The sequence below is a fragment of the Pantherophis guttatus genome, chromosome 5 (assembly GCF_059756535.1).
Source record: "Pantherophis guttatus breed Tessera chromosome 5, ASM5975653v1, whole genome shotgun sequence".
NCBI lineage: Eukaryota > Metazoa > Chordata > Lepidosauria > Squamata > Colubridae > Pantherophis > Pantherophis guttatus.
In genome coordinates, this window is record NC_142067.1 from 51,865,951 (window position 1) to 52,010,129 (window position 144,179).

General features: G+C 35.7%; 4 protein-coding genes and 2 long non-coding RNA genes across 37 annotated transcripts; 2 read left to right on the plus strand and 4 right to left on the minus strand.

Moving 5' to 3' along the window:
• Positions 1 to 966: 966 nt before the first annotated feature.
• Positions 967 to 11,586, minus strand: CFAP298 (cilia and flagella associated protein 298). Its single transcript, XM_034433012.3, has 8 exons — positions 11,401 to 11,586; positions 7,346 to 7,486; positions 6,516 to 6,683; positions 4,822 to 4,889; positions 3,158 to 3,316; positions 1,924 to 2,055; positions 1,299 to 1,394; positions 967 to 1,205 (listed from the first exon to the last, which is right to left on the minus strand). The coding sequence occupies exons 2-8, from the start codon at positions 7,482 to 7,484 to the stop codon at positions 1,095 to 1,097; spliced, it is 873 nt and encodes a 290-aa protein (XP_034288903.1). The 5' UTR covers positions 7,485 to 7,486; positions 11,401 to 11,586; the 3' UTR covers positions 967 to 1,094.
• Positions 11,587 to 14,514: 2,928 nt separating this feature from the next.
• Positions 14,515 to 73,614, minus strand: SYNJ1 (synaptojanin 1). Of its 32 annotated transcripts, none has more exons than XM_034433127.3 (32): positions 73,522 to 73,614; positions 71,131 to 71,184; positions 70,825 to 70,970; positions 61,020 to 61,106; positions 60,448 to 60,715; positions 59,468 to 59,693; positions 58,497 to 58,580; positions 57,723 to 57,784; positions 57,193 to 57,289; positions 56,415 to 56,584; positions 56,099 to 56,180; positions 53,716 to 53,868; positions 50,013 to 50,178; positions 49,157 to 49,180; positions 48,198 to 48,389; positions 48,009 to 48,093; positions 46,424 to 46,564; positions 45,363 to 45,555; positions 42,699 to 42,857; positions 40,777 to 40,933; positions 40,215 to 40,332; positions 39,895 to 40,110; positions 38,704 to 38,782; positions 37,534 to 37,696; positions 36,538 to 36,750; positions 32,454 to 32,582; positions 31,656 to 31,694; positions 27,338 to 27,382; positions 25,144 to 25,214; positions 21,801 to 21,918; positions 20,376 to 20,584; positions 14,515 to 17,283 (listed from the first exon to the last, which is right to left on the minus strand). In XM_034433127.3, the coding sequence occupies exons 3-32, from the start codon at positions 70,946 to 70,948 to the stop codon at positions 16,465 to 16,467; spliced, it is 4,689 nt and encodes a 1,562-aa protein (XP_034289018.2). In that variant the 5' UTR covers positions 70,949 to 70,970; positions 71,131 to 71,184; positions 73,522 to 73,614; the 3' UTR covers positions 14,515 to 16,464. The 32 variants fall into 32 exon arrangements, with proteins under 32 accessions (XP_034289018.2, XP_034289081.2, XP_087751224.1 ...); XM_034433190.3 differs by having other exon boundaries at positions 73,500 to 73,578; XM_087895109.1 differs by lacking the exon at positions 71,131 to 71,184 and adding an exon at positions 19,100 to 19,120 and having other exon boundaries at positions 16,985 to 17,283; positions 73,522 to 73,576.
• LOC148113364 (uncharacterized) lies at positions 65,245 to 67,488 on the plus strand. The gene is made up of 2 exons (XR_015734471.1): positions 65,245 to 65,398; positions 65,607 to 67,488. It is a non-coding gene; the product is annotated as an uncharacterized LOC148113364 (long non-coding RNA).
• A 2,937-nt stretch (positions 73,615 to 76,551) lies between the features above and the next one.
• PAXBP1 (PAX3 and PAX7 binding protein 1) lies at positions 76,552 to 106,240 on the minus strand. The gene is made up of 18 exons (XM_034434027.3): positions 105,339 to 106,240; positions 100,450 to 100,575; positions 98,367 to 98,543; positions 97,190 to 97,411; positions 95,594 to 95,697; positions 93,615 to 93,832; positions 92,015 to 92,204; positions 87,059 to 87,182; positions 85,882 to 85,981; positions 84,831 to 84,946; positions 83,711 to 83,910; positions 82,916 to 83,060; positions 82,698 to 82,819; positions 81,644 to 81,720; positions 81,466 to 81,532; positions 80,390 to 80,536; positions 78,288 to 78,442; positions 76,552 to 77,574 (listed from the first exon to the last, which is right to left on the minus strand). Exons 1-18 carry the CDS (start codon positions 105,826 to 105,828, stop codon positions 77,457 to 77,459), a joined length of 2,898 nt encoding a protein of 965 aa, XP_034289918.1. The 5' UTR covers positions 105,829 to 106,240; the 3' UTR covers positions 76,552 to 77,456.
• Positions 106,229 to 107,465, plus strand: LOC117675467 (uncharacterized). The gene is made up of 2 exons (XR_004594210.3): positions 106,229 to 106,469; positions 106,928 to 107,465. It is a non-coding gene; the product is annotated as an uncharacterized LOC117675467 (long non-coding RNA).
• A 5,069-nt stretch (positions 107,466 to 112,534) lies between these two features.
• Positions 112,535 to 113,375, minus strand: EPCIP (exosomal polycystin 1 interacting protein). The gene has a single exon (XM_087895088.1). The coding sequence runs from the start codon at positions 113,273 to 113,275 to the stop codon at positions 112,631 to 112,633; it is 645 nt and encodes a 214-aa protein (XP_087751214.1). The 5' UTR covers positions 113,276 to 113,375; the 3' UTR covers positions 112,535 to 112,630.
• Between the last annotated feature and the right edge of the window lie 30,804 nt (positions 113,376 to 144,179).

Here is a 144,179-nt window from a genome sequence, read left to right on the forward strand (position 1 = left end):
CTATGAAAGTTATGAAGTTATTGAAGGAAAGTTAATAGTCGAATTATTTTCCTTCTGTGACTCTTAATAAATTTTACAATTTCAAGAAATCAGTTGTGTGCTAGATGTTATATTTTCAGGGAGTATAAAAATCACTGTTTTTATAAACAGAGGATAAAATACAATGTATTTAAAAAGTTTTCAAACAGGATGGTGTAATCGATTGCTGAACTGAGCAGGAAATTGAACTGGTTGATCCAACCCATTTACAGTATTTAACCCAAGCATGCTTCCAACCCATACACAGTATTCCATTATTGGCTTCATTTGATTCAAAAATCTTGTATTTATAAATAGACAATAAAATTTTTTTCAAGAGGACTGCTATTAAAAGTGAATATTAGAAATGAAAAAAAATTCTCCTTCCAAATTCTACTATTGCCTCTAGAAGATAAATTCCCTTATGTGATTCTTTGGCTATTTCAGTGCCGTTTCTGCTCAGTTACCAAATCTGCAAATTAATTTATATCATCTTCTCTAAGCATGCCTTGTATACTTACAACAGATTGCAGGCTGAATATGAGCAGAAACTGTACCATTCAAACAAGGCAAAGTGCAGTCAGGTTCTTCTACTTGCACAATTGAAGAATTTTATCTTCCCAACTGGAATGTTTGATATTCTTTATAGTTTACAGTAACATGATGTTCTAAACCAGTATTGTTTAGGCATTATGTTTTCTGGAAACTTATCTAATATATAATATTTTTACTTCCACAAAGTTTGAGTTTCCCTCAGTTCCTTCTAAGCTAAGCCGTACTAATTGGAATAATTTTATTTAGAATGCAAAAATGTAATGAGAGGGATAACTTTGTTTTTAATAATTATTTTTAATAATAAGGTGATTAGCCATGTCAGCATTTTTTAAAAATGTGAACTTGATCAACAATCCTAACAATGTAGATTTATTGAATGCAAGGCAACCAATATTATAAATAAATACAAATCTAATATTTTATTTAGTTTTAATGAGTAAATATAATGAGTGCATTGACATTACCAATGTATCTTGCTGTGTTAGTTTATCTTAAAACTATTTTTTTCTTGAAAAATTGCTTTATCTTGGTCTCCACTTAATATCTTTGACACCATGAAAATGTCTTTTCAAGGCATGAGTATCGGCCCATTCAGAATCTAAACATGAATCATCATCATTTTCTTCCAATTTCTGAAAAACATGAAAAGAAAATGAATTATATATTGCAAGTAAAATGTAAATATCTTGTTTTCAATAGAGTAACACAGCAATAACACCTGATACCTTGAGTTCTTCTTGTCTTCTGTGATAAAAAAGAATCATCTGTTTATGTTCTTCACTATTTATGACAGGTTCGCGTGCTGGAGCTCCTTGCCCTTTCTGCAAACGTAACAGAAGTTAATATATTTCAACCTGCCTTAATCTGACAATGGAATGCCTATTGTTATAAATGAATAAGATGTCAGGAGAGACAGCCATTAGTCCTTCTAGAGTAGGAATAGGCAACATACAATTTCAGATATTGAATTGCAATGTCATTATGGTGAATGATGAAGGATTTTAGAGGCTGTAATTCAGCCACACGTGGAATGAATTGGGTTCTCTACTTCTACTCTACAAAGGCAAGTTTCTCTGTACTGTAAGACACTCAGTAGCTAAATTTGGCTTCCTTCAAACTGGAACAAAGGGACAGCTTGCCATAATGTTTTTAGTGCAGAGGTATGATTACCCTTTTTACAGCAGTAAATGAGGTCTACCTTGCTTTTGAACATCATGCTTCCCTATATGAAATTTAAAAAATATAAAATATAATAAAATCTGAAACATAATACATCTGGCAAAATATTGCTTTGGGTGAGTGTAAACCTATATAAAACTTTCACTTTACTCTTAAGCCACAAATACTTACTTTTTGTATTTTGATAATAATTTTTGTTTTCTCATTTTTGCCAACATAGTCAGAAAGTTGGTTTGTTCTTTTTAGTTCCTTTGCTGCCCACCACAGCTGGGCCTCTGGTTCTTCAATAACCTCAAGAGCAGCCTGTAACAAACTGAGCTTTACAATAGGCAGAATCCAAGGGCACATGAGCAGAAGTCTACTCACAATAGACCTCCTTCCTTCTCTTCCTTGTACTACTCTTTGTAGCCTTTAAATCTGCTGTGAATGGTTAAAAGATTCCTTAGAACATTGTTGAGATCTATATAAGAGATCTCAAAAAGAGAATTGCTTGTCTACCATTCAGTTACTAAAAATCACCAGTAACTAAAACTGAGTTTATTAACACACACACACACAGATCAGAACTTATAAAGTTTCTTTTTGCAGAGTGCTGGGAGCAACAGTGAAGTGATTTTGACTTATCAGTTAATTAACTCTTAGTGAAGGAAATATAAGGACTTAAAAATGCTTTGATTTAACAGTGATCAGGGGTGTCATACTTCATCATCAGTTTTTTTAATAAAATCTCCAGCATTATCTTTAATTTCCAAGTCTAATACATAACACTTTTTAGGATGCATTTTTTTTCAACAGTTACAGTTAACAAGCGGAAGTAACAGAATTAATTTTCTTGCAATGACGAAATATCAAAAATGACTTTTTTGGTGTAAATATATAGCACTATGTAAAAATTTTATATACTGTACAGCACAGTGGTGAAATGTAAAATTTGTTTCTACGGTTCTGTGGGCGTGGCTTGGTGGGGGTAATGTGACTGGGTGGGCATGGCCAACTTTTTTTTTTCTTTTAAAAGCATTTTTTCTATAACCTCTTCAGGCGAAGAGGTTGTAGAAAAAATGCTTTTAAAAGGTCTGATGACCCCAGCTGAGCTGCGCGCTCATCAGAGGCTTTTTTCTTTTACTTTTAAAAGCATTTGTAGAAAAAAATGCTTTTAAAAGTAAAAAAAAATGATCGCGCAGCTCAGCTGGGCGTGGGGGTGGGGGCAGGGATTTCTGCTACTGGTTTTCCGAACCACCCACTACCATCCCTATTGGATCTGAACCAGGAGCATTTCACCCCTGGTACAGCAGTATAGAACCAAATAAACATATGGATAATGAATAAATTACATTTTCCAAACATTTCTCTAGGAAGAGCAATACTTTTTAAAAATAAAAATCATAAAATCAAAACTAACACTTACTTGAGTTCCTGACAGATCTTCTTTATTTTCAAATTCCATTCTAATTGGGTCGTATGGAGGGAGCCCCATTGGATAAACAATCATTACAGCTCCTCGGAGCTGGTCAAGGGCATCTTTCACCATACTGATAGTAACACATACATTGGCTTCCACTTGTTTCTGCAATACAGAGAGAAGCAACTTAAACAAAAAAGAGGGAGCTTGGGGTCTTAGTGGACAATCACTTAAATATGAGCCAGCAGTGTGCTGCAGTGTGCCAAAAAAATACACACAGTTCTAGGCTGCATTAACAGTGGGATAGAATCAAGATCATGTATACCACTTTATAATGCCTTGGTAAGACCACACTTGGAATACTGCATCCAGTTTTGGTCGCTATGATTTAACAAAGATGTTGAGACTCTGGAAAAAGTGCAGAAAAGAGCAACAAAGATGATTAGGGGACTGGAGGCTAAACATATAAAGAACAGGAATTGGATAGGGATGACATGATAGCAGTGTTCCAATATCTCACAGGTTGTCACAAAGAAGAGGGAGTCAAGCTATTTCCCAAAGCACCTGAAGGCAGGACAAGAAGAAATGGATGGAAACTAATCAAGGAGAGAAGCAACCTAGAACTAGGGAGAAATTTCCTGACAGTTAGAGCAATTAATCAGTGGAACTACTTGTCTCTCGAAGTTGTGAATGCTCCAACACTGGAAGTTTTTAAGAAGAGATTGGACAACTATGTATCTGAAATGGTATAAGAGTTCCTGCCTGAGCAGGGGATTGGACCAGAAGACCTCCAAGGTCCCTTCCAACTCTTATTGCGTTATTCTGTTAAATGAATAAACTAATATACTACAGAAGAAAGAATTCTTCCTCTGAAGTTTACAATGAGACAGCACAGTATGAGATAAAGCCAAATAACAAAAAAAAATTCCCCATTTTTAGAAGAACATTTCTCTATTAGCATTATTTACTACCAATTTATCATCTATTCAGAATTAATTATATTAAACATTTTTGTTAAAGTGGGGATTAACTATTGTGTACCTGTGCATCTGGTTTTTCCTATCTAAGTGCTGAACTTTACATTTATCACTGCATAATATTCATTGGATAGCACCCAGTGTTCAAGTCTTTCAAGTTTCTTTTGAACTATGAATCTGTCTTTCAAATATGAAACAGCTTATTCCCAAATTGCTGGCACTCAGAAAAGCTGACAAAATAGGCCTATTGTGATAGGTATTCAGGTGTAAAGAGTAGAACTGAACTGCCTTTTTGTTTTAGGTGGCTTTTAATTCTGGTTAATTTTTAAGTTTGAAGTGACAAATTTTAATGGGGTTTGAAGCATGTTCAGCTTTTTTATTATTATGGGTTTAATTATACTAAACTACTTAGAATTTACATAATTAAATAGTATCTACATTATGCGATAGTCAAATAAATAAATAACAGATCTGGTTATTTAACAAATATTTTATAATGCATTAGGTGTGAATCCAGAGATGTGATAATTTAATCAAGAAAGTACATTTAAATAAATACAAGCTTATTTCAATTAGTGGTTTGTTTTAGAATCAGACTTCCTGCTATTCTTTGAACAAGACTAAGAACAATTGTCTCTGATAACACAGTTCATAAATTGTATCATATTTCACACCAATAATATTGTACCTTACCTTAGAAATCAATGCTTTAGCTTCTTCTACAGTTGCTTTTAAAACTTGTTTCATTTTCTCATTTGGAGCTTTAAAAAGAAATATGCAGATGATAGTATATACTATATAGTATTGTATAACTATGGAAGTAATATCAATAATAATGTTTTGTACTGAAAGGGCCTCTAAATTAAAAATCAGCTATTGTGATTAAAAATCAGCTATTATCTTAAACTATCTAATATTAAAAGATCACAAAATCCAATGATTTACAGACTCTGGGCTTTAGCTTATTCCCATTAGAAAACTTAAGTGTGTGGAATTGGCCCAAGTGAGCCAACAACAAAGCTTTTGATCAAGAATGTTAAATAGAAAAATTCATGTCTATTCAGGACTAAATCTCAGTAGGGATTAGATCTAATTTACAAAAAAAAAAAAAAAGCACAGCATGATATTGGAGCCAGAGGTAACAAAGAATAAGGGTTAAACAAAGGAGAGAGAGCTTACACAGCAATAAAAAAATGCAAACAGTAGCAGGCTGTGTTGAGTAATTTAGCCCCATATAACACGGCATTTGTCAATATAGCATGTTAAAGAAATACATGGGCAGTGGGATATATTGAATAGAAAAAACAATGGTAATGCCATCTTACCTAGCACAGCACAGATTTGGAAGCTTTGTAGGAGAATGGTATCAAAATAAGACATACATACACCTCAGATCACAAGAGGGATGGAAAAGGGAGCAGTCAACAGACCAGTAGTAAGCATGCCAAGTAGCTTAATATCGTTATTAACAAGAACGTGAGCGAAGTCCCACATTCCTCCCTTTTCCACAGAGAAGCACTGACACAAAAGCAATGAGCCAAAAAATGACTTTTTGCAAAGGAGAGCAAGGCTGTCCTTTTCAACAAAGGGAATTTTTGTTGGTTATTGGAATATTGGTTATTATCACCTTCTCTGAATTGCTAGGATGGGAGAAAAAGGAGAAAGATGGCAAATGACAGGTGAGGGATGAAAGGGATATATGCAACAACCAATTGTACCTTGGAATCTTATGGCTCGCCTACCTCATTAAAATATAGGCCCCAGGATTAATGGAAAAATATTGAAATATCTTTGTAGAATACTGATATGGCAATAAATAAAAGAATGAAATAATAAACATGGTGCAATAAATTAAGTCAATAAAATCATGAAAATGCTCTCTGGAATAATTGGGTTTTTAATTATTTAACAGCTTCTAAAAGGATAGTAGGGAGGGGCCAAGTCTGATCTCTAAGGGGAGGTCACTCCAAAGCAACCGCACTGCTAGAGAAGCAGTGCCGCCAAGCTCCAGCTACTTTCGCGCTTCAAACTATGGAATCCTTAGCAGCTGTTCCCTGTGAGATCTAAAAGATACTTGGGAGAAGATTGCCCTGAGGATACTCAGATGAAGGGATTTAATGTTTAATATCAGAACCTTAAATTGCATTCAGAAATATAGTGCCAGAAGTCTAAAGAGCATTTTCCTTTCTTTGATATATTGAATTTTAGATACATGTTTTAAGTTGTGGCTGGCTGAACATTCTTGCACACAGAGCACATAATGTTGTATCTATCATTGATAATTATTAATCCAAATTTGAAAGTGTACAACATGACATATTTTTTATAAAACTTGGCAAGCTATTTTTATATGCAAAAGTTATGTACCCATATATATATTTATTTACCATGACCATTTCTTCGTCCAATGTCATCTTTTTTAAATGTGCTTCCACCACTGGGAATACATTTTTTTGCCCATTCATCAGTCAGTTTCAGCTCTTCAATTTGTTCATCTGTCAGACCTTGCATGTTAGGAGGTAAGAAAATACCGTGTTCTGCCAGCGTTTCCATTTCTTTCAAAAGAACAAAGAGTGGGACATGGAGATGTTACATAAAATGTCCTTTAACCATTTATTTTTGAGAAATTGTTAAAATAAAGTACCACTGCAGCAGCATAACAAATTCTGCAATTTATTTAATGTATTTAGAATATATTACAAATTTCTCAGAAGACACAGTCATACTTAAAAAAGATTATAATTCTTTCATATTTGGATCTATTGTAAATATTGCTAAAAGGTATATTTAGAAAAAGAGACAACAGTTAATAACAAACTGAAAGAAAGCACAAAATGTACAACAGTAATCCATGTAGAGAAACTTTAGAAAAACATACAACCAGCAGAATTGGTTGAGTAGTTTCCAATATTCAGGCAATTCACCTGTGAAATGAACTTAGTATATTGGCTATAAAGAGTAATCAAAAAGAGGATTCTGAATGGCCCAGAGTTGCAAATAAATAAATACATTTAATAAATTATTATTAAATTATAATCAATATAATTATATTTATATTACAATTATTATTTATTACATTTATTATTTATTGTGTTTATATTATAATTATAATTATAATATATCATATAATAAATTATTATTAAATTATTTATTTGTTATATTTTTACCTAAGAAGTTTAGGTAAAAGGACAAAATAATAAATTGACATATTTAATACCTGTGCAAAGACGTTGAACTTTGAGTCTTCCATTATATATTCTGGTCACTTCCTGTGTTAAGTCTTCAATGGAAACCTTACCTGTTGTTTCCAGGAGAAACTGGCTCTCATCTCCATGCTTCACATGGAGCAGAACCATTTCTATTAAAGAAGAAACAGAACAAAAGTGCATGGTATATATTAATTATGAGTTTTTCTGCCTTGGTAGCCTGAAACTTAGATCCATTGCAGAGAATAATCATGTTTCCCCTTAGGGGTGATGTGAATAAACTTTGTTAAAAACTTATAGCTTTCAACTTTTTTTATAATTATTCAACGAGAATAAGTATTAAAAAAGTCAAGATTAAAAAAAAATCAATTTAGGAAAGCAAAAAGCAATATATAAACAACACAGAATCAAGGCTGGTGACAATAATATACATTAATATCACAAAATAGGCCCAATTTCCATTCTGGCCCAATATGTGGGGGAAGGGAGCTTAATCCAAAGGGCATATGCAACAACAAAGAGGGTACATCTCCTAAATCCCATTAGATGGCACTGCTTTAGAAATGGGACCTTAAGCGTACCCACCTTGGGTGATGGGAACAAACAACTGAGAAAAAGCAGTCCTGCAAATAACCCCCTCCTGTATCACAGCACTCAGAAGCCAAAACACTTTGCACAGGCACAATCTGATCCAACGTTGCCATCCTCCACCCATGTCAGGCAACACTTAAGACCTCAGTGGAACTTTGCATCAGAACTTTAGACATAAGTCCAAGTTCCCATCAGATCCATATGACACAACAGGTACTGATCCAACAATTTTTCTCCATGCAAGGGAATAGCAGGAATGAAAAGGGGGTAAAATATCATAGCCCAGCTCCAGATCATGTTATCATTGCACCTAGACAAAAATCGTATTTGGTGTATGTGGCCAGATATGTGTCTGGCCTTCAATAACCTAGGTCAGGTCTGTTTCTCCATGGTAGCCGGGAAGTCCCAAGCTGTTTCTGACTCTCTGCCTAGAAAAGGAACATTGAAGAGCATGGTACTTACCCAATGGTAAACCTTGGAAACTACACTACCAATCTGGAAACATAATCCAAGCAGTTTGGATAGAAAAGCAATTAAGTAGCAAGGTGGCAATTGCATCTAATCCTAGAACACAAATTCACCAATAGGATCTCACATCCAATTATCTGTGGAACAATACTCATGAATGTCAAAAGGTCTCCTAGATGACAAAATCTATCTCCTGCCTCTGCGCTGGGTTTGTAGCTGATGTCACATACAAACCCAGTTGGGCACTAAAGTAGAATTTGGCGCTAATTTTTAGAGAAACCCCAATTTTATTTATTAAAGAGCCTTTAGAGTAGGATTAATAACATAATAGATCCTTTCTATTTCTGGGAAAAGTGAAGTGGAGCCTGAAATTCCTAGCTGTGCTTAAAGTAACCAGGTGCTAACAAGGTAAGTGAAAGTGTTAACTGCAAGAATGTGGGATAGTTTTTGGATGTATACATATTTAAGATATATATAAAGCATAAACAATATACTTATTGTTTAACTAAAGGCTTCCGTTATGCAGGCAGGAAAAGATGATCTCATTGATCTTCTCACTCCAAATATTAAAATACACATTAACCAACCCAATCAACAGCGGTAATTTTGTCAAAGTATAATGATAATGATACTCAGGGTACCGTCAGTCAAATTATGTCGACTGGCGACTCCCAGGGGGAGGGCCTTTTCTGTGGGGGCTCCAACCCTTTGGATTGAACTGCCCCCGGAGATACAGAATATCCCTGATCTCCGTGCTTTCCGCCGTGCCCTCAAGACCCTGATGTTCCAACAGGCAGGGCTAAACATACAAACATGCGAATGATTTTTTAAATGTTATCTAATTCTGGGTTTTATTTAATTGACCAAACTAAGTAACAATTTTAATTAGCAATTTTATGATGTTTGTGTGTCTATATTTTTCTTGACTGTACACCGCCTTGAGTCCTACGGGAGAAAGGCGGTATAGAAATATAATAAATAAATAAATAAATAAATAATAACCAATAATGTGGGTAACATACTATAAGTAGAAAACAGCCAATCCAATAGAGACATTCTATGCTTTTAAGAGGTTCTGCACCCCCATTTGTGCTTTGTTCAATAAAATATTCTGCTTTAATATAATGGTATCCTGGCCTCACCTTTAAAGAGAGACTTTTTGGGGGGGGGGCGTTCTACTTGAACATTTCTGAGAGGGTTACCCCTCACCACAATTCTGTTCCAAACCAGACCTTGGTAAAGCATACTAGACAGGCCTTTTCATCCCAGATTAAATCATGGATGAGTAAGGTTTTATTACAGAGAATTTGGCACTGAAAAGCAACAGTTGAGTACCAGGGCCTCCTTGGCTATGATGACTAGGCAATGGGACAGAAACCAAGAAACTGTAAAATGACATTGGCACTAAACACTGATGCCATATTCCCTGAGAAAGGCAACCCCACGTTCTTACCATATCTCCCTTTCCCATCACCACAAAGATGTCATTGCCTATCCACAGCACAATCCCCGCCTCCCAGAACACAACTTTGATAGCCCTCAATCTTGCAGCAGCTTTTGATATCAACAATTGGTTCAATGTTTTGGATCAAAGTTAGAAGGTGTAGCACAAAAATCCTTCCTGGTATAGTCTTAGAAGGTTAGCTATTTTCCATTCCATGGTGAGTTCTATGTGTGGTACTATAAAGTTCTGCATTATTGCCCAGAGTTTCCAAGATCTATATAAAAGTACAGAATCAATTGTCTAGAACTTGTATCAAGGCATATCAATTTCCAGATTATAATCAATAAAGAATATTTGTAGCGAAGGGTTAAAATGTGGGGTCCTTGGTGCTCTCTGAGCTTGGTTGTTTTACCCAAACTAGGTAACATTATCAGTACAATCCAGTTCAGAGAGCACCAAGAACCCCTCAGATCAACTCTCCCTCTAATTACCATTCCCTGATCTCAAACAGGCCATTGAACACTTTGTTACTGAACATAATTTTGATTGAGTTCAGAATCAACACTCCAATTACAGTTAAAGTGATCCTCAGGGTAGATCAAGTGATAATAGTAAGAGTTCTTTCTAAATAAGTGCTGCTGTTGAAATACTTAGGTAAAAATTGAACTTGCTTTCAGTTTTCAGTAATGATACTGAGGATTGAGGACAGTATATGATGCTACTTTTAAAGACAGTTTAGAAATTCAAGAGGTGTAGAATGTGGGCATAAAGTACTTTTACCATTAGCCCATAGTTCATGGGATTTGGTGCATTTTAAGCCATTTCAAAGTATTGACTTTAACTTTTAAAGTTTTAAGCAGTTTAGGATTGACAAATCAACTTCATAATGCAATAAAGAGCTCATTTTTATCCCCAGAAAACTTCACTTGAAGAAAGCTCACAAAATGCAATTATCTTTGATGACCTCATACTGAGATTTTTATAAACCTGGCATTATTTGTGATTACAAATCATCATGAGATATCTACAGCCTAAACCTATATTAAACAAACAATACAAAAATTAATTATATACTAGAAACTGTACAAAGGATTTTTTTTAAAAAAAATAAAGCTAAAATAGATCTGTTGTCATTGAAGTCTAGCTCACAGATGTATGAATCCTTTCCTCCCCAGCACCTAGTGCTCTCCACACAATAGCAGTGAAAATTTAGCATATGAATATTACAGAATTCTTTGATAGTCCAAAGTTGTAACAGCTATTTCCGATTCTGCAATGTAGGACATTCAATGCCTTGTTCATCAACCTGGAATTTCAAGCTCCTCTAATAACCATGGCCTCAAACCCACTACCAGCTTCTGATTCATAAATAATCGACTGCATTTATCAAACTCATCTGCCACAACTGTTGAGGAAATAAATGAAAGCGAAAGAAAAAGAGCCTGAGAAAGGGCGAAGAGTGTACTGTAGGCGGTATCCATGGCAACCAACAGACGCAGTTGGTTTACTGAACATCTGAACCTTCTCGATCACCCTAACAGCCAAGATCGAAACATTTCTCACCTGGATCGGTCAACCTGTAATTAAGCCTGGAGACCGAACTTCCCCTCTAGTCCGGCAGAAGCTCGGCTATAACGGGACTCGCAGATCTTTGCCCGGTGCACCAAAGGCTACTCTTGACCCAGGAAGCCTTCGTTCTGAAAGCCAATCCTAGAGAGGAGCTCAGCGATGACCTCGTCAAAGAACCGCAACTTCCCCGTCACTCAAAGACACCTGCACCGCCTCTAAAAGAGATAGAGCGCTTTTCATTGGCCGTTTAGGGTTGCTATAGAAACACGCTTTGCTGAAGGGAGGGGAAACGCGCGAGCCCCCGGAAGCTCTGTGATTTGCGGCTTGGAGCCGCTGGCGGCGGCTTCTGAGTTTATGTTTCTATCTTCTGGGCAAGCTTTTGGCTGAGGCTGAAGGCAGTTTAACTGAATTGTATAGCCTCAAAACGGACCGCAGCTACTGTCTGCTTTCTTATTCCCTACTATCCTTGTAGGAGTCCTACATTATTATTATTATTATTACCCCGTGGTAAGATGGGCGGCCAATAAATTTAATAAATATTAAATTTATTGGCCGCGTATCTTGCCTCGGGCTAATCTAGGCAGCTCATAACTATTAAAAACCGAAGAAATAAAACATTTAAACAAAGCGAAAGTAAAATAATAATTAAAAAAAAACAAGGAAAAGAAAAACACATCTCAATCCGGGGTCCCTCATTTCCTCAATTCCTCATTTCAACCCTGAGTTACAAATATTCTCCTTTATTGGTACATATCAATCAGTCAGAATAGAGCTGGAAAGGACCTTGGAGGTCTTCTAGTCCAACCCCCTGCTCAAGCAGGAGACCCTATACCAGTGACGGTGAACCTTTTAGGCACCGAGTGCTCAAAGTGCGTGCCCAAACGAAGGTGCAGGCGCATGAGCCCCACACGCATGCGCCCATACTCCATGCATGTGCCCGCGCCCCACCCAAACGGCAAGGCATGGGCACATGTGCACATGTGCACTTGTGTGCTCGTGCCCTGTACATATGCGGCAGACACCCGAAGACCAACTGGCTGGTGGGAGGTGTGTGTGCATGCCTGCAGACCTGAAACAGAGTTGGGGCAACAGCGCGCTTGCCCGCAGAGAGGGCTCTGGGTGCTACCTCTGGCACGGGTGCTATAGGTTCGCCACCACTGCCCTATACCATTTCAGATAAGTGACTGTCCAGTATCTTCTTAAAAACCTCCAATGATGAAGCACCTACAACTTTTGAAGGCAAGCTGTTCCACTGGTTAATTGTCCTCACTGTTGGGAAGTTTCTCCTTAATTTCAGGTTGCTTTTCTCCTTGATTTGTTTCCACTGTTTCTTGTCTGCCTTTGTAAAAAAAAAAAAAAAGATGGGTGTTCTGGATCAGAGAAGTGACGGGTAGTCTGCTGTCAATCTAGCAAAGCACCTCCAGAGTCGAACATACACATTGGGGAGGCCAATTTGCAGAACCAGGCTCTTACTGAAGGATAGGATATTGGGGGCAGAGCTTATCCTGGAGGGTGTGAAATGCACTGTAATACCACATTGTTTTATATTTCTTGCCATTTTGCATGATTTAGAAGTCTAAGACTACTAAACTACTAAATAAAGTAGACTAGCATTTCCTTACTAGCTTTAAGTTTGCCTATAGATATTTTTAAAGGTATTTATTTTGCTATTGATGTGTTTTTTATAGCCAACATGGCTACCTTAGCATTTTTGGCCTATTGCAGGACTGTCAACCTCCCGGCCCACGAGCTGGATGAGTCACATGCTGGCCATGCCCATGCCCGGTTTAGTGAAGGGGAAAACGTCCCTATACATCACGTGACACCACCTTGACGTGAGTTTTACACCCCTGCCTTATTGTATTAAATTGTGGTAGTAAGAGCTTTCCTCTTCCCCAGGTCCTGCTGTTTTGCTTCATCATAACAGGGGGAGACATTCCTGGGAGGGATGAGGGAAGATTGTTAGGGATGTACTGTATGCCAAGCATATACACTCCCAACAGGGTCACGTAAGGCATAAAAGTCATCCCAGCTGCCAAGCAAAAGCAAGCAACACTTATATTCACACCACAATAGAGAAAGATGCTATAAATAAATGGTTACTTTAGTGGTGACAGTAAAGGCATAATTTCATAATATGCAGGGAAAGGTGATGGTAAACTATTCCTGTGTTTTACCAAGAAAACCACATGGAAAGACAACGTACTGTAAACTGATTGGCCATGTAGTGCCAGATGGGCCCCTCAGGTCACATGGATGCAACATCTTATTGAGGAAGAGCTGAAGATCTCATGTTGTTTATGATATAGGATATTAAAAACTTTGAAGTGACTAGTTGCTGATGTTGCCATGCAGGACAAGAAAACTGGATGCTGCAAACATAATCTGGACCCATTATACAAAGGCCTAATTCGCTGGAGAAGTCCATAATGCTAGGAAAGGTATTAGGATGGAGAAAGAGAGGACAACTGATAGCAGGCTGTATGGACTAAATGTATATTAGTAGATTTGAAGGATCATGAAGGACTGTCCTGGAAAATCCATGTGTTTGTTAAGAGTTGACACCACTTTGATGGAAATTTCCAGTTATTATTAATCAAAACTATATAGCCCCATTTCAATCTCAGGCTCTAGGTCAGGGCTGTCAAACTCACGACCCACGGGCCGGATGTGTCACATGCTGGCTACGCCCATGCCTGGTTTAGCTAAGGGGAAAAAAGTTGTGATACGTCTCACAACAATGAATTTGACACTCCTCCTTTAGGTGGCTCAAAAACCAACAGTAGAATGAGGATTATCATAAAAAAATTATTGCAGCCATTTCACGTCTTTAGCTTTTTTCCAGGTCTGTTTTTACAGGTTACAACTGTTAGGGCATAGAAACTGAGGCAGAATTGAAATGGAAGTAAGAACCAAGCAGAATGTTCAGACCAGATATTCTGCAAAAGCTTGCATCTATCTTATTACTTCAAGAAGTTTGTTGGCTCCCGATATCCTGGGCCTTTATATAAAGATTACCTCTGATGATCTTAGAACAGAAAGATATCTGAAAATTTTAAGTCCACAAGGGTAAAGCCAAATTCGGACAGCATCAATAATGGAGATATATTCCTAACAATGGGAAAATTTATTTCATAAAGTAACATGTTTCACAGTATATGTATATGCAGTATTGTAAACCATCAATATTAATATTGTAATGGAGATAGTCAATTATTGTGTACCACAAGCAATAACTTGTTATACATTAACAAAGCAATTTGCACAGGAAAACACTTAAAGAAAATAGATAGGATTTTAGACTGTTGTAACTTTGATTCTCTAATATTGATTTCCTTTAGCAGTACACATTATAATAAACTACTCATCCTATGCTCATACATGCTTTGTTGCAATTTTTGTGGTACTTTGCTGCCAGATTTTATAATCTATTGAAGATGCTGAGGCCTGTATTTGAAATTTAATAGGAGAACCTTAGTAACTGAAATTAAATATTCAAACAAGGACCACATATAAAAGAACTCTAATTGCACTACTGAGAATACAGTTGTGTTGCTAACATTATAATACCAATGCATAACACAGATGTTAATACATTATGGAACCAGAAAATTTATAGTTCTACTGCTGTTTCAAAATGTACAATTTTAAAAGCACAATATAGAAGTCACTGTATTTAATGACTGTACTTTAATGAGTAGAAGTGTTATATGAGATGATTTATATAAATACATTGGAACAGTATTAGAGAAATTGAAATGATGGTTTATTTTTACTGCTCCATGGAATGAGGTGCTTCACTCAGATACCACAAAAGGAAAATATTTTGTAAACAGAGCAAACTATAACAGTCTGCAAATACAGCAAAAGGAACAGACGTATTTAGCATGGCCCTTCTCAAAAAAGATTTTCATAAATTTAAAAAAGCAAGCAATATAAATAGGTGTGACAATATGACTAAGAAAAGACTATCTTGCTTAACAGTAGCATGGAACAGACATATATTTCCTTCATGACATGAAAATACTACATTTAAGTGCCATCTGTTGCAAAAATTTTGGAGGCAGACTATTGCAAGTTTGCAAAGCATTATGTAGGGGATTATAGAATCTGCCTCAAGAAGCATCACCTATAACACTGATGTTTGTCTGTGGAAAGTGATATATTTAACTTGTCAGAATAGTACATAAACTATTGTTTTGTTCGTTGATATCATATTTGAGACATATTACTTCTATACATTGTAAAGGAAAAAGCTGGGAGAGTTGAAATATTTGGACCATCTACACAGATCTTCCTTTCAAAATGAATATAAAATTTCCTTCAACTTAGAAAGCAACATTCATATTAGAATAGGAAGCTATATAATGAGAATAAGGTCAGGAGGAGAATAATAATAAAGCTGCAACAAATTTTCTCATGTCTGCAAAACAAAGCATGTGCAATGATAAGAAAAATATATTACTATATATTGTTTAAAATTATTTCAATTGTTGGGGAAATTCACTTCTACAAATCTTCATAAACCTCTATTATAATTTATTTCCCAACATTAATATTAAACAATTGGCATCTTAATTAAACTTTGACAGTTCTTTGGTGAATACTTACGTATAAATATACCAGTTATCAGATACTGGAAGTGGTTCTATGTTCTAACAGAAGGGCTTTTAAAATGGTATTTAAATTCTTATACAAGAATGTTCAAGAAACAATTGTTTAAAACTCTTATGTGCGTTATTCAGAGAAACCAATGCATGCTTGTTGGTCTTGAAAGACAAACTTAATGTTATACTTTCCTATGAACTAAAGTGGAATTGAAACAAGCATAACTTTTCCTTGCATTGTGTCCATTAAAGGAACAGAATGAGATCACTACTTAGATTAATTCTGTGCATGATTCCCCACCCTGCCACCTTTGTGTAGTAACCTAAAAATTAATGTTCAGTGCATCTGATTAAATTATTGCACATACAGAATTAAATCAATGCCCAGTTCTATTAGTTAATTTTTAACTAATAATTTCTACCCAGTTTAAATAATTATATCTTAAATAATTTATCTTTCCATAAAATCATGTGTCGGTAATGCTTTAGGTGCTAAACAAATTAAAGGATCTGTGGTCGAATTGCTGTTGGTAGATCTGGATGGTATAGGAGGTGCAGGAGGGGGTCTTGCTGGCAATAGATGAAAAGATCCAGAACTTTTGTTATGACCACTGTAAACAGTAAAGTTTGAGTCAGTGATATTTTGTTCAGTCCCCAGTGAAAAATAAGTTGCTTGCAGGGAAGAAGCTCTTTTTAAATCAGTGGGACTGGCCAATGGTTTCAGGGTTAATACTAAATCGTCCTCTTCAAATGTTACCCAACCTTTTTGTTTCCCATTGTTAGATATAGAAGATGTACTCTGCAAACTAAAATCATCTTCAAATGTATCAACATAAAATGTAGCTTTGCCTTTCTGATGAATAGGAGGCTTTAGACATGGAAAAGGATTAGAAGTGGGTCCTTCTGCTGAACAATGTGAAGTTGCTCCAAATTCTTGAGATTTGGTTCTAAATGGATTTCCAGTCATAATATTTTTTTCAGTAAAAGGGTTTGTGCTGTTTAATCTGGTAGCAAATGGATTCAGAGAATTGGACATGTATATCTCAGATTTACTGTGTGCTAGTGTATGTGGTGTACTTGTGTTACTGAAATTAAAATTGTCTGTTGCAGAAGGCAGGTTTGTCAGCTTCTTTTGACTTAAAGATACAATCGGTGACATTTGAACTGACTGAATTTTAGATTCAGAAAACAGCTGAAAGGACAGATCTTCAAAAGGATCATTGTTTAGTTGTGTTTCAAGCTGAACAGCGTGAACTCCATTTGTTCTAATCTGAAAAATAAATATAACGTTCAAATATGTAACTTGTCTGATAAAAGATCCATTGTTCATGAAAGAAGCAGTGGATTTGAACATCTGCCTTTTGTAATTTGCTTTATACTTGAAAAATATTCCTAAATTTCTTTCTATACAATTTTTTTTTCATTATTTTCACTGCATTATCCCTGTCAGAATATATACACAAATGGATCTACTATATACACAGACAGTATGAAAGAAAAATTACAGGAAGTTTTAAGATCACAACAGAATGTTTCGGTTAAAAGCACTGCATAGTATAAAGAATTGGAGCATTAAACTAATAAAAATTCACGTGCAGAAAGAAGTTAATATAAAATATTTTTCATAATGAAATCTTAGTAATTAAGTCTCAAGCCTTCTCATTTTTAAGTACAGGTTATGTTAATTTGAAAAGAGTAATGAGAAAGTTATACTCATACTTGATAAACAGGCCAAAATAGAAAATATTTTCTCTATCATTTATCTATTAGAAATATGTCCCATGAATTTCAACAGAATTAAAGCTCAGTGAGAATGGAAATCATACACAAGCTCCCAGCCCTAACCAACATTCTCAACCGTCCAAAGCCTTTCTCTAGTGAGCTCAGACAATTGCCCTAAAGTGACTCAAGCCAATGGCCTGGCTCACCCTCCCAGCACAGAGAACGTAAGATGCCCTGTCCAAGTACAGGAAATGAGTTTAAGCTTAAAGACAAGTTGTTTTTAATCATTTAGACACATTCTACGTGTTTCTTTTAAGATTAAAGTACGTATTATGTAAAACTAAACTCCAATAAATATAGTAATTGGACACAATGTAAAACCATCAAAGGTTATGACTTGAAATATTACACTCTAATATTGAGATTACATTTAGCAAAGCTTGACTTGAAAATTCACCATACTTAAAAACCAATGATCAATATATAACACTGAAGTTTAACTGCAGAATAAATAGAAATAAAAGTTTAGCAGCAATTAACGTATTCTGTTTATAGACTAGGTTATTACCAAAACTCAAAATAGCAGATTATTACATTTTAAATTATGCTTATTGCATTGATCTCAGATGCAAAGAAGCTTTTGGGTTTTTTTTAAAAAAATCTAAAATTAATTTAAAATTAAACAAGATAAATTATATGTTAAAAGTAACTTTTAAAAAAATATTATAGAGAAAGCTGACTTAACCAAAAATAAAATTTGAAAAAAATATTTTTCCTGATTCTGTAATGTTGTCTCAGGCTACTTGTGTTGATCAGTGTTAAATAGTTTCAGATAGTGAGAGAATCAAGCACCCTCAGTTGCAAGAGTTCTCAAAATGTGAATTAGGTCCACTTGTAGAATTGTAAATAAGACTTCAACTTTTCATTTTATTAAATAAGCTGCTAAACTGTTCTGCTCCCTTTTATCATGGCAATAGCAAGAAGCTGTACATCCCCATATCTCTTTTCAATTAATGTGTCAGGGACAAAAATAAGGCAATTTTTGAATAAATGTTAAGTCTCTCTAGTATGCTGTCATACTACTTCCATTCTCTCCACTTCCAAAGAATAATTAGTAGAAATGGGTATATTGAAACATATATAACACAATTTGAAAACTCTTGACCTATAGGGCATAGCATGTCAAGTTAAGTAAGTTGCCTTATATGTCAATAACATGATGCGTATTTGCCTATTCGTACAGGCAGGTGATTTCAGTGCAAGCACAGATGTATGAGCATAATTGTTCATACATCTTTTATGCTAGAACTTATGAAGAACATAGAATGGATGAAAAAATGTAAGACCAGTAAAGAATCAGATACCTTTTACCCTGAAGGTTGATCCTGCTTGTGAAAGGAGACAGATATCAAAAGAAAACATTAGGGAGAAATCCAAGGTAACATGCTTCCAAAAGACTCAGTATTATTTTGGCCACTAAGGGGAACTATAATTCAGATACAATGTACATGCAGACATCTTTTTCCTGCACTAACCTGAGTATCTCAGAACAAACAGCATTTCTCTGTGGCCCTGTTTTACAAAGAAGGCTGCTAGTTGCAGAAGTGGATTTTGTGTTGCCTTAACAAAAATGGGTATATTCCTGTCCTTACTCAAACTTTTTTATATTCCTATGAAAAGTTGGGCAGAGTTTGGAGAAGGGATGAATTCTCTTGAAATATAATTGGATATAGGGCAAAAGTTACTTAGATCAAATACCAATTATATTGTACATTATGGAATTGCCAAATTATGGAAATTCTAAAGGTTCACAATTTTTCTCTTGCTGTTCTATTTTCTGAAGACAAATTAATAAAGGTATTAATTTCCTCATTTGCTTCATAGATCACAATAGTATACTGCATGTACAATTGCTAACATACATCAACATTAGGACAGGTTAAAATATATCAAATTAAGTGTTAAGTAAAAATGGATTTTAAATTATAAGCTAAATTTTTGAAAGTTATTTTACTTTTAAAACAGCAAAGGTAAATGGGCACATACAATTTTCAGATTTGTGATTATTTTCTTATAGCCAATGAAAAACTGTTTTTTTCCATCTGGCTGATCTTTCATTGTAATACATTGATATTGAATTTATTTGTCCACATTTTAAAATCTTAATTAATTCCCCCCCTCTTTATTTTGGTATTCTGTTGTTGCAAATTTTATTCTGTATTAATTTCAATATTTGCATTTTTTTTGCCTTTTGGAAGTTTAAATATTTTTCTGCAAACTGTTTAGGGAACACTTTGCAGAAACAGAACCTCTCCAGGAAATAAAATCTGGCCCAGATTTTGATTATGATGAAGATAAACCTAACTAATGTCCAATGTACTGAATCCAAAATAATTCTAAACATAATTTGTTAAATCCCTCACTTGAGTTATGCCTATGCTTCCTTGTGACAGATATTAGGAAGCAATAGAACAGTTCAGCCTTAATTTGGACTTTAATAGTTTAAGCCTATATTGGCAATTTATGAGTTGTTCAGCTTTCTACACTGAATACAGCAGTATTTTTGAGTGGAGCAGTACAGACGTAGAAGTAGATAAATTGCATCCAAAAGAAAATGTTTAAAAAATATTCTGTACATACCTGCTTCTGTGATGGAATGTTGTCAGAAGGCAAACTTTGGGATGATCTGCTGCGGGGGGGAGGCTGTGGTGGTGCCTCCAAGTTTGATGGAGAAGCTGTTTGAGACGTTGCTGTCATAGGTATAAGTGGCTCCTGCATCTTTACAACAGAGGTGGGTTGAACAGGAACTGCTCCTTGTGGTTTAAGTGGTTCAGGAAGTATAGGTGACCCTATAAATCCATTCAATTATTTTCTTAGTTCCAATACCAAAAATGGTTTTAATAATGATAGTGATAATAGTAGTAATGCCAAATCCAGTCTGAACAACTGGCTGACTGTGCAACAGACCATAATGTTTTTTTTAAAAATCTATTGGTTAGTGGGACACAGATACATGATCAACCTAAGAACAACAAACTTGTTATTCCCTGAGCACTATTTTAGAAGAAAATAGAGGATATAAACCTTAAAAATAAATAAATACATACACACTTTTCTTAACTCTATAATTCAGTTGCACGCTCACTACAGTGTGCAACTGTTATCTAGGCTGCATTTTAACTAACAGACAATTTCTTTGCAATACAGCAGAAAAAATCTAATTTCTGAGCAGTTGTATGCCATTCTGTCTCAAAACTTGATTTAAATAGTGTGAAGCTTTACTGAAGAGAGGTTGAAATCTTGCTTAACACTGTACATATGCATTATAAATAGCTCCAATTGTTTTATAATTTATATTACTACTGTAATCAATTTGGATCAGCAACAGTGCATTTTCCTTGAAAACCCCAAATACAAGAAAGATAAACATTAATAGGTATTACCTACAGTTATCTCAATGTTTTGTTACATTCATATTAGAATGATGGACTTTGTTTGCACTAAAAAAGTAATTTTTAAATTGCTTTTTACATATTTAGAATTTTTGAAAAAATACTAATATTTAAAGGAGATTGAGTTGGAAATACAATGACCTATCAATTTCCCCTATTTTTTGGATGTTATATAGATATACCACTACTCAAAAAAAGCTACATCACAAATCCTGGATTCTAGAATTGTTGCACATAATGCAGTTATTTTAGATTTGAATGCTTTAAAAAATAATTGGGAATTTCCTTTTCCAAATCACTGTTAAGACTGTTCATTTGTTAAAAGCACTGAAAAAAACAGTAGCAATTCTTTCTTATAGACAAGAAAAGCAAAACATGCTTTGCAATCTTTTTTTTAATTTATTAATAAAATTTCTATGGTGGCCCACTCACTTACAGTGAATCTTGCTTTATAGTTGACCTAAGTACTAACTCGCTTTAAAAATAAGAAGTGGGTATTTTGAAATTAGGTTTCATCCAAGGGATAGCACCTGTATTCCCTTGAATACACTTATAACACTCCTTTATCTGGAAGAATTACATTAAAAAAAAGAAAAATGCATAATATACTCACCAATTTTACCTGTTGTTAATTCTGGTGGTTTAGGGTGGAGTTCAGGCATATGCTTTCCTATAGAAGGACGCACATGACTTTGTGGTGCACTAATAACTCCAGCTCGGGGAGGAACAATCTGAAATGGAAGTATAGACTTTTAAGCACAACTATAATTGGAATTGATTTGTTTCAAAGTAGGCTGGCAACTTAAACCAGTTGTCCCTAGCCTAGGGTCCTGCAGATTCATTGGGCTTCAGTTCTGTTGTCTTCTAGACTGATAGTCTCTAGATGCCCCATTCATGTGGAGGCTCTTAAGTTACGGAAGGCTGCTTCACCTATTTCTTAACATCCTTGCAATTAATAAAAGCTTTACAATGTAAAAATAAGTATATATATGGAACTTGGACATCTACAAAGGAATATCTATTGGATCTGCACAACCCTTAAAAGTAATAAAGTCAAGGAAAAAGAGGCTAGCCTGTGTGTGCTATGTTTGTATTCCTGCCCGAGGAGAACTCCAATTTATACCTGCATCAAATGCAAACTGATCAAATTACTGGAGGAGAAAGTAGAGGATCTACAAACATTTAACCACACTGAAACTTATCTGTGGAAACGAGAAATTCTGGAAAGGACAGAAGTCCATCTACAAACTGAACCCACCAAGGAAGAAACAACTACCAAGAAAAATGGAGCCTTAGAAGAAAAAGGAGGCAACAGGTCACTCAGAAGACAAAACGCCTTAGAGGACCTATGCTTGCTACTGGAGCTTAACATTCATTTTCTTACTCTCCCCCTAGAAGAACGCATGCATCTGGAGAAGAATCTTCATCGTTATAGTAACTGGAAGAAAAGTAGCTCAGACTGTCATAGAGAAGAAGAATCTGCTAGGTATCCAGAAGAGGAAAATGCATGTGTTCATGACTTCTCAGAGAAATAGAATCAGCAATCTGCAGACCAGACAACCTATCAAGCTGCCTCCCAGGTACAAAGTTCAAAGACGTGACAGAGAGGCTTACCCAACTAATTGAATTCATTGATTATTATTCCTTTCTCCTCGTTCATGTTGGGACAAATGATACAACAAAAAAGAGCCTGAAAAAAATAAATCAAGGGAGGCAGGAAGGCAAAAGAGGAGCATGGATGATATCAACATCCAATGAGAGAATGGAGGATTTCTGAGGTAAGCCACTGGCTCAAGGGACAGTGCTGCCTGGACTATGGTCTACCTATGTAGGGCTCCTGGCAAGAGACAGAGTACACCTCACAAAGACTGGGAAGTATGGGCCTGAAGTCATCTGAAAGGCTTTAAACTGAATCTGGAGGCCAATTTCTAGGACCAAACCCAAAGTAAAAATACCAAGACAATGAATCTGACAATAAGGAAGGAAGTGGTGATGAGGAAATGACACTCAGGTACAAAACAGGAGATGCAGCTAGCAAATGCAAGGTCAGCCATAAAGGACTCGGATGCCTGTATACTAATAATAAAAATATGGGGAACCGGGAGAACCTGAAGTCATAGTTCACGAGGAAGATACAATATTGTTTCTATTACTGAAAATTCGTGTGATGGAAGCCATGATTGGAGCATACTGCTAAAAAGAAATAATTTGTTCAAAAGAAACAGATGCAACAAAAGGGGAGCTGCACTGTATGTAAAGAATACTAGACCTTTACAGAAATACACAACACTAAGGATGAAGATCTTCTTGAAAGTATTTGGGTGAACACTAGGAGGAAAAAAGAAATAACACAAGTATAAGTGTATATTCAACCAAGGTCACCCAACCAAGCAGAGGAAATAAAGGCACCTTTTGGAAGTCAGTAAGCTGAAGTGTGCAGGAAACACACCACTATAGTAATGGGGATTTTACCCTGAACTAGGTAACAACTGGGAAACAAACTTTGCAGCAAGTGGAAGATGGAACAGGTACCTAGCATACATTGACAACTTTTTCATCCAAAAAATGGGGAAAAGAACTACAGGATCAGCTACACTGGATTTCATACTTACTAATAAGGATGAAATGATTGAGGGAATGGAGAGTGACCATGCCATGCTAGGATTCACCATAATGCAAACAAGGATACCTGAACAAAGTCAGACTCATGTTCTAGATTTTAAGAGAGCTAACTTCAACAAACTAGGAGAATGAACAGGGAGGATTCCATGGAGAGAAATTCTGGAGGGAAAAACAGTTCAGGATGCTTGGGAAATTCCGAAAAATGAAATAAAAAAGACCCAAACAGAAACAACACCACAGAGAAGAAAAACAAGACATCTAAGGAGCTTGGCATGGCAAACTGAGGGACAAAAAGGACAAATATAAAAATGTAAAGAGGGGCTTAATAATTGCAAGAGAATATCAGTCAAATTAGCAAATTCTTGCTGGAGGAGTTCTTCTTATGATACTTTGATTGTTAGTTACTCAGACCCTTTGTCAAACCTTCCTGGAATTGCCCAAATAATTCCCCCCCCTTAATTTCCCCATTTTAAGAACCTCTGTCCCAAACAACCCAATTATATTCCCCCCCCCCCCATATTTCCAACTTTGGTATTCCAGTCTCTAATCACAAGCAGCACATCCTGCTTGCATATTTTGTCAATTTCAAATTGAACTTCTCAACCTCTTCTTCAGTATCAGAGGTTAAAACAAAGTTAGATAATCAATGGGTTATCAATGAAGTCTAATTGATACCATTCAGTCATGGACTGCATGATAGTCTAGTAATGTTCTTGCTATATCCTGCCTAGCCATGAAAGCAATATCATTTTTTCGTTGTTTTCCATGTAGTAAACAATTTGGGGAGTAAACAATATGATTTGCTGATTGAAGGTGCCCAGTTCCAGTCCAGTTAGTTTGCTGAGATATAAGCTGAAATGTATCGTTAATTCATTAATTAGGAACTAACTCATGTCAGAAATACAACCATATTTGTTGTTGACATATCCTATGTGAGGGTACAGGTTTATGTTTATAAAATGGTGAAATGAATGATGACAGGGAGCTAGATCTTCACCCTTCTATATACTTTCACTGCATGCATTTTTCAACCCCAGCCCATATCTGAGGATAGAAATGAGCCATGCAACAAGAAAAGTGATTGAGATAATAGATTTGGGATTTCTTTTGGTAATATTAAAATTAATCCCTCTCTTTTATAAATGGTGATGATTGTAGACATAACCTGAGATTTAGCTAAATGGGTTTAAACTGAAAACTTCGAATATTTAAGTTCTTCATTAAAATACACACCAGGGACCTTCTGGCTAGTATCACTAGAAAATATTTTTTTAAATATTACATAACTAAATCTTACTCTATTCTTAGTTTTACTAGAAAATATATATCCTTACCGGTCTACATGTACTGGATCCAGATGTTCCTGTGTTTATTTGTCCAGTGGGAGGCAGAGACTGATTATAAGCTAGAGAAAGGGGATGCTTAATTAGAATATATTTCTAAATTCAGATTCTCTATAATTAGTAAATATTTGATACTAATATATAGCAACTAATCTTTGTGGAATAGGGGATTCTGAGCTTTCAGATATGAAAGGATGCCCCCCTTCCAAATTTGTTGTGCATATTGGTCACTGAAACTACACACTGAATACTAACGGTTCTTGCAGTACTAGAAAATTACAATTGTAGATTAAAAATCCTTTTTTAAAAAAATTGATAGAACTATGGAATAAATGGAGATACTGGTTAATGCCAGGAATTTCTCCTTTAATACTGGTGGTGGAAATGGAGAAATTCCCTAAGATTGAATTGAAAGAATGGATTAGTAAATTAAAAGAAAATCAGATATATACAGTAAATGGGAAAACTGGAAGAACACAATAAAGAATATAACACAACTAAAGAAACTTTTATCAGATATTAAATTAAACTGGTTGAATTTAATACAATTAGAGAAATGAATAAAAATGGAAGAAAAATTCGAGGAGAAAGATAAGACAACAAAATTTGAAATGATTATAAAAGAATGTGAGGTGAATGAAGACTATATAGGTAAAGGAAGAATTGGGAAAATATATAGAATATTAACTGAATTAGAAGATCAGGCAAAAGGTTTAAAATTAATCTGGGAAAGATTTAAGGGAAATAAATGATAATGATTGGGAAAATATTTGGAACATAAGAATCTGTCAGAGTTAAGGAAAATGGATATAAAGTGATATGGAGATGATACCGAACACCATGTTAATTAAATCAAATAGATGTTAAATATACAAATATTTGTTGGAGATGCGAGAAAGAGGTTGGAACATATAAACATATGTGGTGAGATTGTGATAGTGCACAAAAATATGGGACATGGTGTTTAGGGAAGTTAGAGCACTTTTGAATGTAAATTTAGATATGTCACAGAGGATTGCATTACTGTTGCTGGTGGAAAAACAGGATATAAATGAAACAAAAAAGGAATTGATTGTAAATTTGATAATGGAAGCTAGATTAGTGATGGCTAAATATTGGGGATGAAATTGGGATATTCAAAGAAATGAGTGCTATAATGAAATTTGGAGTATGGCAACAAATGATAAATTAACAACAGAAATTAAATTTAAAAAAGGGATGATTAAATAATTATAATGAAATATGGGGGGATTTTATAAAAACAGTGTTGGTGGAAGGCAAAGGGAATAAACCTACTCAAGAATATATGTTGTTTTGGAGGGGATAAGGGGATAATTGGAATATATTATATATCTTCTTATAGAAGAAGAAATATAAGGGAAAAATGGTCTCCAGGTGTTTGTGTGTGCACTGTAATATTTGTATTTCCCCCCTTTTTTTGTATTTAGAGTTATATGTATTATGTTTGTATTATTTGTATTCCAAATAAAAAAATATTATAAAAAAACACACCTAGTATGACTACTCTGATAGTAAAAAAAAAAAAAGAAAATTACAATTGTATACTGTAATCCTTATAACTTTGTTCTAATAATCAGTTATTGACATAGCATCGTAGCATTATTTTCATGTTTCCCTGAAAATAAGACCTGGTCTTATGTTTTTTTGAACCCTGAAATAAGTGCTTGGCCTTACTGCCATGCGCTCAAAAGCCCAATTGGGCTTATTATCAGGGGATGTCCTATTTTGGGGAAAACAGGGTATCCTTTATTAGTATTTGAAACTGGTTCAGCATACCCACAAATATATGGTCCTATTTAGGGATCTGGGAGACTTTATAAAAAAGCATTAAATCTCACCTTTGTAATTCGTATCGTTTACAGAATGATTTATCTAGCAAGATTTTTTGTCTACTGTCAAACCACTTCCTCATTGAACTAGCTTGTTAATGGCACAAATAAGAATATTAACAATGAATTATTATTGAAATGAATAAGTTGCTCAGTTCCAAAAGTCTCTAAATAGCTAGCAACATGATTTCATTTGGTAAGAATATTTCAAACATTAACATTAAATTTATGAAATATAAAGAGAAATCTAAATGTTCACTACATATGAAATTTAGAGATTAAATATTTACATATTCAGTTTAAAAATTCAATGAGACATTAAGAATAAGAGTTACCTTCTTCTCTCCTTGCTACAACAGGGCTGGGAGGAGCACCAAAACCTTATCAGGGGAAAGCAGACAAGTACTATATAACATGTAAGCAACATTCCAGATTAAGAAAAGGCAAAAATAAAGATAATTGCAAGGCTTTTTAATAAACTGATTAATAAATGTTTTTAATTACAATAGTTGCATTGTATTTTTTTTAATTTTAACAAACTTTATTAAATTATCAAACAATTATAAAAACAATTAAAACCATAATAAGATATTCATATACATAGATCATATCATATATTTGACATTTCATTTCTATTCTTTTGCATATCTATATATATTCTTCTCCTCTACACATTATATAGTTCATAACCTAGTCCCATATTCATTCTCCTGACGGTGAAGTCACTGTTAGTATTTATATGAAATAAGCATGGAAATACACTCTCCATTATCAGCTCTTAGTTTAAAACTCACTATTAGAAAGAAAATAAAATTTAATACTCATATCCTTATCCACTTTCTTTTCGCTTAATCCAATCGTGCCACTTATCCCATACCTTAAAATACTTTGAGCTTTCCTTATCCTTTAATTTCAGTGTTAGTTGATCCGATTCCACACATGCATATATTTTTTGTATTATCTGCTGGTCGGTTGGCAAATAATCGGTCTTCCAAACTTGTGCAATTGCTATTCTGGCCGCCGTAATTATATGATGTATTAAATATGTCATTTCTTTTCTGATATTTTGTTTATATATTCCTAATAAAAAAATCTCTGGGTCTAATTCAATTTCTTCTCCTGTAATTTGTGATATCCAAATTCTAATTTCCCCCCAGTATACCTTGATTTTGGGACAAAGCCACCATACGTGATAAAAAATTCCTCGGGCCTGTTTGCACTTCCAACAATTCGGGTCCAAATTAGGGTACATTTGTGCTAGTCTCGCAGGAGCAAGGTGCCACCTATACCACATTTTGTATTGGTTTTCCTTGTAAGTTACTGATTTCGTTATTTTAATGTTGTTTTCCCAAATCCTTTCCCACTCTTCTAGTTGGATATTTTTACCTATGTTTCTAGTCCAGGCAATCATTTGTCCTTTGATTATATTCTCATTTAAGTCAATTTCTAGTAAGTATTTATATATTTTAGATATTAATTTCCATTCTTTCACTTCCAGAAATTTATCTAGCCTATTAGGTTTCACATCAATTCCTCCTTCGTCCCTGTCTTTCCTATATCTATTTTGTACTTGAAGGTAGGGCCACCAATCCAATTCCATTCCCGCGTCTCTAAGGTCCTGGCGTGTTCTTAGTAGTCCATTTGAATCTAGTAGGTCCCTGTACCGTATAGTTCTGTGAAAATTTATAGTATTGGGGTGCATAGCCGCCTCCACTGTGGAAAACCACCCAGGAACATTGTATTTTATTGTAATATGCTCAGTAAGAAAAATAAAAGCTGACTTATCACTCTTAGATAACACAAATAGCTGCAAACACCAATTAACCACTGCCATAGCCCTTGGGAAGGAATGGTCACCCCCCACAACTAGGGGTAATAAATATGTGTTTTTTGCCCTAGAAGGCTCAGCTGAGGCCACCAAGTGCTTGGGCAAATGTAGACAACAGTAGTTGGGTCCCTTGAGAGGTGGGTTGTAGTGTTGATTATGCATATGTGAGTGTGAAGGGCCGGGTGAAAGGAGGGGAGTGGGTAGGCAGGAACATCAGGATGGTGATAGGAATACAGGATCCAGAATTTGCAAGTGGTCTTGCTGTCTGACAGCAACACATTCAAACTTTAGTCCCTGGTTATCAGAACCCTGAGCTCTCCTGTTGTTTTTGAATATCAGATTGGTTTGTAATAAGGCTACCTTCATCTGTAATGTTATAGTAGATGAGTGTGCCAACCTGACATGCCTAACCAAAATCTGGGTGGGCCTCAAAGAGGGTGTCCCTCTATCACAGGGGTGTCAAACTCAAGGCCCGGTGGCCAGATCTGGCCCATGGGGTGGTTAGATCTGGCCCGCAGGGCCGCCCTGGAAACAGCGGACTGGCCCACAGTGCCTCTCCTAGTGAAAATAGAGCTTGGGAGGGCCGCATACGGTCTTCCCAAGCTCCATTTTCACTGGCAGAGGGTTGCAGGAGGCCATCGCAGCCAAAAACGGAGCTCACAAGGACTGCGTGCAGCTCTCTCGAGCTTCATTTTCGCTGGCAGAGTGCTCGGGCTGCCACAGGCGGCCCTGACTCGAGTGATCTCGAGCTGGCCACACCTACCCTGGCCCCCCGAGGTCAAACACAACCCTGATGTGGCCCTCAATGAAATAGAGTTTGACACCCCTGCTCTATTAGAATTGTGCCAGGTGGGTTTCGGTTTATGGTTATACATCAGCTGAGATTCTAGTGGAGGTAGGTGGGGAGGCAGTTGTTATCTCTGTTTTACATATTTGAGGTTCTCTGATTAAAATTGGGCATTAGGGAATAGTTGGGATTGTTTCTGGTACTGTCCTTCATGGTGCCCAGCATCATACCATTGCCTGACTGGTTTACATTGCCTCTGCTTTACAGCTTTAACTTTTATCATTTGGGTTTTCACTTGAACGAACTGTGCACAAACTACTAAGTTATGAAAGCGTTCCTGAAATATATTTTTAAGACCAAAGCGACTGAATAGAATTAATTGACAATGAGTAGATAGAGATTGGAGAAAGAAATTGGAGTTTTTGGGTGGGGTGTAGAATCAAAAGCAGACTATAGGTAGTCCTTGACTTGCAACCATTCATTTAGTGACTGTTTGAAATTACAATGGCACTGAAAAAAAAGTGACGAACATTTTTGACACTTGCAGTATCCCGATGGCCACGTCTGTTATATGCCTAAAGATGGAATCTTGCCAGACTAAAGCGGCTATTTGAATAACTATAAATACAAGTAGTCCCTGGTTTACAATCATCCATTTGGTAATTGTTCAAAGTTACAGCAGCACTGGAAAAAGTGACTTATGACTGGGTTTCATACTTATGACCACTGCAGCATCCCCATGGTCACATGATCAAAATTCAGACGCTTGCAACCAAGCCAACAATTCATTTGCAATTCAGCATACAGAGTTATTTGCTGCAAATCGTGAACAGCCAGAATCGTTTGATCTTTTTCTACACAGATTTAAAGCAATTGTTTCTTGGTAAAGAGAGATCATTTTAACCTCTTGGATCATTATTGTCGGAATGGAGAACTCGCTGCAGCCAACTCGCCATGGGACAATTGAACAATTCAATTCAATTATTGAAAATAAATTTTCAAAACCATTTTAATTTTTGTCATTCTGTCCCTCCTTTTTCATCTTTTCTGTAATGGTTATGTTCTACCATTTCTTTGATATTAGTGTAACTTGTCCCGTGGCGAGTTGGCAGTGGCAAGTTAGTCGTAGCAAGTTGGACGTGGCGAATTGTCGTAAACTCCATTCTTGTATGTATAAACTTGCGTCTTTCCTCTTGACATTGTAGAACAGGGGTGTCAAACTCATGGCCCGCGGGCCAGATCCAGCCCACGGGGTGCTTAGATCTGGCCTGCGGGGCCACCCTAGAAACAGCGAAGGACTGGCCCGCGGTGCCTCTGCCAGTGAAAACGGAGCTCGTGAGGGCTGCGGGAGGCCCTCCCGAGCTCTGTTTTCAGTTGCAGAGGGTTGCAGGAGGCAGTCCCAGCCGAAAACGGAGCTCGTGAGGATTGCGGGAAGCCCTCCCAAGCTCCGTTTTCGCTGGCAGAGGGTTGCAGGAGGCCATCACAGCTGAAAACGGAGCTCGTGAGGACTGCGGGAAGCCCTCCCAAGCTCCGTTTTCGCTGGCAGAGGGTTGCAGGAGGCAGTCACAGCCGAAAACTGAGCTCGTGAGGACTGCGGGAAGCCCTCCCAAGCTTCGTTTTCGCTGGCAGAGAATAAAATCTCTGAGGTTGTTGGTACGTGGATATTTCAATTAGCCAAAACAGATAAGCAGGCATACTCCAGGCCCCTCCCTTTAATGTTGCTAATGGGATCCAGGAAGCATGCCCTTTTTATGACAGCCCCTATTCTGTAGAACACCCTTTCTTTTTAGTCTCTTCTGGAAGACTTAATCTTCTGGAAAACTTCTGGAAAACTGCTGTAAAAAGGTGGCTCTTTTGCAACTATTTTGTAAAACGTTTTTGGATTAGTTTCATTGTATCCTTATTTATTGATTGGTTTTATGTTATTCTTTTCTTTGTGAGCTATCCAGCTAACTAAAATCAGCACGAAAATCACTAAATAAGTAAATAAATGAACAAAAGATCTGCATCTTGTAAGCCATAGTTAAATAATCATTACCTCCAAGTTCTTTTCTAGTAAGTGCAGGACTCTTACTCCCTTAGGAGTAAGAGATAAAGGCAGCAGTAAAAAAGTATTAATTGAAAAAAAGGATTAGAAAGAAATTAAGAATCATAGTAAACAAATTTATTATTGTACATTCTATAGGAGCTTCAGGCTCATATTGTGTAATGACAATAATTATAACAGAGCACTCCTGTATATACATAATCCAAAGCAGCTATCCTACAGAAAACTAAGAAGTCTTGCTAAAACTTCTATTATGTTAAAATAATAATGTGGTTACAAAGAGAATTTAGGATGGGACAAAATGTGGAGATCTAATCTGAGTTGGTCACTGCGAAATGTGGAGAATATTAATTATAATTGGGTTTGAATCAATAGAAACCATGGTTGTAACTGTTTCAAACAAAGCATGGTTAACATTATATCATCTGAATTGATAGGATATGGGTAAAGCATTAAGTAATAATAGAACCAATTCCAAAGTCTTTCTGAAACTGCATCAGAAGGGTAGGCGGGTAAATATATAAGCCTGAGTCATCTGTTTTTCCCACGTCAGACCAAAGACAAAAAACCTGTAGCCTTCTAGCTGTTAATGAGTATCATGACCCCAAACCAGCATATCCAATAATCAGTTATGAATGGAACACCAACAGCTGAAAGACTACACATTTCCAAGCACTATGCTGAATTATTATTCAGCATATCTAAATGTGATGGATAATAAACTTATTAAAAATATGTTATCTAAAAATAACAGAAAAATCTTATGACTATACTGTTTTATTCTATTACCTGATGGCGGAGGGGGCCTTTGTGGTGGAGCAGGGCGAGCAGGAGGCACTCCCGGTCGAGGTGGAGGTGGGCGTTTTGGTTCCAAGCCTTGAGTAGACTCTTTTAGTTGAGTTATAGGTTGAAAATCTGCTGGTGAACGTGAAAATAATATAAAGGGATAATTCAAACAGCAAATAATGCTATCACTATGTTAGTGTGTGTATTACTGAAAGCAGTTCCAAGGATTATACCTTAATATAATCTCACATTTTCGAGATGTTTGGAGAGCAGAAACCAGAAGAGGCTAATATACATTTGTGTGTGTGTATGTGTGTGTGAGCACGCACGCACGCACACACACAAACACACACTAATCACAGAACTAAACTAGCACCAATAAAGGTAAATACATTAAGGTGCTTTGGAAGTGTCCTTCAATAAAGATCAGGCTGGCTCCCTCCTTGCTGGCTTTCTGGAAAACTGAATTCCTTTGGGGAGAGGGTCTTTTCTTATGTTTATACCTGAGGTCATCTTGTTTTCTAGTTGCTTTGTGTATTTTTCTTTTCCTTTCATATTTTATTCTTTGTGTTTTTGTATTGGGCTTTATGTACATTGAATATATTTTAAAGAGTCTAAACATCCATGTTAAAATACCAGGTTTTTGAGATGTAAAAAAAAAAAAGCAGACCAAGATAACTTCAGAATTTTTCCCAACTTTAATATAACATATATACAATTCAATTGAAAAACAAACTGAAATCTTTTAGAGGGGAAAACAAAAGGACAATAACACGGTTGTATGTGTGCACACTCAAACTAATATTTGTTGAAACACCTTTTTGATTTTATGACAGCATTCAATCTTTTGGGGTAGGAGCCTAATAGCATGGTACATCTTGCCTTAGGAATCTTTGCCCACTCTTCCTTGTATAAACACTCCAAATCTGTCAGATTGTGAGGGCATTTTCTTTGCACAGCCTCTTCAGGTAATTCCACAGATTTTCAATTGTATTCAGGTCTGGGCTCTGGCTGTGTCATTCCAAAACTTTGAGCCGTGGTGGAGCAGTGGTTAGAATGCAGTACTGCAGGCTACTTCTGCTGCCTACCGGCTGCCTGCAGTTCAGCAGTTCGATTCCCATCAGCTCAAGGTTGAGCTGCCTTCCAGCCTTCTGAGCTCGGTAAAATGAGGACCCAGATTGCTTGGGGTGATATGCTGACTGTGTAAAACCACTTAGAGAGGGCTGTAAAGCATGGTGAAGCGGTATATAAGTCTAAGTACTATTACTATTGCTGTCTTCTACTGGTGAAATCATTTTTTTGTTCATTTGAAAGTTTGCTTTGGATCATTATCGTGTTGAAATGTGAAATTCCTCTTCATCTTCAGAATTTTAGTAGAGATCTGAAGATTTTGTGCCAAAATTGATTGATATTTGGAACTGTTCATAATTCTCTTACCCTTGACTATAGCCCTAGTTATCGCTGAAGAAAAGCATCCCCAAAGTATAATGCTACCACCATTTTTCACTATGGTTATTGTGTACTTTTGATGATGCACAGTGTTGTTTTTGTGCCAAAGATACTTTTCAAAATTATGGACAAAAAGTTCAACCTTGGTCTCATCAGACCATAACACGTTTTCCCACATGCTTTTGTTGGTCTTGATGTAGGTTTTGCAAAATGTAGCTGGGCTTACGTTTTCTTTTTAAGAAAAGGCTTCCGTCTTGCCATTTGAACCCACAGCCAACAAATGAGCAATATGGGAGATTATTGTCATTTGTAGTATACAACCAGTACTCGCCCAGAAATTCCTGCAACTCCTTTAATGCTGTTTTGTTTTTATTTATTTATTTATTTATTTATTTTCAATTATATACCGCCCTTCTCCCTGAGGACTCAGGGCAGTGCACAGCCAGAATTAAAAACATGAAATACAAATATTAAAAACAATTAAAATCTATATAAATTTGGCCCAAAATTTAAAAAACCACAAACCAATTAAACATTTAAAAATTTTAAAAAATTTCTTCCTAAGCCAGCCCGGCTTGCTGGAAAAAGTGGGTTTTAAGGGCACGGCGGAAGGCACTGAGGTCTTGGATTCTCCTTATCTCTGGGGGCAGCTGATTCCAGAGGGTAGGTGCCCCACAGAGAAGGCTCTCCCCCTGGGGGTCACCAGCCTACATTGTTTGGCTGATGGCACCCTGAGGAGGCCCTCTCTGTGGGAGCGCACGGGTCGCTGGGAGGTCGTCGGTAGCAGCAGGCAGTCTCGAAGATAGCTAGGCCCTATGCCATGGAGCGCTTTAAAGGTGATAACCAACACCTTGAAGCGCACCCGGAAGACCACCAAGAGCCAGTGCAGCTCGCGCAGGAGCGGTGTTACATGGGAGCGCCATGCTGCTCCCATCACTACCCGCGCTGCTGCGTTCTGGACCAGCTGGAGACTCCGGGTGCCCCTCAAGGGGAGCCCCATGTAGAGAGCATTGCAGTAGTCAAGGCGAGAGGTGACGAGAGCGTGAGTGACTGTGCACAGGAAATCCCGATTAAGAAAGGGCCGCAACTGGCGAATCAGGCGAACCTGATAAAAGGTCCCCCTGGTTACAGCCGTCAGATGTTCCTCCAAGGACAGCTGCATATCCAGGAGGACTCCCAGATTGCGAGCCCTTTCTGTGGGGGCCAAGGACTCGCCCCCAATAGTCAGTGATGGAGTCAACTAACTATATCGGGATGCCGGGAGCCACAGCCACTCAGTCTTGGAAGGGTTGAGCTTGAGCCTGTTCCTCCCCATCCAGATCCGCACAGCCTCCAGGCACTGAGACATCACTTCAAGGGCATCGTTGGGGTGGCCTGGGGTGGAGATGTACAGCTGGGTGTCATCAGCGTACTGATGGTATCTCACCCCGAAGCCACGGATGATCTCGCCCAGCGGCTTCACATAAATGTTGAACAGAAGGGGCGAGAGGACCGATCCCTGCGGCACTCCACAGACGAGAGGCCTCGAGGTCGACCTCTGCCCCCCTGCCAACACAAACTGCGACCGGTCGGAGAGAAAGGAGGAGAACCACCGCAATACGGTGCCTCCCACCCCCAATTCTTCCAGCCGGTGCAGCATGATACCATGGTCGATGGTATCAAAAGCCGCTGAGAGGTCTAACAGGACCAGAACAGAGGAGCAACCCCTGTCCCGAGCCCTCCAGAGATCATCAACCAACGCGACCAATGCCGTTTCCGTGCTGTGCCAAGACCTGAAACCCGACTGGAACGGATCTAGATAAGATGTTTCCTCCAGGAATTGTGGAAACTGTCGCGCGACCACACTCTCAACAACCTTCGCCATAAAACGAAGGTTGGAGACAGGATGATAGTTGGCCAATATTGCCGGATCCAGGGACGGCTTCTTGAGGAGAGGCCTCACCACCGCCTCTTTCAAGGCAGCGGGGAAGTTGTTGGCCTCTTGCACCCACAATTTTAATTTGTTTTTTCAGCAGTTTGGAGGAACATTCAACTCTTGGTAATGTCACTGCCGTGCCATATTTTCTCCACTTGTTGATGACTATCTTCACTGTATTCCATGCTATATCCAATGCCTTGGAATTTTTTTTGTACCCTTCTCCTGACTGATGCTTTCCAACGAGATCCCTTTGATGGTTTGTAAGCTGTTTGAAGACCATGTATTTGCTGTTAGAGGCAACTGTGTAAATGTCGGAAAAATCCTACTAGAACAGTTGAACTTTATATGGACTTGATCAGAGTTACTTTAATTGATGACAGGTATGTACTGATTAAACACTAGTTTGTATGTGATATGTTAATTCTGAACACAGCCACATTCTTACTTATAAGAGGGTATGCACACTTATGCAACCGTGTTATTATATGTTTTTTTTATTTCCCCACTAAAAGAATTCAGTTTGTTTTACAATTGAATTGTATAGCTTCTATATTATACTAAAGTTGGAAAAAAATTTGAAGTTATTTATCTTTATCTGATTTTTTTTACATGTCAAAAACCTGGCATTTTAACAGTGGTGCGTAGACTTTCTATATCCACTATAGTTAATGACAGTGCCCTTGATTGTGACAGAAGTGTGATTAATAAATAAATATCTACCTTGAGAAGACACTGGAGGTCCAGGAGTCTTATTAGGTGTCCTGCTTGGCCTTGATGGAAGAGTTGGAGGCAGACCGTCTGATGGAGTAGGGGACTGGCAGGGGCTTGAACGAGGGGAAGAGGCAGGTGAAGCTCCAAGACTAGAGCTTGAAGCTAGCTGTAGGTGTTGTGGGAGAATTTCTTCTACTTCAGTACTATAATCATCAACATCACCTTGAAAGGAAGAAAAATATTCCTATAAATTGTACCACAATTAATATAAAATGAAAACTATTATGCAGAAATATTACATTTTAACATATAGCCTCAATCAAAGTTTAAAATGTGCATACATTCAGATTTCATTTATTTTAATGTCATATAGTGCAATGTAATTTATTTTAATGTATTTACTTAGGCACCTCTCAACTCCAAACTGATAAAATAAATATTAACAGTTATATAAACATAAACAAACAAGAACTGGTGGTGGATCTAGCTAAGCTAAGCCTCATACAATTTGATAGGGATCCCAGCCACCCCAATTCAAGGCCTGGGACAACAGTCAGGTCTTTTAACTTTTTTGGAAGCTAAAACAATGAAGCCATATAGATATTAGCAAACTTATTGCTAATTAAATTATTGGAACTCTGGCATCTTGATGATAAACAGGAACTTAACTATTATATATTCCTCAGTATTCTATTTGAAATTTAGGTACGCTTTAACATCTCATTCTGGTAAATATGTGCCAAATAAAAGGTAATAATTTCATATAAAATGTTGTTGCTAACTTGGTCCCATACAGAATCAATAAGGTAAATTTAGAAAATATTTTGTTGATAGACAAGTTTATGAACTAAGTATAGGAATGTGGTATTAGATGAGAAAAATAGTTTTTATTCTTATCCTAAAATTCAATACATTCAATACATTCAACTGCGTTGTATTGTATATTAGTAACGTATGCTGTAAAATAGCATCCATTGAACAGAATCAATCTTGAATCTGGCAAACCTTCCATATCATAGTCTGCTGTAACTTCTGCATCTTCACAAAGCAAAGTAGAACTTGTTGATGAAGGCAGCCCAATATTAACTCTCTCCAAACTAATTTCATCTTCTAAACTCTTAATCCAATCAGGGTTTTTCAAAGAAATGTTTGCAGTTTTCCCAAGAACCTGAATTTCAACCAGAAAGAATAGTTCACACAATTAAAAAAAAAAATCAAATCAAAACACCCCCCCCCAAACCAAAAGTTCTTTATACAGTAATTAAAGAAAAAAGAACATGATCATTTGAAAATTCCTTGTGCACTAGCTGTGTATACTCCATTTGTTTAAAAAGCAACCCTAACCCTAATCCTAACCTAATAGGAACATCTGCAGATGATATTCTGTCCTTTTTGTTTGTCATGACATCCTCACAAGGAGTAGAATTTTATATGACACAATACAGGTAGTCCTTGACTTACAACCGCAATTGAGTCTAAAATTTCTGTTGTTAAGTGAGACAATTGTTAAGTGAGTTTTGTCCCATTTTACGACCTTTCTTACCACAGTTGTTAAGTGAATCACTGCAGTTGTTAAATTAGCAACACAGTTGTAAAGTGAATCTGGCTTTTCCATTGACTTTGCTTGTCAGATGGTCACAAAAAAGTGATCACATGACTCCTGGACACTGCAACTGTCATAAATATGAGCCAATTGCCAAGTGTCCAAATTTTGATCATGTGTCATGGTCTGCTGGAATGGTCCTAAATGTGAAAAATGGTCATAAGTTACTTTTTTCAGTGCCGTTGTTAACTTCAAACAGTCAGTAAGCAAAGGGTTGTAAGTTGAGAACTACCGCTATACATTTGGCTGACGTTGGCATCATTGTGGCTAGCTGCAAAACAAAATGGCTATACATGCAAACATATGTGGAAACAATTAGGGAAAATCTTAGAAACAACCACTTCATGTTGCTTCATCATTCCCGTGTGTCCTAATATACCACTGACTCTGGAAGAAATATGTACATTGAAGCACAGTCCAGCTCAAAATTAAGTCCCAAATTTTGCAAGAATGACTTATCAAATATCTAAACTTAATGATTAGAGAATACTAAAATAAATCACAATACCACACACTCTGCTTACACCAGTATTATTTACAGAGGTATAAATAGGAATAGAAATGATTGTTACCTCAATACCATCCAGATCCAGAACATTTAAAGCAGAGCTGCCTTCCAAAAATGTCACCCACATTTTATCTTCTACAAATCTGTGAAGTATAACAACATACTGAATGATACAACATATTGAAGATTACTACTCATCTATAGTTTGTCTCTGTAGTTAGTTTTTTCAGTATTTCAGCTTTGGCCAAACTAACTAGCATGGCTACCTGAAACAAAATGTAGATGCAATAATATATACAAAATGTACTACAAAGTAATAAAAATATTTATAAAAAAGAATAAAAGAGAACACTCTTGCCATTCCAATTTGGTTTTTCTAAGACCAGAACACTGAATACATAGCCATCATTCTTAAGACAATGTTATATATTTAATATGCAGTGGTAGCCCAGCTGACATACAACACTAAGCCATAAAACTGCTTCAAAATGTTTTGGCATAGGAAATGTTGTCCAAATAGTTAAACATTATTTACAAATGTTGATAAGTTAAAGTAAAACATTGCCAAGCAAAAGTGCCAACATTGTTCAGTCTATTATTCCCATACCATTTGGATTGTTTCAATGCTTCTTATCATACAGTATTATACCACATCACTTCTGATAAATATCCAATCCCAGGTATCCTCATATTTACAAGCAATGCATTTTTACAGCAATACAAAAGTGTTTTCTGTTGTAAGCATGGGCAGTATAAAAAGGCCTGAAACGAATACGTAAGAAACTCTAAAATGCATACCTATCATTTGTATTTTATATGTCTACTGCTGAAAATATATAAGTAGTCCTTGACTTTCGACCACAATTGAGCCCAAAATGTATGCTGCTAAGTGAGACTTGTTATGTGAATTTTGTCCCATTTTACGATCTTCCTTGCCACAGTTAAGTGAATCACTGCAAATGTTAAGTTAATCACATGATTGTTTGACTTTGTTTGTCGTAAAATGGTCTTAAGTCACTTTTTTTGTAACTTTGAATGGTCACTAAATGAACTCTTGTAAGTTGAGGACTACCTGTATGTATTACAGGCTGGGAAGCTTCTCTGAAAATTGGAATAATTTTGCCTTCTGTCCTACCATAATTTCCCCAAAATATTGTAAACAACATAAAGATTTATCATTTTAGTTTACTCTAAATAAAAGATTTTGAACATTTTAAGAAAAAGTTGTAATATTTACAACTGAATTTGTTCTAACCTTATAAGTATAACTTCACCATAAGTTGCAAATTTTTGAAGAAGTTCATCAATCAAATTATCGTCAAAATAGTTATCTTCTAATGACGATCCTTTAATGGAAATCATTATAGTGCCATCAGGAGGTCCCTGAACTGCAATTACTTCCTTGTAAACTTTGTGTCGCTCTTCTGCATCAACTTCAAAAATATCTATATCAATCAGTGCAACAACAGGCCTGAAAATATATCAATAAAAGTCGTAAATTAATCCAAAACTATGGATCATATTGGAATAGTTTTTCAAAGGATGAAAAGCTATAATGAAAGGATAAGTTCAAACCTATGGTCAGATGTTTTTAATTCTGCCCGTCCATAATATAGAAGACTGCCTGGATTCCATGTGTAAAGAAGTTTATTTTCACCGTCAAAATTGGAGTTCAAAAGGTCCATGTCTTCCGCTAAAATAATAAAAAAAAAGTGATATGTTCTAGAGACCGCAGATTATAGGACTACAAAGAGAAAAGGAAATCAGTCTGAAATTCTCACTTCAGCTTTGTACTGAAACATACATTCTAAATATAATCTCTCAGCTAAGCGCCTAAATTACACATAAATCAGACAAGCACATAAATTAAAATACTTGAAGCAGTGAATTGGAATTTCACTTCAGAGCTTTTTTCACAATACCCTATTACTAGAAAGAAAGGTTTAGAATATATTTAATGCATTTCCAGTATTAAAATGTTTATGTGTTTCCACATGAAAGTAAAACCAAAAATATCCATGAATCAGATATAATTATTTCTTATAATTCTATACTTCCCATTTTTGTACAGAATGTTTACAGAACTAATCCTTATCAGACTACTTTGTATTGGTAATATTAAATTTTATTATCTGACCTGATCGGTCAAAAGGCCATTTTCGTCTTTTCCACAGAATCCGATCTGTCCAAGCTGGTGTACGACATTTTTCACTGGTATCATAGTCATCCGAAAATAAATCATATTTGTATGTAGGAGCAAAAGCTATTTTTCCCTCAACAAAGCCTCTAAATATCTGTAGGAAGGAAACTAGAGCATTAGGAAAACTTTAATATTATACCAATATCATTCAAAGCTACAAAGCAAAACTTATCCTTGTCGTATAAAATTTATTTATGAAATTCTGAATATTATAAGTGGTATTAATACCTTAGCTGATACTGCTAGTAGATTAGGTAGAATTTAGAAAAAAAAATTCTGTCTACAACAGAAAAGAAAAAATCCAAACGTAAGTGTTGCAGACTATATAAATGACACATATATTTGACTAGTCTGACTGAATTTATACAATATTTGTCTCTATTATACCACTTCAAAGAAAGCCAGTATATCAAAAAAAGGTGTGTCTGGTTTTTTTGCCCAAAGAATTTGAAGACTGAAAACTAAAGGAAAATTAGAAAATTTAACTTATTTATCTGGTTGTTACCTATAAAGGGCTACACAGCATTGGACCTGGTTACTTGAGGGTCCACCTGTCTCCCATAGTATCTACCTGCCTGATTCAATCTTCCAGAGTTGGTACACTTGGGGTTCCTTCAATTAAACAACAATCTATTGGGACCCTTGGAAGAATACATTCTCTGTAGCACTGTCTACCTGTTGGAAATGAGGTTCCGCCTGAGATCTGGATGGTCCCCTTTCTGCTGTTGCTTAGAATAACCAAGAAGATCCTTGGCATGACCCTTCACCAAGGCCTTTGAAAAGGAAGAGTGAGACCCCTTGCTAAATTTCATCTATTTTCTTGGGTTTATTATCTTTATCTTTATTGATTTTATTGTATTTTTAACCCAGGGTTATTGGAAATCATATCAGATAGCATACAATTTTAATAAATTATTATTACCCAAGATATCCTATTTGTAGATCAAGCAGAATGGTGACTGTGATTGATGATTTTTTAAAAAGAATACAAGCAATGGAAATGATTTTTTTTTTTTTCATTATTTCTTTATGTAGACACTTTATTTGCTTCATTGTATTATTCCTATTATTTCTGAACTGACCACTAAAAATGAAATGGAACTAAAACTAAAGAGAAAATTATTTCATGGTATATATTAGGGAGTGTGGTTTCCATTTTTTACTTGCATGCTTTTATTCTCGTCAGACAAAAGAGAAATCCACAAGTGTTCCAAGTCAATAGGCTTCTCTTTCTCTCAGTGGCTTCCGAAATACTTTTTACGCTTTATTATGTACAGTATATGTTCTGCACGTTTGAGCTGTATAATCAAACTATAACCTGCCATTTCTTATTTGGATTCGGCTTCCATTGGCTGAGGTAAAGCAATACACTAAGCATCAAGAAAGCAAGATCTGAGCGGACAAATGCATTCAAATGATACTTAATTTACCAACACCACTCTGTAATATAAGCAAATTGGTTATGACTGGAGCTTATAGGATCTCTGGCAGATGAAATAAAAAATATCAAAAGGTTCATTAATATCAAAAACAAGAAGCTCCTAATGGCCCAATGAAAAATAATAGCTTTTATGATAAAAAAAACCCCTAATCTTTTCAAGTTGTGCAAAATCAAAGGAGGCCGTGCTAAGGTTAAAAGAGGTTCTAGAGCCTCAAATATGAACGGAAAACCTCCTATTTGCAAACAGAAACATATTACTCTGGGGCACAAAATAACTGATATGACCCATCGGACTAATACTTCTAAAAAGCCAGATAACTAACCAGCCTTTGATACTGAATATATTAACTTATGCAACACTCAACATTAGCAGCAAAGAGGAAAACCATGTATCTTTAAAGGAAATGTGCAATGTTACCTGTCCTGCATTTTTCTGATTAACAAGTTGATCTCCTGCAGTAAGAGCATCCCAATTCTGCTGCCGAATTAGTTCTTTTACTTCCTCATTAGGAAGATCTATACGATAATTAAAATCACCACACCAAAATACATAGTCATGTGAAAACAGCATTCTGCCCTGAAACACAAGAAGAAATCAGTGCAGCCACTTTGAATTTGGGTACAACACATATTTGTTATTAAATTGCAGTACAGGTGATCCTTGACGTACAACTGTTAATTTAGTGACCTTCTGAAGTTACAACAGCACTGAAAAAAGTGACATATGACTGATTTTCACTCTTTCGATGATTGTAGCATCCCCATGGTCATGTGATCAAAATTCAGACGCTTGCAACTGACTTATATTTATGATGGTTGCAGTGTCCTGAGGTCATGTGATCACGTTTTTGATCTTCTCACAGGCCAAATCAACATGGAAGCCAGTTTCATCTAAGAACCATGTTGCTAACTGAACAACTGCAGTGGTTCACTTAACAAGTGTGACCAGAAAGATTATAAAGTGGGACAAAATTCACTTAACAACTGTCTCACTTAGCAACAGAAATTTTAGGCTCAATTGTGATCGTAAGTCAAGGACTACCTGTATATGCAATACTTGCATTCACAATCTTTTGCCAGTCTCCATTTGAAAGAAGAGATATTTGGCTAATTTCACTTTTACATTATCATGTTACTGCCTCATCCATTTCAATATATATTTCAGATGTTTTTTATTTATTTGCAACTACTTCCTTGTAAAGTTTGTGTTGCCAGAATACATGTAGAGCAGGGGTGTCAAACTCGCAGCCTGCGGGCCGAATGCATCACGTGCTGGCCTCGCCCCACCCAGTTTAGCAAAGGGTAAAAAAGTCTCGATACATCATGTGACGCCGCCGTGACAACGCAAGTTTCACACCCCTGATGTAGAGAGTGTTTTTTTCTGCCTCTACCAAAGCTTATCACAGCACATAACTACAGGATGTTAGAAGAAAATCATAACTATTTATTTTCAATGAATTGATTTAGATGTTTATTCTATTTACCTTACTTAGCCTGGCCCTGCAAGTCCAATTACAAGGCTAATTTATATTCACTTCCTGTTAAGATTGGCACGTGTATACTACAACTATTCTTCTAAATGTTGGAGAGGTCAAAAATTGATGTTTTTTAACTGCAGCAAGACTTTTAGTGGCACAGTACTAGAAGAAGGAAGATTTACCTACTATTCAAGAATGGACACTAAAAGTAGTAAATTTAGCAGAAATGGTGAAAATTTCAGCTTATCTAATTCAAATGAGAAATATATGTTAGAATGGAAAAGATGGATTGATTATATTCAAGGCAAATATCGGACTAAAAAATTTCAAATAATTTATGAATGATCAAAAAGATTTTATAAAGTACTTAAATTTAGTTTAGTAAAAGGACAGTTAAAAGTTCAAGAGGGGGATAGGAGACTATTGATAATTAGCTTATGTTAGCTTATGATTGTCAAATGTTATACCCTGTATTTTGCTCTGGGAAGTGGGGGGGAGAGGAGGGAGGGGAAGGGGAGGATTGGAAGGGGAGCAGGGAGGGAGAAGGGGAAATGTTCGTAAAATTTTTTAAAACTTTTCAATAAAAAAAAATGATGTTTTTTATCATTTCTAGTAGTCACATGATAAATTTATAGCTCTTTTCACATGAAGTCTTTGGAGAGATAAGTACCATCACTAATCAAAGAATTGAATGTTCCCCAGAAATAGGTTTATTGCATTTACTTAGTTATAGGACCAAATCATAAGCTTAAAAATAAAAAAAACTTTTGCAACATTGGAAAACTCTAGGTAACATAACCAATGAGTTGCAGATTAATAAGACCTATTATATTGGTGAAAAAAACCACATACAAAATTAATTAATGAGACATCAAAGACAGGAATCACAATTTTATCAAGTTTGGATGGGTTTTATGATTTATCTCAATAGCAAAAAAGACCAAAACCTGGTTTTGCCAATTGGGTTGGGGTCCTGAGGGGGCTGCTCACCGTTGGAGGTGGTTGACAGGGTGAGGTGATCTCAACCTCGTGCCGGCCATTTCTTTGATTTCAGTTATATATGTTATATATATAGTTATTTATATATATCTTTTTACTATCTGTAAGTTGCCCAGAGTTGCCTTATAGGTGAGATGGCCAGCATATGAATTAATAAACAAAATAGTAATAAATAATCTGACATGCTTTATATATCTGGCAATTTTTAAATGCACAGCACCTGTTGCTTTATCCTCACTGCAGATCGCTTTTATTTTTTCCATATTTCCCCCCTTTTTTCTGCATAGATTTATGTTAATGTTGTCACTTGATATTGTTCATTAAAAACTAATAAAATTAAATTTTATTTTTACTTTCAAAATATTTGATAATCATGGAAAGTTAAGTGCATGTATTAATAAGAATAAGTTCTTGATAATAATTATTATTAAATGTTCATCATGGAATACCAATTCTATTGAAATATACATAAAGGTACAAATGAAAATCAAATCTTAGTCCCCAATTATAGTTTTTTTGCACAAACCTGTTCATGTAACATGTAACAGTATTTATTAGAATCTTTTCAGATAATATCTGAGTTAGGAGATTTAATTTCATCTTACCATTGGGAAGCTCAGTTTGCGACATATTTCCACAAAATCTTCATTTCTCTCTTTGACTTGTGACTGCCCTGCAGCAAAGTGACTGCATACAAAGCAAAGACTGGATGTATGAAACAACATTCGAATAGCTACTGCACCCTTATTACCAGTAGCTCCTCCCATACCAGTCTTTACAGTGTCTACTGCGACATCCCTAGAATGAAAATTAAAACAAATTCAATTAGATAGTCAGAAGATGTAATTTGCATTTTTTGTTCAAGTTTTCAAAGCATTTAAGTCTTATCACTTACAAATAATTGTAACTGTCTTAGGTGATCAGATTCTATCATCACTGAATATGTTCAATGGTCCTGCACAATGATATTCATACAATAGTGTAGTATTTTACCAAGAATATATATTCTTATATCACTTTCAACCTGAATTTTTGGGTTCATGCTGGTTGGGAACATTTTGAAGCCAAAATACAAAATAACATTTGAACAGAAAATATTATGAGAAATAATGTTTTCCAATTTCGAAGTGAGCTTTCCCTCCCTCGGAATAGCATATGTATTTGCTACAATATACCATGGACAGCACCTTAGAACAATTATAATTATAGTCAACTTGATAAAAAAAGTACTGTTTGCGTTAAAAAGAAAAAGAGTTTACAAGATTATTTTGCTATTGTAACATAAAAAACATTTTAAGAATTAATTCAGTTATAGTATTTAAACCAAAATAGGGTATGTTAGAGAGCTTTCCCTTCAATTACGAAGGTTTTGAGCCTTCTGTATTAAATTGCCATTATATATATATATATATATATATCTCAAATTTATATTTTGCTGATAAAGAAATAAAGGGAGACTAGTATAGATCTATTTCAAGCTTTTTAGCTTTCATCAGCTAGCCATACCCTTACTTGGATTCGAAATATATATATATATATACATATATATGTATGTGTGTGTGTGTGTGTGTGTGTGTGTGTGTGTGTGTGTGTGTGTGTGTATATATATAAATTATCAGTGATAAAATGACCTAAATGGTGGGTTTTAACATGTCAGAACATTTACCTGATAAAAGGGGCGTGCTGAGGTCTGATGAATACAAAGAGGCATACACCCACCAATTGTTCTGAAGCCAAGAGAACATATTTGTAATCTCTTGAGATCGTCTTCTGCAGTTCAGCAGCCCATAACTTCTGATTAGTTGTACTGCCAGTATAGACAGAATAATATTTTAGTTTTTATAGGACCTATACATTATTTTTTTCTGAAAATAGTTAAGTTCTTTAAAAAAAACTAAAATGGAAAAATAGGAACTTGTAACAATACAGGTAATCTGCAAATTACAACAGTTTGTTTAGTGACCGTTCAAAGTTACAATGGCACTGAAAAGTGATTTACAACAATTTTTTTCACATTTACGATCACTGCAGCATCTCCATGGTCATGTGATCAAAATTCAAACACCTGGCAACTGATTCATATTTATGATGGTTGCAATGTCCCAGTCATGTGCTTATGTTTTGCGTCATGTGATCATCTCTTATGACCTTCTGACAAGCCAGATCTGGGAAGCCAGATTCACTTAACAACCATGTTACTAACTTAACAATTGCAGTGATTCACTTAACAATTGTGGCAGGAAAGATTGTAAACTGGGGCAAAATTCACATAACAACTTTTTCACTTAGTGACAGAAATTTTGGGCTAATTGTGGTTGTAAATTGACGATTACCTGTATTCATCCAAAAAAGATATGGAACACATAAAAATGCCTGCAGTAGCTGTCTACAAAATACATAGGTTTAATTGTTTCCATAATTGGGATGTGCTGTTAAAACTGATGTAAACAGCCATTTCACTAATTTTAATATTAGTATACACTAATACATACACTCTGCAGCCATCCTTGTTCTTCTTGACCTCTCAGTGTCTTTCAATATCACTGACCATGGTATCCTTCTAGACCAACAGGAGGTGGAGGTGAGCAGTACAGGGCTGTGCTGGTTCTCTTCCTTCCTCTGAGGTAGATTTCAACCAGTGGGGAAGAGATCCAGCCTACAACTCCTGCTTTGGGAGATACTGCAGAAATCAGTTGTCTCTCCCATGTTGAACATTTACATGAGGCCACTGGGTGAGATCATCTGATAACTTTAGGTGAAGTGTCACCAGCATGTTGAGGATTCCCAGCTATACATATCCACCCTAGGCTACTTGAATAATGCCATGGGCATTGTTCCAGTGCCCGAAAGGTTTAGGGGTCTGGAAAAGATGCAACAGGCTTCAGCTCAACCCAAGAAAATCAAAGTAGCTTTGGGTATCTGGATCTTTTATTGCTAGGAATTTTCTATTTTTGGTTCTGGATGGGGTGAAATACCTCAGACAAACTTGGTACAAAATATGGGGGGTACTCTTGGAATCACAGATCTTGCTGAAGGAGCAGATTGCAGCCATAGTTAGGAGGGCCTTTGCCTATCTTTGAGTTCTGTACCAGTTACACCCTTTCCTGGCCTGGAGGCCCTGCTCAAGGTTACTCATGCCCTTGTTACCTCCTGTTTGGACTGAATTACTCAAAATAGTTATTTTGTTTTTGAAAGTATCTTAAAGTTTGGCTGTCTGTTTAATTCAATATTTATAAAGCAGTGGCACCTACCTTGCACTCACAATGTTTCCTGCATTTAGCTCTACCATTTCTTCAAACCCTATAGCGAAGATGTCAATAGGCTTGCTCTTTCGATCTGAAATTCAAGAGTGAAAATTATGACAACTGCTTTAAAGAATAAACATGCAAAATGAATAAAAATCAGAATAAACCCAGTAATAATAATACAGCAAGGATTACCTTGGAATTCACTGATGCAAGCTATTTTTGGCGCATCCAAAAGCCAGTCAGTCAGAGTCTGGTTTCTAAAGGCAATACTTCGAAATTGCTTTCCACCATTGACATTCCATGTTCCAACACAAATTCGAATTTTTTTGGGCTTTGAATATTTATAAAAGTTCTCACACATGCTCTTCAGTATTTTTGCTGATGCTACAAAACATTGTTTACACAGAAATATTTTATTTTGTAAGTAAATTTTCAAATTTCCAAGTCAAAAGCATTAAGCTTTAAAAATAAATCAACAAAAAAGCATTCAAAAGAGCAAGTACCTTCTCAATTAAGGCTTTATCAATTTTTCAGGTGATATTTCTACATAAATAATAGCTCAGAGAATTGAATTCTGAAGCATGTTTTAAAGTCACACTTAGCCATGTTTAAAAATTTCCATTTTAGTTTTAATGATGAGCAATAGGAAGTTTTCACTTCAGTTCATAAGATGATTCTACCATTTTGTTTGGATAAGCATGACAAAAGCACCATAAAATTCAAATGTATGTATTTCAAAATCTGAAGTTCAGCACCAAAAATTTCTCTGGCTTGTCTTTCAAAGTATTGATTGCAAAATATTTCCCAAGACAACCAAGCCTCATGACATTATTGCTAAGAATCAATCGTCATTCTTTAAACCGAGGACTGTCGATTCCATTTTTCTTATAACAGTAAAGCCAAAGTTTACACTCTATCCACTCTACTTCCCTTTTACTAGTGACGATGTTATTTTATGTTTAAGAATAAAAATAAGATGGCCTTAAAACCGAATATATCTGAAATTAACAGACAGGAAATAGTTCCTGGAATAATAGATCAAACTGTTTACAGTATAAGAGTGCATAAAATACTCTGCATGCATTTCAAGGATACAAATTTAACACTCATTATCATTCCATATATTGATAATTATGGGTGCTATACTCTACCTGATTGCAAAGTTTGCTCTGAAACTATGGATGCAATGAGAAAGGAAAGAAAATAAATTAAATGAACAGTTAGATGTTACCAAGTTATATTGGAAGATTTCCAGGATACCTTACACTGAATGTTAAAAATTTAGAAAAAATAACTATTCCAATTTCCTAAACTTCTGCAGAGTATTGCATATAATATATCCGTTTATATAATGTTATGTAACTTGAAAATAGCTGCAAATTTAATTAACTAAACTTTGAAATTATTATTCAGACTTCCAGAACCAAAATCTAGACATTTATACTTTAAAGTATGAGTGTAAATAGTTATGTACAGGGAGTTGCAAACAGTAGTTAGAGTTGCTGAAGATGGGATTTTTTCTTGTGTTAATAGTCTATTCATCATACATACATTTGATATATAATAAACATGAGATTCCTTTATTTTCTGAGGTTCTCAAAAATAATCTAACCAAAGCATACCCAAGTATTTAAAGAAGGGGGACTGTTATAGCATAAACGTTTTGAATTTTTCTTAGAGCACACAGAATACAATAGCTCAAAAATTATGAACAGAAAAAAATGCTATTTTTTTCTACAATAGCATGAATGTGTGTACTGAAACAATACAGTGCATGGATTATAAAGCAATTCTCATACTTCTACAAAATGTTTGCAAGAAGAATGTATTTTGGTTTTGTCTTTTGCAAAACGCTCTTGCAAAAATGATAGTTTCTTTCTTTAGATTTTGGTACCGCCTAGCTCTAAACTGACTCTAGACAGCTAATCTTCCACATGGAGAAGTAAAACCTTGGATGCAACCAGTTTTATTAGCAGCCTTACATATTAAGAATCTAGAAACACATACCACGTAAACTGCCGGTGGTCAAGAGAGCCCGTGCTTTGTCTGCTAAATCACTATTTAGGGTATTGCCCAACAACAAAACATCAATAGCTTCCTGCTTTGAGCTATCAAAAAAATTATTTTGAATTGTTCTAGTCACGGAACGTGCACCATCCTTCAGCTTTCCGGCCTGGTAGGGAGGATAATGTATAAATATTTTATAAGTTATTTATACAAGTTTGGCAAACACACATAATGTGGTTCTAAATCAATTTACAGTCTTCTATTAAATAAATTAGTTTTCATGAACTCAATTATTATAAATTTGCAAATCAATACGTTTTATGCTGGGATAGGATCAAAGACAAACATAAAATCCTTAGGCATACAAAGCAACAAATTATTTAAATGGGTGTGACAAAAAATTACATAAGAGTGGACACGCACATCTTGCATTTATGAAAAAATACCCTTCTATTACAAAGCTATTTATTTAGCATATGCTGTAGAAACTATTCAGTTGCAATTGGTTGATTTCAGACTTTTTCTTAGTAGAATTCTGCTTGTATTGGAGAAGAGACGTCATGGTGATGTTATATCTTTATGTATTTCATCTCTTTTTTTTACATCTACCTCACTTGTGTGAATTTGCTCCCCTCACTCCTGAAAGAATGCTGCCTATTCTCTCAAACAGTCTTTCATTCTTGTCCTTTTGATGAGCTGAATAAAAATGGCTTATTTCAGGTTGCCTAAAGCTAAAGTGTGATACATGCTACATGTTGTTAGAAGTAGTGTTGTTTGAAGATATGAGCTCTCTGCAGAAGAAATCAATCTGTTCTATCAGAATGGACACCTTTAGTTCCACAATGGCACTGTTGTTACAAAGTAATATTGCAGGAAATTAGAAGAAGTAGGAGACTGATTGTTACATTGCATAAAAGAAAATCCCTCTGCGATATATAATGCTGTGATTTTCTTGGAAGAGGAGGTGGAGGAAGTCCTGAAGTGATTCCACATCCCATATAAAAACATTGTTTTTGAACAGTAGCTGAATATAGGTAAATAATATTTTTCAGTTTGAGGCTCTTAAAATATCACTGACAATTGTGAGTTTTGAACTATCATGGATGCCTTATTAGGCTTACAGCTAAATTTACAGGACAGAGAATTGATTTTTTTAAAAAATGAAAATCTGTAGGACTGCTTTGGTTATGGCCCTGACAGTAGTGCTTTGTTGAACTGAGCACAGTGATGTAAGAGGATATGAAAATTTACATGAAAAAGAATGGAGAACTGAACTGTTTAGCGTGAACTCCAAAGAAAGGAAGCCACCAAGGACTACTTCCTCCTTAGAGCTAACACATATTTGAAAAACAATTGCAATAAATAAAAAATAATCTGTGGGGGCATGTACAATTCATATTGTTACAAGTAGCACAGAACATGGACATTGTAAACTGCATCAGATAAATGTGGATAGTTTATTCATGGATGTGTCTGAATTCTGTCCTTAAAATGTGATGGCTGTGGTTTAGTGTGTGTTGATAATCAGATCTCAAGTAGACACAAGCACAAACATTAACACATTACCTTTAGACACAAGCACAAACATTAACACATTACCTGAAGAAACATTCTGACAATTATTGTGTGAAAAGTTATTGTTAGGAACTCAATAAAATTTAATTGTGTTTGGGAAAATCTGCATAGTATCATTAGTAGTTAATTTATAATGTGTTAAATTATTGAGAAAGTAAAGATCAGTGTTCCACATGCTACATATTTTTGAAATTGCAATATAAGGTAGAACAACATGTGAGGAAAAGGGAATGGCTTATTTAATGGATATCTCAGAACCATCTCAAGAAATACTATTTTTTAAAAGATTAAATTCATATTCAGATGTTTTTGAAAGATTGGGTAAATTTTAGAAGACATCACATAGCACTCCTTGCCCTGTTTTGACCAAAGAAAAAGGAGGACACAAAACAATGGAAAACAAATAGCAAAATCACAAAAGTTACTGACAATACACTACTGATACATTCAAATGTTTACAACTCAAAAACAAATGTGTATTTACAGCACATTTATAATGCACAGGCATCTATCTACATGTCTCACTATATATATATATGTGTGTGTGTTTAAATCATAATTTAAAATTTAGAAAGAAGGGAGATGGAAGAAAAATCCTTTCTTCAACAATTGATTTGCTCCACAGGCAGCATAACATGCTGCAGTTTTTAAATTTCATTTTTCATTGTTCCTAGCTATCATAGCTAATGGAAAAAGACTGTGACAATTGTGATCCAACAAAAATATATTTATTTTAGAAATGGAAGGCATGAGATTTTCTACCCTGTAAACAGGATAAAAGAACATCTTCCAATTCCCAACATTTATTTTTCAAAATATTTTATACTTCCTGAAATGGATGAAAAAATATCTTCTAGATATTTTGGCATGTTTCAGGATCACTGTTAAATAAAGTGTGAGTTACAAAAGTATAGTCATTGTAATATTCCAACCTAGTTTATTACTGAGAGGAATCTCAGTTGTAAGTTATTTGCCCACACATAGTTCTGCCAATATAAAATGTCCTACAGAGCATTGTATTGCTTCATTTATCTCAACTTTTTTTCCCAAATACCTTGTATTGCTTCATTTATCTCAACTATTTTTAATTGCTTTATTTTTATGTTTTTTAATATGGCGTAATACCATTTGTAACCAACCCTTGGGGTGGGGGCAGAAATTGTTGGAAGCAAAAGTTTCTTAAAAATATTTATATAGCATTAATTCTACACTAACTTTTAAGGTTTGAAATAACTATATTTAAGAATCCAACACTGGCCTTTAAACAAAAAAAAAAATGTATCCTAAAGGGAAAGCTACCCTTTAAAAAAGTAAACAAGAGTTCATATCAAATCTTACCATTTTGCTTCCTTAAGTTTGGTGTATGTAAGTATTTTTAAACACAATACAGAACATTTGATAATATTCAAGAATTACACTCACCAATTACATATCAGGCAATAGAAATGAACCGAAAGAAAAGGAAAAGAAAGATTAGTCAAGATGTTAAAGACTACAGTAGAAAAAAAAATGAAAGAATATTTCAAGTTTTAACTTGAAAAAGTTAATCTTCATGGTATTATTACAGAAATGCATGCAATGAAAATGTAACAGAATATGTTATTTTCCTCAATTTAATGACTATGTAAGCTTCTGAAAAATCATAGACAAAATACATAGAAATCCATAAGTAAAAATATATCTACTAATTTAGTTTTCATATAGAACATACAGGCAATTCAGGCAAAGACAAGCTATATGAAACTTTTAGCTTGACTATTCTAATTATATAGTACCACTTACAGCTCGCTGACAGCTACTTAATAAAACATATATCTAATATGTTTTATTAGATATATGTTAGTCATGCACATTGCTTAGTCATGCACATTGCTGAGCTAAATCTATAAGATCATTTGCAAAATGTAGTAAAAAACATGGGAAAACAAGACAAATATTAGTTTTTATAACAGTCATTATATGATTTTTAAATTATAAAGAACTACAGAAAAATGACTAAAAGAGGTTGAAATTGTCAGATATCCTAACTCATGCAACGCTTCACTGGGATTATAATATATAGTAGTCCAAAATACAGAAAAGATCCAGAATTAAGAAACCAATAGTGAATTTACTATTAAAATATTACCTTTGCTTTTCCTTCAAGAGCTCCAGTTCCAGCATATATTTTACTGACTGAGTCACCATTAACAGACCACATTGACCGAAAAACTTCCTGGAATCGAGTAACCAGCTGAGGTTTTTCAGCTAAGCCTAAAACTTCTAATTGTTTTGTTAGCATCTATAATGAAGTAATGAAAAAGTTAATTTAAACAATATCGACTGATTTAATTTTAAACAAGCTTTCTGGCATTTAATCAGTTATTTAATCAGTTTCTAAAATTTATAGAATATATTCTAAAAATAGATTATATAATTGTTATAATTACAATTAGCAATGATAGGAAGATCTACAGAGTAAGATGAGCAAAAACTGTCCTACAAAAAATTATGTTCTTCTTCTTTCCTGCCTTATTTATTTAGACAGAACGAACACGGGTCAGTTTAGTGTAGTGGTTAAGGCTCCAAACTTATAGGTGGAAATTCATTGGAGGAAGATTCAAGGAGGAATTTCCTGACAATAAGAATGATTAATCCATGGAACAACTTGCCCCCTGGAGTTGTGGGTGCTCCATCGCTGGATATCATCAAGAAAAGATTGGACAACCATTTGTCTGGGATGGTATAAGGACTCTTGCCTTGGGCAGGGCACTGACTAGAAGACCTCCAAGGTCCCTTCCAGCCCTATGATTCTATGACTAGAAACCAGGACAGAGTTCTAGTCTTGCCTTAGGCACAAAGCCAGATTTTTTTGGGGGGGGGGATTTATATACCGCCCTACTCCCGAAGGACTCAGGGTGGTGAACAGCCAAAAAGATAAAACACACAAACTACAAAATTTAAAAGACAATATAAAAACCCATTAAATAATTTGGCCCAAAACAAATTTTAAAAAACCCTAATATTTTAAAACAAAATTTAAAAATTTACAATTAAAAGGGAAGTTAGGCCAGGCCAGCCTGTTGAAATAAAAAGGTCTTGAGGGCACGGCGGAAGGTGTGTAAATCCGGGATCCTCCGTATCTCCAGGGGAGCTCATTCCAGATGGCAGGTGCCCCCACAGAGAAGGCTCTCCCCCTGGGGGCCGCCAGTCGACACTGTTTGGCCGACGGCACCCTGAGGAGCCCCTCTCTATGTGAGCGTACTGGTCGGTGAGAGGCTACTGGTGGCAGAAGGCGGTCCCGTAAGTACCCAGGTCCTAAGCCATGGAGATTGATGACTTTGGGACAGTCTCTCACTCTTAGCCCTAGGAAGCAGGCTGTATGCCTCCTATTTTCCCCAGAACAAGAAACCTCTGAGGTGTATTGAGCTGAGAGATGATGACTGGCTCAATGTCACCCAGTTATTTTTCATGACTAAGGAAGACCTTGAAATCACAGTATCCTGTTAGGCCAGCACCTTCACCTCTACATGAGATCAGCTCTATACATCTACTGGCATGTTCATCATTGTCATGCAGTCTTAGCAGGGACCATCTACAAATAGAAACCTGGGTACAGTATAACTAAACAAACTGCTAAGACTGCATGACAATGATGAACATGCCAGTAGATGTGTTTGACAGTATGCATACGGATGCAGAAGGGAGGCAAATAAATAAGTAGAAAAGTTAACTTCAATGTATATTTTGATTAAAATATGTTCTGTTACATCTAGTTGTCCACTGAAAACCTAATCCTATCTTCTACTACTCAAACTTAGCAGGACTATCCATATGTCCCCCCATGATATAGCAAACAATACATTCATACTCCAAAAAAGTTTTGAAGTTTTAATTAACATTTTAATATTGCTATATATGCATTGGCAAGATCTTCTCTACTGAGACTTTTACAGGATGCTTTTTTAAAAGCAAGTTCAAAATAATATTTTTTATGGACATAGTTCTTTCTCTAATCACAATTGCTTCACTCTTCAAGATACTTCCTTAGTAGATGGCTGTTAAAAGAAGAGGTTAACAAAAAAAAAAAAAAGCTTGTGAAAAATGAAGTCAGGGAGATTTTAATATTGTGCATTATTTACTGATATTTTCAACCTCTGACTGTAAGCGTTTGGTTCCTAAAATGTCAGTATTAGGAAGGTTTGTAGCAGGAACTTTTTTTAGTTAACTTTTACTCCAATAAAGTAATTGTATAAATTTGTATAAATCTATTAACTCTCTGAAATGGAAATTAACTCTACAAGGAAAATAAAGGACTGGAAACCTGTATTGTTATGATCTGTTCAATAATAAAACTAATTTATTAAACTTGTATGTCATTATTTATTCTCTTACAAAAATGAAAAACAGAATGGGAAAAATAATTCATCCTCTTATAAATCAATTTAATATTTAAGTTATATCATTCAATGAATATTAATTTCAATGGTTTTCTCCCAAACTATAATTGTGGAATACAATTAAATTCTTACCTCTAAGCCAATAAATGCCTGCACACTATTTGTTCTATCTAGACAATCCAAGCAGTTTGTTCTTATAGTACCACTCTGTGATCTGCACCAAGTACAAGAAAAATATTAAATAATCTGCATATAAACCACAAAACTCTTTCACAAAATGTTAGTCTGGATCTCAAAGGTATAATGTTACTTCACACACATTTGTGCAAAATTGACTTTCACCATTTATACCTGTAGTGGAAGAAGACAAGCACAGGATAAATTGCATTAGGGCAAAAGCAAAATATAATTTTCTATTTGCAAATCAACAGAAGTGAAATAACCAAACCTTTTAACTTCTTTTCCATCAAAATAAAAAAATCCACATTCAAAGAATTTCTGGATCTGTGGCTTAAGAACACCATGCAGCTTTTCTGCTTTTCCACCTTTCACCATTTGATGATAGTCAAAGTTTACCATTTTGATGTCATTAGCATGTTCAGATGCCTTCAAGTGGCTCTGTTGAGATGGCAGAAGACAAGACAGACAAGTCAGTATCTGAAACAAGTAGACAGATGACAGTGAAATCTGGTATGACTTCAATAGTTGTAAAGATATGATGCTGCCAACAACTGTTATTTTAACTGTTTGCTTTATTACTAATAGCTGTAAATGAACATTTTAATACATTCTAGATAAAATACCATACTTCTATTAAAATTAATGTAAGATACTTTCTGAAAATCAAGATGCTTTAGTGGGATTACTGACATATTACTACTGATACTCCATCTGTCATTTATTAAGATCTGAATTTCTTCTATAAAATCAGTGTTAATTCATTGCCACGATCTTAAAAATAATTTTGGGTTATTAATATGTTTTAATAAATTAATACTGGACTAATTTTAATTGGTTTATACTTTCAAGATTCACTTAAAGTAATTTTTTTTAAATACAAAAGACAGTCTTATTGATGTCAGAGAATTTTTTTTTCAAGTGTTACACAGAAGTGAGTGGCAAAGAAATCCAATTGTTCTATCTTTATGAATGCAAGGGTTTGATAACTGTAAAACTGTTCAATATTGCCAGAATGGCAAATTTAGTAACAGTTACAATATTCTTACCTGAAAAGCTTTGCTAAGCATATGTTCCCCTTCTTTTGAACCAAGAAGATTCACAATTATCTGCTTACCATATATATTTTTAAGAGTATGAAAATGCCTGCAAAGTAAAAAAGGTGTGTTATCTGTCAGAATGATAAAAATCTAGCAACCTAGAATGGAAGATGCCCTTATTCTTTAGCTATTACCAAATAGATAGATGAAGCGCTTTCCATATCCAACTCTTACCCTGTGCATGAAATTATATGGAAACTGTACAAAAGAATTTTAATCTTTAAGGCAAAGGTAGGTTATGTTTACAACAAAGTTTACTTTTGTCATGGATTCATTACTCAGAAAACAAAATATGACTGCTTTTAAAAAATTAAGATCCTAACAAATTATATGTTACAAATGTTAAATCAGAATTCAACAATGTACATGTTAATCTTTAGGTTCATTTTCGTTCCACTGAGATTAATCACAAATTAATTGTGAAGATATTGATATTAGAAGTAGAAATAAATCCATTCTTCTTGAAAAAAGAATTTTACCTGTCAAAGGCTGGTGCATTCGCTTCAAATCCTCTTGACATTCTGACACGATGAGATCCAACCTGAAACAGAAAAGTGATTTAATTACTATGTCCTTGGATTCATTTCTTGTTTCACAAAAACATTTAGATTCAGCAAATTTTATTTCTAAACTACTCCTATCCATTTTCACTGGAATCAAGCCCATCAATCTTGCTGCAGTTGATCTGCGTGAACTATTCAAAATATGATAATTTGAAGCTAGATAATGTGTGTCTTCAGCGAGAATTCTGCACTTATTTTCTTGGCTTTCTATGGAATTCTTAGCAGTCTTCCCCAACACCAAAGTTGTGCACTAATCTCAAATGGGGAAGTGGTAGCCCACCCAAGTCCAAAGGTGAAAAACCTTCAAACTGGGAAGGGTGTGTGTGTGAGCAACCATAGCCACTCAGTTTTGTCAGGTCTGAGACTACTAATCTTCTTGATTTTCCAATATTTGTGATTCTTGTAAGATGTTCCCCAACTCAGTGCTCTTTAAATCCAGGCTGGATATTATAGGAGTTAAAATACAAAACATTCAAAGAGGAAAGCTTAAAATCACTTGAGCTACAAATAAGCAGGATAGAAACAATTCTGATGTCTTTATAAACAATAAATCTGACAATTTAAATAATTGTGTTTTCCACAGTCTCTAAACAAAGATTAATTTCTTCTAGAATGTATTGGCTACCCGTCCTCTAAATAGTTTATTCAATTATTACAGGAAACACAATGGAAAAGTGATACCCTTCATACCTGTAAGCCAGGTTGCTCCCAAAATAATGGAACAGATCCACGAATTTGTATAAAAGACGATACACATTCATCTAGAAATATCACCTGTTGGACATATATTTATTGTATTAATTTGTCTTAAATAACAAGGCAGGATTTTTCTTTTGTTTTTTACATATTCTTCCACTGTTCTGCTTATTTAAATTTTAACATTGAGAAAGTGCATTCTATGGATTAAAATGAAATTAACATTGAACTGTTACTTAAAATGCAGATAATAATTATCCCTCAGGCTTCTCTGCTAGGTTATGACAATTTCTCCCATGTGCAGTCCTTGGTGCTCTATGGGTTTGGTTGTTTTCAAGGTTTCATTACCCAAAGCTAAAAAGAAACAAAAATACCAGAACACCACCTTGCCACTAATCAACGCCCAGATAAACAGGGATTAACACCAAGATTAACACTAGACAAATAAACAGTAAACAGTAACCTAATAAAGTAACTACTAACAAGAACTACCAAGGAGAAAACAACATCCCCACTAACCATGAGAGGGCAAGCTGCTGTGTATTAAACAGAGAACAAATTCCACTCCCTTCTAGCACTGAAGATGTTACCTAGTTGGATAATAAAATGTCTGCAAAAAACCAACCAAGCCCAGAGAGTACCAAATACCACAATTCAATCCTGAGCTTCTTTGCTTGTTTACTTATTAGAAAAATTGCTATAGTGCCAAATTCTGTGCAACATGTTCAATAAACCTTACTTCCTAATATATGCATTGAGAATTTTTGCTTTAAAGGGCAAATTTATACAGAAATGTAAAAATAAAACTGATTTTGTTTCTATGCCCTATAATTTTAAATCCATACTATTATGACAAAATCCATGTAATGGGTCTCTTGCAGATGTAGTGGCTGCTATCACCTACAGAAAAACTCCCAATTTACATACTCTAATTAGATTAATGAACAGTTAAATCCTTATCATACCTGCTCTGTTTCAACAAAATTGGCTACATGGCCATCATCATTTGTTCCTCGAACATTAAATCTGGTCCCAGCTCGCTCACAGCTTAGTCGAGAAATAATGCAAGCCTTTGCTTGTTTGTGAGCTGCATAAATAGTTCTAATCTCCACTCCTCCGCACATGAGTCGTAATAACCAGTCATCACACTTTACTCCATAATGTTTCAGATGCAAATGCAATGATTGATTCCTATCAGAAAATTAAGGATAATAATTTAATTCCAAGATTAAATTTAAACCAATATGCATTATATATAAAACATAATTCTAATATGTGAATTTAGGAAAATAGGAGGAAAGTATAAAAATTATTCAGGCTTTAAAATGTACATTTGAATGAAATTCAAAACATTTCAAATATTTCTACATCAAACAATATTTTATAAATTAGACTTAATAAATTTTATTCAACAAATTTGAGTTTACTTTAATTGGGAATTTCAACTTACAGAGAAAGCCTAAATGAAAATAGCAGATGGAATTTCTCATTTAACACTTATTACTTGAGAATACTTTTTCCAATCATTTACAGCCTACTACTGTGTCCAGATTAACACTGACTATATTGAATAAGGTTTATTTTCATGTGAATAGACAAAGAATGTGAGAATGTTTAAACAATAAAGTGATAACAAAACACTACACATTTAAAACAGAGAAGTTTTAAAGACTTCTGTGGAGTGCTTTAAACTGTTTCTGTAATTTTGGGACAAAATGTTTACAACCCATTTCTAAACTCAGATTTGTGTTTTTCCCCTACTTGGAAACTAAATATTCAAGAAAATTTCTTCAACTATCACTGCAAGGTCTGATTTTTTAAAATAACATATTGCTTTAAGAAAAATGGCAATTTTTAAAAAGTAGATATGTAAAAATCATGGGACATTTCATAACACAGTTACATAAACTAACGTAATGGATAGAACTTTTAAAACAAAACTCACCAGAAAAACCTATTATCAGTGCTTTCTTCTTGCATGTTACGATGAGCATTTAGACTAAGATCTAAACTGACTCCAGTAGAAGACCAAGCAAAATAAAAGTTTCCTGAATTCAAGACTTTGCGCACTTCAGAGACACGTTCCTCATCTGAAGGATCAATTCTTAGTGATATCAAATCAGTGGAAGTAACACGAAAAACTTCAGAATCTTGAATTTTTCCAACAGACATGCATCCTGTGACAAGTACTAAATAATGCAGTAACGTATCTCCTGTAATAAATGTAGTAACTGATTACTATTCTTCAAGAAAAAATAATTTTCAATTGTTTTAGTTTCAACACAGAATTAACTGAATTATTTTGAAATCATTACTCAGTACATAAAATTATCAGTAATTGATTTTCAACTCATTCAATAACATCTTGGTGTATAAACAAAATTAACTTCTTTGAAAAGTGAACATACTAATCTACAGAAAAATATCACGAACAATCTGAAAGAAATTCCAACAACTATTATTTTTCTGAATGAAAACATAGGCAATTTCCTAAATAAAAAAATAGAAGGTTCTTACCAAGATTTAACCTTAATACACCTAGGAGTCCATATGCGTCCATTACCTTGGAATACATGTTCTTGATTGCCTCTTTCTCGGCACATGCTGTTTAAATAAATTTTCAAAATTTACAGGTCTGCTATAATTTTTGTTTACAAATTCATTCTAAAGTTCATTTTACTTCAAAGTATTTGCAATTCCAAATAAGCAACTAGACTTGTATAATTGACATATGATTGAATACTTAAGAAAATAAATGAATGTATATGCTTTAGAACAGAGCTATCAAACTGTTTTGCAGAACTCTCAAGTTTTTGCAAGAACCTGACAGGTTCCATAAGAAACTACAGGTAGCCTTCGATTTATGATTAGCTCAATAATTGTTATGATGGTACTGAGCCAGTCCTAAAAGCTACAGCTATTGCAGCATCCCTGCTGTCACAAGTTCAAAATTCAGGCACTTGGCAATTTATGACTGCAAAAACATTTCAACTTTCCCCACCCATCTCCCCCATCTATGTTCTTTTGGCCCCTGCAGTTCTAGCTGACCTTCATTGTCTTCTTCCTGCTTCCTGCTATGACCAGGCATGGCTGGTCTGGTCCTTTGAGAGGCTACTGTGGGCTGCACAATTTTCTTCCCAGGATCATGCACATTCGTTTTCTTGTACCATCTGGAGAAGATGGCCTCATGTGGCCAGCAGATGCCTTGCAAAGGGCCAGGGCAGGCACATCTTATCAGCAGTGGGAGTAACAAGACAGTGAAGGTCAGCTGGGATGGCAAAATTCAGGGTGGCAAAGGTGACTATGCTGCTGGACTGCAACTTTGTGCTATGTTACTGGAGCTTCCTGGGACAGTTGAGGTTTCCCGGGATGTTGCAGTTTCACTCCATGCTGTTAGAGCTTCCAGAGAGGCTGTGGTTTGGTGTCACACTGCTGGGCCAGACTGGAGTAGCTGCAGCTTCACGCTGTGTTGCAGCTCAGGGGCCTTTTACTAAGCCTCTTGACAAGAGTTGTGGGAACCTTTTTTAAAACCCTCCATTAGAATACACCAACTTCTGATATGCAACAATCTTTCATTATAACAACTCTAAGCAAATTTTAATACTTTGACTACAGCGTGTATCACAACTGGGATCCAAACAGAATCCCATTTTTTTTTTGAGTGGGTGGGTGGGACGGGATAAACAAGGATAAAAGCTTGGATTGAGCCAGGAGGATTTTGAATGTTATATGCTGTATTCCAAAATTACTTTTTTTAAAAAATATACTATAGTTTAAGCAATTCAAATCACTTTTAACGTGCCGATCACTTGCATGTTTTGCATACTAAACCCAAGAGTTTGGAGGCAGAGGCCTGTACTGCAATAAAAATGGATTTGCTAACAACTCTGATAACCATTTATTTCATCAAGACCAAATAGGTTTTATTTCATGACAGCAATAAAAGATATTTATTAATACAAAAGACAGTATGTATTGAAGCACATTCTAATTGCTGAATGTAAAAAAAAGGAAAACAGTTCTTTCATACTGCATGAGGATTCAGCAACTTTTTACAAGTAATGATACTATTACACAATTTAATATATTTTCCCTCATTTTAAATGGCTGAAATCTCATGAGATCTCATGTAATAATCAGTAGACATCATGACATTCATGTATGACACTACATTGCTTGATCTTGCATTGATTTATAAACTCTAGTATTCATTTTTGAACAGGTTCAAGTACAGTATAATCTTTAGAAGTTTTCTTTTTCACTCAGCTACATCCTTTAATTTAAACATAATGATCTTATCTATTTAACTGTGTCCAACTCTCAGCAATTCTCTGGACTAGTTTTTTCCATATTTTGCAGTCTTGTATGGCTTCAGTTGTTTTATGCTCTTATTGATGTCAGTTTGATGGTGTTTAGCCCCATGGGTTTTTTTGGGGAGGGGAGGCACATTTCATTTTACTGTTGACCATTCCGAGCATAATAACCTTTTTTACTGAGATGATTGTTTGATATGGTCATAATAAGGTGCAATTTTGAGATTTTTATCTTTCAGCGATATCTCTAGTTTTATATGGCCAGTAATTGCTTGTTACTTTTGCCATTCAAGGCAAGAGCCGTTTCCAACACCACAGCCTGAATTACTCAATATTCCTCCTAGATGTCTACTTTTTTCATTATTCAATTTTCACAACTGCAGATAGCTATGGGAAACACAAGAGTGTGGACTAGTATACATTTAGTTGCTAGGCTGGTGTCCTCTACCTTTCTGTATTTGATTCATGCTCATCCTTGCTGTGTGACCCTGGGGGATTTGATGCTTTGTTTCTGGTCTGTATTCATTGCTTTGATCAATCTGTGATTAAAGGAAAGGGAATTGATGCATGAATTTGATCTTTCACTGTCATTTCTTATTTTGACATTTCTATTCTTTGCAGTGGTCATGTCAGACTTAAATCCAGAGACAAGATGGTGAGAGCCAATCAAGTCTGATTCTTTATTTGCTTACAACCAATAGAGAGACTTTTGCCAAATTATACAGTTCTGAAACTGACTTTCTAAGCTATTAGCTATATCCTGAGAAGATTCTAGGGTGTGGTTATCCGAACCTCTTCCACTCTCCCATCTTGGGAGTACACTGTCTTTTGATACAGGTTTCTTTCCGAGGAAGTTCTGATTTGGCAAAATCTTCCCCTTCTGCTGCTGTTAATGCACATTCCATCACACGTCATGAGTTTGGTCTTTTTGACATTTTGGAAAAGGCCAAATTTCTTGTCTTCTTCTTTAGGTTTTTTCACCAGAAGTTTCAGGCCTCTTTAGTTTGACAGTTGTGGCATCAGCATATTGAATATTGTTGATGAACCTGCCTTCAACCTAGGCACTGATTTTTGATTCTTCAAGTTCCAACTTCCTCATGATCACTTCGGCACATAGGTAGAACAAGAAAGGTGAAAAAATGCAACCTTGCCACACTCCTTTTTCTATTTTGAACAGTTACCTTGTGGTGAGATGGGCAGCTAATAACTTTTACCAATAAATAAAATTTCGAACTAATCAGTGTCTCTGTGTTGTGTTTGCACACTGACCTCCTGATTTGTGTATAGTGACTGCACCAACATGATGAAATGGGTTGGCACCCTGATCTTCTAGGTTTATGCACAGCTTATGATTAACACAAACAAGAGCTTCCTCTTTTTTTCCAATTTTTTTTTATTTTTAAACATAACAAAACATAAAACAACCATCATCCATTACAATCACAGAAAGTGTGTCAATTGGTTAAAAATCTTTTGTGCTTAATCCCATATCCACAATTTACAAATTATTTAATTTCTCTTATTTGATAATTTTATATATCCCTTTATTTAACAATTGTTTAACAAGGGTTTGACTCCCATGGAAAAAAAAACACTTCATATATTTTATCATTACATTAATTTCATATTTCATACTTCATTTCCATGCCTTATTATCTAGCAGGGTGGATAAAAATCAATGATTTTTTTTAAAAAATCAAAAAAATCAGATTTTTTTGATTTAAATTGGATTTTTTTAATTTAAATTGGATTTTTTTTAAATAAAATGCTTTTTGAGGAAAATATATTACCATCCAAAGGTTATTCCATCATGAAATAAAGATTAATTTTTTAATTATGTAGAATAAGGCTGTATGTGTTTAATTTTTTTGGTAAATAAATTCCATTAATCCATTCACAACGTCATGCTCTTCCAGAGGTTTTTGTAAGATTATTGGGCAGTTTCTCTGCCTACAAGATATTATCACAGATGCTTGGTTTACTTTTGCATTCTCAAAACTGAATTTGACTCAGCAGAGATCACATGCCTCTTCTTCACAGCAAAAATGTTATAACATGAACAGAGTTGAGAAAAAGACCTTAATCCTATTGTTCTACAAACCTATGAATACAGAATCAACCCCTTCAGTGCTAAGTTTCAAGAAGTTCCATGAATAGAATAGAAACAATATTTTTCTGATTGTTTGGAGTGGAATAGATCTGCACAAGAAGAAAGTGAAACTAAGTGTGAGGAGAAAGGGGCAAGCAGACAAGCAGTACAAAATGAAAGTGAAACTTTCTGAGCACAATACTGCACAGCCACAGACAGACAAGTCTTTGGATCTTTTTGTGTATATGACCTGAGGTTTATCACATTCTTTCCTTGGAGGAAAAAACCTATAATGGCAGCAGGCTGTAAAAGAGACCCAGTTTGGCAATATTTTAATGAAGTTCCTTTACCTATCGGTAAGGCAGGCATGCGTGCAAACTGCAAACACTGCAACAAAGAAATGCAAGGCCTGGTGGCCCGAATGAGGCAACATCATGAGAAGTGCTGTGATGAAGATGACCAAAGAAACACATTTGAACAGGCAGGATCTTCAGGTTGGTAAACATTTTTACTGAATCATATTTCTAAAGACTGCCCTGAACTGTCATGTTTGAGCAAAATTATATTTCTTATTATTACTGCATGTTTCTGTCATTTGGTACAGTTATGAAGAAAAGCAAATATTCCTTTTAGGACAGTGCTATGTACAATAAGCAGAAATTGTATAAACAATAAAATAACAGCATTGACTTTTTTGCTTAGGGGAATTCATGGATTCTGGAAACTATCCACCTTCAAGATCACCATCCTCCTGTTCTACAGTTTCAGAGTTATCCATCCAGGATAGTGCTTCATTAGCATCATCATCATCATCAGACACCCACAGCCACATATCACTATCACCTAAAAGAAAGAAAAAACCCTTCCCTCCTGGAACCACCATAGATAAGTTTGTGATAAAAACTAGCAGATTAGAAAAAGAGTTAATTGATGAAAAAATTGCCCAGTTTGTTTATGCAACGAACTCTTCTTTCCGTCTGACTGAGAACCCACATTTCATTAATATGTTCAGTCACTGAGACCAGGATACAGTCCACCCAGTAGAGCAGATGTTGCAGGGAAACTGCTGGATAAAGTGTATGACAGAGAAATGGAGCAATGTGCAACAGCTCTGGAGGGTAGAATTGTTAACCTAAGTATTGATGGGTGGAGTAATGTCCACAATGATCCTATTTTATGTGCTTGTATAACAACAGAAGAAGGGAAAGTCTTCCTTGCACAAACAATTGATATGTCAGGAAATGCACACACAGCAGAATACTTACAAGAAGTGGCAGTAAAAGCTATAATAACATGTGAACAAAAATTCAAATGTCTAGTACGCAGTTTGGTCACAGACAATGCTGCAAATGTATCCAAGATGAGAAGAAATTTAGAAGAGCAGGAAGGGAATACAAAGCTAATAACATATGGTTGCAGTGCTCATTTGCTGCACCTCTTAGCCAAAGACTTAAGTGTTCCAGAAATAAAGACTAATGTTGTTGAAATTGCTAAATACTTCCGTAACAATCATTTTGCTGCAGCAGCTCTGAAAAGGATGGGTGGAACCAAGCTAACGCTCCCACAAGGTGTTAGATGGAACTCTGTGGTGGACTGTTTTGAGCAGTATATCAAGAACTGGCCTATTCTGATGACAGTTTGTGAAGAAAATTGAGTTAAATAGATGACACTGTCACGGCCAAAATCCTCAACATTGGGCTTAAGAGAAATGTTGAACATATGCTGAGCATCCTGAAACCCATCTCTGAAGCTTTAAACAAAATACAGAAAAATAGCTGTTTTATTGCTGATGCAGTTGAAATTTGGAAGGAACTGAGTGAACACTTAAAAACAGAACTACACATGGACAGAATTATATTACAAGCATTAAAAAAACGTATGGGACAAGTACTGTCTCCAGCTCATTTTTTGGCAAATATTGTCAATATCCAGTATCGGGGTCAAAACTTAAGTGCTGAGGAAGAGGAGTTAGCTATGACATGGGTATCCAGCAATCATCCATCTGTAATGCCAACTATAATAAACTTCAAAGCTAAGGGGGAACTATTCAAGAAATATATGTTTGCTGAAGATATTTTAAAGAAAGTCACACCAGTGAACTGGTGGAAGTCACTTAAGCACTTGGATTTAGAGACTGTTCAAGTAATGATTTCACTTTTAACAACAGTAGCTTCTTCTGCAGGCGTTGAAAGAATATTCTTTTCCTTTGGACTCATTCATTCTAAATTGAGAAATCGTTTGGGGCCCGATAAAGCAGGAAAGCTTGTTTTTCTTTTCCAGATTATGAACAAAGAAGAAGATGAAGATGACGAGTGAGCTACAGAGGACAGTATTTAAGTTTTTCATGTGTAGGCTGGGCTGACAGTCTAAGTTTCTTAAAATATATATATTTTGTTTAGTCAAATTAGTTAACAAACATGGATGTTTGTTTAAGCAAATAACATATGCTGTAATGTTATTGTTTCAGTTGAATAAATCTATTTAAATTATTAAGGTAATGATTATTTTTCTCCTTCCTAAGTACAACAGAAAAGTTGTCCAAATATGAATGATTAACCTATTAAACTGGGGATAAAAAAACTAATATGAAAAATTGTTATTCTAAAAATCTTCATCTACTTGCATATTAAAGTTATACCAGCAAGAATTAGTCTTTATGTAGAAAACTATGATTTAAATCAAGCCTTACTGACTAATGATTTAAATCGTGATTTAAATCGTGATTTAAATCAGTTTGATTTAAATCAAATCCACCGTTATCTAGCCATTGATAAAACAAATCCCATATTAAATAATATTGTTTGTCTTCCTGTTTTCTAATTTCAAATGTCAATTTACTCATTTCTGCACATTCCATAATTTTCTTAATAACTTCATCTTCAGTAGGTATTTTCTCTTTTTTCCAATTTTTAGCAAATACAATTCTAGCCACTGTTACAACATTTACAATTAAATATCTCAGTTCTCTATTATACATTTCTGGTAAAATCCCTAATAAAAATATCTCAGGTTTGAAGTCAATGTGTTTCTTTGTCATTTTTTCCAACCATGTGTGGATTTTAGTCCAATATCTTTTAGCTTCTGCACATGTCCACCACATATGGTAATATGATCCTAGAGTCTGATGACATTTCCAACATTTCTCCGATTAAACAAAAGCTCTCTTGTAATCAATATTATTTACGTAGATGCACTTTTTCAGATTTTTCCATGATCCAGCATGGATTTGCAATATATCATGAGTGCCATAATCCCAACTGAATCCAGTTTGAACATCTGATAATTCACTTTCAACAGTTAACACTAGACTTTGTTGTATGAAGGAGAACCTTGTAAGCATGAGGGATGGGGGCAATTATCTGCTAATTGAGCAATCCTAGGAATTAACCTTTTCTGGCAATGGAATGAACAGCAATTGTTTCCAATACTGTGGCCATGTGTTTGTTTCTGGCACAAGACTGATGGTGGTGGATGATATAGGCCTCAGCAATTCGGTGCGGATGGTATCAATACATGGGGTCTTTGTTGTTTTGACAGTTGGCTCACTGCCCACACTTATCCCTGAAGGATGTTAGTTCTATTTCTGCTTCCCTTTCCTCCTCAACTTGAGGAGCCTGGGCCATTTTGTTGCTGCCATATAGCTCTTCTGTATTAACTAGTCATCTGTCTCCCTATTAGTTAGACAGTTCTTTTCTTTGGTTGTTTTTGATGATGCTTTTATGAGCAGCAAATAGTGCCCAAATCCTTTTGACTTGCACAACCGCTTTCCTGATGTGAATCTTCATACTTTCCTCTTCTAGCTGCTTGTAATACTGGTCCCAGTACATTGTCTTTCCTTGCTGCTCCTTAGAAATACACATTCAATCTCCTTGCTTCTTCTTGTTTGTCTGCTGCTTTGGTTGCTTTTCTTCACTTGGCCATTCTGGTTTATCTGAGAGCCACCTACACTACACTTTTTCTCTGGCTTCTTGTATGGTATATGTTCAGCGGTTGTTTTAATGATGGGAAATTGTTAGTTTTTTTGCTAGTGTTGTTTGACATCTTCTCAGCAACATCCAGCAGCTCAAACCTATTTTTTTTTTTGCCTCAATTGCACACATAGAAGAGATTTTGGTGATGTTAAACTTTTTTTTGATGTCACTTAATATGACTCTGATATTAGCCACCAACAATTCATGATCTGAACCGCAATCAGCACCTGGGTACATTTTGACAGGGAGGACAGAACTGGACCAGTGATGGCTGCAGAAGACACAGTTGATCTTATCACAGTGCAATTTATTTCGTGAGATCAAAATGTATAAGCATACTTATGCTGTTTGAACCAGGTATTCATAATTCAAAATCAATTTCCATGGAAAAATTGAACTAATGAATTCCACCATAATTTTTCAATTCTGGCGCAAAAACCTTCTATTTCAAGCTTCATTGCATCAATCGTTGGGGCACAGACTGGACAACTATGATTTTGAGGGATTTGGCACAAATTCGGATGATCAAAATGTGATGATTTACTGTTGGAAATTGCTTGGGTAAATTTCTTCCTTGTGATAATGCCACTTTATTCATTTTTCTGGTGTTATATCCCAGTAATATAGTGTATAGTGAATTTCCCAGACTGCAAATAGCCATTGCCTACCCACTGCACCTTGCTGATGCTTAGGAAGTCAAGGCCATCTCCTGTTTGATGATTTACCCTGACTCATTCCTCAGACATTCCAAGTTGCTATCAGATGTGCCATTGTATAGCACATATCCTTGCTTTTATCAATGCCTGCATCAATAGCTGGGATTCCTGCTGCATTTACCCCAGGCACATTATTAATGCTTTTACTCACTGCAGATCCTTGTTCTTCCCTCTTAGCTTGTTGCGTACCATCTGGTCTTGGGATCCTTCCATTCGGCACCATTTCTAATTAATTTGAAAGCCTTTCCATAAAATTTTCTTTACGAAGTAGGTTACCAGATTTTATCTCAACCATCCCCATTTATCCAGGGTTGAGACTGGAATGCAAATATTAGGTAAGTTTATCTAGTAAATTTAAAACAAACATTCCAATTTAAAGTTGCTAACCACTTTATAGCAGTTATTGCAGAAGCAAAAGTTGTTGCAATCTAACAATGCATCAATATCATAACTCAGACAAGTTAAAACAGTTTTATATCACATCAAACAGATAGAAGCAAAGATTTTATCTTTCTTCTCAAAAAGAAAAAAATGGTTTTTATTAAAGGGAGATTCATTAATGCAGTTTATTTATAAAAATCAGAGAAAGTAATTTATCTCATGTTTCCAAATTTGAATTGTAACCTCCAAGTATGGAAATTAGAATTCAAGCAATATTTGTATTTGTTTGGAGATTCAGGCCTTTCAGAAAATCATTAGCACAACTGGTAAGACAGGATGAGGAAGGCCAGTGGAGAGGATGGTTTGAAGTTTACCCGTCTAGCATTCTCAACAGCATTAATTTTGTTTGTTATGAGGAGAACTCATCATAGATGGAGTATGGTGTATGTGTGCTCATGTTTGATCCATAACTGCAAGCCATTTGAACGCATAAGTTCAAAAAGATCCATAGCATCATTATTAGCCATACTGGCTGGTCTATCGAGAATTATATTTCAGTCATATCTGGTAGACTACATTTAGCACAGTGTCCAAAAATTAATTAATGATTAATTCTATCTATCTATCTATCTATCTATCTATCTATCTATCTATCTATCTATCTTAATAAAATATGCTAATCTGAAAACTGCAATGTAAAAGACTAAAAAGAAAAAGATTAGAAATCATTGGACAGATGAAGTTACTAGCCAAACACAAATGATGACTCAACACCATTTGTTCTGCTTCAATCTTTCATTTTTGCACATATTATCAGCAATCTGCTTATAACTGCAATGATCATCAACTTACAGAGAACAGCCACAGCTCCAGATTCAAACATGAGACATTCTTCCTTGTTTCTGGCTTCCACAATTACACTGAATGGTGGTGGGTCCAGTTTATGATAGATACGATAGCCTTTACTGAATGCCATTTTTCCTTTATGAAAGACAGAACTGTACAGCAAAATCAAAAAAGAAAACACAAGATTTTTCTAAATATTTAGAGATATCCATAATCAAGCTATTATAAACAAACTATTATAAATTAATATCATTTCAACTGACATAAGATATTCTGATTTTATATGCACTTAATTGTCATCATTATACTCACCTGATTAATGCAAGATATCACATCACAAGAAGATTCAATTCAGAAATTGATGATCTAAAGTAATTAATATATATAACCATTGTTATTTAATATTATGTTAATCAAGCATTTATCTACCCTAATTATTACTTTCAGCTCAGATTACTATTACATGTTCTTATGCCTTCTTTAAAAACCACACAGGAACTCTGAACTGACTGTTCCAACACAATGGAAATTTTTCTGAAGATAGGCTGTTGGCTTCCACTGCTACTCTTCCTTTAAGATCCAAAACATACTTTTAATAAGCTCCTTCAGATGTTGCTTTTTAAACATATGAAAAGAGTGTTTTCATATTATTAGTCTTATATATTTTTATAGTTAGAATTTTAAAAGCTATCAGCACTTGATAAAAATACGGTATTTTTCATAATAGTGTTTCATAAGAAGAATCACATTTTAATATATGCACATTAAAATACCAAAACATTTTAAAGCAAACTGTTTCAGCATGGGTAAAAATGCATATCTGTCAAAGCACAATTTATATAAAATACATCCTGATGTATCTAAACAAAACAGGGAGAGAATAAATGCATTCCAGGTTAAGGAATGCATTTATTCCAGGTTAAGGCTCACATCCAAATTTGTAGAGAATGGAAACATTCCTTTTTGTATAAAATTAAAATATCTGTATAGATACAGAAAAATATTGTAATAGACAAGCTAAATAAATGAAAAACTGTTTATAGTTTGGTCTACTAATGATAGACATTCCAATTCTCACTGGCATATTAGTATTACAAATGCTGGAACCTGTTAATGCAGTTAGCAAGTTGGCTAACTTCTTTATATGTTCTACTTCCATAATATCCCAAACAGAGAAACCAGAGAAAGCACATTAGTAAATGTACCAGCAAGTTTCTCTATTCTTTTATTCATATTTTAAATATATAATAAATCCCTCTATACCACTTCAGTTTCCTGACTCTCAGCAGTTTGCAAGCAACAACATATAACTGCAAATGTGTTGGAAACATTTCCACAGCCATTACAATTAGAAACAGAACAGTAATTATCATTTGTGGCCTAGTAACTAAAAATTGAAAAAAGTGACATTTACTTTAACTTGCACCCTATCATATCCAAAAGTAAAGATGAGAGTTGGCTATTTTTAAAGGTGATGCATTTACAAATAATCATTCTAATTACCACTGAGCATTCCACATTCATTTAGGATTTAGCTTGAGCTGGGATAATCTGACTCAGTTTCACAACACAGAAATTAATTTGCTTTTAATGTTATCTGCTAAAGGAGAGTAATCAAATTCCAAGAAGCAAATATGTAGACTAGAATAAAAATCATATCAGTAGCAGCAACATAATAGGTAATTTGCACGGAGTGATAAATCACTGTTACAGACAACTAGAAATAAATTGAATATGGCATCTCTTATATAAAAGAGACTGAAAGTATTCTCTGGTTTATGTATATTCTTCTTCCTGCTTATATATGCAAAAATGTATATTGTGCTTTTAAATACACAAAAACATTCTGTTTAGGAAAAGATATAGCAGAATATAAAGCAATGGTTGTTATGAAGTAGCATTTCAGTATCCCATTTATCTCCTCTTATTGGGAGGTGCAGTATTTTTCCAAAAGAAAACTGATTTCTTGGGAAAGCATGAACAAGAGAAAACTGACTACTAATGGTAGCCGTAAAGGATGTACAAGATTTTTTAAAAAACGCAGGAACAAAAACTGCACCTTATAAAATTAATAGAGGCAGCATAGAAATGGTTTTCTCAAGCAATATGCAATGACAAGTTCTCTTTCCGTCTCTACTACCCACCCCTTCCAGGTTCTCTATGCTGGGTAACCGCACTGAAGATGACTTAGCTCAGTAAATATCAGCCCCCGACACCGCTATCTTTGCATTTCCGCATCAAAGACTTAGGAAAGCAGCAGAAAAGCTATTTGGTCAGTTGGGTTAAAGCAAAGCAACTGCAAGAGGTCTCCGGTGTCCATATTAGAACAGGCTACATACTGCGACCACCAGACTTCCCTCGTTGGAACTATTAGGTTGGTGGTTGTGAGAGGCTGCAAGGAGGTACCAGCCTGACCAAAGCAATACCAATGAAAAGACCCAGGCAAAAGAAAATAATAATAAAAACAAAGAAGCCGCCGAGTCAACCCCCCCCTTGACAGGCTGACACAGAGAAATGGGGGGGTGTCACCGCGGTTCATAAAGCCTCCATCTTGTGCGAGGACACCACTTCCCTTCACACCTCTACCAATCCGCCACTCCGGAAAAGATGGAGCCGGTTCTTTAGGACAGTTAAGACTCGCCAAAGGACGAGACCGAGGACCACAAACAGGTCAAATCTACCTCTTCGTTCAATGTTCCTTACCGCCTCCGACGGAGCTCCTCGGTGTCGCTCTCTGAGGCACCTGCCTCACTTCCTCTGTGACTGACCCATCACTTCCGCATTATACCGCCTCTCGCCGGAAGTGGTGGGAGGGAGTCTGGGGAGAGCGGAGCAACAAAACGCTCGCTTCCGTGAGCGTGGGGGGGGGGGGGGTCTGTGTCTCGTGCTGTCTTGCCTGCGATTCAGAGGCGCCTCTCCCCCCCCCCTTTGGCTCTTAGTACTTCAGAATGCGGCAATAGACGCCAATAGTGGACCATAAGTTCCCCTTAAGTCTGTGAGCTTTTTTCTCCGACTCATAAAGCGATAAACTTAACAAACCAGGGAAATAACTAAAATGGCCATTTCATTTTTCAAACCAGCCTCTTCCCCCCCGCCCATTTCTGAGTGGAGGTTCACACATATTGCTCACAGTCCGTCTTATATGTGAAGTGACCAATCTCTTTGCTCTGGCAACCAAAACCATTTTTTTTAAAAAAAGCTGATCGGTTAATACCAATAGAGAATATTTGTAGCTTAGGGTTGACATGAGGGGTCCTTAGCCCTCTCCGAGCTTGTTTTCTTGTAGACGTTTCATTGCCCAAAATAGGTAACATAATTAGTGCTAATCTATTGAGTTTAAGGAGTTTGCTTTGCATTTTGGTTTTTAATTTCCCAGCATGTCTCTGAGATGTACCGTATTCATGATAGTTGTGGTCAGTCTCTCCATGTGCTCTGATGGGGTAGGACTGTTCCAACTGTTGAGGTTGGTGTGCAGATATTTTTTCAATCTGAGGTGTGCATCTGTGATCATGAGCTGTATCATTTTTTGCCCACTTTCTTAGGCTATTTTCCTTGTGATCATGAGCTGTATCATTTTTAAAGAATTGAAATATGAGCAAAATGATGGCAAGAAGTATGTAGATTTTGGAGAGTATATAGCGGGATTGATTTATCCACATATTATCACTGAATTATCTGTCCCACAATTTTTGTCCAACTACATAATTAGAACTAAGAATAATTTTTTGATGTAAAAAGCCAAGTAACAACCTTTAAAAGCAGACTTTGTTTTATAAACTTGTTTTTCCTAGCATCCTGCACTATGTATTCACAAAGTTATGTGCCTTAAGAAATTTAGTACTGCATTTAATTTGGATATGTGGAATATTTTTCATAAGCTATTAAAACATTCTTTAAAACATTGACTGCTGCAAAGTTGCTTTCTCTCTTAAAATATTGTTAGTGTGAGACTAGGGCATTTACTTACTTCAGTAGAGTTTTTAACGGTGTATTATAATTATATTGCTATTATTGTCACAATCTTTAAGAATGAATTAATTGATAACCTGATAAACTACTGCTTTTTACAGAATTAAAGTAGAAGCTACATGAATTAGAAATTATGCTAATCTCATATTAGTAAAGAGACTCAATTATATGTGTTGCTACATTTTAAAGAATTCAAAAATGCAGATACTGCATTGAGAAAGGAGTTACAAACATTTGAAGTTTCAATTCTTTGTTTTAGTGACTCTGAATTATTTGTACATATACTTATTTCAGCTAGGATCAGATGAACATTCCCATATATGCACATTTGAGCAAATAAGTTGTTGGAATTTTAGGTTAATAACTTGTTTTAAAGAATTAGTTTTGTTAATCTTCCAGCTGAAGAATTTCATTACGTATTAGACAAACTTTTAGCACAATTACTCTCAAACTATTTCAAAATGAAAGTATTTTGAAATTTATAAAGACCCTAGATAATGCTAATATATTATTTTTCAGAAAAAGCAATCTATATTACTCAAAAAAATATGAAAAAAATATTTTTTATATAAAATGGAATGAAAATTTATCATAAAGCCCTAAAAAAGGATAGCCAAATGTAATCCTTAAGATAAAAGGAATACATACCCTGTTTCCCCCCAAATAAGACATCCCCTGATAAGCCCAATCGGGCTTTTGAGCGCATGGCAATAAGGCCAAGTGCTTTATTTCAGGGTTCAAAAAAATATAAGACAGGGTCTTCTTTTCGGAGAAACAGAATAATTTGATTTTGTGATTTATCCAAAAAACCCTAACATCTCTAAAATAAATTTTAGAAAAGGTTTCCTTATATACAATTTCCACAAATCTGGTCTGGGGAATATGCCTTCCTCTGACTTTGGATATGTGGGTAAAATATGGGATATTATGTGAGTGAATGAATGATAAAAAAATTTAACACTGTCTGCAAGCAGGCACAAAATGAATCAGCATTATTCTTAATTGCTGTTTCCCTTGTGACAAAATCTCTTTGAAGCTTCATAGATGGCTAAGCCTTCGATTGGATTACATCTTTTTAGATCTAGCTTAATAAGATCTTTGTATCATTTACCTCCAAAATTTCAATGTTAGTCTTAGCTTATGAACTGTTAAAAGAAATTTTAGTAAAAATGTCTTACTATAATCAGTTTTACTAATAAGAATGTATCCTATTTCTTCCTTTTTTTTAATCATAACAGAATTTGGTTATATAACTGCATAATAAGAGACTTGTACTCATATGACTTCTGATAGCACTGTACAATGGAAATGGGACAGAAATATTGTATATCAGCCCTTATGTTTTCCTGCCAGTGGTAAAACTCTGCTGCTGAATAACGTTGGAGACATCGTGGGTAAAGAAAATTAATTGCTAAAAGTTGTCCTTCCCATTCAATGTTCTACGCTTAGTAAAGAGATATTGCTAATATGTACGATAACCCAACATAAATAATGCAAATAATTTATCAATATAGATTGTATTTTCATACTTCCAGGAATATTAATTCTATTTAGTCACATAAAAATATGGAAACAGACTTCTTTCTTATCTTTCCTCTCTGAAAAAGAGAAGAAAATAATTGCAAATTGCCCACATTCTACTGATGTCTGGTGCCAATATGGTGATATTAACTGTAATTTCTTGGTGTTACTATGTAAGTCTAAAGGCTTAACACAATTTGGGGATACAATTGAAAATAATCATGGCAAGGAATTCAGAAATTATTTAGTGTCCAAAAGGCAAACTGTACATTTAATATTTTCTTTCCATCACACGACAAGACCATGATAAAGTACGATGGTTTGATAGTCCATTTCTTTTTTCAGGTACAAAGGACTACATATCAAGGCAAGATCAAGAAGGATATCTACACTGACAACATTCTTTTCAATTCAAACTAAATTTAGGAGCAAGCCATGACAACTGAAAGTTTAATCTTAAACAATCCAAGTAACTTTGGAAAATTCAGTGAATGATCACAGGATATAAAATCCTATGGACACTGTTGGATTTTAAATTACCGTATGTTATGAGAAAATGCATTCCAAAGAATTAGAAAAAAAGTATGCAATTTAGGAGTGTTGCTCCTAAAATAAGAATCTAACTTACATGGCACAAATAATGTCACCTGAAATATAATTTATTGGGTAACTGAAACTATGACTGCAGGGTTGTTGTTTTTCTAAATTTTAAGAATATTACTTTATGATCAATATGTGTATTTTTAACAACAAAGTATTATTTGGGAAGCTTGTTTACTCTCACAAGGCCATACACATTATGTATGACCAATTCCAGCCAACAAAAAGTTACTTCAAAAGCTATCATTTCAAACACGTAACTATGGAGGTATAAATATCTGAAATAATCTATTCATTTTATCATACAGAATTTCTTTCCTACTCCGAAATTAATTGAATAGATGGCCATCATGGGATATAAAAGTTTTTGTAAACAAAATGCATGTGAAAAATCTTGGCTTTCACTTTTCATCAACACTATTACATACAATGTATTTAAGAATGCACTTTGTCTTAAAAACAATCTTTTACAATTTAAGAAAACTTTACATATGTACAAAATTACAATTCAGGAATGATTTTATATTATAGAATTAATTGACACAATTTTATTTCCCATCACTTAAGTTCTTTAACTCTTTCACATTATGATCATTTGCTACTGTAAAAGCATGGTCCAGTGCTCGAATACTTGATAGAAGTTTTATTATCTGTTTTATATATTCCCTACAAAGAGAAAGGACAAAAAAGTCAGATTGTTAAAAAAACATGCAAAGTACAGATATATCTACAATATTTGGCCAATATGCAATACAAATATACCAAATATATAATGTAACAGTACTTAAAATGCTCACAAAGCCTCATCCCAACAATGACCATGGAGTGCATAGTTCAGAATAGATTCAGCATTATCCCTCCAACAATTTGTTCCAAAAGGTTTAGAATGTTAAACATGCTTGTTTGCTCTAGAAAAAGGACACAGCTCTTCTAACAGAGCATCAGCAGTACCACAGCCCATCAAACAAATGTCAATCAAACAGAGAATATGTTTGACACTGTATTTTTCATGCTTTGCATGAAATTGGTTTGAAGACGACCCAGAAATCATACTTGGTCGAAAATAAGCATTCAGCTTATTGACTGCCGCATGGCACTATGATCACATTTTACCCATCTAGCAAGGCTCTATATTGATTATCAGTAGCTTTTCAGGTACACTTGAGGACCTCATGGCAGAGCTACAGAACACAATGTTGTTAGTTTCTAGGTAAATTCTGTTTAATGTATATATATTTTAATCTTGTGTTTTATATTTTATGTCATATAGTATACCTTATTTTAACTGAGATGCTTCTGACACAAATAAACATTTTAAATACTATTGTTGTTTATATAGAATTACTCCAATCAACAAAACATTATTTAAAGTAGAGTACCTTGAATTTCTTTTCTCTACATCAGAGCTTCCAATGCTATTTCTGTATATTGTATCAGCAAGGTGAACAAGATATCTACAGAGATTTTCTAGATGAGATACTGTCTTATTTCCTTTAAGATTAATGAACCATTGTTTAGGGAAGCAGTTAATTACCTAGAAAAAGATTATTTTAAAAATAAAATTAAAAATACAGAACAATCCTAAACAGAAAATATTATTATAAACTCAAAATATCTAGTTGTTTAAAATATGACCAACTACAATGTTTGATATTTGTCTGTAGCAGTACCTGCCATTTTATTTTAAACTGAGATTGTTCGTCAACTTCAGTATTCACCTTACATTGTTTAATTAAATCTGTCATATATGGGAACAGGAAGAAAAACACTAATTGTAAGCTGATTTCCATGTAATTAGCAGTATAATAAAGCATTACATTAGAGGATTGGAGAAGAAAAACTGACCATTTAACTGCAGGCAGTATATGTAACACCCTACTTCAGCACTGCAAAATTGCACCACCGAAATTTTACAGCAAAGTGTCATTTTCAGCTACAAAATTTTTTATTCTTTCTGCAAATAAGAGTAGAAACTGAAGGAAAACATTTCACTTTCCACTCTTAAATACCCCTAGTTTCCCACTCAGCATTTCTAAAATCATGGAGCTGAAAATTGACTATTTTGATACTGAATTTTGTCAATATAATCTTGAGCCATTTGAGAAGGTTTTTCAAATAATACAATGCTTTTTTTTTTTGGCCTCCTAGATGCTTTTTTCTTCTTTTTCCCTCCAAACCATGCAAAAGATAATTGGGGGGGGGGAGAGGAAGAGCAGGGAGTCTATTTTTTTTCCTCTGGTATCACATGTGACCTTCCAGTTGCTTTAGAGAACAAACTACTGCTCAGAAGGTTATTCATCCATGGCCCAGAATTTAGCAAAAGCTGGTCCCTGTTATATGCATGTGTTAACAATTCATTAATTGTTTTATTAGGGAAATACCGACTAGATTATCAACTGCCAGAGATCAGACATCTGCCACAGATATTTCTATTTATTGCTAGTGTATTATGGACCTTATTGTAAGCCATTTGGGAACTAAACTTGGATAAACAGCGGAGTATGGATGTGAAGCCATAATATGTTAATTTTAGTTTTTGTACTGTTAACACTAGTAAAAAACAGGAAAAGGAGTCCCTGCGGATTTTACTCCGTTACTCATTGCCGATTATAGAGGGCGGTGCTCATCTCCTTTTCAAGGCCTTTGAGTATGCACTGTCCAAAAATGTTTCTGCAGTCATGTGACCAACTTGATATCACAGACTGCTATTACTTTCCCACCAAAACGGTACCTATTTATCTACTGGCATTTGCATGCTTTCGAACTTTTTAGCAATTCAAAAGCATGCAAATGCCAATAGATAAATAATACCACTTCCTGTTGGCAGGAGCTGAGGAAAGTAACAGGAGCTCACCCCGTCACATGGCACTCAGGTCTCAAACCTTGGCTGCCGGCTTTCCACCAAGGCCAGCATCTTAACCACCGAGCCATCACATCGCCCAATTAACAATAGTGCTAGAATAGAAATGGAAATTCAAGCAATGTTGTTGTAAAATAGAAGTTTACTCCTTTTTTGGTTTGGTTTTGCTCCTCTTCCAGTGATAGAAAATAGAATGTACTGGGCTCACTGCTGTATTTTAATCTGAACATCAAGACCTAATTGATGAAGATGAACTTCATGGTTACATGTATATTTGAACATATTCAGATCCCTGCTACTATAGCTATTGTAACATATTACCTCTGAATCAGGGGTGAAATGCTCCCGGATCGGACCAGATCGTCCGGTCTGGTAGGGATCTTAGCCGGTTGTCCGGTTGTTTTAACCAGGAAGTAATGTTTTTTTTACCTTCTGCACATGCGCAGGTTTTGCACATGCGCAGAATGTTTTGCACATGTGCAGAAGGTCTACACGCAGCACATGCACTTCCAAACCGGTAAGGAAGGTAAGTAGATTTCACCCCTGCTCTGAATATATGGGCAACAGACTAAAAAAGCAATTTTAAAAAAATGAAGTGAAATTTAAAACACATTTACTTACACTTTGAGCTTTCTTAATGCTATCATCTCCATACTCAGAATTCTGGAAAGCCATAAGAATGTATCTATTTAGCAAACTATCTATTGATAATTCTTGTAATGTTTTGTTGGAGAATATTCCATACCACTGCAGAAAGTTTCCCAATAGCTATAGAAATAGAAAAATTTAACATAAATAGCAAAGCCATAGAACTGTATCAATATTTGCTATTATTCGTAATTAACACAAACATTTTAAATGAAATATTACTTGTAGAATATATGAAAGCAAACAGCCAAAATCAGAATGTTCTCAGAGCTGCTTACTGTCTAAAAGGAGAGCAATATGCTTCAATTCAATTGACTATGTCCCATTTTAATAAAAATTCTTCCAGCAACAACCCATTTGTGTGAAATGGTCTGCTATAAAATATGAAATTTTATCAGTATCTGCTAGCGAAACATAGTAATAATTGGTAATAATTACCAATAATTGGTAATAAACCAAATAGTAACTTTGGTCAACCATAAAGTTACGTAGATGCTTAAATCAGTAATTTATTTCTATTGGGAAATACCAACCTAAGTGCTAACTGGTTTCCAGAATTAAAAGGTTAAAAAATTGTATAAAGTTCCACAATTGATAAATAGGAAATTCATTATGTACTAGTAGCTACAAATATCTTATACTTTGTAAAAGTGACTCACTGTTACTTTTTGGTTATATTTAGTATATTTTGAATGTGAATATTTTTATATTTAGTTTTTCATGTTTCAGGTATAGAATGTCATTTCCAAATCCATCTTCTTTGCCTATACAATATTCTCAAACTCTATGTAACATTGATTCATTGCTCTTTTCATCATGTGATGGGAAAATGCAATTCGGAAAGCTCTGGTCACATGCATAGCTTTTCAGAATCACAGCCTTTTGGTACAATTCACAGTAAAAATTAGCTAAATTTCATAGCGATACAAGATCTCAAAGGTATTCCAATTCCAAAGGGTTCCAATTCACTTCACTCCAAAACCAAGCAAATCAACTCATCCATTTGGGGAAAAATCAGTTGGATTAATTTTATTTCTTTGTTAGTTTACCTTAACTGAAGACCAAAACTGGCGTTGGAAAAACAAGTAAGGACCAGAGTTCTTGTTCTCTAAAACACTGAAATACAAAAGATGTTTCAATAAGCATAGAAGAGTTGTCAACATGTTACATTATTACAAAGGTAAATGATTCTGAAATAAAATAAACAGACTAGACTAGAAAGTTTACCTTTTGGGATAAAGTGGCATGAACACATCATCATCTAAAGTTCGCCTCATTCTAAGTAAGAGGGCTTTGAGTAATGTCTGAAAGTTAATATAGATTATGTTAAAACAATATTTTTATAATGCATTTTAGTCCAAACTTGACCAAGTATTCTTCTCTACATTAGCTGTACATTACTTTAATTAAGAACCTACTTTGTTTTAACAGTATTTTCCATTAAGATTGTTCATGGAAATTCTTTCAGCAACAAGTTACTAGAAGTAATTAATAAAGATCTCATCTAAGACTGGAACTAGTTCTCACTACAAGTAATCCTCAACATATGAGCATTTGTTTAACAACTCTTCAAAGTTACAACAGTGCTGAAAAGTGACTTATAATAAGTCCTCACACATACAACTGTCTCATCATTCCCACAGTCATGATTAAATTTGGTTTCTTGGCAACTGGCACATATTTATAACAGTGTTCCAGGGTCATGCGATCACCATTTGGGACCTTGCCAGGACGCTTCCAAGAAGCAAAGTCAATGAGGGAAGTCAGATTCACTTAATGACCATGTGAGTCCCTTAACGACTACAGTAAAAAGGTTGTACATTTGGATGCAACTCACTCAAATCTGGGGGAAAAAATTATATCCCACTTTTCATAGCACTTCCTCTTTCTAATTTCCCAACAAAAACCCTATGCAGGTTTTATGAAGAGGGACTGGCCCAAATCACCCAGTGAGTTTTCATGTGTGGGATGTGCAATAGAACCTGAGTTTTCCCACTCCTAATTCAGAATCTTAAGTGTCACATCACACATATCCCAGTTTTTTGTTCTGGATTTCAAGACAGCATATGGAGAAATCACAACCTATTTTCTTTTCATGGATGTTAAATTCAAAACACTAAGTTACTCTGTTCTACTCATATGTGAAGCAAGAACATATCCTATCTGAATTTAGGTCTTTGAAGACACAGAAGCATCATGAAAATTATAATTCAATACTAGTAATTGAACCAATATATCGAAAGTCATGAATCCAAAAAAGTTAAGTAATTTTTTTTGTCACCTGTGTATTTTTGTTTTCTGCATGTACTACTGTAGGATATCCATTAATTAGTTTCTGGGTAATAGCAATCATCCTGGATGTTTGGGTTGTAGAAAAGGGGTCCCATACATTTTCAGCCAGCACTAGTAAAGAAGAAAAATTAGTACTTCTCAAAATACAATTAATTGTACCTTGGAAAATAAAAAAAAAATATTTTAATTAAATACTATACAAAGTACCTGTTAATTTTGGTAAAACCACTCTTTCAACAATAGTAGGCAACAATGAAACATCAGCATCATCTTTCTCCTGGTCATATTCTTCACATCCATAAAATAGCAGGGATTCAAACCACAGCATACTTTCAAAATCTTGACATTTGTCCTATTAAAAAATAAATGCTATATGTGTCAAGTGTGTTTAAGCTTGAGATGTATAAACAATCCCATACATTCACCAATGTACATCTTTTGGCTGTGGGCTTCACTCTCAGGATGTCTTGAATGTCAGCACAACAAATTCTACTGGTAGACTCTATTACTTGTTCACAGAAATAAGACATCTGTATTTTTTATGACACCACAATCTTACATTCCTCATCACTGGCCTTTCTGGCTGAGCTACTGATGTTGTAATTTAGTACTATCTGGAAGGCCAGAAGTCTTCCACACACACACCCCTTTCCTGAACTATTTTGTTAATATATCTAAGTCAGAAACAGCAGAAGCTACCAATCTTGTCCTGATATATATTTCCCTCACTGCAATACCATAAATATTTTCAAAGTATACTGATGAAGCTGTTAAGATGTTATACCTCATACCATTTTGACATTTATCAAGTAATTAAACTACTAAAATACTTTAAAAATGGCACATCAGCATTAAAGCAGAAATGTACACTATAGGCCCAATCTAAATGCTCATGAGTAACAACTTGTCGATTAAGAATAATTTCCTATGTTTATAGTATTAATTTATACTTAACTTTCTACCTTGTTAAACAGACTAAATACACTTTTAACTTGTTCTTACCTCCAAAGGATTCCAGGTAAGTAACTGAAGTCTTATTAAAGGATTTAACAGCTTGGGTAAGCAAAGGCCAATATAAGCATCCTTATATGAAGACAAATACTTAGAACGCCAGGCTTCAAATTGTGACTTAATATAGTCAATGGAGGAAAAGTTTTCTAATACATCCTCAAAAACTTTGCTGGACTCCTTCAAAATGCGATCTAGGATAGAATTTTTTAAAAATTATTTTAAAAAGAGTTCATCTCCTGTTTTTCTGGTTTATTGTAGGATATGTTTCTGTAATCTAATTTACTAACTATATCAAATTCATGAAGCATTCCATATTTTTGTTTTGCATTGTTTGCATGGTTGCTTCTGTTTTGACATTATCTATGTTTTAATTGGAAGTTGCCCACACAGTCAGCTCTATAAATTGAATTAATCCTCATTACCAATCAAACAAGTAAGGAAAATGTAACAAAAGATTCTTAACAATTTGAATGCTTTATTCTAGCTTCTCTCTATATTTAATAATATTTTTGGGATTTTTTTCAAGCTGGTTTTAAACAATTATTTAACCTGCTGGCTTAAATTTGTGAACAGATCTTGTGATTTATTTTGTATGGATGATTACTTATCAAACAATTATGATATGATAATGATCTGAAAGATTATCTCATGGAAGCAAGGTTCTAACTAAGTTCTCTCTCTAAGCAAATATATTTTTAATAAACTACATATTCTATTTTTAATATGTAACAAATTCCAAAAAAGACCTAAGGGTATCCTGTCATTACTTTTCTTAGTCACTCACAAAAATTTGAGTTTAACTAAGAACATGAAGAGAATAAAGGTACTTTTCAGTAAATCTGGTTTTTGCTACTGCCAAGAGGAATTAGTACTTTTAGCTCCCTACAATGGTCACTTATGAAAGAGAATAAAAGCATATCCTACACTATCCTATATTTCAGCAAGTCAAGGACACTATTACCTCAAAGCTAAAATAATAATAGTAAACTAGAATTTAATTTTTTCCCTTCAGACCTTATATTAAACCATGCCATTAATCTGCTCAAAAGTTTTCTACAAAACACTGTATTTCAAAAATTACTATTTCTATCATTAAGATGAACCATCTAACCTCGTTCCATGTTGAAGTTTGTTGTGTCTGTTGAGGTTTCTTCATCATCACTAGAAAGACCCTCAAGGTGATCAGCCATTTTCCCAGACTGCTCTCTAGCAAGTCTACGACGAGCTCTGTTACAAAGAATAAAAGAGTGGTTGCTGAATTGAAGTAACTTCCTAGTAACAAAGGAGGCGTAATATTGTATGGGAAAATATGCCTTGCCCTTTTCATTTGAAGCAGAAATATATTTAACCCATCCACCATAAAGTGAAATGGAATATACAACCTTCAGCCAAAGCCTTTGTAGCCACCACATCAGTTTTTTAAAGCTATTCCCAAGGGAAATTTAATTAAAAATAAATTTTGACATGATTCTGCTTAATTCTTTATTCTAGTATTCTGAATTGCGGCTCTCGGATATCAATCAAAGGCTCACAAAAATATTATGTATCACAAAAAATATATTATGCAATTATAAACCTTGAATATTTTACTATTTCCCCCTTTTCTTTTAGTCTGAGACTATTCATATACTACCCTGTAATTTTTCCATCCCTAGCAACTGCTTCACTACTATTCTGTGCATGATCCAAACAGTACAACTAACAGGCTATTGACCTATAACTGACATCTTTCATCAAATGGGCTGACCCGTTGGGGGATTTTTACACTGAAATAATTTTAATTAATTTTTAATTGGATTTTAATTTTTTATGTAATTTTCAAATTTGTTTAATGTTTTCTTTGTAAGCCGCCCGGAGTCCTTCGGGAGAAGGGCGGCATATAAATTACATAAATAAATAAATAAATATACTTCTGATTGTGCATTTATCTCCCATTTTGCAAATTCAAAAGAAAAAAAATACTCTTTTTAAAGAAAGTTACCATTTGGAATAGTTACGCACCAAAAATGTATTGTATACTATAATGGAGAAGAATCTGCAGCCCTTCCTATCTTTTAAAACTTCTATGCTGTCTGGAGCTGATGGGAGTTGGTCAATGATCAAGGACAATATATCATAGATTGTAAGAATCACCCTTTAAAACCCTTGTAATGGTTTACTACCTTCTAGCTTCCCTTTCTGCAGTCCGTCTTTTTACATGTTCTTGGTACAGGGTTCTATCTCGCCCGAAAGAATCAAGGTTTGGTGCCATCAGTGCTTTATCTGTAAGTGTACAAACACTGAAATTAGGACTGCATCTTTTGTAAGGTAAAGTAATATTGTGTGTGTGCATGTGTTGCAGTTTCATAGATGTTTAACAAATGTCAACATACGTGCATACATCTATTAAGTTTGATTATACTACTTCTTACCTATTCTTATATAGAAAAAATGGTGTCAAGTGAATTTCATTTTTGGATGGATACTAAAAATATTGAACTTTCTTCAATCTTATCAGCAAAGTTTTAAATGTTTTATCACACCATTTAGAACTTCTAAATGGTAAACAGAATATTTAACAATACTTTTTAAGTCTATGTTTGCATTTTTTAAATAGTGTTCAGCATTTTCATAAAGAATAATTTTTCCATATCCTGCTGAATAACATTTAATGAGCAACAGGAATTAATACATTTTCAGCTGAAGTTAAGACAATTAGCATTGAAACAGAATGCAACTTGATATCTAATGTTTGCCACGTGTGAAAGCAATAAAATGTCTGAAATGTGGGAGGATTCTTGGATGAATGTAGTTTACCTAGCAAACATAATCTTCTACCAATGAAAGCATGAGATTTCATAGGAGAGGTTACATTCATTTTTAATGGAAATTTTGCAGCATTTATTTTATAAATTAGTCCAAGCAAAATTGTGTAATATGAATTTATTTCAAACAAAACAGGTTAGCACTAATGTTTAAAAATAGGAAGATATGACAAACTGTACCTTTTGTGTTTGTTTTAAAGCATCAGAAACCAGTATTACTGAAACGAAAACTTCTAGCAGAATAGCCTTAATCATTTTCAGGTTCAGATAACTTTCTGTGAAATACTTTTGGGGGGGTGAGTAAGATGGTATATTGTCATATAAGTTACTAACTTGTAAATATTTTTTCCTATTTTTAGCCATGGCAAAAAAGTCTGGGAAGAGTACTTTAAAAGTATGAGCCAGATTTCTTTAATCTGATTCTCTTTTATCAGATTTAAACCAAGACATATTTTGAAATTTCACTTTATATTATAACTGAACTATGTAAACAAGGTTGTTTAATGAATAATAAAAACCTTCAAGATGGACTGACTTGAATGGCTTGAAAACTCCGAAGATTCATCTTTAATATCATCTTGTCGTCTTTGGACAAGGCGGGAGGCGCGCTGTTTGTACAGCTGGTGCATTGCTGTTTCAAGTTCGTTAATCAGGAGCACCTGTAAAAATATAATACTTCGTAATAAAAATATTTTCAAGTGTTTAATTGTATGGGATGCCACACTATTCCAAAGTGTACTGCTGCACTTTCAGTTTACTATTAACGTTTAATTACTGAATGTTTAATAGTAAAGAACAAAACTAAAGCTCCCTAACTAGAAGCAAACTATCAAGCCTGTACAAAAAAAATACAGAGAAGTTATAAAGCTATCACACATTTTCATTAGCTTGCCCTCAATATCTGCCACATTGGAACAATGGTTAATTTGGAATAATCTGAAAGAAAAAAACACTGTTTCCAAAGCTTCTTTATATAAAAATGGACAGATTATTTTTAGATGACTAAGTAGATTGCAAACCACAATAAAATGTAAGTCTCTTAGAAGCTTTTTCATGATTTTAAAACAAAAAACCATTATAGAAGCCTGCTGGGATTTCCAAATACTCTGAAATGTCTATCAGGTTTCACTACCTCAAATTGAGCAATGAGTTCTGTCAATTCTGTCACTGTCTTCTCTCACAAAACACCATCCCTGGAAACATATCTGCTCATAGCTGATCTTCAAAAGGCTAAGCAGGGATGGGTCTAGTTAGTACTTGAATGGGAGACCAACATGATATCCTAAAGATTGTAGTCGACACTGGGAAACGAAAAAAGAATTCCCAGGAGAAAGAAAAGGCAAATCACATCTCTAGTGTTCCAAAAAATGCATGGATGTTTATCAGCAGTTTTCAGGCACTAATGAAGGAAGTTTACTTAAAGTTGACATGACTATAATCTAATACCTGGATTGGAACATACTTATTTGAAGGTTATTTCTTTTAATGGAATTTATTTAGAAACAGATATTCCTATGTATGTTACTACTGGTATAAAAAAAGTTTCTAATATTAAAATGAAGTTTCAATAATAGAACCTAAAAATAAAAGGGGAGGTGGGAAAAATGTGAGATTCTTAGTTTTCTGAAAATTGACAATGATGCTGAGAAAATTAGAATTTATTTCTGTAAGCTTTTATAGGGAAACAATGCTCTCTTCAATTTTCAGACAGCTACATTTAAATTTTTATAAGCCCATTTGTTGTTACTTGAATCTGTCTCCGTTTCTTCTCTTCTACCAATTTAACAAAACCAATATTTTCAAATGGTTACAACAATGTTAACTGATACATTAATAACACTGTTTATATTATAATATGGAGTTTGATACCAGGATTCAGAAAGCTAGTTAAGCTATTAACACGCAAGGATTTTGTTATAAAAGGAAGTAGCAAAGACAACTTTTTACCCAAAGAAAATGGGTAAAATATGAATTTGAAAACAGAAAATTTCTTACTCTGACAAGGAACATTTTTCATTAGTGAACTTTTTTTAAAAAAAGGAAATATAAGTTGTGAACCAGTGAAAATATTTTAAGTAACCAGAAACCTGAGTAAGTGCAAAACACCGAAGATCACTTACAATTACAATCTATCAAAAAGTATCTACCAAATCTAGTGTTCACACTAGATCCCAAGATTTCACTGTTGCTGTAATACTATTTTAGTATTAGTAGTCTATTCTTATCTATGTTGCCACTAGGAACTGAAATATGATCTGCTAAAACAGGTTATCAAATAATCCAAATCACATGGATATACTTTATATTTTCACAAATGTTACCCTTGCTGCCTTGAATAAGACTTAAAATTCAAAAATAATTTAAGATTTTTTTCCCCCTTGCCTCTCAATTTGAATTTTGCCAATCCAAGGAAGAAGAAAATGAAAGAAATATGGGAAGAGAGCAACATAACTGATGCATAACCCACTATTGTTCCACCTACAGAATTTTTTTTTGTGAGAAAACTCTGTCCCACAGGCATCTCACAATCCATAATACACAACAATGTTGTGATGTATAAAGAACTTATTATCTAAGAATGGTATCACTGAAACAGTCTAAATCATACATATTTTTTAGGATCAGTGTAAATTCTACTGATAACTACAATAAGTTTATTTAGCAGATGCTTCTATAGAAAATAGTTTAATTATGCCCATGTTCTTCTTTCTGATTTTCTGGAAAGATTTGAAAGTTAAATTATAGCAAAAGAATTCTTTGTAAATCCATAATCTATAGACTAATAATTGTAAAATTAATATAATATAAAAATCTGGATGAATGTTGGCAAAATTAGATAATCCTGCTGATTCTCCCCTTGGGGAAAAAATAAGTATTTATAATATACCATAATCATATACACATTCAAACAGAAACATCGATGTATACTGAGTATCTGGTAAGGAAAAAAAAAAAACAGATCTGCCTGTTCAAATTTTCTTTTCTTTGTTTTTATTTTGGCTCCTGCTGTATGAATGGTTTTATTTTCTAAACCAATCTTATAAATTACATTACAGATGCATCTATTTTTCATTAACAGAGTATTTGTCTCCTTTCTTTCTTTTTCAATCTCCCAAAAGTCTTCTCCAAAGGTTTTCAAGATGTTTTCTAACAGTAAGACATGTGAGATTCGGAATGGAAGTAAGAAAAGAGAAATCATGGAAATATGGGGTGAGGGAGAAGACCTCCCATTTTTGGACTAAAGAGAAATGATTTGCAAGTTGTATGCTTAATAAGCACTGCTTATGTCAAGGTTATGGAATCTAAGAAATGTTTTTATTTTGTTATAGTGGATTTTACTCTCTAATGTTATTGTTAGGCCTGTTGTGATTTAAGTATTTCATTGATATATATCCCCCCTAAGTACAAACGTTAGACTGAACTGTCCTTGCACATAACCAAGATATTAAATTTCAACAGGAAAAAATAGATTTAATACACAGAGATAAAAAATAAAAATTCTTATTTATTTTGATTGTGTATTATTGAAATAAGAAATGTTTATATTTAGCAGTATAAACAGTTTGCTGCAGTAACACATAATCAAATTACAGTAAATAGTACTCAATTTAAAACTAAGTATAAAGAAATCTTCCAGTAGCAGTTACATGTTCAGCTATCAACTGCACAAGTATTTAGTAGTGCAAGCATTCCCAGTAGGGAATTGTGAAAATATGTCTGAAGTAATTTACACAAAGAAAATCAAAGTATTAGATTTGACACACAAAGATGAAAACTGTTTTCCATTTTGTACTAGCAGAAAAGAACTGAAACAATATATACTAAAGTATAATATATATTATACTTTTTGTATAATAAAAAATATGAGATTATTAGTAACTAGACCTTGATTCATGACTGTAATGGAACCTGCCCATTACAAACTGATGTCATGACAGCTGTTAAATGAATGCGATTGCCTCATTTACAACCCCATCCCTGCTCTCCCTAATGCAATTGTTAAAACAAATGCGTGGGTCATTAAACAGACCATGGGGTGCCTCAGAGGCCCCAAGGAGGCCTTCGGACACCTAGTACAAGCCCTGTCTCGGGCCTCTAAGGCTTCCCCCATTCTGAGGCACCCAGTGTTCTGCTTCCTGTCTCTTGGGGTGCACTTAGGCCTTGGACTTGCTTCCCACCCCACTGGGCCTCACACCTTCTTCCACATTGGTTTAGGGAAGAAGGGCAGGCCATTCCATTGCTAGTCCATAAAACGCAATCCCAGAAGCGGCCATTTCCTGAGCAGCCACAATTCAATGCAGCTGCTCAGAAAATGATGTCTGCTTCCAGGATTGCACTGCATGGCCTAGCAACAGAGCCGCTTACTATGCTTTCCTAACAGGAGCTCTGCAGTGAGCAGCCTATCCTCCTTTCCTAAACCGGGCTCTGGAATCCTTTGAAAGGTGAACAAGAGAGTGTGAGGCCCCGATGGGTGGGAAGCAGGTCCAAGGTCTGTGGCACCCAGTGTGGGAGATGGAAGGGAGATAAGACAGGGGAGCACTACAGCATCCCTGCGATCGGTTATAAAGGCAAACAACTGTGGAGATACTTCAGTGGCTATAACTTTGGGACCGAGGCATAACTAGCTTTGGGGGGGGGGGAAATGTCCCCCATAACTTTGACCATTTGTAAGCAAGGACTACCTATATACTTATTACATCACATGAATATGTGTGTGTGTGCACATGATATTAGGTAGGGCTCTGCATAGACAGCTTAAAGTTTTAATCAGGCTCCAATTATCTTCAGAGCAAGACTTCTTTAAAAATAACTTTAGTTTTGGGTTTTTTTAAAGCTTTAAGCTTACAGTGCAAACCTATGCATATTTATGCAGAAATAAATGATATGTAATAGGACTTACACAGTGCGCAAATAGTTGTGAACTTTGACAAATATGCATCCTTCAACAACCACAATATCAATTAAACAGTATAGATATATACTAAACTAGGTGAAATAAAGTTTTGGAAGTATCGAATGGTATTTGACACAAAGTGTCAGACTTCAGAACAAGAGGCACAGAATAATTGTATATTTTACAATCTATAACTCTCCTTGGAAAACCAACATGTGAAATTGGCATGAAACTGAAGTTACTAATTCTAATTGTAAATAATTGGTGCATACACCATTTATTTGGATCCAAAGTTTTCCTATAATTACCTTGTTAATACCTCAAAAACTGCAAAATGTAATTAAAAAAGTATTGGAGCATAATTGTGAATTACAATGGTTTTCTGGAAGAAGATATCTTCTAAGAATTATAAAGCTGGTATCAAAAGCTTATCTTCTGTTTCAAGAACTATTCCAAAAGTTAACTTACTATGCTTTTTTACCACCTTTAAAGCCAAATCTTCAAACATGTGCTTTCACTGGCATGTATAAGACAACATGTTTGAGCACAGAGTAAACTTCGTTACTGAAAAAGATGGGATATATTTTGCATTCTTACCTTTTCACTGAAACACTCAAGCAAGTCTTGGACATACCCTCGCATTTCTTGCAGAAATTTATACCGTTCACCAATACCCCCAGAAGACCCTTCTAATCTTTCAATTGTCTTGATAGAATCATCACGGTTTTGCTGATGCCTCTCGTGTTGTTGTTGATTCGCTTTGTGAAATTCTTTCAGTGACTCCAACCTAAAGGTCAAGAACACACACGTTTATATCCAAAGTATAAGTTACAGTATATGCACATGGGGGGTGGGGGTGGGGGGTTGTACAAGAAGAAATAATCCTAACAATGACAAGGTTGCTGTCAGGAGACAAAGCACATTCCTTATTTCTATTACAAATTTGTTTTTTACTTGTCATGTAAGTTGCTAGAATCACAACTTTTTATATGAAGAATCTTGTAGGATCTTCCAAGATTAATTTTTTAATAATTTATCTTGCTGTAATTGCATTTTTCTTTTTAATTAACTTTTATGATTTATTCTGTTTTATTAAATAAATAAAACAAGACCTCACAAAAGATTAATTGTGGGAAGAGTTTTCTGAAACAGGAAAACTATAGTTTCATAGTAGAATACCTCATATCTGCTATTTTAAGGCTATTGTCCAAAAGTGCTTTTTCAAAAGGCAAATTTCTTGGATGAGAAACAAAACATCTTCAAGAAAAAAAAAAGTCCAGTTGCATTTTGAAAAAGCACCTTTGGGACAACCATGACCTGGATAACTGAGAATCTCCATAGACATTCAAGACATTTGTGTTCCTTTAAAACAGCAACTAACCTAAAAGCTATATACTCAATACATGATTCTGTTATTTCTATCTCCATTCAGCAAATATTCTTCATATTTACTACTCTGCTGTCACCTATTCTCAGTTATGATGGATACAATCCAGTGATTTTTGACATACAGTGAATTATGGTTTAACCGCTCAGATAAACTACGTGATTTAAATAAAGACAGAAATAGTTTTGGCTACTTCTGCTATTACTTTCTCATATGGTATCTTACCTACAGAAGTATCACTTTGGCATAGTACTCAGGACCCTTAATTCCTGATGGTCTCAGTAGAAATCAGAGAAGCACACAAAAATCATGAAAGGCAATTTCTTGGAGGTTAACATCAAGTTTGCAAATAGCTAACCTTTCATTTATCGATTTTTTTTTTACTAATTTTGTTCACTTTCAAACAATAACAAGGGACTTGTTATATATTCATAAGCATGAGCAAATATTTAGTATACTATACAGTATTTTGAATTTCCAATTAAAATAATATAGAATTTAAAACTTTTACCTTAGTTTGAATTGCTTAAATTCTTATAAAATCATTATATAGCAAGTTGAAAACATCACTTTTTTTTCATTTTTCTTAGTTACAAAATTATTTTTCCAAGAACAGAAGATGTACCAGTCTTCAAAATGGTTCAAGCTTCATTTCCAGAAAAGTAATGCAAATAGCCTATTGAACAGTTTTTCTTACGTTTTACAATGCAGGATCCAGTCTGTGGGCTTCCGTTGATGAAATTCTGATCTGCCCCCCAGACTGAAACCTAGAGGACAGGTCTTACATTTTAATAAGTTGATCTGCCCTACCTGTCTTTAAGCTGTTTCTTTACCAAATCAATAGTAACAGGAGCCATCTCATTACTGGGGGTTTTGAAAGGTATTATGTTATCTGTTTTTTGAGACTTTGTCTCTGATCCATATGCAGCATATGTGTAAGGCATGCCATAAGATGAACCGTAAGGCATTGTCTGGTAAGCATTCTGGTAGTAGAGGTTATTCAGTTCAGCAGGCTGACTTGCTTGAACCTACAGGAACGAAACATATGATATGTATAGACATAAAAACTGGGATTCTATAAACTCTATTACAAACCAAGATTATTTGTTAAAAAACAACTAGTAGTTACCGTGAGAAATTACCAATCTAATTATGTTCCTTGGGCAAAGCAGTACATATCAAAGAAAGCAACACCTGAAAACAATCACTAGGAAGCATAAAGCATAAAAATAGCAGCAACAACAAGCTTCAAAATTCCAGTTGTATGTGTACTCTTCGTGAACGATTAGTTTATAGGGGTATCACTTTGATGGGGGTAAAGAATGATGTACTACCTGTCTAAGTTTCCTGAAGTGAACTGCTATCACATGCACCATTTATGCTTCTTGCTGGTGTACTGGTACATGAGCAGCAGATGGCATTCACCAGTAGACTAGTCTAGGGATCACCAATTGCCGATTCTTATGCTAAAGAATTAATACTGGACAGTAAACAATTAGCACAAAATATTAAAGTAAAAACCCATTAAATCTAATAATCAATTAATTTGAAGACAATAAAGCAACTTATTTGCATGGCATTTAGCTCATTATATTGCTTGTTATGAAAAAAATGAATTTTTCTATTTCAAAATTCCGTTCTAACAAGATTAGCAGGAACATCTTCATATAGTGATTTTTTGCATCATCAAGCAACGCATTCAGCATATACAATATTGAATACACATACCCACACAATATTGAATGGATGGGTGGATGGATGGATGGACAGATAGCATTTGAACTAGAATGATAACTTACAATACATTGTACTGTACCATCTAAATTTATTGCTTTATGTGATCTTAATATATTGCAACTGGTTGAGCCTATACCAGTGATGGCCAACCTCTTTTTCCTCGGGCGCTAGCGCGCGCGTACATGTACCCACATCCTTAATGCAATGTCCTTCCCACATGCCCTGCCCCTCTGCACATGTGCATGACCCCCCCCCCGCATGCATACATGACCCTCCCGCATGCGCACGCGACCTCCCCTTTTTTGCCTCACATCCCAAGGGAAAAAGCCTTTGCCTCCCAAAACGGCTTGGGAGCGGACCCTCCAAAATGGCTGGGAGGAGGAAAAAAGCCTATGCCTCCCAAAACAGCTGGGGGGGGGGGGGAAGCCTCCAAAATGGCTGAGAGGGGGGAAAAAAGCCTTTGCCTCCCAAAACGGCTGGGAGGGGCGGGGAAAAGCCTCGCCTCCCAAAACAGCACTGGGAGGGGAATCTCGAGAGAACTGGGAAGGCACAGGCAACAGAAAGTGAGGAGAAAGCTAGGTCCCCCCACGCATGCGATTGCGTCTCCCACTTGCAGGGCAGAACTGAAAATCAGCTGGCTGGCAGGAAGCGCACGCACATGCGCAGTGGAGCTGAGCTGGGCAAAGGCTCACATGCCTGCAGAGAGGGCTTTGCGTGCCACCTGTGGCACGCATGCCATAGGTTTGCCATCACAGGCCTATAGCATTATTAATTGTACTGTATGGAAATCTGACATGGTACAATTTAACAAAATCTGAGTTAATTTTATTTAGTGAATTACACATCACTGAACTTTTTGATTTCAACAACATCTATGTTCAGGTAAGCCTAACAAAGGAGACAGGGTGAAATGGTCTATCCTAAGTTTTCATGGGCAAAATCCCTTTGCTACATATTCACAACTTTCTCTTTTGCTTTAACAAATAGCTTGGATCAACTATTGCTAAAACTACCATCTGTTGCTCCAAATCCTAAAACATTTGAATACATGCCTGAGGTATATTAATGCCTTTCCGTATCTGTTCTTGCTCCCACCGGCTTAATTCTTCATCCTGTTCTCCAGCAATCAGAGCTTCATCATCACTTCCCTCAATACCTAAACACAAGTAAATATAATAATACAGACTTGTACAACTATCAGAATTAAACATTGAAAGCTTTATTGTCTCTGTGATTCTTTTTTCAAGGAGAAATATCAAGAATGGCCTGGTGTCTAGAGATGCTTCTAGACATCTACTCAGGGCATCTCTGGCTTCCTGTTTCATCTGATTTTTATTTTTATTTTATTTTTTAATTTGATTTATATGCCGCCCTTCTCCGAAGACTCAGGGCGGCTTACAATGTGCTCAGCAATAGCCTTCATCCTTTTGTATATTTATACAAAGTCAGCTTATTGCCCCCACAAACTGGGTCCTCATTTCACCTACCTTAGAAAGGATGGAAGGCTGAGTCAACCTTGAGCCTTGGCGAGATTCGAACCCTGCAGTAATTGCAGGCAGCTGGTCTTAATAAGCTTAATAACAGGGTGCCTTAAACCCCTGTACTACCAAGGCTCTTTGCTTGTTTTAAATATTTCTTTGAAATAAAAATGGTAGGCAGATGCAGTTCTTTTGTTTCAAAGTATGCATAACTATCTAAGAAGGGGAATGGTAAACAGGGATGGAAGAGAACATCAGGGAAAGTGATAGGTTGCATGTTGGTAAATCTGTCCTTTATTACAGATCTCTCTCATATAGCAATTGTTATATAAACAAGTCCCCACAGGTAGCCACGCTCTAAAAAGTCCAAAGATACTTATCAAAACCTTAAGGATTTCCTGTTCTAGAATTTCTACTCATATTCTACATAGTCACTGTAGGTTATATAGTGTCATATTTTACAACCAGTACAGCAAGTTATTGAAATTGGGTTATTAATTGTAGTGTCCTGACATAAATTCATTGATAACAGAATCCAAAGAGAAGTGTGTATATGTGTATATGTGTGTGTATAATCATTAAGGTAATTCTGCAAATTGATATGATGCTTGCCTTTTAGTCTACTGAACACCTGGCATTCCATACCATCACCATTAGTGTCTTCTAAGATCTACCATACAAATTCATGGAGGAGTAACTATGCAAGGAAAAAGTATAAAACTTCCCCAATTGGCTGGTTTTTGAAAGCGGTCTACAATTCCATCCTAGTTACTGGAAAAAAATATTTTCATATCTGGATCTAACTCAGGCTGACAGGAGAATAGTGCAGGAGGAAGCCATATAACAAACCATGATTAGAAAACAGAAGACCAAAATCTAGATCTCCTTGAATTGTTTGATTCAGTTGTATTGTCAAATATGATCTGCTGTTAAGGCTGGAAATTTCAATTAATTTTTGGTGACCCAGCCTGATCAAAACGCCTGGTATGAAATAACCCATTCAGAAATAGATTAAGGCTTTTGGAAAATAGCTGAGAAGGGTAAGAATATTTCCTCTGTCTACCTGTATGAGTTAACATATTTGATTTTTATGTCAAATGTTTTACATAGTCATAGCAAATATTTGAAATGTAATTTCATTTATCTGTTTTTCTCTTCTTAAAAGTTTACCTATTTCCTCTGCAATCTTTTGCCTCTGGGACTTCTCTTTCACTGAAAAAACGATTCTTCGCTTCTCATCATCATCCTCATCATCACTGGCATCATTTTCATCTTCTCTCACAAGACGCCCTTTACCAGGATCATTGTCAAGGGGAAGAAAGTCACCATGTTCACGAGCCATTTGGCGCTTTTTCCTAGCAGCATGAATAAAAGCAGCATCTGGAATTTCTCCTGAGGGGGAAAAGAGTTATGTTTTAAAAGTTAGCAGTTACATCTGATTGGGGGATCTACTTGTTACACTGCAACTCTAACTGAAAATCTGCATCAGAAAAATAGGCAAGACCCTATAACTTTTCTATCAACATGACTGGAATCAAATGCCAGTCAGCTTGTCCTCTCCCATTGCTTTCTGCCTTAGCAGCCATTTCCTCATTCTCTTTCAATAGAGAACTAATACACTACTTGCAACTCTGTGGATATATAAAGATCTAAAATTATTTTAATATTGCAGAATAAACAGTCATAAAAAGATAACATATTATCAGATCAGAAAATAGAAAAATTAGTATCAAACAAAATATTTAAGAAAATAATTCTGAACACACTGAATAGAAACAAAAATTTACAAAATTATATACAACATAAAAGATGAATTCTTGCAGAAAAGGTAACTTCTTATAGGATATGAAAGAAGAAATAAGAGACAAGGAGCCAAATAAATGTACAGTGGTACCTTGTACTCAGCTTTGAAACTGATTGAATTTGGTATTTAACAGATTTTGATGTGAAAATTTTGTCAACACACAAATTTTGCTCAACACACAAGCTAGAACTTGTCAATGTCGGCTGCCTTGTGACTCACAACATTGTTCCTTATGGGAATAATTTGTTTGGTACTCATCGTTTCTGGTACTCAATGTGCCTCCCAGAACCAATTAATGATGAATACCGAGGTACCATTGTATACAGAATTACAACTAAATCAATATATCCAAAATAAAAAAATTAGCTTTTTAAACTATTAAAAAATGGACAAAACCACAGAAAAACATACCAAAAGAACTAGAAACACTTCTTTTCTGGAAACAAGTATCTCTTCTAAAAGTACCCTATTACCATAGTCTGTATTGATTTACATTATTTTTACCTATCAAGCAAAGAAGAATATGTAGGAAAATGTGCTAACCTGGACGAAGAACATTTAGAGATGACAAAGCACTGGAAAATGCTCCTGCAGCTTTGTTTTTTTCTTCTTCCTTTTCACTTTCAACTTCCATTTCTTCTTCTCCTTGTTCACTATTTGTAGTCACATCTTCCTGAACTATATCTTTAAACAGTCCTAGTTTGTCTGCAGTTTGTTCATCTGTGAAACGAATCTATTCAGTACTTCAAATCTCTTTATGGAAAAGTTATTTACACATACATTTACACATTTCATTTCTTTTCATTACAGTGAAACATTAAATTCAATTCATTAAAATATCATATACTGCATATATGTGTTCATCTAGAATATGTTTTCACAGAAGTGAAATAATTGTCAAACATGAGATATTTCAATTCTCCTGAAAATTTGTTTGGGCCTGCATGCACCAAGGTAACAAAATATTTCACCTACTCCCCATTGTAGAATCAGGACCTCTGCCCTATTGTCTGTTACAGAAAAGTTTGGGCAAGAGATCCAGTTGATTTGGACAGAATGTGATGCAACAGGAATTAATTAGTAGAAATATCTATGACTGGGGGAATTATGCCCCAATTATAAGGCAATACAGTCTGCTTTATAATTTATTCAAAGTGTTCTCTCTTTTATAATTTATTTCCCAACCCTCCAAATTGAGGACAGCAAATAGGAGATTTCCAATGCACAACAGAACATGGATCCAACCCATAAGCAATTTTATTTTGTGAATGGGTGTGCATGATATTTTCAAATTATATACATTAAAAATAGGGGGAAATCCTAGAATCACTGCAAATAATGATACTGCAGCTGATGGTATGATATTATTTACCTTTACCTTATTTAACTAATGCTATATTATAAGGATTACAAAAAAAAAGATTGTTTATCGTATTTAGCCTCAAATCTATTCCAATGGAGAAAAAAAACTGTATAGTTCAGTGGTTCTCAACCTGTGGGTCATGACCTCTTTGGGGGGTCAAACGACCCTTTCACAGGGGTCGCCTAAGACCATCGGAAAACACATATTTTCAATGGTTTTAGGAATAATTTTATGGTCGGGGGTCACCACAACATGAGGAACTGCATTAAAGGGTTGCGGCATTAGGAAGGTTGAGAACCACTGGTATAGTTGCTGTTTATACAGATATTTGAAAGCATGTTACCATATATAAATTAGGCATATCTCCTTGGATGATACTTCCTTAGTATTTTTATTAAGGGTTTATCAAAGCAACTAATATTTCAAGATGTCATTGAATTGAATAATACTCCTAAAATTTGGAATGCATCAACTAATGAACAATGGCTCTATTGTGATTGGATTACAACAAAAAGACATGTTTTCAGAAAGGCACCAAATTTCAAAGATTGGTTTAAAGAAATGTGCGCACTTAACGCTTGAATTGGCTCTTTACTGATGCTATGGAAAAACCCCAGACACTATGATGCCATGTGGTCAATACCTACTTTGTTAAACAATTTAAACATTCAACTGTAATAGTTTTAAAATATGTAAAACTTTATTTTAAATGTTTAAAATGTTTTTTTTTCTGTATTTTGGTATTCTAAATTTTATTTGTTGTCTTTTTTAAGCAGTAATATTCTTTAAAAATACTGCCAGTACATCATGAACATATTCCTGTCTTTCCCGTCTTGTAAAGTCCCATGAGACAACAAATACCTATATGGCATCCTAAGATGAATAGAGAAACAGCCCAAGGGAACAAACTCAGGGTGAGGAAAATCAAAATAATAATACGAAGAGACAAAGCAGTTCTCCCAATCGCTACTTTTCATTTCTAAAATTTACCAAAACCAAGGTTTGATTTATATTGACCCGTTTCACCCTGCCTGACAAGGTGAGACAGGTATAAATCAAATGAAAAGCAACTGTTATGCGCCCCAAACATTTCTAAAATGCTGCTTATTTCGTATTCAAAACAGTCCAAATGTTACATTTATTAAGTATCATTAAATGTGCATTGAAAGTGTTCATATTAGCCTCTTAAATCCAGTAGATTGAAATAGATATAATTTTTAATGGAGAACTATAACTATTTTTAAAATATATAACTAAGATTACCATCTGCTGAAGAATTTGTTTCTGGTTTTGTCTTTGATTTTTCAAGATCTTCTTTGTATTCTTTCTTAAGCAACTTTACTATCTTTTTGCTGTAACTTGATTTCTTCACTTTAAAAACTTCGATTTCTTTGAGAAAACAAAAAAATAATAAATTAAAATGGTTAAAATTGAATTCTGAAGTTTGAAGCAGAATAACTACTAATAATTTTAACAAACAGAAATTCTGAAGCCAGAACTACTAATGCAAGGATGAAGAAGTCCTGACTCAGACCGAATGCAGACTGCCAGATTTCTCCGGGCAAACTGATGTTTCAAGTGAATTGCCAAACCTTCCACTAGGGATGTGGAAAATTCACTGATTTAGGTACAGAACATTCAAGAGAGTTCTAGCACAGACTAGCATTTTTCAGAAGAAAAACGCTGAACCACTGAGGTGTTTCAAATATATTCTATGCAAAACAGCCTGTTTCAGTATCCTTAGGACACAATAGACCATTTTCAATTTTAAAGCTTTATTTCAATACATCAAATTATCCCAAAACAACATGGTCTGGTTAGAGCAGTGATGGCTAACCTTTTCCGGACCAAGTGCCCAAAGTGCACGTGTGCCCGAACCTCCAAAATGCAATGTGTGCATGGCCCCCTGCATGCGCCCCACCCCCCTGCACATGTGGATGCGCCCCCTGCATGTGCCCCGCAGGTGCATGCATGCGCGGTCCCCCACACGCGCTCTGCCCCCGCACATGCACGGCAGAGACCTGAAAACCAGCTGGCTGGCAGGAGGCGCACGCGCGCATGCAAAGTGGAGCTAAACTGGGGCGATGGCTCACGTGCCATCAGAGGGGGTGCTGCGTGCCACGTCTGGCACATGTGCCATAGGTTTGCCTACACGGGGTTAGAGATTGGGCATGATTAAGTGGGAAATGAAACTCTCAATGCTTTTCCAAGCTGTTCCATTTCCAGAAGAACAAATATCACATATATGCACTCTTTACTTCTCACTCAGCTGTATGCAGAATGCAATCTTCCCCTATCCATCTCATGTGCAGCAAAAAGGCAGTGCCTTTATTCTAATGTAGAAAGATGTTAAGAGAAATCACATTTTTATTCTTTCAGCCTAGAAAAGACAAGCTCCTGTTTTACTTTGAATACAAGGAGCCCTTCTAGCCATCATATGAAACACTGGAAGAAAGGCTCCTTTTCTTCCTTTAACAAATTCAGAGATGTGTGAAGCCAAAGAAATTTCTAAACTAATTAATTCATTTTATGGGAAGAATAAACTTGCTTATATTTGTGTAATTCGTAAAACATGGATTCATTAGCTACTCTCATTTGCTAAACTCAAGAAAGACACTTCCTTGCATTAAATCAGTTTATCTTAAACTGCTTTAGGTTGTAAATTACTAGAGACTGTAAGGTGCTCTTGGTAGTCTCTCTCCCAGTATAGATACTGAGATGAGACATAAATATGGGAAAGCATAAGAGGTAGAGGTAAGGAGAGAAGGTGTTGAGGAAAAAGAATTAATTCTCCCGAGATTGCTAGTCAATAGGTGAATAATAAAATTAGACAGTATTTATAAAGCTATAAAACCATGATGGCGAACCTAAGTCACGCGTGTTGGAAGTGGCACAGAGAGCCATCTCTCTGGGCATGTGGGCCGTCGTCCATTGCTCTTGCGGGTTCTGGCGCATGGGCCAGCTGGTATTCATGCGTGCCGGAGCGCCGGAACTTGGAACAGCCGCCGCCCAGTGCGTATGCATGTGCCGAGATGATAATCTTCCGGTTCCCAGTGGCCACCTGATCTTCTGGTGTGCATGTGCGCACCTGAAACTAGAATATCATCTTCCCGGCGCACACATGTGCGACTTCTCTTCCAGTTTCTGGCACTTCCGCGCATGTGAAGATCAGCTGGCTAGCGAGCCAGAACCCGGAAGAGCAACGGGCAATGGCTCGCGTGTCCAAAGGTGGGCGGTCACTTCCTAGGGGAGCAGAGCTGTCGGCCAGGACGGGCGGGCCAGGGCTTCCCTCTCTCCTCCCCCAAGCGGGCTTCTTGTGCGGCCCCAGCCCTCCAGCCCGCAGCACCGATGCGCGTCTGCGGTCCAGAGCACTTGGCCAGCTCGGGTGCACAGGGCAGCATTTGCTGGCTGGGCGGCCACCCGCCCCACCCACTGCTCCTGCTGCCGCCAGGAGCGAGGGGACAGCGGCGTTCTTGTACTGCTGCTTCTGGCTGGGATGCTGGAGCAGCCAGGAGGAAGAGGAGCCACCATCATGGAGATGAGCTGCCCCAGGAGGGATGGAGGAGAGTGCAGCTCCTCATGCATGGAGATGCTGCCAAGGGCCCAGTTTGCTGGTGGGGGAGTGGCTGCGGGGGCCAGCCGGTTGTTCCTGCCCCTCACCCTGTGACTGCCACTGCTGCTCTTATGGGGCGGCGGGGCTGCGCAGGAGCTGAGTTTGCGCAGAAGGAACATCTGTCCGGCTCCAGGGTAAGAGCTGTGCCGGCCAGGAAGCTGTCACGCTCCCTTGGTAGAAGTAGTGGGAGGGGGGCTGCACTGGCTTGTTCTCAATGGTGCTTCATTGGCACTCGTCCGGTTTCCGGCATGCGCAAGCGCACCGGCCAGCTGGTCTTTGAGCACACATGAAACTGGAAAATTATTTTCCCAGTGCGCACATGCACACTAGGCAGCTGCTCTTCTGGATTTTGGCAGGTGGTCAGGCACTCCCGTTTTGGCACCTGGTGCCGAAAAGGTTCGCCAACACTGCTATAAAATAACTGGAAAATCATCTTCATGGCTCTTCACGAGAAAGTTTTGAAATTGAAAAATTTACTAACAATTGCTTTGACTCTTGTTGTTTAGTACAACCCACCAAAAGTTATATAGTTTTAAAAAATATAGTACTTAAATGATTATTTTGGATGTTGTTTACAGTAGAGAAACAGGATTCTTAAAATGGATCCCACAACAAAAAAGGTTACTTTTTTTTTTTTTTTTTTATTTGATTTATATGCCGCCCTTCTCCGGAGACTCAGGGCGGCTTACAATGCGTTAAGCAATAGCCTTCATACTTTTGTATATATTTATACAAAGTCAGCTTATTGCCCCCACAAACTGGGTCCTCATTTAACCTACCTTAGAAAGGATGGAAGGCTGAGTCAACCTTGAGCCTGGTAAGATTCGAACCTGCAGAAATTGCAGGCAGCTGTGTTAATTACAGGGTGCATTAAACCACTGTACTACCAAGGCTCTTCTTCAGTTCCTACTTGCCTAACCTAAAGAGATTAAGGAATGTAGAGAATACACTTTTCAGGATATATCAGGTTACTGACAGCTAATACGGAAACATCAGATCTAACAGAACTTTATTGAGCAAAGCCTAGAAACATAAGCCAGGACAATAAATCCATTGAGGATTACCAGAAATAACAACATGTCTATTTTAAGTTGATCAAATAAGCCAACTTTATTTATATTCCTTTTAAAAATCTTGATCCTTACTCCCTTCAAATAATGGCTTAGAACTTGATTTCTTTTCCTTTTTTTCTTTATCCCTTCTCACAAAATTCTTTGAAGCTTAATAAGCCTCTTTTGTGAATCCAATACAGAAAAATTACCCAGGTCACTTTCTTGGTTTATTTTTGTTTATCTCTTTGAATTATTAAGACATGAGATGGTTTCTTTTGTATGTCCAATGTAACATCTTTTTCAATAGAATTCTTGCAGCCTGTTATTTTTAGATCCACTTTCAGACAAGTAACTTCTGGATCCGCTGTTCAAAAATATCCTTCAATATGTCCAATGTTAAAATATTTTGCTTCATTCTGTATTTATCAGGCCTGAGACACTACAGGAAAATCCAATCAAGTTCAATCCTTTATTTACATACACCTAATAGAATTTGCCACCTCTTTTCCACACACTATAAAACAATTCTCATACATTTGAGGCATAATAAATCCCAAATATTGCTATACGCATACATGATGACAGAGTTTTTCTCCACACCTTACAATTCTAAACACTTTGAACTGTGTCTCCCTGTAGTGGACATATTATTGGGAGGTATATGAACCACAGCTGAATGTTTTAGAAGGCACAGGCCTGGAGAAGGAAGGTCCATATACTGTAGATCAGTATTTTTCAAATTTGGCAATTAAGATGTGTGAACCAACTCCCAGAATTCCCTGCTAACAGGCTGCTTAATTAATTCCTAGCCTGGGAGAAAGTCTGCAAAACTTAAACATTTCCATAAATTGTGCTGTTTTCTGAATGGGAATGCTTCTAAGTAGAGGAAACTTAGCTTGGAAAAACACCAAGTTTCAAATAAGTATAAGGGAAAAGTCAGTAGTTGATGTGGCTTGTTTGGAGAATCTAATATCTGTAGTCCTTGACTACAATTGAGACCAACATTTTTGTCGTTCAGTGAGACATTTAAGTGAGTTTTGCCCCATTTTACGACATTTCTTGCCACAGTTGTTAAGTGAATCACTGCAGTCGTTAATTTAGTAACATGGTTAAGTGAATTTGGTTGCTGGTCAGAAGGTCACAAAAGGCGATCACATGGCCCTGGGATGCTGAGACCATCACAAATATGAGTCAATTGGCAAGTGTCTGAATTTTGACGACGTGCCCATGAGGATACTGAAATGGTCGTTAAGTGTGGAAGCGGACATAGGTCACTTTTTTTTAGTGGCGTTGTAACTTCGAACAGTCACTATATGAAATGTTGTAAGTCAGGGACCACCTGTACCTCCGAATAACGAGTTCGTCGAGTTTTAATGTGACCAGCAAAAGCGCTCGTATGCGGGGTGGAGGGCGAGGGAGAAAAAGAAATGAAGCACTAGGCCCCGGAGGAAGAAAGAAAAGGAGCCGGGTCGACGCGTGCTGCTTACCCTCTTCCTCGTCCTGGAAGCTGAGCAGGTTGCGGCTTCCGCGGGGCACCCCAGGCGCGGGTCCCCATTCTTTACCCTTTTTCCGCTCCTTCGGCTTAGAAACGGCAGACAGCCCGTTGTTTCCCAATGGCAGCTGCTGCGAAGGCGGCGGCGGCGGCGGGACAAGCGCCATCGGGGGTTGCGGCGGCTGCAATTCCGGGGCCGGCAAATTGGGGCCTCCCCGACCTACCACCTCAGGGCTGCTAAACGCGAAGCCTCCGCCGGAGGACGGGGCAGAGGAGGAGGGGGAGACCAGAGGGACGCAGCCGGTCGGAAGAGGCAGCAGCGGTGGCTTAGGGGCTGGCAGCTCAGGCTCTGCCGCAGGCCCATCACCTCCTGGCGGCGGCGGCGGCGGCGGCGGTTGAGACGGCAACGCTTCATCTCGCTCTTCGTCGTCGTCCTCGGACTCGTTCCGCTTCCGCACATTCACGCGCCGTGCCTTGCGGAACATTCTTCTTCAACTTAACCGCCGCCGCTGCGGGAAGGTTTGAAGAAGAATGGGGGGGGGGGGACAAGCGCGAAAAAACCAACTACCGCAACGTCGCCGAGAGCGCGCACGCTGCGAGTCACTCCTCGCTCCCTCCCCGTTGCTGCAGCAAGAGAAGCGTCACAGCCTAGAAGTCATCATAGCGCCCTCTACCGCACGCCGCCGCTTTTGACTATTTTTCTCTTTGCCGCCATGGGCAGAGAAAGAAATATCCAACAGGGCTCTACCGTCGAGTTCGCCCTGTTGGCTAGAGCGCCTCGTTAGACCATAGATTGAGGCACGAGTCACTGCCGGGAGGTTAATTGAAGAAGTCGGCCATTTTGGGACAGAGGGGAAAAAAACGTAGGTGGGGAAAGGGGAGGAAGGCCTGTGACGTAAGTGGTCCCTTGGCAACGGATATGGAAGGGCGGGAAAGTGACCAGTGTATAGAAATGCCCGAAGGGTAGCGAAGTTGCCGTTGTGATCGATGGTCTTATACTAAACGAAATGAAAAATAAAATATTCTTTATTGGCTAAATGTGATTGGACACACAATAAATTTGTCTCCGGTGCATAAGCTCTCAGTATACATACAAGTAACAACGTAGTAACTCATAAATCATAAGGTACAATCACAAGTCGTAAGATACAACCAACAAGTGATAGTCAAAAGATACTAATAGGAATAGGTAATAGGAAAGGTGAAAAAAACAAAATACGACAGAGATTTTCAAAATATCCTTTGGTTTAATATGCTAAATAATACACATTTCCGGCAAGCAGCAAGGGATTTTATAAATAGCTGGGAACAATATAGTAAGCTACAAATTAATCACTCCTTATTGAAGTGTACAACACTAAAATCTTGGCTTAATGAACTTCTGTTAGAATGGATAAAATTTGGTTTTGACTTCATTCTCATTTAACTGAGTAATGTCCATTAAATCACAGGCATATCTGGTATATCAAGTTTTTGCTGCAACAGTTGCATCAATTTTGTAATACAGATGGTTAATGTCAGATTTAATGACATCTCTGCAACAATATGTTATTAAAATTTTATTATATGTTTTTTGTGTTTCAGGGCTTTTGGTGGAGACTTACCTTTGAATCAGTTGTCCCAACCAGACATCCCAATCAGTCGTCTCAGCCTTATAGAAACTGAGAATTGAGAAGATGAAAGAGTACAGGAAAAATGATTGTGTTATTTTGATACCCCAAAATGAATGAGAATGGTAATTATTTGCTGAATCCCTAAGAACAACATCCACTTGTTTCTAATTCATGGTGTATGCATACATCATGGCAAACTAATGAATATAAAAGAAGAATATATATGATGAGACAATAAGGAGAAACAACATCAAGTGCATTGCTATTTCTAATTGTATGCTGGTAAGGCCATGAATTACTGTTTTAAGTTACACCTGGCATGCTAGCAAAAGAAAACAGAAAAAAAGAAGATAAAAAAATAATCACAGTCCTATCTGATTAAAGATAAAATTCTCAAGAGAATAATTTACAGATGCATTACAGTATGCTCTGGTGCTTTTCTATGAAAAACACTTTCATTATTGTTTATTGTACCATGTTACCCAATATTAAATGCAGTGGGGAATACAGTTTGTTGTTTCAGTTCTTTTTTAAAATGAATAAATTGCTGTTTCTCATTCGTATTATAACCTTTTCACTTCTTTAATAATATTTGGAACCCTCTTTTGTATTACTACGGGGCAGCAGAATCTTAGTTGCTGATTATTCTGCTATTTCTTAACAGAGTAGCATAATGTAAGGGATTTAGCAATCAGATAAGATTTTTGAAAAGTGCCTAACTCCAAGACCATATATCTAGAAATAGATATAACTACTGGTATAGCTATATAGTTAGAAATTGTCTTTGGAAATATTTTTGCATTTTATACAGCATAAATAAAATCTTTGTCTGAGAAACAATTTCATACAATGTAATTAAATCCCACAAGCAACCCAAGGTAAATCAGTAAATAAAGGATATTATTAAAAACATTTAGAATGCAGTTGAAAACATAATGAAATTATATGATAAAATGAATTCAATTTTTAAAGAATAGTTACAATACAAGAATGGGAAGAATTATTGGCTTAAATCTATAAAATGTACACCGAATTATAATTTAAAGGAAAATTGGTACAAAATGTTTTCAGATAATATACGACTCTGTCGATAATATCTGAGATATTCAAATAATACTACAACAAATGCTTGAAATGCCATGAAATAGAAGAAACTCTTTATTACATGCAGTGGACATGTAAAATAATCCCAAACAACTGGAAAAATATACAGAGGACAATGCAGAACATTTTGGAATTTAAATTTGTAATGAAACCACACCTTTTTTTACTAGATATAATCTCAGAAAAAAATCAACAAACATAATTTAATGAGATATATGGTTATAGCAGCAAAAATAAATTTTGTATAACATTGGAAGAAAAATATAGTAATGATAATATCCGATTGGGAATATTTTTATCTGATTTGGGGCTTAAACTTTGAGAATATGCTTTAAAACTAGTATATATACACAATAGAGGTTTAATCAAATTTAAGCAAGAATGGTTCCCATATATATAATACAGCACACAGAATGTCAAATAGAAACAAAAAGTGAATAGCAATAGCACTTAAACTTATATACCGCTTCACAGTGCTTTACAGCCCTCTCTAAGCAGTTTACAGAGTCAGCATATTGTCACCAACAATCTGGGTCTTCATTTTACCAACCTCAGAAGAATAGAAGGCTGAGTCAACCTTGAGCCGGTGGGAATCAAATTGCTGAATAGTTCCTTTTAAAATTATTTTTTAGTTTTTTAATTCCTGTTAAATTTGTATTGCTTATATACAGTATTTTTTCTTTACTTTTTTCTATACACACATAAACACACATGTACACTGACATATATACATACAGTATGTATCAATCATACAATGGAAGTTTCAATAGTAAGTAATCAGTTCAAAACTGAAATCTTCATTGTACAATCAATACTTTGATGTAATCTGCAGCAATTTCTTTTTTCTAATATCCTCAGTTTTTATGAAGACAAAAATATACTTATAATATTGATTTTTTATTTCCAATTCTTAATCTAAACAACATATCAATAATTTTATTAATACTGTACAAATATTGTATCAAAACATTAAAATATCAGGATTATTATGGGGGGAAACCATTCATGGATAAAATAATTCATGGGAATAATTGGAAATTTGATCATGCACTGTTTACTGTGTTTAGGATTGTAAAAAATATCTCAACGAATATTACTTGGTTACTGGAATTAAAAGAAAATTCTTAAATCATACAGTTGGAAGGAACCTTGATGTTTAGTTTTGTTTTTAAAATATTTTCTTGGATACATTCTGCTAGATTGTTTATTGAGCATATTAAAAACAGATCAATAAGATCATTTTTCTAATGTCCTTAAACACTCATGTAACATTAACAAAGTCCTTTGGCATACAGTTAATAAATCTGTCAAATATGGCACACATATATACTTATCTTAATCATGGAAATACAATTCATGTATTCATGTTATACACAAACATTGCATTTTTACCTATGCATATAACTAAAGTAAGTATACTATATTACATAAAGTGAGTTTAAGGCATCCCTTCTTTAAAAGTTTGGTAAGGTATGGAATACTTCTTTGGTGTTTATTTATTTTTCAAATTTATGTAGGTGTCCATCTCACAAAAGAAGTGAGAAGTGTATCTGGGCAAGATACAACAAAGTTAAAAAACAATCATTCACAAATGATGATGATGATGATTAAAAACATTAAAACTTTTTCTAATAACATTGCTCATTTTTATGTGTTTACATTATTTTTGAAGAATTGGTGGTATAAAATCTAATTTCTGATGTTCAGATCATTACATATCTAAATCATATTTCAAAATTTATTCTTAATTTTAAAATAGGATTGTTTTATCTGTGCTATCTGTAATCAGTACAATAATACTTGAATGTAATGCATTAAGATAGAATAACAGAGTTGGAAGGGACCTCGGAGGTCTTCTAATTCAACCCCCTGCTCAAGCAGGAGACCCTATACAATTTCAGGCAAATGACTGTCCAGTCTTTTTTTAAAAGTCTCCAGTGACAGAGCCCCCACAACTTCTGAAGGCAAGCCGTTACACTGGTTTATTGTTCTCACTATCAGAAAATTCCTCCTTATTTCTAGGTTGCTTCTCTCCTTGATTACTTTCCATCCATTGCTTTTTGGCTTGCCTTCTGGTGCTTTGGATAATTGGTTGACCCTCTCTTAATTCTGCAGGGCCCTCAAATATTGGAATGCTGGTATCCAAAACCTTATAAAGCAGTACTAACACTTCAAATGATCTTGATTCTATCCCTGTGTTAATATAATCTAGGATTGCACTGGCTTTTTTCGTGGCTGCAGCACACTGCTGGCTCATATTTAAGTGATTATCCATTAGGATTTCAAGATCCCTCTCATAGTTACTGCTGTTGAGCCAACAACATTGCTCCTATACTAGTAGTTCTTGACATTTTTCTGGGAAATATAAGCTATGTACATGGGTACAAAATATCTGGGTCATTTCCCCTCCTTATTATGGGATTTAATTATGCCTTTCTAAAATTTCAGTGCCTTTCACACAACTGCCTGCAATAATTCTAACTATTAGGATATCTCCTGCCTTCTGGGTTTTTACTAGTTTTTTTCCCATTAAAATGAATTAGTTAAGCAAACTTCAGCATTACCTTAATTATTCTAGTTATTACTCCAATATATTTCCTGGCATTAAATATGTATAATTTTGTGATCTAAGAGGGGCTGTTGGCCACATGTAACACTCTCAGCCTACATGTTGATTAGAAAGATTTTTAATGTGATTGACTGAAAAGTGGGCTTGATATATTGATACAGGAATAAGGAACATATCATTATGGGATTCTTTGCAAACATTGTATCTGTAACATATGATCTGAATATTTTATGTGGGATTAAATGTGGTACTTAACACTTGGTAATTTCTAATGAATTGTATTGCAATTAACACAGTCTCTTTTCTGACAGTGGATTTCATTAGGAAAATTGACGTTTTTAGAAGATAGGGTGCGATTGTAGTAAAAGTAAGAGGATTCATTATATACTTATATGCCCACTCAGGCAATACTAGCTTTTAACCGGATTATTTTAGAAGCTATTAGTTAATTCCAGTTTAAATAATACTAATCTTCAATGCAAACATTTTAATTATATGCCAATGCAATTATTTCCATTTATTTATTTAATTAATTTAATTATTTGCATAATGCATATCCATTATGCAAAAGCAGATTTATGCATTTTTTTCAGATATGTTCTCAAGAATGTTTATAAATTCAGAATTATGTGATTTAGAAAGAAATTTTAATAAACATCTATGGCCATATGTGTGATGGGAATAAAAAGATTCTGGAGTATTTTTCTGTACTGTAAAACAGCAACATTTTAATATCTACATTATAAAGTGTACAATGAAACCTTAAATTTTGAAATCCAGACTTTTTAAAAAATCATTTTTAGGGATATTATTCTCTAATTCAAAGGATGTATTAGATCAGTGTACTTATCTTTAGATGGTTTCCTTTAAGTCTTGCCTGGTATATCAAAGGTGTTTTCCAGGACAAGAATATTTTTTCCTGGACTAGGATATTTGCTAGGAATTACTATCACATATATTGATTTTGTAAACATACAATAAATGAAATTGGGGTAAATCTGGCAATGGGAACACTAGGTTCACATAAAGAAGCTTTTGGCTACACACCAGTGGTGGGTTGCCCCAGTTTTGGACCGGTTCGCAAGAACCAGTAGTAAAACTGGAGGGAGGCTCCGCCCACTGACCCGGATGTCATCATAGGTGATCTGCAGATGCGCAGAAGCTTCTTCGCATGTGCAGAATAGTGTGCGCACGGGCGCGATGTGAACTGATAGTAAAGGTACTGATTGTGGCAGGTGGTTTGGAGAACCAGTAGCGATGGCGGCACGAGGCTCCACCCACCTGCCCGGGTGTCGTTACTTCCTGGTTTTAACCAGAAAGTAATGTGTTTTTACCCTCTGCGCATGCGCAGAGGGTCTGCATGGCACATGCACTTCCAAACAGGTAAGGAAGGTAAGTAGATTTCACCCCTGCATACAAAGTATCAGAAAGGCTATATGTAACTCAAAAGCTACATTTCTTAGAAGAATTTAAATATTACTGTCCATATGCCTATATAGAATAAATCAGCCTACATTATTAATATAACATGACTTGAACAATTATTGTTTATCAGCGTTAAAAGCTTGATAAGAACCATGGTGATGCAGTTGTTAGAAAGCAGCACTGCAGGCTACTTCTGCTGACTGCCGGCTGCCAGCAGTTGGGCAGTTCAAGGTTGACTCAGCCTCCCATCCTTCCAAGGTCAGCAAAATGAGGATCCAGATTGTTGGGGGCAATATGTTGACACTGTAAACCGCTTAGAGAGGGCTGTAAAGCACTATGAAGCTATGAAGCTGCTATTGCTATTGCTATTGCTATTCTGGGATTGAATTAAACTAAAATATTCTATAGCATTCTGTAGATTATACTGAAATAGGAGCTATTAGGACTAAAGTTTATTCATCTCCCTGTTATTATTATTTTTGTAATATAAAGAGCAACAGAAGTTTAGCTTCTACAATATCTCAGGATGACCCAATTTATAATATTTATATTATAGAAATGGCCAAGATTTGTGTGTTAATAAATGAATGTTATGATACAACTTTTGTTACTTGGGGTAAAAAAATTGTCCAAATGTGGAAATTGGTATGAAATGTTAGAAATATTTTCTACACTGTATGCTTTCAATGGGCCACTGCCATTGAAAAGAGATGTGTCTAAAACAGCAACATGAGTAATCATGTTTTTGTCTTTGTATGACATCAACTTGCCTTGGGCTCCATTTCCACAACTAGTAGAGATTGTTAAACTTTGCTGTTTTAATTGGTCATTACTCTCGCTTCTTATCTGTAATTTTTGTAATCCCCAAATAGTCAAATATTTTGTTGTCAAAGGAATAGTGCCACAGAGCGAGAGTTTTAGATTGTGCACAGATGTAACATTTAACAGGATTCTCAACATATCAGTTTCAGTGAACCAAATTACCAAATTATTATAGTAGGTTTTGTCTACTGTATAGGGCAAAACAGTCCTACAGTTACAAATTAGATTTGCCAAGCTATAATCACAGTCATTAATACTATCAGGACACATGCACTTACGAATTGTATTTTCTTTGGTAAAAATAAGTGTGTTATTTTTTTCACTGCACACAGAACTATCTACACAGAAGCTTAACAGACCAATCAAAAAGAGATTAATCCTGTGGGCTGAAAAAGCCATAATTCTTGTGGAGGTGATAGCTCTAGGACCTTCACTTACTTAAATCACTGGAGGGAACATTTCACTCAGAAAACAGGTTTTGCCCCAAAGATTTCTACAACATCCATTTATATGTGGGGGGGGGGGGCACAATAAAATGGTTGAGAGTTGGGATCAGTAGTTCTTGGAAAATATTCTACCCTCTTTACAGCACAGAAGTGAATTAAGCCCAGGCTGAAATTCTTATTTCTTTATTGGAATTTTCCCATGTTTTGGTTTTTGCTTCCATTGGGATTGTCTTCTAGTTTTGTTTCTTCTTTTGTAAATTTGAGGGAAAGAGTGATCTAATTCATAAGATCATTGGAAGAATAAAAAAGGCTGGATATGTCCAAGTATAAATGCAGCACTGTATTCCTTCCTCGTAGGTTTCAGTATAACTCTCTTGCAGGCTTAAATATAATAATCAGATGAAAGATATGCCTGGAACCAATTTTCCAGACCTTTCCTTGAGGTTCAGCTGGATGCATATCTGCTTGCCTGGTAATGCTCAGAGATGTTAAGAGACTTTATTTTATAGTGAAATATGTCTTACATAAGCATCAGGGCCACATGCGGCCATTTCAGCAGATCTGAAAAACAAATAAGCTTTATTTATTTATTATTACAAAGATTTCTATACTACTCCATTCCAGACTGGCAGGATGTAAGAAAAGATAATGCATTAAAAACAGTAGAAGAAAAAATACAGTAATAAAGATATAATCTACAAGGGGGTCTGCATAATATAACTTCAGACCCAGAGCAAGGGACAGTGAACACTACTGTAGGCATCAGTTTTGCATCAATAGTATGGTAGTTGCACTGATTTTCTCATAGGCTGGTGACTTGTAGAATTCTCCAGCCCATTTCAGTTGCATTAGAAAATACAAAAAGCCTTCCAGGAAAAAAAAAAAAAACCAGTTATCTACACAGCAGGTGTTTTTTTGAATAAAGTAGTAACCCATCCAATCATTTTCTAAAGGAAAACAGTCGCAACATTCTGTTACCTTATTTTTCATCTATTCTTGGAAAAGTTATGTGACTGAAAAATATGTGACTGAATTAAGACAGCAGTGATATCCCTGAACTATAGTTTTTGAATGAAATATTTGGAATTGTGTTTTTCCTCTGCAGGCAAATTTCTAGTAATCAGAACTTATTCCCATTACAATGATTTTTCACTTATGGATGACAGCTGGTCCAAAAGCTTTCATGAGATAGACTTTCTTTGTTTCTGCAGGCAGTTTTTGCAGCTCTTTTGTACACTTTGAATCGAGAATTTAAACGGAAGTTGAGATTGAAGGTCACCAACTTCAGTCTCATTACAAACAAGCAGCATTCCATATATTTCCAATTTTATACTGAAGAAAGAATGCTCTTCTTGCTGATCAAAGTATCATACTTAGAGGAAACAATGTCCATTTACAAGCCAGCTTCTGTGACTTATATTCCAAATCTGCAAGTATTCAAATTGTCTGTTTCAAATTGTAGTGTCCAAAAAAATTACATTTTCTGTTCACACAGCAAATATTCTAAATTGAGGAAGACAACTTGATGACTATATCCCCCAGAGTGTCCTCAGGAATCTTTACTGATGCCCTGCATGCTCCCTACTTCACCTGACATGGCCAAAGTTACAGAATACTGGGACTCATTACTCCTGAGAGAATGAAATTTGGGGAAGTTGTGGCAATTTCACTACCGCTTGGTTGCTGCTGCTTCAATACTGTCAGGCTGCTGCTGTAGCCAGAAGGTTTTCAACATTCTGTGACAATTTCCCAGCTACTCATGCAATCCTTCACTTTCTCCCCCAGCCAGCAGCAGCCACTTATCTGCCTTCTGGCAATGAGAAGGGAGGAATGGAACGGAACGGAACGGAACGGAACGGAACGGAAAGGAAAGGAAAGGAAAGGAAAGGAAAGGAAAGGAAAGGAAAGGAAAGGATGTAATAGAAAGAAGGAACAGAGGAACAGGGAGGAAGGAACTCCCGTGCACTCTTCCTGGTCTATGCTATCCCCCATCTGCCTTGTCCAATATGTACAGAACATCATGTGCACCCCATTCAGCCTCCCTTCCTTGCACTGCCTCTTGTGTTTTCCCCAGCCTGTGCAGCACCTCTTGCGCACCTCCTTAATCCACACCTTCCCTCCTGTGCACCTTTCATGATCTACATGGCACCTTTCCCAACTTGCATTCCGTACATGCTGTCCCCAAGCCAGTCAGCACCTCTCACACACTCCTGCAACCCTCCCCATGCATTAATTACACTGACCTCTAGCACTCCTCCCTGACCTGTACGGGAAGAGTAAAATGTGTTTTTGATTCATTTAAAAGTATACTCTTCATTTTCTGAACACTATTGCCCATCTCTACATCATAGTAATGATGGGGTTTTTTTTAACATTATGCAATCATAGCTATGTTTTTCAATATATATGATTAAGTCATAGTTTAATCTCACAGTAGAGTTACTATGCTTAAAAACATTTTAAAATAACATTCTTTTTAAAATTAGATAAGATACATAGAAAAAAAACATGCCTCATATTCAGTTCCTGGAATTAGTTTTCTTTTAAATAAACTTGCAAATGCCAACGGGTGATCACATTGCCAATGTTTGTTTTATCCAAGTATGTGGTATCATAGCAGCCTGTCACTCCCACGAAATATTTGTACTGATACTGGAAGACTTTTAAACTGAGATTGAGCAAGTTAGGTATTCAAAATTAAAAGATTTAATATAAAATGTCAGGAAACTATAATTTCTGAAAGGCATATTGGAAAAGTGGCAACTAATGTATTGTATATTGACATGCAATACATAACAAGATAACTTTCAATAGGCCTTAAAATATATTTTTATAGCACAAGTTTTAAAAATGTCTTGGTGTAGGGTTGATTGCTGATGCCAACAATATAAATCTTAAATATTCATTTCAGAAGATTAGTGAAATAAAATTTTAAATTAGAAGGGATAGAGTTTCTGGGTTTTGAAAAAAAAGGCAACTGGACTGCCCTTTTCACAATTTAGTTATATTAAATACTATTTATCCAAATGCAGCATATTTTATCCCCAATAGTTTTATACATTCATCTAATACCAGTAGTGGGATTAAAATCCCGTCACTACTGGTTTACTCGTGGGTGTGTGCGCTTGCGCACATGTGCAACACTTCTACGCATGCGCGGAGATGTCCAGGTGGGTGGGTGGAGCCTCCCGCCACCGCTGCTACTGGTTCGCCCGATCTGGTGCAAACTGGTAGCAACCCACCACTGATCTAATACACTAATTAAACAGCAACTGTATTCAAATTTAATCCTAAATTTTGGCATATTCCATGAATTGAACTCTGACTAGCATAGCAACTATTCTCATAGGAACTTCAACAAAGTTTGAAATCCTACATTTGGGTCTTTGTATATTTGTAGTATAGGCCAAGTTAATTTGGGCAAGAAACAGAGCCTCCTTAGTAATTTGTCAAGACATTTATCTGCAGACAAAGAAAACCTCCCTCCCTGTTTTCCCGTCCCCCGTCCCCCTCCCCAAATCTGGCAACTATAAGTATTTGTAGTTGTGGCTTAAACGGGCATTACCAATTTTCATCAATATACCTTCACTGAAGCATGTAGGAAAAAGTTTTGAAAGGTCAAAATCAGCACTCTGAATCTGGTTGGGAATTCCTTCTGTTCTGCAATCAGTTGGAATATATTTCAGTTTTACTTTGCTTTTTCTTTCATGTTGTTTGAAGGATTTATTTATGCAGTTTGCAAGAAATTCAAGAGAAGCAACATTAAAAATGTTTTAAAACTGGAATATCAATAATTCTTACAGAATTTATTTTGTTTCATTGTGATACTTGTGTTGATTTAATCATACCACAGAAAACAATCTATGCATTGCATAATAAATCTGCTTTTTATCGTGTATTCAGGACACAATTAACAGGATACCAATTTTATTTTGGTCATATTCTTTTTTTTTTTTATTTACACTTTATTGGTTTTTTTTTTTTTTTACACAAGTAAAATATAATAACAATTCTGTTTGACATCGGGTTCGCAGTGTTTGTACATATATACATGAAAAAATATCTGGTGTCATTTATACTATACATTTCTAATTGATTTCTACACCTTTTACTCCTTCCTTGATTCTATCATTTATCCATTCGTACCATCTTCCCCACACAGTATCATAATCTGAATTTTCATCATCATTTATCTCGTGTGTTAATTTACTTATCTCTGTACACTCTAATATTTTGCTGATTATAAGGTCGTCTGGTGGTAGGTCTTTCTTCTTCCAGTATTGAGCGTATGCCAGTCTGGCAGCTGTAGTTATGTGTATTAGGAGGTGGACCTTTTCCTTTCCATGCCCTTTCTTTACCATTCCCAGGAGAAATATTTCTGGATTCAAGTCGATTTCTTGTTTAATTATGTCTTTCAACCATCTCCGAATTTTGCTCCAGTATCTTTTTGCTTCAGGGCATGTCCACCACATATGAAAGAAGGTGCCCTGACCATGGCCACATTTCCAACAATTTGGGTGCACATTGGGGAACATCTTTGCTAATCTTGCAGGTGCTAAATGCCACCTATGGAGCATTTTATAATGATTTTCCTTGTAAGTGGCTGCTCTAGTTAATTTATAGTTTTTATTCCAGGCCTCTTCCCATTCATTAAAGTTCAAACTGTGCCCAATATTACTCTCCCATGCTCTCAATTGGTTTCTGATTGTATCCTCAGCTCTGTCTTCATCTAATAAGTAATTATATAGCTTGGCCAACGCTTTTTTTCCTGGTCCCATCAAAATTTTGTCTAATCCGTTGTTTCCTAATTCTAAGCCATACTCATCCTTATCTTTCTGGTATCTTGATTTTATTTGCAGGTAAGTCCACCAATCTAAGGTTGTACCTTGGTCTCTCAGGGTATCATTTGATTTAAGGTTTCCCCCTCCGTCGACAATGTCTTTGTATCTGCACAGTTTCTCCATTCCCCACCTGTTGGGATAAATCAATGCCTCTACCGTAGAGAGCCAATTTGGGACTTTTGAATAATATCTCTGCCTAATCCCCGCCCACGTTTGTATTTTGGTCATATTCTTATCTTAATCCATTAAATAGAAAAAATAGTAGCACAACCCTACTAAAAGCTTGTTGTTGAAAGCAGTCCAAATTAGTCCATGATAGGTCTTACTGAGTTCAAAGGGTCTTTCTTTCAGATAAAAACTCTAGTCTTTACAATCAATTCAGTAATTTTTCAAATTTTTTATAAAATATTCATTTTAATTACAGTAATTTCAGAGCCAAATAATTGCATAGAATAGCATCTTTGACTATATTACATAGAGTTGGAAGCTGTATAAGTGCAACAAACCACAATCCTACTATTTTATTACGGCATCCTCTTTTACACCTGTGCTTCTACAAACTGGGATGGGATTTTCTAAACAAGGTGAGATAAGATATGGCAGGTTCCTCGTGGATAAAATGAGACCAGTCAAATCAGGCTTAGAACCTCAGATAATTGTAGTTTGGTACCTAGCAGCCTGTGACTGATCTCAACTGAACAGAGGAAAGTTCTCTTTGGCTAAATCTGTAGAAGATTGCTAAGGAAGTTAATGGAAAAATGTTTCCCATTTACTCTTCTTCCAGCAGCCTTTCTCCATATCCTATAGCATTTCAAAAAGTTTCTTTGGGGTGGCAGTTGACTGTAGGAGAGAAGTGATGGGATATTGGTTTTTGTTCCTATAAATCATCTTAAGCAACCATATATACATCTTACAGCAATAATTCTGGATTGCCACTTATTTTACAAGGCTCTACATATAGATGTGAAAGAAGCCTCTTCTCATTCAGAAGACCTTATAAATCTTTTCATTCTAAAACAGCACAAAGCTCAAGATTTAGAATTATATTTCCCTGACAACAGACGTTTCTGGTTGACTGTGATGCAATGCTGCTGAGGTGGAGCTGCTTATTTCTTAGCACAAGACAGTTCTCTTCTCTCTATCTGAAATAGCCAATGTATACTTTTTGGAATATAAAGAGTACTTACATTTGCAGCTTGTGAGCAGTTTCGCTCTATGTTTCTTCTCTTTGTAGATCTTGTCTTCTAACTGTTGATTTCCCTTCCTTTCTTTTGACAGCCTGGCTCATCAGCAAGACTAAATGGAATGTGCGGCCTTGCACTTGCTGTTCTTTTATGTTTTCTGGAAGCTAGCAGCAGCCCTAGTTGCCATGACAACCAGGACCAACACTGGAAGCCTTCATTAATAATTAAATAAATCACATACCTGGTTTATTAACCCTTTTTGCATTCCTGGTTGGGTGCTTCATGCCATTAGATTTTGCCTTGGAAATAAGAGGACATTTCTAAGAAAACAACCATGCAGTTTTGAAATGAAATCTTCGCATTTTCATAGATGTCTGTGTGTGATAAGAGCAGCTTTTTCTTACCTGTTGTCTTTCAGACATATGCTAACGGTGTAAAATATGCATAAATTGCTGATAGTGTCATATTGATTGATTCTATTACTGTTTACTTGAAAAATATTCTTATAAGTCTGGGTTGTGTAAACTTTCATAAACCTGTATAGAGGGGTTTTTTTTTTACTAGCAAAACTATACAATCAGTTCAGATTTGTAATGCACATACGTTTGTGTCAAAAATTAACTTTTAAAGGTGATTATTTGTGTGTATGTGTGTAAAGGAAGATGTTACTGTATAGTCTTCTTGTGTTATAGCCATGGCTATTCAATTCTCTGGATCTTGTTCATGGTTTTTAAACTCAGTTGCTTTAAGCCTTACTTCCACTGGGAACTTAAGGTCTGTGCATACATTGGATTTTGCAGCATTTAAAATGGCTGGGGATGTTTTTCAATACCAGAGCTCCCCCTACTGATAAAAATGCTGAGGATCTGAGTTGTTTTAGGAACAGATGGGATGGGAAGCCACTCCACCTACTTCAAACTATCCATGTTTTCTTCTTGCAGAGAGGCATTGCTGTTTTCAGCAAAAAGTTCCAGTTCTTTGCACTAGATTTTATGAGACTGGTACAGATGAAGAGTGTGAACATGCAAAAGGGAAAGTGAAGGGAATTGCATTTTTCTTCACTTACCCTATTAAACAAAAGATATTTCTCTAGTGGGTGATCAAACAAATGGAGCTTAATCAATCAGGCATTTATGTAAAATAACAAAATACTATCTGAGTCTCCAAAGAATATTGTTTATTGGTACTGGTTTGGTTCTGCAACCCAACAAGACAGACACAGACTTCAGAGGATAATTAGAACTGCAGAAAAAAACATTACTACCAACCTGCCTTCCATTGACGACCTGTATACTGCACGAGTCAAAAAGAGGGCTGTGAAAATATTTACAGACCCGTCTCATCCTGGACATAAACTGTTTCAACTCCTACTCTCAAAACGATGCTATAGAGCACTGCACACCAGAACAATTAGACACAAGAACAGTTTTCCCCCGAACGCCATCACTCTGCTAAACAAATAATTTCCTCAACACAGTCAAACTAGTTCCTAAGTAAGAAGATTACTATTAATCTTCTCATCGTTCTGTTGGAAGAAATAACCTTCTGGGTTCAGCTCCAAGTGGGGAAAAAGACACTGGAAACATGGAGACTGCTTGGAAAGATGGTTTAACGGTGAACAGGATCACATGGCTTGAGTTCCTGAACAGAAAAAGGGGCGAGACACAGTGAGTCCCCGGGTTTTATGTTCTCTTTGGCTTTGAACTTCCTGGGGCCCCGAAAGAGTATCCTGATTGGTTGTCAGACTCCCAAGGGGTGGGGGTCTTAGTTAGCCTTGCTGGCTGATGTAATCTTCCCAGGTGCCATGAGGTGAGTTTCTGTCCTAGATAGGCCCTATTGGGTTGCAGATTATGACCCATTAACAAAAGTGTGGGGGGGAGGGAGGCAGGAAGCTGCTTGTCTTTTAAAACATGTTTCTTCATTTCTCATCCAGGGAAATATAATATTCTGCCTTTTTAATATTTCCTAAAATATTTCATTCTTCTAGGAAAGGGGTGGGTGCTAACTTCCTACAGTTCCTATCACCCATCTCCTCCCACTTATGACTGTATGACTGTAACCTTGTTGCTGGTATCCTTAAGATTTATATTGACTGTTTCCTAATGTGATTTGATTGCTTATTTGTTCCCTATGACTATCATTAAGTGTTGTAAGTGTTATACCTTATGATTCTTGATGAATGCATCTTTTCTTTTATGTACATCGAGAGTGTGTGCATCAAAGACAAATTCCTTGTGTGTCCAATCACACTTTGCCAATAAAGAATTATATTCTATTGTGTCCACAAATACTTAATCAAACCATGTGGATCGTGCAGTCATATGACATGTTAAACAGGTTTATTATGGTAAGAGGGGTATGTATATTTGGCTTATTATTGTTCAGATTCCAATTAATTAATATGAAATGAAGCCAGAAAATGGATTATTTCAGTAATGCCAAACCCATTGATCTCAATCACTCTGCACAGTGCAAACATACCACAATGGGTTATTGAGAACATTCAAATTAAAAACAAGTTGGAATGATACCATTGAATATTCATGGCAGTCTACTATGTATTATTTCCCCTTATACTGGAAGTAGTCCACTAAAAAAAAAGTCTGTCCTTCAAAAATCAGTGGAACTTATATTTAATTGTGTTGTTTTTTATCCTGTTTAACCTCTAGACTGGCAACATATATATATTATGTAAAATATTGCATCCTGGACCCTGTTACTTGAGAATATATTTTAAAAAGCCAAATGGTAATATATTACAAAAGGGAACAAGAGAATTTTTCTAAAAAGATCAGCATACAGATAAAATGAAGGATAAATTGGACAAAATTGGTAACTACAGAATCCATGAAAGCTTATCTTACAGTGTTTTCAAACAGAAGTAGACTGTGGGAAGGAGGCAACTTTCTCCTTTCCTGCAAAATATCTACCTGTTCAAATTCCCTGTTCTAGTCCCACTGAGTTTACTGTGATATTCCAATACTTAATATTTATTATGACTAATTATATAATAATGCAATAGACTAGACTAGACTAGACTAGACTAGACTAGACTAGACTAGACTAGACTAGACTAGACTAGACTAGACTAGACTAGAATTCTTTATTGGCTAAGTGTGATTGGACACATAAGGAATTTGTCTTTGGTGCATATGCTCTCAGTGTACATTAAGCTACATTAATCAAGAATCATAAAGTACAATACTTAATGATAGTCATAGGGTACAAATAAGCAATCAAATCATACTAGGAAGCAAAACAATATAAATCGTAAAGATACAAGCAACATGGTTATAGTCCTAAGTGGGAAGAGATAGGTACTAGGAAGGATGAGAAGAAGAATAGTAATGCAGTCTTAGTAACTAGTTTGACAGTGTTGTGAGAATTAGTTGTTTAGCAGAGTGATGGCGTTCAGGAAAAAACTGTCCTTGTGTTTAGTTGTTCTGGTGTGCAGTGCCCTATAGCGTCATTTTGAGGGTAGAAATTGAAACAATTTGCAGTAGTCTCTAAATTCCCTCTTCAGAGACTTTTGCAGCTTGTTGCTCATTATATGTATAGAAATAAATTCCTAGGAAGATTAATTTATTGGTCTTAGAAAAAGTAATTCTTTCCTTATTCCTTTAATATTTTGGATTTACAGTTTCTTCAATTTATCTAGCATGGAAGTATTGATTACAGAAGTATTTATTATTTATCTCTAGAAGTACAGCATGCAAAAAAATTAAACCAGCTCTAAAGTAGATCACAGGCTGCTCCTCTTTGTACATAGATATGGTGCTGAAATGCCAGTATAATAATTATAAAATTATTGTTCATTGACAATGAACAATGGGAAAACTGAAGGCATTATCAAAATAATATCATTAGAGGGCACTATATAGCTTACTTTGGTTTCTTCAAAGTTTGGTAAGGCTGTTAAGGTAGCCTTGTTTCTAACACTTATACTTTCAAAGGAAAATATTGATAAAAATATATAAAAATTGATAAAAATTATTTTTTATATATCAGCATCATTTCATCAGTATGTTTTTCATTCTTGGTTCAACAAGCACATATACATTTGAATATTTAGTCAAATCAATATTATGTGGATCTTTTTATTAAATTAGTTTTTTCTCCCTTCTTCTAGTTTGCTTATTTAATTACTATTTTGTATGTATTTTTATTTTTATGACCCCTACGTTATAAATGATGTTGAAGTTATTTGTATTTCATTATACTGTATAATAAAAAACTAAAAATGATGTTTAGTTGATCAGTCTTAATGAATAGAATAAATAGATATGGATCCAGACATTTGTGTTAAGCAGATTAGGAATTTACAGTATATTTGTGGTGTATCTACCACATTGAAAACTGTAAATATTTCTTAAAATAATATTGACATGATCTCTGAATGAATGTCACAGATTTTATTAGAATGAAATACTTTGCCAAAAAAGCAATTACAATTTTTAAAAATTCAAAATATTTCTATAAAAAAAATTAATGGTATACTGTACATTGGAGCAGTATTATTTTCATTGCTCTCCTTTGATGACTATAGCTTGACAGCAGAAAATTTGAAAAAGTGTCTGCCTAGAATTACAAATTCAGCCTTCTGATTGTTCCATCTCAATGACACTAGTAAAGTAGATCTTATATGAAGCACCCTGAAGTGGGATATTCTGGTAAGATTGATAAAGGAAGGGTGGATATGTCAAATGGAATCAAGCTTAAAGAGGCTGAAGATTGTGGCTATTGTCTTCAGCTTCTGCCACTAAATATGGGATTAAAGAGGACGCCATCTCCTGTCTCGTTGGGTCCATTCTGATTGTACATGTTTCAAAAATTATTGACAAGGATGGTTCTGTTTAAAGTCACAGCTGATATCACCAGCATCCTAAACGGCTTTAGAGGGTCACTGCAAAAGAGACATTTTATTCATTTTTAGTTCATGCTCTGTCATAGCAGTTTTGAAAATCAGATTTTCTTGATATTAAGACCTTTCTATTAAGAAAAATACTTCATTATTATCTTGGAATGTCATCTGAACATACATGCAACACAGTATTTTTTTAAGTTATTAAGGTTTTATATTTAGTGGAATCACATAGTGTATATTAGTTTTTCTCAGCCTGGTACCTTTCCAAATGCATGTAACATTATGGAATGGATTAGGTAGAATAAATGGCAGTGTTCCATTCTTTTTAAAAAGTGCAAAAGACTTATTTCCATTATTGGTATACACAAATCAAATAGGTAGATATTATACATTTTAAAGTATAATTTGTTAATTGTTGTTAATTTTGAGCATTTTATCACATATAGTGAATGAATGAAATGATCAAATAAATAAATATTTTTATTTCAAATATTTTTTTTAAAGAATTATTTTCCTTTACCAAGGGATAAATTTGGCATTGGAAAATCCTATTGGAAATTAGGATGAAGGTTGTAGAAAAGCATTTAAGCAAATTTTAAATCATTTTGTAGTAAAACACTTTTATTATGATTATGTTGTAAATTAACAATACAATTCTGCTAGTATTGCACACTTTCCTGTTTATAAGAGAATGACATTACAATCTTTCTGTATTATTATTATTAATTTATTTTTATTAGTCATATTTCTATGCCGCCCACTCTACGAGGACTCTGGGCGGCTTGCACCAAAGACAGTATACTAAATAGCATATTGCCCCCTAACAATCTGGGTCCTCATTTTACCCACCTCGGAAGGATGGAAGGCTGAGTCAACCTTGAGCCGATGAGATTTGATCCGCTGATCTGCTGAACTAGCAGTCAGCTGAAGTAGCTGCAGTACTGTACCCTAACCACTGCGCCACCTCAGTTCTGCACCACTGTATGTACTCTCAAGAAAATCCCAGGGTTCAATTAGAGTTATTCCCCAATAAATTTACTCTACTTAGAATTACAACTAGAACTCCACTGAATATAACACGATCACTTTTTGCTGGAACGTGAAAAGGGCTTTTCAGTTCAACACTAAACTATAAATAATCTCTTCTATCAGTAGATATAGAGTTCTTAAAATCGACACTACTTTTCTGTGGATCAAAAGATAAAATAATGAAATTTCTATAGTTTTTTCATAGCAAGTATAACTTTCCTGGTCCCATATGTAGAGGTTCAGTCCATATTCCCACCAATCTTTTGAATATAAATTAATCCCACAAAGGAACAATTCTTTTAAGGGAAATTAAACTATTATATGTGAAACTAGTTTATAAAACTACGGTACATGGAATGATTTTGGCAACCCACAAGATGGTGCTGGTCTACTATAATTACTGTGCTACATCTCTTTTTTTCCAAATTAGATGTCTGCTCACCAACCAGTTTATAAAGGAGAAATAAATAATGTAAAACAGTCTACATTATATGGAGTAGCTTACTTGTGCAGCATAAAAAGAACAAGTGATAGAAAAGCTTAACATTATGTATGTATGTATGTATGTATGTATGTATGTATGTATGTATGTATGTATTTGCTGTTCAATCCCAAATATGTGAAGCCCACTGGGCAGCCAGACAGAAAATCAACCTTATCACAATGTTATGTCATTCCCGACTTTAAAAATGCCTCAGCCTCTTTTGCCTAGGCAACAGTTCCAGTATGTCTCCATCAAGGTAATCTTCCTTATTTTCTATAAGATGACTCTGAGTGGCTTCTACTTTAAAATTTAAATAAAGAAATAAAGAAAAATTCAGAACAAACAAACACAATATATATCCCCAAAAGGTGAGGCTGAAGTTAATAAACCAGAGTCTTAGGGAAACTTCCAGGTATTCAGTGGGACATCATCAGGACCGAAGCCCTATAAATCTCTGGAAGGACACTGTTCCAGAGAGCAATGAGTACAAGGCATGGCTTACTCAACCATCCTGTTTGCATTAGCCTGAGAAGAGCCGATGTACCAATTTGGGAGGACATGAACACACAACTTCAACTAGCCCATCACAGAGTTACCTGCACCTATCATCTTTGTTGCTCTGCATCAAAAATAGTGTTTTTAGCCTCTGCCACCACATGTGGTGCTGTGCCTCATTTCACTGGAGACAATCACTTTGCTACAATAGCCTAACGGATGCTATTGATGGGCATGCCCCAGACCTTCTGTTCATTTGCCAGTGCTGTCTATAGCAATGCCATCAATCAGTTAAAAAGATGGTCCTTTCAGTATTTTTTGTTTTCTTTTGAAACTGGTTCCACAGAAATTAGCTAAAAGAAAAACAGGGATGGGAGGCCAAGGAGAGCTTGCAGCAGGGAAGGGAAATCTGCGAGAATGAGAGGGGGCAGGACCTTCTGCATGTGTGTATCTATGTATGTTTGCACTTGTCAAGGCAAGAACAGTTAGAAAATAAGAGTAGATGAAGGACTTCCTGCAATTTCATTTAGATATTATCAAAACCTGAATATTCACTATTCAAAAGCTTTTAAAGTTATAGCTCTGATGATAGCACTCAAATGCTATTGGCTCCCTTAAGTTTTCCTTCCTGCAAAGGTGATAAGGGGATATCAAAAATGCTCACATGTTGAATGTGATAGATATTTAATCCCAGAAAGGAATTTGCCTCAAATGCCAAAATACTTCAGCTACCTGTACATCTTAACCTACATCCCCTACATTTTTGCTTAAGAGGAATTTGTTGCTCTTTCTCAAGCAGAAACTGTCTTGATGTTAGGGAATGGGGTTAAGGGGTACCCCGGACCGTGAACCATCTCATGAGCAAACACACTGAGACTGAAATAAATCTGACAGAGGCGTCTTGTGTAAAAATATAATTTATTTTGAAACATTTAAAAAGCACTATGTCTTTAAGAAAGCACATTAAAAACAAAGTTTTATCTTGGTTATGTGAAGCAAGGCTATCTCCCTAGATTCCTCTCCACAATACCGAAACAGTTCACAAGAGAATAAAGCTAACATGAAGATAAGCAGCTTCGGCGTCGATACATCATCGAGGTAATAGAAGGGGCGCAGCACAAACTTCACAGCTAAAAGTCACCTGAAGTAAAAACAGTTCAAACAGCAAACATTGCTTGAAGCTTGTGGGAGGAAGAAGGTCCAACAACAGCAGTCCCGATGATAGCTTGTGTGCTACAAAACAGCAAAAGGCAAGCATCCGTGGGAGTTTCTCTGCAACAGCATCTGGAGTCCTTATCTGCATTCTTCTCCCATCTGCGGCATTTGCACATAGCTTCCTGCAGGAGCTGTGCATTTAGGCCTAAACCGGAATCTAGGCCCGAGTAGCAAGCGAAAAGGTCCTTGCTTATATGGGGAGTTAACCTGCAATTAACTAGGGCGGGGAAGGCTTGCAGGTAATTACAAACAGGAGATGGCTTGATTGAAACCATACTGTTTTGTGAGTAGGCAAGTAGCCACAGCAATCCTGGAAACACTCGTGACACTTGACACATCCAGTAAGCCAAACAGTTTCTCCTGAACCTCCTAGCCTGCTTCCTTCAAGTTCGGAAGATGCCACCTTGTGCTTCTTCTCAGGGCCAGTCCTGTCCTTAAACATTGCTAATCGGCCCTTCCATTCCAATGATACGATGGGGATGAGAAAGAAGAAGAAAAAAGTATACTACTTTGTATACCAAGTTCTGGGGCCAGGTGGGGAAAAAAAGATTACTTGGTTTTAAAACTGAATAAGCTGTAATATTTTATGCATTGCCACATATATGCCTTTGGCAGAACATGACTTGTCTCTTCTAATAGGGTTTTATACAAAACAGTTGCCTTCTTCTTGCAGCTTTGGAACATTTCCTCCTCCAGAGATGAAAGCTTTCTTCTTTCAGCAGGGGTTTAACAACTGTTTACAAAGCTTTATTTCTGTTTGGTCACAGAGATATAATTAACTCCCTGTTTGCTTTGCTGAGCTAAAAAGAAAAAAGAAAAAGAAAAAAGAAGTTCCAAGTGTCTCACTTCCAGTCCACAGGAGGAGCATTCATGTGGCTATTTTCTCCAATGCTACCCAGATGACTGTGGTTGGAATATTTTTTCCTTTTTGACAGTAATAAAAATAGACTGTATCTTACTTAATTTGGAGATGGGAGAAACATAAATTCTTTTGATGTATTTCCTAGATAAGGACGAGTTGATGTCCTCAATTTGCCAGTTAAATACTTTTGAAGTAGATCCATATGGTTTCTTTAAATTCTTCTTTTAACTCTTAATTTGAGAAATCATGTGCCATTGTATTAGCAGGTCTCATAAGTGAGGAACAGTGAATTACAAGGCCTAGCCTGATGTTAACAGTAATCTCTTTAATTACTGCAGTTGAATTACATACGCAACAAGAAGTCCAAGTATTTGGTGAAACTTATATCCGATAGACATGTTCCTTCCTGGGTTAAACAAATATTCAAATACAAATGGATCACATTTTATAGGGATACGTGAAGCAAGTTTTTCTCATCCATTGTATCAACATTCACAGATTCCCCAATAATTCCTACAGCTTTTTTCTATTATCCAAAAGATCCTGAAATATTACAATATAACTGAGTTCTGCCAAAGTTGTAAAGTGTGCTAAAAATAATGGAAGTTTTTGTACAAATGAATCTGGTTATATGTGACTTTGGTATATAGCAGGTGCTGTGTTGTTGTGTAGTACTATCTGATTTTAGCTATTGTTGATCTTGGAGAAGAATATATTTTCCAGAGAACTGCCTACTGTTGACAAGATATACAAAAGCACAAGTGTGTAGTACTGTACAGTAAGGAAAATTGGGCTCACCTGACTATTGTGGCATTTTTCTCACTTCAGTGATACATCTATACATACTGTATCTTTGTCTGTCTGTATTTATTTGTTTATTTAAATGTATTGGCTGCCCAACTCCAATGGATTTTCGATGATGTGTGATGTCTGTACAACCATATATAAAAGAAAGGAACTCCTGAGAGATAGCACTTTTCTTCAGGATGCTACTTTTCTGTATGTAAGAATATTTAGTAATTAGTAATTTAAAATTGTTTGACTTTGCTACAGGATTGTTTCCTGGATAATTCTAACCTCTGAATGTTGATGTCACAAAAGAGATCAGAAAGCATTTTAGTCCTCTTGCCACCCTCCACCATTAAAATAAATTATAAATTAATGTATGTTGAAGAGAACCATCATGATGAAGTCACCTGAGTGCCTGTATGGATGAATAGATATCACTGCCAGTTCTTCCACATGGGGAGAAGATACACTGACAAAAGCAATCAATGAATAGCATAAGTGTCTCAAGAATCTGGATTTCAAACTTGGGAAGACAAGCAGAAGACTAGCAAATCTGCAAACACCAGCTAGCTGTCAGACATGAAAATTCCTTAATCTTACAACACAAGGACAGAATGAGCCACAGTTTCAGCCAGGAAACTAATAGCATTTTAGTCCAAACCAAATCAAGAAATGCTATGACATTCCTAGAAGCTTCACATTCAGACTAATCACCCATCAATGTACACATAGAGATAAATCACATTTACACACCACAAAAGTGACAATTTAAAAAATTTAGGAAGGAAACAAAAAGACTAGTGGCTACCTGGCTAGGTGGTTCAGTGACTAAGACACTGAGCTTGTTGATCTGAAAGGTTGGCAATTCGAATCCCTAGTATAGGTCTCCTGAGTAAGCAGGGGGTTGAACTAGATGACCTCCAAGGTCCCTTCCAACTCTGTTACTGTTACTAGAACACATCCCCTCCACAGCAGCCAACTTTCAGAGGAGCAGGGATCAACCCCAGACAAAAAGTCAGGCAGAATACAATGCTGTACTCTAATCAAGAAACCATCAAACATCAATTGGCAGGACAAACTACTATATTCAGTGTAAACAGAGAGCAAACCCACACTTGTGACACTGACGATGTCACCTAGTCAGATAATGAAATGTCTACAAGCAAACAACCAATCTCAGAGAGTACCAAGAACTCCACAATGAATTTTGCATTACGGAGATAGCTGATTATGGCAAACAGAATAACTCATAATAAGGTGTCCATATGTATATCTTAACTTAAATTGAGAAAAAGAAGAGTAAATTCACTGCAAGAGTCTAAGTCTTAAGTAAAGTTCCAATAGAAGAGAAAATATGTAGCAATATATATGGAATCATTGGTTTTATTGGATTAACACCAAGCAAACAATGATACCTTAATTAAGGAACTTCTAAGGAAAAACCCCCACGCATCACCAAAACTGGCAGGGCAAGCTACTGTATAATAAACAAGGAACTAACTCCACACTCAGTAGCACTGATGATGTTACCAAGTTGGGTAATTAAACATCTGTATAAAAACAACCAAGCATAGAAAGCACCAAGGATTCCATTTAATCAAAGTGTTATGCTGGTACAATAACATTTAATAAGTAAAAGAATAATTATTCTGGTTTTGCTGGTGTTCATTATAATGCTGAAATGCATACACAATGTTACTTTCTTTATATCTTTTATACATGGTTGAATTGATTATTTCTATCTTGGAAACATTCCGCTCTGGCATCATTGACCCCAAGCAGCTAATTGTGCAATTATTTTTCAACTTTGGGGCTAAAGCATTGCTTGTCCTTTATGCTTGATTTTTGAAACCTATCACTGAACTTCTAGTCACTGTATCCTAATGAAAAAAACTTTGTATTGTCTATTCTCCCTCATTCTAATGAATTTTATATGGTTCTATGCAACTCAACCATCTTCCATTTCAAATGCTAGTGGTTTTGCATCTTGAACACTTCTTGCGAAGCGCCTTGAGAGTCCTTCCATGTAAGGTGCCTTTTCTGTTCCTCAAAGTCAGGGTCAGCATATACACATGATTGCTCTATAACAGCCAATTAGGGTGTCAAAAGAGTAGCAAGAGAGGAGGTCCTGGAGAGGTATAACTCACCCCTTTGCCACCCCTTAGCCTGATTTGCTAAATGTTGTCTGCAAGAATTAAAGAGTTAATTCTTGTTAATTGTTTATTTATAACAGAACTTTAGATTCTTAATACTGTCTTTCCTCTAAGATTCTCTTAGCTAACAATCTATTAGACTCTAAGAGTGGGGTGATTTGAATGAGAATTTAAACTTGGGTCAAAGTGTTCAAGTGTTCTATGCTATACAAACACAGCTATTTTTTTCCCTTGGAGAGAATCAAGCTACAATATTTTATTTATTTATTTATTTATTTATTTTATTATATTTCTATACCGCCCTTCTCCTGCGGGACTCAGGGCAGTGTACAGCCAGAATAAAACATAGCATATAAAATTTAAAAACATTTTAAAAAACAGTTAAATAATTTTGGCCCAAATTTAAAACAACCCAATTAAAACCGAATTCGATTAAAAAACTGAGAGGATGGGATCAAGCCAGCCCAGCTAGATGGAACAAATGTGTCTTCAGGGCCTGATGAAAAGTCCGGAGGTCTGATATCATGCGTATCACAGGGAGCAGGTCATTCCAGAGGGCAGGTGCTGCCACAGAGAAGGCTCTCTCCCTGGGGGTCGCCAGCCGGCACTGCCTGGCCGATGGCACCCTGAGGAGGCCCTCTCTGTGCGAGCGAACCGGTCAGTGGGAGGCTATTGGCGGCAGAAGGCAGTCTCGCAAATACCCCAGCCCTAAGCCATGGAGCGCTTTAAAGGTGGTCACCAACACCTTGAAACGCACCCGGAAGACCACAGGAAGCCAGTGCAGCTCGCGCAGGAGAGGTGTTATATGTGAGTGCCCCGTCGCTCCCATAATCCCCCGCGCGGCCGCATTCTGGACCAACTGCAGCCTCCGGGTGCACTCCAAGGGGAGCCCCATGTAGAGAGCATTACAATAGTCCAGGCGGGAAGTGATGAGTGCTTGAGTGACCGTGCGTAGGGAGTCCAGATCCAGAAAGGGACGCAACTGGCATATCAGGCAAACCTGATAAAAAGCCCCCCTGGCCACGGCCGTCATATGCTCTTCTAAAGACAGCCATGCGTCCAGGAGGACGCCTAAGTTGCGAGCCCTCTCCGTGGGGGCCAGTGATTCGCCCCCAATAGCCAGCGATGGCACCAGCTGGCTATATCGGAACGCTGGAAGCCACAGCCACTCGGTCTTGGAAGGGTTGAGTTGGAGCCTGTTTCTCCCCATCCAGGCCCGCACGGCCTCCAGGCACTGGGACATCACTTCAAGGGCATTGTTGGGATGGCCTGGGGTGGAGATGTACAGCTGGGTGTCGTCAGCGTACTGATGGAACTCCACCCCAAAGCCATGGATGACTGTAATGATATGACTGTAATTTATACATGTAACATGAACCACTACAACATTTCTTCTTATTTTTCATCTATGTATTACTTGGAATTTTTGTGATGACTCCCTTGATGCTTCCCCAGATACCTCTTCAGATGTCAGTTCGGAGGAAGATGAACCAGTTCCAGGCATGTCAGGAAGGAGTTGGTGAATGGCTCCAACCAGCTGTCTGAGAGTAATTTAACTGAAGCAAAGCTGCAGCAGGACAGCTTTGAAACTTCAAGTGGGGAAAGCATGCAGCTGCAGCCAGTTAGCAATGAGCAAGAAGAACTGCCTTCTGCACCTGATCCAAAAATACATAGGGCAGAGAAAAGGCAGGAGCAGTGAAGGTCAGCCAGATTACGTGTGAGGAGGCAGCCTCACCCTTCTTGATGGGCTGCACCAGAAACTGGCTATTTAGCACAGATGGAGATGATGTTGTGTGTTCTTGCCTTGAATTTGGGATTGTATCTCTTCACCTGTTTCCTTTGCCTTGCCTTTACCTGTGGATTTGCCTTTGCCTTGGGACTTGCTTTAGACTAGTGGACTTGACTTTTCCTTGCCTTGAGGACTTAGCTTCATTTGAGTAGCCAGTTCAACCCCAATGGAACTCATTGGGGTTGAACTGATGCTGGCACAGGGAATTGTTGGGGAATACCAATTCAGGCTCGAAAGACTTAATAAAGACTCCTTACACGCATGGTGTGTGTGCATGAGTAAGACAGCACAATTTTGTAGTAATATCATATTTCCAAAAATATAGTAACTTCCTATTAAAATAGGAATGTGCCACATTGTTGAATTTAGTACTATGCTCTCCAGGAGGGCAGTGGCATTCTACATTAATCATTGTAATTTTCCCAGGCTTGCCTAGACTAAATTTGAAACTTTTTGCATACAAATAGAGACTGTAACATTGCTACAGCTTTTCCCTTTATGCTAGAAACATTAGTGGGCATTCTATAGAGCAAAATTAGAAACAAGTGAACGTTCCCCCAGATCTCTCCAAAGCAGATGTATATTGTATATTTTTGGAGATGGGGAGGGGAGGTTTAAGGAACTTGAATTCTAAGTCTCACAGTCATTTAATGCAGTTATCACACTTCTGAAACTCACGGCAGAAATAGCAACCCCATGTTTTTCAGATATTTTAAACTTCAATTCCCATCGCTGCCTTTGAGCCAGATGAATTGGATGGGAATGTTTGAGCTGAACAAGTAGTACAAAATATCTGGAGAATAACAGGTTGCCAACCTTAAATCACTGAGAAGGATTCTTTCACTGGTATGTTCTAAGGATAAAAAATAATCTGCAGTTGCATTTCAACACAAATAAAATCACCTTATTTCTAAAGTCAGGAAGAATAAACTAGGTGCAGATTTCTAAATGTTTCTGCAGCATTTCAATGATGCTCCAAACTAGTTTGAAACAACAAGTAGTCATGGCACTAGTATTAGTTACTATATGAGCCTTAGAAGTGGAAGTTAAATATTTCTTCAATATTTCTCAGAAAAATATTGTTTCTGTGTAAGACATTCCAGCTAAATCCCATAACTATTGATTTGGGAATAATTTCCATTGAATTTAGAGCTTACTTTCAAGGTTGTGTTCTAAACATATGAGTTAAGATTAGAGTTATTGAAATATGACATATTTAAATACATATCAACATTACATTACATGTTCATACAAAATATTCATAAATATACAGACTATTTATTGTGAATATTTTCAACAATATTCAAAACTGTTTCCATTTTTGAGATATGGGGTCATTTAAAGGCGTTTGAAAGTGTTCACTGATTTAATTGTTAAACTCACTAATGCTTGGCCAAATATGATTATTTCAAGATCCCTGAATGACTGACATTGATTTTGTGATTTATATCAAAAGTTGTTCATTCAAATAAGCCAGGAGTGATAGAAAAGCTAGAGGTGATGAGAAAACCTACGGCAGAAAAGGGGATATGAAAAAACCAAACATTCTCAAAATTATGCTAGTTTTGACCCTAAAATGAAAATGAGAACAATTATAAGACATAAAACAAATGCATGTTCATGCTGTAGTCCCATATCCACCTACCTAGAAGTAGGTCTCATTTAATTCAAAAGGTTTTATTTTGGAGGAGGTAAACACAGGATTCTTGTATGTCAGGGTTAAGTATTCCTCAGCAGGAAAGTGTAACATTGTCTTTACTCTGTGACATCTAATGATTGTTTCAGCCCTTCACATATCTTTGTGCCATAACTTAATCCTGTATATTACCTATCATGTTTTAAAATCTAAAACAGTTTAGTTTCGGTACAGTCCGAAATCCCCCTCCTCAAATTGGTGTTTTAATTGGCATTAAACTTGTCCTTCATTAATTTTATTAAAATTAAAATTTATTAAATTTTATTTAAAATTTAAAATAAAATTTATTTAAAAATAAAAAAAAATGAGCCTTTGGAGGAAATAATTATTTCTTCAGGTGAGTGAGGACATATATGCTATTGTACTAGTCAGATTTTACCATAACTCAGTTGGTGACATGTGGAAGGAATTGACATTAAGCAAACTCATTTCTGAGTCACTTTATTTTCTTTGTAAACAATTTGAAGGCTCACCCATTTGTACTTACAAATCTTTGGCATTAAGAAATTGGGGTCTCTAAATCCACATGCACACAAGCAGTAACTGTTTTTATGCCAAGCTGTTTGTAAGCCTGATTTGACTGCCTAGGCTATTCAATCTTTTGTGAACCATCAGTCTAAAAATGTTAACCTGCATGAGTCTTGGGGTATGGGAGCGCTAAATCTTCCTTCTACAGCCGTATAATGAACAGACTGTTTCATTAGGAAGACAATTCACTCTACAAATCCAGCCCAAACAACTTATTTCACAATTTGTGAGCAGAATTAAATTTCGAAGGGTTGTCTGGGAGGGAAGGAGGGACTAGACAGGAGTAGGTGAGTGGCACACAATGCACTGAAAGATCAGCGTATTAGGACAAGTATTTCAGTCAATTTCATCGGCAGCCGTGGGCCTGCATCTCGCAGGACTCATAGCATGCAGATCAGCGGATTAGGGGGTCCACAGCATCAGGTCAAGTGTCCTGAGGGGAGCTGATAAACACCCCAAACCTGACAACAGATTTTTCTTTCTTCCTGCACCACTTGTTAAGTGTTAGAGCAAATCTTTTGAATGGTGCTGAGGTTTACTTAGGGGCCTTTTCTTCGAAGACACTCTATCCAGTTTCAGACGCTTTCTGGAATAAATTTATTCCACATCTTGCACAAATGCACACACCCACCCTCTACCCTCTGCAACCCATTTCATTCCTTCCCTCATCTTAAATATGCTCTTTGTCTCAAGGTGTGTGAACAGGGAAAAAAAGCCTTCTGCTGAGAATGGTGAAGTCCCGATGGATTACAACTTCATAGAATTGAGGCACTTTGAAAATGGAAACAAAGCTATTTTGTTCATTACAACGATTTTTGTCTTTATTTTGAAAGAGTGCCTTAAAATAAATATTAATATATTTCTCCCAGTCTAGCATTGCATTATGTAAAAACAAGTCTTTTCAGAAGATTAAAATAAATTACATTGATGATTTACAAGAATGAACATGACAGCAACCTCATTTTTAAATTCTTACTTCTTTATAAGAACTATCTACTGAAGGAAATCAGTTCTGTAATGTTGTTAAAATTCCTATAGATTCTCCCAAGACTTCAAACTCACTGGTAAATTCTCTGGAAGGCAAATTATATAGAAGCCCAAGTTTCTTTTTCACCTATACATTTTCTGAGTACTTGGTCTTTTTTATTCTCCAGCTGAACATTTTGTTTTTGAAAAATAAGAGTAAAAACAAAACAAAACAACTACAACTTTAAAGTTTCAGTAAACCATTTTCATCCTGAAAAAAATGTGTTTCTCAATTCAAAGGTTTATAATGACAGACTTTTTTTATCAGTTCCTTCTTGCACTGCAAAGAAATGCATTCAGTACCAAGAAGAGTGATATCCAAAATAACTTGATGGCTGTTAATTATTTTCCCTTTTTTCCCCTTTCTTTTCTTTCTTCTTCTTCTTTTTGGTACAACTGTTTGGTTTGGAAACAGTGTCTCCATGGATTAGAAAAATATGTTCCCTCTAAAATGTACCTGTGTAGAGTATTTATCAGCTGAAATCTCATCATTAGGATTACCAGTTATTAAAAATAAAAGCTACAAAATTTACATGCTGGCTGACAGGAATGGTAACATGCAAAAAGGACTGAGGATGTGTGCCCAGAATTACTAAGTGTCAGATAAATAGGCTTAATTTATTTAAACAACTAGATTAAACAGCATGTTTTCTATCATCTACATTTCTTGAATACCTGTAGTATATTTGTAAACATGGCAATCTAACATTTCACGAAGTGGTATATTCAAATTCAAATTAACATAAATGAGGATTTAACAGTCGATTACACAGTATGAATAATAGCAACTAATTTTTTAAGTAGTAAAGTTGTACAAATTACAGTACTAATGTCATCAGTGAGAAATAAGATGCTTCACAGTACTGTGTGTGGTTTTTTCTTTTAAGATCATGGCTTGAATCTTGGATATAAACAATAGATACTTGATTACAGTGGGAGCAAAATGGGCAGTCAGAATGGAAAGGGAAAATCTGAGCTAGTTTAAAGGGTGGTGTAAAACCTTTTTTCATGGAGGCCTTCCCCTCTTTTATAAAGTTGATCAATGGGTCTTGGTGCCTATTGAATGCTGTTCCTCTTTCTGGAGGGATTGTTCAGAGGTGTGGCTTATTTCAGGCATTTAATCTCCATTGAATGGAGGCTGTGTTACCCATTTTGTTTTTGGTCCAGGGTTTGTAGGCAGCTGGTCAGTGGAAAGTAACAATGACCTTGAGTGTAAAACTGTGTGTGTGAGAGAGAGAGGGGAGAGAGAGAGAGAGGGAGGGAGTGAGGGAGTGAGAGGGAGAGAGAAAATGTGCTTGCAGAAGTGCTTGTCTGCAGATGCCTATGTCCCCACCATTGACCTTGGTTATTCCCCTTCACAGGGTTCCTTGTCTATCTCAGCAGGAGCCTAACTTTTCTAACCATTGTCATTGTGAAGGCAGGAAAGGCTACCTGAAGGTTTTTGTCCCAACCTAATAACATTTAGACCCCGAAAGCATAATAACAGGGGGAGGCTGGGGCCATTATGGACAAGGCAGCTAAAAGCAAAACACAACAACAAAACCCTCTAAATTCCTTACTTGGGTTTTAGCCATCATTAGCTTCTCAATACATGCAGGTTGGATTCATTTATTGCAAGTCAGTGTGCTTGCAGGCATATGGTGACATGAGTTGCCATTCTTTCAGCTGAGTGCCTGGCCTCTCACATTTCTGTCACTGCTGGGCAAGAGGAAAGTGGCATGTTGTTGTCAGCCCCTCACATGAAAAAGTGGGTCAGAAGCAAAGAAGGGTTACAAGTCAGCCATCAGATTATAGATCTCATCTTCGGCAGTAAAAAGAGGGAACAGTATTAATTACAGTGAAGAAGACCAGCACATCAATCAAATTACTGCTCAACTGAAGTAAAAACAAGTTGGCTACAGTTAGAAAAATAGTTGTTAAGGCAAGAGAAACAGTGCACTAAAGGATTAAATTAGGATTGGGACTTCTTGATAAGATTTTGGATTAGAAACCCACTGCATATATTTGAGTCAGTTCTCTCTCTCAGTCCAAAATAGAGTTATTCTTGTCAGGATTAAATGAAGCTCCCTTTTGCTCCTGGAGGTAATATGGGTAAAAAATAAATAATATATTTGTTTGTGTGTTAATAGCAATGGCACTTACACACCCCTTCACAGCGCTGTGGAGTGGTGTGTAAGTTCCAGCCCTCTTTAAATGGTTTACAGAATCAACATGTTGCCTCCAACAATCTGGCTCCTCATTTTACCGACCTTGTAAGGATGGAAGGCCGAGTCAACCTTGAGCCAGTCAGGATTGAGGGAACCAAACTCCTGGCAATGTGAGCAGAGTTAGCCTGCAATACTGCATTCTAACCACTATGCCACCATGGCTTTTAATGCTGCCCTTTTACCATACACAACTTTTAACTTGTATATTAAGCGAATAGTTTTCATATTACCCATATCAAAAATCTTTCAAGAAAAAATAAATAGCAATTTTTAAAAGAAGAACATTGAAAGCAAGCCTTGGATTTCACCTTGTTGAGTTAACAATTCCCTTCAAATCAATTTCAGTAACTCATCAAAACTTAATTATGACACTATGTCTTTGAATTGATGCTATCAACTGTCTTAAAAGGGCCCTTTCCTAATCAGAACATTTCAAGATTTTATGGGGGATACTGCAATCAAATTGGTACATATATGTCTGGAAGTACTGCATTAAAACATTGCTAATTAATTCTACTATGGCTTTACGTGCCTCATTATAAAATGAGGCAACATAGGAAATTAATTCATATTTTTGTTAGCTCCAGATTTATTACAACAACATTACAAATTAAATTTACCAATGTACTTATCTATGTTCCTAAATTATGCAGGATTTAAAAATATGTGCTCTAACGTCTGTTCGAAATGCTGTAATAAGTATTTTGTTTTTGGCTATGGCAAGCCATCAATTGCTGAGGGAACAGGTAAGATTCCAGAGTAATGTAATAATCTCTACCCTGCTGCCACTGCAAGCTTGTTGGAATGGAGAGAATCCAAATAGCCTGGGAGAAGGCAGCCTGGAAAAATCAAGCAGGTATGATGATGATGATGCTGTCACGTTGCTTAATACAATGTGGCACATCAGTGGTGTCATCAGGGTGATGCGAATCATCTCATGGCTCTGCTGCTGAGTTTTTATGTGCTTAGTCAAGAAAGTGCAGCAGGAGGACTGCAGTCAAATACAGTTATCAAACTGCTGGGCTGCTTCAAGTTTAAAAAGGTGAAAGGTTACTTTTGTGAAACCTCAGGGTCTAATGAAGAAATCGGCCCCTTATGGAATATCCTTTTTTTATGCACCAGTTACTGTATTATAGGCTGCTGTAGAAAATCTACAACTGTGTGAGGTTGATGTGGAACCAAATAAATATAGCAACAGGGAGGAGTGAGTTGTAATGAGTTATTTTGATTTGGGTTACAGGCCATGTTTGCTTAAAGGAATGCTTATTGCATCTGGCATGTTAGAAAGTGTGCCTGAAAAATAAAAGAATAAACAAAATTAAATTCACTGATCTTCCATGAAGCACTGATAGCTATCATGAAGGGAAAGTCTGATTTAGACAAAAGAAAGTGAAGGCTGTCTTCATGGAAGTGAGTAAATTGGTTTTATAGGTCATTTTGTCCCTGGTTTTGTTTCTTATGGTGTCACAAAGATTTCTATGTTTATTTAGCTGCAAGTCTTGATGTGCTAGTGTTGTAGCATGACATTGGCTTTTCCCTAAAAAGGCAAAAAAGAAACACAAAAGAAGAATTAAGATTGTCAAAGGAAATTTACTTCGTCTATATACAGTATACTCTTCTAAAGTTTTCACCATTCACAACCTGGAAGAAATGTTAAAAAGGGCAAAAATAAATATACTGGTGAGTGTGACCTAGAAGTTGCATCTCCTTCTCTTTCTCATACCCTGTTTTTGGCTAAAGACATTTTTATTATTATGAAATATCTTTTGCCACAGGAGATCTAGTATACATATTACAGGTGCTGAATAAGATACTGACAACCAACTCTGTATTTGATCAGACCTGCCTTGGTAAAAAGCCTTGGTTTATAAAGAGTTTTGAAGGGTCTCAAAATGGATAAATCAATAGCCACTCCATATTCCTTTGGCTGAGTCTGAACCTACAACAAGTCAAGACTTCCACCCCATATCTGGGAATCATATACATATTAATAATACCTTCTACTACTGAAGCAATGGATGACCTTGGCTAGAAATTTCATATAGATATTAAACACATGGTAAAGAGGACCAAGCCCTGGGACACCCCATACTAGAATTCATAAGGACCCAACACCTCCATCTCTATAAACACTAAGGGGACTCAGCTACTTGGAAGGGGGAATAGCACCACTGCAATACAGTGTCCCTAACTCCTAGCCTACACAGACACCTCAGAAAGATGCTATAATAATCTGTTATATCAAAGGTCATTGACAGTTCCAACAGAACAAGAATGGTCATAACTCTCTTATCCAAGTCTTACCATTAACTGTCCATCAAAGTGATCAGAGAGGTTTTCATTTCATGCCCAGGCTAGATTCCTGCCTGCTAAGAGTCCAGATAATCTGCTTCTTTCAAGTTCCTTTTTAAAAAGAGTACTTCACTATCCTCCTCCAAAAAAGAAAATTTCATATAAGGTGACAGTTGTCTAAATTTCCTGGGTTCAAAGCAATATTATTGAGAAGGAAACTAACCAGTTTTTCAACATGTCACCCTTGATGCCATGGAGGGACATACCATTTTGCCTTTTCCAGTTTTAGAAACATTGGAGACTATGGTGTTAACAATTGTTATTGTATATCAGACAGTCACAATGGCACGTTCTCCATAGCTGTCTGCCAGTTAGTTTTAGGTGATCCTGACCATGAGCTTAGAACTCCTTTGTTACCACAATTTTTTTTTAGGGAAAAGTTGAAACTGCCAATTCAAATTTGAGGGTCAGTGGGTTATTTTTTATTTCACAATATCTAGTTAATTTTGCCTGATCTTGAAAAGCAAGTAGAGTGGGACTTGGTTAGTACATAGATGGAGTTCACAAAAAAATACTAGCTAGGCTGGGAAGACATAAAACACTTCCGTATTATTGCTAAAAATCAAATAGATATTCCATGAAATCATCAACAGTTGAGTTTGAATTGACTTTACATTCAGAATACATTTTACATAAAAAAAAAATCAAATAAAATATTTATATTAGGAAAAAACTATGCACATGCATTCATAAACATAGTATAAAAGGCATTATATACCAGCAAATGGCCTTGAAAAAAATATGCATACAAGAAAAAATAAGGAAAAATGAGAAAATCTTTTAAAAATTAAGATTAATATACAATTGAGACCAGAGAGATGGGTTTTGTTTTTTTTTGGAGGGGGGAGAATTGATGGACAAATAATTGGAAAAAAGTCATGAAAATTTATTTTTGTATGTATTAACTGCAGTGACAAATATGCAATGATTCAGCATTACTCACAATGGAGGAATGGATGGTGAAGATGAAACTTACTGAGATGATTAAATTGTCCTAAGAAAAGACTATTTATTGTCTATTTATATTGCTAAATAGAAATGCCATATAGACTTTTTGCATAAAATATAAAAAAAATGAATTTATGGTTTATGATTCTGACAATTAAAGAGGAAAGTTTATAGAAAGAAAAAAGAAGTTGTAACAATACGTATAGTGAGAGGTGAATTTATAATTGTACTTAAAACTGCTGTAATGAAGCCATTTCTTTGTATCTTTTTTCTATCTTTTTTCTGCTACTTTTTTTCTTTTTCTTGAGTTGCCAACTTTCTCTTTAATTTCTTTTTTTCTTCCTTTTTCCTTACATTATATTAGTTTGTGATAGTTTTTATGTCTTATTTATAAATAAGAAAGTAAAATGAATATATTTCATTTCCATTCTCAAGTTTCATCAAATCCTATTATCCTCCTATATCTTTTTTTAAAATGTATTTTCATCATGGTTTCATGAAATATTTTGTATATAATTATTATAAGATGTTTTAGGAAAATTTCTGTCTACTTTCTTATAACAAACCATCAAATACAACGCAACAATTACATGCTCTTCACCTGCTAGATGAAATGCCTAATACTATTATGAAAAATGTTGAATTATAATACTACATCCCAGCTACTTATAAGGAAACACTGGAAAGTACTTTCATTATGCATTCATTTCCATTCCTCACGTTATGCATTTTAATCAGGAGGGACCATATGTTCCCATGGATCATTCCCTGATAAGCATTGTAACTTACTACAAAACCGGCTTTGAAATCTTGCACACAAGCCAACACCTCCTACTTGGTATGGTGCCATGTCAACTTGCAACAGGCATAAACTTGCAAAGACGGCCTTTAACAATAGTTGTACAGTGAAAATGGAAAGGTGGCTAAAAAAAATTGACAAAGCTATCAGAATAAGAAGGAAATCTGTAAGTTCCTCACTTTAGGTAGGATTGTAAAGATATAATTGGCTTTAAAATATACAGGATGTTACATCCAGTGGGAATAATTATTTACAATGGATCAATGTGGACTTCCTCACACATTTGCTAAGAAATCTGATTTAAAGATGATCATGTAGGCATGCCATATTTTGCTTTAATGAGAAGAAATGGACTAACTAGTAGATTTCCTAGTCTTTCCAACACTTCTGTACAATCTTTTATTCTTATTAGTGTTGTTAATTTTCAAAAGGGAAGAGACTATTATAAGTGGGTAGCATTTATTATTTTTATATTCACCCTAAATCAATTTTTTTCCTCAGCCTGTTTTAAAATTCCATTTAGATAGTACAATGAAAAGTGAAAATAAAAGCATCTCATTTACTTCACATGGAAAAGGCATGAGGCAACTCTATTGAAAGAATTATGAGTTTAAAATATAAGACATGTTTTGACTGGTCAGCAGCTGTAGCTCCCCAGACATTGCCATTTTCAAGTTCTCCATTACTTTCTTCCTTTATCTAAGGAGACATACCTGCCACTCAGTATACAAGAAACTGACTCTCTATTTCAATAGGAAGCTTTGCAGAAGGAGAGATAATGGCTTTCCACAATTAATGGCTCTCAACAATTTATTCTGAAATTCTGGGAGCCTTCTTGGCCTGCATTTCTCTGGAATAAAAAGATTGCATTTCTGATTCCAATTGTTCTAAGAAGTTTAGTAGAGCTAAACTACAAAACTGGAGTTAACAGCTTGTTAAAGCTCTACTTAGATGGTGCTGCAAAGCTAAGATTGGTTTTTGTTGAAGTTGTATTTGAAGCTGACTCCCCCTTAAGGGATCCCCATGGAGCTGTCCAGGGTACTGCCTGAATTTCTGCCTTACTGTTAACTTTCTTTGCTTTATTGATTTACTTCGCCATTTGTTCCTGTTGTGCCTTTCTGGAAACAGTATTTTGCTTTGCCTGGCTCTCCTTTGCCACAGCTTATTCTCTGAAGTGAATCCCCTACTTATATTAATACTCCCAATGGATCCTGAATTGATGAATTCTAAAAAACATGCATGGATCTAACTCATTATGTATTGAAACTTGTCACACTTTACATATATGTATTTATTGATGCCTTATTTAAACTTATATTTGTGTTTGTACATATAATGTGTTTTATTAGTGTTGTGTAACAATGATTACATGACCTATGTAAATGCCATATGCTAAATAAATAAATAATTGAACTGAAAATGAAACAATATCTTCCAAATAGTTTAGAAAGGAACATTATAAGGAACCCAATGTTGCTTTCAAAAATAACAATCTTGATTTTATTTGCTCTTCTTTCCCCAAAATGGAAAATAATAGAAAAATAAAAAAGTAAAGGCAATGAATTTGCTTTAACTGCAAAAATGGCAGCAAAAGGA

Bases quoted from the DNA above. Each gene is read 5' to 3' on its own strand.
- CFAP298 (XM_034433012.3), bottom strand. From the start codon at position 7,484: ATGGTTCTGCTCCATGTGAAGCATGGAGATGAGAGCCAGTTTCTCCTG. The intron at 3,317-4,821 runs GTAAGGTACAAT...TCTGTATTGCAG, and splicing joins CTAAAGCATTGATTTCTAAG to AAACAAGTGGAAGCCAATGT. The intron at 1,395-1,923 runs GTAAGTATTTGT...TTACGTTTGCAG, and splicing joins TTATTATCAAAATACAAAAA to AAAGGGCAAGGAGCTCCAGC.
- SYNJ1 (XM_034433127.3), bottom strand. From the start codon at position 70,948: ATGGCATTCAGTAAAGGCTATCGTATCTATCATAAACTGGACCCACCA. The intron at 46,565-48,008 runs GTAGGTGCCACT...CTATACTGGCAG, and splicing joins GGAAACATTGTGAGTGCAAG to TACAACTAATCAGAAGTTAT. The intron at 21,919-25,143 runs GTAAGGATATAT...CTTCCATTTCAG, and splicing joins GATCCAGTACATGTAGACCG to ATTGTTCCTCCCCGAGCTGG.
- EPCIP (XM_087895088.1), bottom strand. From the start codon at position 113,275: ATGGCTTTTTCAGCCCACAGGATTAATCTCTTTTTGATTGGTCTGTTA.
- PAXBP1 (XM_034434027.3), bottom strand. From the start codon at position 105,828: ATGTTCCGCAAGGCACGGCGCGTGAATGTGCGGAAGCGGAACGAGTCC. The intron at 87,183-92,014 runs GTAAGAATGCAA...ATATTTTTACAG, and splicing joins TTGAGTGTTTCAGTGAAAAG to GTGCTCCTGATTAACGAACT. The intron at 81,533-81,643 runs GTAAACTTTCTA...TTTGTATTTCAG, and splicing joins ATGCCACTTTATCCCAAAAG to TGTTTTAGAGAACAAGAACT.